The 137,816-nt window shown below is 51.8% G+C and overlaps 8 protein-coding genes, 1 non-coding gene and 1 pseudogene across 16 annotated transcripts; 6 read left to right on the top strand and 4 right to left on the bottom strand.

Annotated features, from left to right (window-relative positions):
• Positions 1–28,344: 28,344 nt before the first annotated feature.
• LOC129405433 (small nucleolar RNA SNORA26) lies at positions 28,345–28,459 on the top strand (annotated as a pseudogene).
• Positions 28,460–44,005: 15,546 nt separating this feature from the next.
• Positions 44,006–49,473, bottom strand: S100A16 (S100 calcium binding protein A16). 2 transcript variants are annotated; one of them, XM_055139832.1, is made up of 3 exons: positions 49,354–49,473; positions 44,862–45,035; positions 44,006–44,705 (listed from the first exon to the last, which is right to left on the bottom strand). In XM_055139832.1, exons 2-3 carry the CDS (start codon positions 45,012–45,014, stop codon positions 44,547–44,549), a joined length of 312 nt encoding a protein of 103 aa, XP_054995807.1. In that variant the 5' UTR covers positions 45,015–45,035; positions 49,354–49,473; the 3' UTR covers positions 44,006–44,546. The 2 variants fall into 2 exon arrangements, with proteins under 2 accessions (XP_054995807.1, XP_054995808.1); XM_055139833.1 differs by lacking the exon at positions 49,354–49,473 and adding an exon at positions 46,079–46,187.
• Positions 49,474–50,901: 1,428 nt separating this feature from the next.
• Positions 50,902–52,109, bottom strand: S100A14 (S100 calcium binding protein A14). Of its 2 annotated transcripts, XM_055139831.1 has the most exons (4): positions 52,055–52,109; positions 51,710–51,800; positions 51,224–51,370; positions 50,902–51,103 (listed from the first exon to the last, which is right to left on the bottom strand). In XM_055139831.1, exons 2-4 carry the CDS (start codon positions 51,737–51,739, stop codon positions 50,966–50,968), a joined length of 315 nt encoding a protein of 104 aa, XP_054995806.1. In that variant the 5' UTR covers positions 51,740–51,800; positions 52,055–52,109; the 3' UTR covers positions 50,902–50,965. The 2 variants fall into 2 exon arrangements, with proteins under 2 accessions (XP_054995806.1, XP_054995805.1); XM_055139830.1 differs by lacking the exon at positions 52,055–52,109 and having other exon boundaries at positions 51,710–51,813.
• A 1,935-nt stretch (positions 52,110–54,044) lies between these two features.
• On the bottom strand, positions 54,045–64,417 carry S100A13 (S100 calcium binding protein A13). The gene is made up of 3 exons (XM_055139834.1): positions 64,244–64,417; positions 63,467–63,652; positions 54,045–54,243 (listed from the first exon to the last, which is right to left on the bottom strand). Exons 2-3 carry the CDS (start codon positions 63,614–63,616, stop codon positions 54,112–54,114), a joined length of 282 nt encoding a protein of 93 aa, XP_054995809.1. The 5' UTR covers positions 63,617–63,652; positions 64,244–64,417; the 3' UTR covers positions 54,045–54,111.
• Positions 64,418–65,614: 1,197 nt separating this feature from the next.
• S100A1 (S100 calcium binding protein A1) lies at positions 65,615–70,489 on the top strand. The gene is made up of 3 exons (XM_004619236.2): positions 65,615–65,721; positions 67,235–67,386; positions 70,200–70,489. Exons 2-3 carry the CDS (start codon positions 67,246–67,248, stop codon positions 70,341–70,343), a joined length of 285 nt encoding a protein of 94 aa, XP_004619293.1. The 5' UTR covers positions 65,615–65,721; positions 67,235–67,245; the 3' UTR covers positions 70,344–70,489.
• A 1,476-nt stretch (positions 70,490–71,965) lies between these two features.
• Positions 71,966–80,396, top strand: CHTOP (chromatin target of PRMT1). 6 transcript variants are annotated; one of them, XM_012935156.2, is made up of 7 exons: positions 71,968–72,252; positions 72,375–72,456; positions 73,712–73,865; positions 74,438–74,521; positions 76,273–76,459; positions 77,233–77,370; positions 79,241–80,396. In XM_012935156.2, the coding sequence occupies exons 2-7, from the start codon at positions 72,392–72,394 to the stop codon at positions 79,444–79,446; spliced, it is 834 nt and encodes a 277-aa protein (XP_012790610.1). In that variant the 5' UTR covers positions 71,968–72,252; positions 72,375–72,391; the 3' UTR covers positions 79,447–80,396. The 6 variants fall into 6 exon arrangements, with proteins under 6 accessions (XP_054995803.1, XP_012790610.1, XP_054995802.1 ...); XM_004619238.2 differs by lacking the exon at positions 74,438–74,521 and having other exon boundaries at positions 71,971–72,252; positions 76,276–76,459; XM_004619237.2 differs by lacking the exon at positions 74,438–74,521 and having other exon boundaries at positions 71,971–72,252.
• A 10,219-nt stretch (positions 80,397–90,615) lies between these two features.
• SNAPIN (SNAP associated protein) lies at positions 90,616–92,685 on the top strand. Its single transcript, XM_055139829.1, has 4 exons — positions 90,616–90,789; positions 91,181–91,227; positions 91,354–91,472; positions 91,857–92,685. Exons 1-4 carry the CDS (start codon positions 90,647–90,649, stop codon positions 91,956–91,958), a joined length of 411 nt encoding a protein of 136 aa, XP_054995804.1. The 5' UTR covers positions 90,616–90,646; the 3' UTR covers positions 91,959–92,685.
• Positions 92,686–92,691: 6 nt separating this feature from the next.
• On the bottom strand, positions 92,692–102,964 carry ILF2 (interleukin enhancer binding factor 2). The gene is made up of 14 exons (XM_055139825.1): positions 102,876–102,964; positions 102,234–102,293; positions 101,305–101,347; positions 100,632–100,736; positions 100,148–100,225; positions 99,420–99,522; positions 98,403–98,468; positions 96,079–96,195; positions 95,526–95,604; positions 95,216–95,303; positions 94,811–94,872; positions 93,823–93,937; positions 93,395–93,485; positions 92,692–93,297 (listed from the first exon to the last, which is right to left on the bottom strand). Exons 1-14 carry the CDS (start codon positions 102,878–102,880, stop codon positions 93,137–93,139), a joined length of 1,173 nt encoding a protein of 390 aa, XP_054995800.1. The 5' UTR covers positions 102,881–102,964; the 3' UTR covers positions 92,692–93,136.
• Positions 102,965–103,208: 244 nt separating this feature from the next.
• Positions 103,209–103,280, top strand: TRNAM-CAU (transfer RNA methionine (anticodon CAU)). The gene has a single exon. It is a non-coding gene; the product is annotated as a tRNA-Met (tRNA).
• A 9,542-nt stretch (positions 103,281–112,822) lies between these two features.
• NPR1 (natriuretic peptide receptor 1) lies at positions 112,823–126,035 on the top strand. Its single transcript, XM_004619240.2, has 22 exons — positions 112,823–114,032; positions 114,470–114,669; positions 115,114–115,227; positions 115,497–115,632; positions 115,978–116,069; positions 116,884–117,019; positions 117,375–117,459; positions 119,247–119,367; positions 119,932–120,006; positions 120,124–120,201; positions 120,934–121,038; positions 121,258–121,329; positions 121,422–121,578; positions 121,946–122,101; positions 122,259–122,427; positions 122,594–122,740; positions 122,881–123,004; positions 123,144–123,212; positions 123,377–123,551; positions 123,627–123,725; positions 125,267–125,358; positions 125,502–126,035. Exons 1-22 carry the CDS (start codon positions 113,321–113,323, stop codon positions 125,562–125,564), a joined length of 3,177 nt encoding a protein of 1,058 aa, XP_004619297.1. The 5' UTR covers positions 112,823–113,320; the 3' UTR covers positions 125,565–126,035.
• The last annotated feature ends 11,781 nt before the right edge of the window (positions 126,036–137,816 follow it).

The raw sequence follows: 137,816 nt of genomic DNA, 5'->3' as shown, positions 1-137,816 counted from the left end.
AAAAGGTCTTGTGTGTGGCCAACATGGGCTCAATCCCCAGTACCCTACTGGTCCCCCAACCCTTCCAGGATTGATCCCTGAGTCAGGAGTAAGCCCTGAGCACTGCTGGGTGCGGCCCAAAACAACAAAAGATGACAAGCAAGGCTGCCGCCATAGTACCAGGTGGTAAGACACTTGCTTTGCAGGCAGCTGACCCAGGTACAATCTCACACCCCATATGGTCCCCAGCATAGAGCCAGGAGTAAGCCCTGGGCACCACCGGGTATGGCCCCAAAAAACAAAACCCAAACAGCAAGACCTCTTTGCCCAAGGTGGGAGCGATAGCTCAGTCCCTCGGGGCAGAGCACATGCTTTGCATGCCAAAGCCAGGGTTCAAGGCCAGGCAGCTCATGGCCCCCTGACTACTGTGGCTCACAGTTCTCAGTCACAGAGCCCCACCTGGCACAGCCGGGTGGGGCCCCCCTCAAAAGAAATATTTGCTCAGATCAAGGTCCTCCCAAGGTGGGACCATCAACGGCTTTCTGAAGGTTCCTTGGAACTAATAAATGCCCGTTCCTAAGAGACCAGGGGAGCCGGCAGGTGGGACGGGGGAAGCTGGCCCTGCACAGACCTTGTTCTGAATAGACCACGGATCTGGCTTAATCCAGCTACACTGCACTCTGGGTGTCGTCTGCACTGATAGATCCGGGGTCAAGCTCCAGGGGTTAAGCGCAGAGCCAGGATCAGAATTCAGTCACAAATCAAAAACAAATTAAGAATCCTCGATTATATCACTCTCCCAATATTAAGCTGAAAGTTTGAAAACATTTGGAAGCGCCAGAGCAATAGTGCAGCCGTGGGGCTTTTGGCCTTGCACACAGCCAACCCCGAATGGTTCCCTGGCACCTCATATGTCCCCTGAGCCTTGCCAATAGTGATTCCTGAGCCCAGAGCCAGGTGAGTAAGCTCTGAGCTCCACCAGGTGTAGCCCAAAACCAAAATAATAATATTTATTATCATTATTATAATTGTAATAAAAAACATTTGAAGTGGGGGCCTCCCGAGCACTGCTCAAGGGTCTCAGACCCATTCTTGTTGATTTGGTGGTTTAGTGATGTTGGGTCCCACCAAAACTACTTTAGGGGTACTGGGGATAGGATTCAAGACCCTGAGCCTGCCAAGCAAGGCATTGCAGCCCTTTGATCACTCTCCTTGGTCTGAAATCATGGTGCCTAAGTCTAAATAAATAAGTGATGCGATGGCCTCCATAGAAAAGACAGGTTCTCGCTGTTGGAGAGGATGTGGGGAGAAAGGGACCCTTCTACACTGCTGGTGGGAATGCCGACTAGTTCAGCCCTTTTCGAAAACAATATGGACGATTCTCAAAAAATTAGAGGTTGAGCTCCCATTTGAACAAGCAATACCACTGCTGGGAATATATCCCAGAAAAGCCAAAAAGGATAGTCGAAATGACATCTGCACTTATATGTTCATCGCAGCACTGTTTACAATAGCCAGAATCTGGAAAAAACCCGAGTGCCCTAGAACAGATGACTGGTTGAGGAAACTCTGGTACGTCTATACAATGGAATACTACGCAGCTGTTAGAGAAAATGAGGTCATGACGATTGCATATAAGTGGATCAGCATGGATAGTATCATGCTAAGTGAAATGAGTCAGAAAGAGAGAGACAGACATAGAAAGATTGCACTCATCTGTGGAATATAGAATAATAGACTATAAGACTAACACCCAAGATTAGTAGAAATAAGTACCAGGAGGTTGTCTCCGTGGCTTGGAGGCTGGTCTCTCATTCTGGGCAACTCAGAGAAGGGAACACCAAGTAAAATGTGGTCGGAGGTCATGCTGGGGAAGGGTGATGCGTGCCGAATATAGACTAGAGACTGAACACAATGGCCACTCAACACCTTTATTGCAAACCACAACACCTAATCAGAGAGAGAGATCAAAAGGGAATACCCTGCCATAGTGGCAGGGCAGTGTGGGGTGGGGGGAGACGGGACTGGGAGGGTGGGAGAGATGCTAGGTTTACTGGTGGTAGAGAATGGGCACTGGTGAAGGGATGGGTTCTCGAACTTTGTATGGGGGAAACATGAGCACAAAAATGTATAAATCTGTCACTGTACCCTCACGTTGATTCACTAATTAAAAATAAATAAATAATTTTTTTAAAAAAAGAAAAGAAAAGACAGGTTCTGGGGCTGGAGCAATAGTGCAGAGGGTAGTTTGTCGTGCAGCCGACCCGGGTTCGATTCCCAGCATCCTATATGGTCCCTCGAGCACTGCCAGGAGTAATTCCTGAGAGTAGAGTCAGGAGTAACCCCTGAGCATCGCCGGTGTGAGACCCGAAAGGGAAAAAATAAAAGAAAAGATAAAGACAAGCTCCCTAGCAGAGAGGGAGGAGGAGTAGCCTGACTACAAAGAGGGCAGCAGTGACTTTCTTTGGGATGAGAAACTGGTGAACACTCTTGTGGGCAGCCCGGAGACTGGCATGTCACTTCCTCCTCCAAATCCACAGCCCGGAGATGCCTCTTTCCAGGGCAGCATTTTCAGTGAAAAAGACTAAAGGCAAGTCCCAGGGGACAGAGCACTGTGGACTGTGACCCTTGTTTCCTGGTGCCTTTGTCCACACTGAGAGCCACTATATCACGGCCGACACAGCGACTGGAACAACCCCGCCCCAGCCCAGGAAACAGCGGCTGCCAGCCAAAATAATCAAAGTTTGAGATGGGCTCCTCGACGGAACAGCCAGGAGGGCAGGAGAGAGAGCTCAGGGGACTGGAATGCGCCGGAAAGTGGCAAAATCTCGAGGTGAGGGACATTTGCCAGCCACAGCACTCCAGACAAAATATAAAGAAAGTCCCCAGTCGGGCCCTCATCACCAGATCCCCTTTCGGCACACCCACCCAAGCCATTTATTTTCTTTATCAGCATTTTCTCACCAAATCCCTATCGTGCCTTACACGCGGCAGATCCGGGTTCAATCAGCCCATACGGTTGCCTGAGCCCTGCCAGGAGTGATCCCTAAGTTTACTAAGCAGTAGTGAACCCTGAGCATGGCTGGGAAAACAAGTGATAGGTATGGCTGAGAACAAATGAACCAATGCATGAGCTGGGAGGTGGGTTTGAGGAAATATTCCACAGGGCAGGAGGAAAAACTAAAGAGCTTCCTTTCTTCTGCACACGGAGGCACGCTCTGCCGTCAGCTACACCCATGGCCCAGTTTTTCTTTTGTGGGATGGTTTGTTTGTCTGTTTTGAGGGGTTTTCGTGGGGGGCACGCCTGATGGTGCTCATCACTTACTCCTGACTGCACTCAGGCATCACTCCTGGTTATGCTCGGGGGACCTTACGCAGTGCAGGGGACCAATCCAGGATCAGCTGCATTCAAGGCAAGCACCCTACCAGCTGTGCGATTTCTCCAACCCCCGTTTTTTCAGAAACACCTTGTGGTGCTCTGATCACTTATGTTTGTTTTGCAGTGCTGAAGAACAAACCCACATCTCACACAAGTGAGGCAGGTTTACCAGAGAGCTACATTTGAGTGATAAAGTATTTTAAAATGAGACAGAATAGAATATTTTGAAAAGAGCTGATGACATGCCATATCAGACTAACAGGACTCCCTCAAAGAAGGGGTGAGGAGGTGGCCATGGGTAGAAGAGAAAAATCAAAGGCTGGAGCTATAGCGCAGCAGGAAGGGTGTTTGCCTTGCACGAGGCCGACCTGAGTTCTATTCCCAGCATCCCATATGGTCCCCTGAGGACTGCCAGGAGTTATTTCTCAGTGCAAGCCAGGAGTAACCCCTGTGCATGCATTGCCAGGTATGACCCAAAAAAAGCAAAAAAAAAAAAAAAGAACATAAAAGTTAGAGAACATCTTGAGACAAATGAAAACAAAAACACAGGATACCAAAACTATGTAATGCTACAAAAGCAAAAGCAGAAGAGGGAAGTTGATCAGTAAACATCCACACCATAAAAGAAGAACAGATTCTTTAAGCATTGAGATACTCTGCATGAAATGATCGCAATGGATATGTGACAATATGTCTTTACCTAAACCCATAGGCTGAACGGCACAATGTACTGGAATGTAAACATTGGGCTGGGCTCTGCTGTGGCAATTCTTGCACAGTCGGCATAGGTTTGTTTACTCCAATAGTAAATAGCTCTAGTGCAGGATGTTTCTAGGGGGGAAGCTCTGTGTTGTGCAGGACGGGGGCAGGGGCATGTGGGAAACCCGCGTATCTTCCCTCCAACTTTGCTGTGAACGTAAAACTGTGGTTAAGGGCCAGAGAGGATAGCACAGAACAAGCACAGTGCTCACACATGACTGGCCTGAGTTAGATCCCCAGCACCACAAAGGTCCCACCAGGAGTGATTCCTGAGCACAAAGCTGGGAGAAAGCCCTGAGCACAGCCAGTGACCCAAAAACCAGAAAAAAAGAGGAAAGAAAAAAAGGAAGAAAGGAGGAAGAAGGGAGAGAGGGAAGGAGGGAGGGAAGGAGGAATGGAAGGACGAGGTGAGGGAGGGAGGGAAGAGGGAAGGAGGAAGGGAGGGCAGGAGGGAGAAAGAAGGTAGGAAGAAAACTTTCAAAATTTAAAATCTCAACCTAACTTTACTTAAGAATCTAATAAAGGGGCTGGAGTGATAGCACAGCGGGTAGGGCGTTTGCCTTGCACGCGGCCGACCCGGGTTCGAATCCCAGCATCCCATATGGTCCCCCGAGCACCGCCAGGAGTAATTCCTGAGTGCATGAGCCAGGAGTGACCCCTGTGCATCGCTGGGTGTGACCCAAAAAAGCAAAAAAAAAAAAAAAAAAAAAAAAAAAGAATCTAATAAAGGAACAAAGTAAAGGTCAAGTTTTCAGAAGGTAGGAAATAATAAATATTGAAGTACATGCATAGAAAAAATCCTGGGGGTAATCTATAACATCATATAAATTTTTTACATATAGCCCAAGGGTGGGGCAGGGCAATAGTATAGCAGAGAGGACATTTGCCTGCCACGCAGTCAACCCAGGTTCAATCCCCGGCATCTCATATGTTCCCCCAAGCACCACTAGGAATGATCCCTGAGCACAGAGCCAGGAGGAACCCCTGAGTATCACTGTGTATGACCCAAAACAATAATAAAAGTGTCTGCAATCATCACACTCATGGAAACCGTGTAGAATAGTGTGTGCTGAGGGCTGAGGGAAGGTAAGGAGTTTTAGTCTTATAAAATGAACGTCCTGGTAACTCCTGTACAACAGATGTGGTTTGCATTTGGTTTATAATACTGTAGCAGACGCTTAGAATGGTTGAAGGTAAATTTGTTAAGTATCTTGAATCAGGAGAGGGACAGACATAGAATGGCTGCACTTATTTATGGGACATAAAACATAGTATTAGACTAATAGTCAAGGGCAGTAGAAACAACGGCCGGGAGGATTGGTCGATGGTTCGAAGCCTGCCTCAGGCGCTGGGGGAGAGAGAAGGGATCACTGTGACGAAGATAGTTGGAAATGATCACTCTGGATAAAAACTGCATGCTGGAAGTAAGTAAAGGACCAAACATCAGTATATGTAGAGCAAACAATAATACCCAAAAGGAGAGAGAAAGATTGTGTGTGTGGGGAGAGAGAGAGAGAGAGAGAGAGAGAAAGAGAGAGAGAGAGAGAGAGAGAGAGAGAGACTGGCTGCCATAGAGACAGACTGAGGAGGAGGGAATTGGGGTCACTGAAGGCTGAGAAATGGACACTGGTGGAGGGATGGGTGTCAAAACATTGTATGACTGAAATCTGAGCATGAACACCTTTGTAACTCTGTGTGTCACTGTCACTGTCATCCCGTTGCTCATCGATTTGTTCGAGCAGGCACCAGTAACGTCTCTCATTGAGAGACTTATTGTTACTGCTTTTGGCAAATCCAATATGCACAGGTAGCTTGCCAGGCTCTGCCGTGCGGGCTCCATACTCTCAGTAGCTTCCCGGACTCTCCGAGAGGGGCAAAGGAATTGAACTCGGGTCCGCCGCGAGAAAGGTGAAAGCCCAACCACTGTGCTATTGCTCCAGCCCAGTAACTAATAATAATAATAAAAGACAAAAAAAGTTACTGATTTTGGGGCTGGAGTGATAGTACAGAGGGTAGGGCATTTGCCTTACACGCGACCGACCCGGGTTCAAATTCCAGCATCCCATATGGTCCCCTGAGCACCGCCAGGGGTGATTCCTGAGTGCATGAGACAGGAGTGAACCCTGTGCATTGCTGGGTGTGACCCAAAAAGCAAAAAAAAAAAAGTTACTGATTTTTTAAACATCTACTTCATGTGTACAAAAGGCACTTCCTCTGTAGGTGGTCCATCCCAGCTTGATCCCTGGCACCACTTAGTATCCCTGAGCCCTGAGCCCAATCCAGAGTGAGCTCTGAGCACCACCAGGTGTGACCTAAACCCCCATAATACCCCACCAAAAAAAAAAAATAGAGAGAGAGATAGATATGTGTGGGTGTGAGTATGCTTGTGTGTGTGTGTGTGTGTGTGTGTGTGTGTGTGTGTGTGTGTGTGTGTGTGTGTGTGTGTGTGTGTGTGTGTGTAGGGACCATTTTGCAGATCCACGGAGAAAGGGATGGAGACTGAACTTGGCCTTCCCCTCTCAGCCAGGGTGGGATGGGGGCCGGGCAGGGGTGGGGCTACTGAGAGAGAGGGGGCAAGGACACCAGCTCTGCCTCTACTGCAGGCTCATTCTGTGGAGGCCGACTTCAGGTGAAGCCTTGAAGTGGATGGCAACACCGGCCCTGGGTAAAAGCTGCCAGCCCAGGGGCTGGAGCAATAGCACAGCGGATAGGGCACTAGTCTTGTGTACACTGCCCGGGGTTCCCTCCCCAACACCCCCTGAGCACTGCCAGGGGTAATTCCTGAGTGCAGACCAGGAGTAAGTCCTGAGCACTGCCAGGTGTGATCCAAAAACCAAAAAAATAAAATAAAAGCTGCCAGCTCAGTGCGCTGCAGACCCGCCTCTTGCTCTGTTCTGTTCCTCTGCCACCCCTGGGGACGCTGCTGGGGAAGGGGTCTTCAGTACAAGAGCAGGACTGGCCCGGGAAAGCAGACTCCGCCCTGACCAGCCGCTGCTGGTGCCACTTCCTTTTCTGATCCATGAATTTGTCAGACCCTGATCTTCACACATTGGGGTCCTTGTACCCATCCCGCCTTTCCATCCCACTGCTTCTGCATGTTAGTGAGATCTATGGTGAAACTGATTTGAAATTAATCTGAAATTGATATGAAATTGACCTGGAGTTGACACAGTTCCGGTCAGGTCTATAGCCAGGGATGCCCCCGTGGTAAGCGGTAAGCGTAAGTGCCTCCCTAGGAAGGAGCGAGGGGTTCAGGTGCAGAGCTAGCAGCACCCGCTGGCCCCCTGCAGCTCCAGTGTCTTCTGCACACTGCCTTGGGGGCTCTTTCAGATGTCCCAGGCAGCCCAGGGCAAAGACCACCACGGCAGGAGGGAGTTTCAAGGCACAAGAAGGTTTAATGAACATCACAAGAAGACAGGACGAGGGAAATACAAATTTCAAATCAAGCCTTTATGGGCGACCCTGGGCTGAGCAGGTGGGAGGGGGCCCAACCCCCCTTAGCTCACTCCCACCCAGAGTGAGGCATCTGGAGGGGAGTCCCTGAATTTCCTCCTCCTGGCAGAAGAGCTGCATGGGAGAGGGACGAGGTCTCCGCTGCTGCGCCCAGCAGAGGGACCCGAGGTCAGGAGACAGCAATCACATGGCATCAGGGTCCAGGCTCACCGAGGGGGGCGATTCTTGGGAACCTCAAACAGCATTTTGATCTCTCGGTTGTGGGAGAGGGGTCTAGGGCCTGCTGGCTCCGGGGTCTGAGATCGTCAGAGACACCCCCAGTCGGGGACGCTCACAAAGAGGCTATGCCATGCCCAGGCCCTGGTCAGCAAGGGGAAGGTGTGGAGGCAGGGGCAGGGGCAGGGGTGAGGCTGAGAAGGGGGCCAGTGTGGGGCGTGGTGCCTCCTAGCTGCTCCCTTGCTGCTCCTAGTAGAGTTTGTCGTTAACGAGGGGGATGACGATGCTGCCTATCAAGGTCCAGTACTCGTCGAAGCTGATGCGCCCATTGTGGTCAGTGTCCAGATCCTGGATGAGCTTGTCGGCCGCCTTCCTGTTCACAGTGTACTGCAGTGGAACTGGGCATCAGCCATGCAGAGGGCACCTGCCCCTCAGAGCCCATCACACCCGACCCAGGACCCCCAAAGGACAGGGCTGTGGGAAGAGCGACCCCAGGAGGAAGCAGTGAAGGGAAGACACGCCCCGGCCAGGCAGAGGACTGACCGTCAGCATGTGGTTGAGCTCCTTCTGCAGCATCTCCCGGAAGCCGCTCTTTCTGATCTCCTCCTTGCCCTTGGGCACATACTTGTAGAAGTTCTCCACCAGCAGCAACATCATCTGCTCCAGCTCCTTGCAGCTGTTGGCCATCTCACCTCACCTCTTGGCGCCGGGAGAGGGACAGAGAGACATGACCAGAGCCCAGACCTCCTCCTGCACCCCTGTTTCTGCCTTCCACACACGGTCTCACACACACAATCTCAAACACTCACACGTGGCCACACACATAGTAACAGAACCCACCTAGGTCTGTCTCCCCTTCTCCTGCCCCGACACAGGCCCTGGCTCCACTCCACAACCTGCATTTACCCTTCTTTGGGGGCTCTGAACAGTTGTGGGGAGCAGGCCGCGCTCCCAAACATTCCACTCCGTGGCCCAGCCCTGGAGCAGAGCCTGCACAGCTGTGGGGCCGGGAGGTGGGTCTGGACCCCCTCTCCACGGTTCTGCGAGTCTCCCTGTCACAGAACTCTCCACTCCAGAGCAGCCCACAGGGAAAGTTGTGGAGAAGCAGCCCCTTCCCGCCGGGCCCCGTGGCAACCACTGCCCCCCCAGCCCCTCTCGGCCCCAGCTAGTGTGGCCTCCTGGCCAGCGAGGGCCCCCGGACAGCAGAGACCAGGGGCGGCGGGGGCTGGGGGCTCACCTGGCCTGGCCTGCGCCGTCCTCTCCACTAGGCTGTGTGTCCTGGCTCCCCTCTGGCTGCTCTGGCTCAGCCCTGCCAGGACTCCTCCCTGCTGCACTCCCAGAATCTGTCCCACTCCCTCCCGCAGAGCTACTGGGGGCCTAGCTGGGGGGTGTTCCTGGCCAAGGGTTGTGCCCTGGTTAAAGGCACACACACCTTTCCTACCCCCACCGGAGGGTGTGGTGGAGGCAGACTCTGCCCCAACCCCACCCTCACAGCCAAACCCATGGGCTGGAATCTGGAAGGAGAGACGGTCACCTGCCCTCCCACCACCCCGTCAGGCCCAAGTGCACTGGGGCCCCAGACACTTCGTGGCAATAAGGGGTCTCCGAAGTCAGTCGCCCCTCAGGCCCTGGGGAGCAGTGGCCCACCGACGAGGTAGCCCCTCTCCCATGGAGCCCTGTGCCCACCTGGAACTTCTTTGATTTTTTATTATTTTTGTTTAGTCCCATCCTACGACCACTTACTACAGTGGAAATTCCTCCAGAAGTGCCCTTCCACCTCTTCCCCAAGACCCCCATGGAGGTAGCAGGGGGAACAGGGGACCCTCACCCCCCTTCCAGGTCGCCTGGCTAAGCTCTTCACCAGCTCCCTAAGCCCATCCTCTGTCCTCTGAGAAAGTCCTATTACTCTCCCATTTTATGGATGCAGACACCAACGCTGAAGCTTGGAACCCGCCGATCCCCCTGTTCCGTCACCACCTTTCCAGACATCAGTGGGCCAGGCTCCAGCCCTGGTATCCTGTGGTATCCTGCCCCCCACCACACACACCCGCTTCCTCCCCCAGCTCAGCCTGACCCCTTCCCAGCCCATCTTGTCCTGGTACCACCTCTACGCAAACCCATGGGGCAAAAGTGACAACTACTGAGCCCCGAAAGTTCTTGACCACTGACTCTTCAAATTCCCCCAACTCCTCACCCAGAGACCCAAGGTTGGGAGCACTGTCCAATGGAGACACCTTCCAAGCAGTGAAGGATAGGGGCAGGTGTGAAGCCCTGCAGGGCCATCGAGGCACAGCATGGACCCCAGGAAGACAGCAGGAATGACAACCCCCCTAATGCACCAGGAGCACCACCCACCCCTGCTGTGGCCCCCAAACCAAACAAGAGATCCGCTTTCATTTTTCCGTTGTTTTATTAAGCAAATGATACAAAACAACCATCATTCTGTAGATTCCCAGCACCCAGCCTTCCCCGAAGCCTTGTCCCAGCCCCACCTGCCCAGACCAGCCCAGGGTGGAGATGACAGGAGGCTGCAGTGGAGGCAGGAAGACAGAGACCCCACGCTGGCCAGGGGAAGAGATGCAGAGGCAGGTCTCAATCACCCCTTTTTAGCACCAAATATCCAGCCCTGCGCCCCAGCCCCTTCTCCAATCATTCCCCACAGCTCCTCTCTGCCTGCAGTCCCGCCCCCCCGCCCCCAACCCCTCAGAACCACCAACCTTATCCCTCTGCTTCCCTCCAGGCACACCACCCTGCCCTGGGAGTGAGGCGGTGTGGGAGAGCCGGGCAGTGAGCGTGGAGAGGTGCCCAGCCTCTAAGGCCCTGCCCCCTGGACCCCCAAAATCTCAGCTGCCCCTGACTGGGCTCTCCATCTTCACGCTCTTGGCTGCTTCTCCGATCAGCTCCCAGAAGCTTCCAAACTCCAGCTGAGTGTCATTACAGCTGCCCAGGCTGGCGATTTTCTCCTCCAGGCCACAGTTGCTCTGAGGAAGGAAGGCCCCAGCTCAGCCAGCAACCTGGCCCCCTGCTTCCCAGCCTTCCTGCCACCAGGGTAGGGGGGGGGGCGCCCAGAGCTGGCCACGTGGGCATGCCCCCCCACCCCGTGCACTATGGGGAAGTCAGGGGACTTGGCCCCTCAGTACCGGCATGAGGTGGGTCCAGGCGAGCTCCAGGCCTGGCGGCTCGCTATCAGGGAGCCCCCGTGGGAAAGTGCCTGTGAAAAGACCCCGGGGTCCCTCTGAGTCCCCATCAGGGAGCAGTGCCCAATGGGTGCTGAGGCGCAGCGGGGATCCACCCAGCCCAGGTCTGGAGCACCCTGGAGCTGCCCCGCCCCAGCACCCTCTGCTGGCCACCTGTCCTCAACACTGCCACCTACTCCTGCTTCCTGCAGCACCCTCCTCACCCCAGAAGTGGGCACGCCTCCTGCTTGCCCCCTGCTTGAGAGGAGAGACACAGGAGAGGGCCCAGGGCTCATTCAAGAGCAGCCCATCCACGGAGACTCTCGAACTTCAACTCTGTTCTCCTCTCTATGATTTCACCTCTCCTCTTTCTCAGCTCTGATACAGGAATTGGGGGCTGTGGAGGGGCGCACACCAGGCAACCAGCAGTGCTCAGGGCTTACTCCTGGCTCTGAGCTCAAGGACCACTCCTGGCAGGGCTCAGGGAACCATAGGGGGGGCCAGAGGCCGATCCCAGTTCAGCCATGTGCAAGGCAAGCATCCTACCCATGGTACTACCTCTCCAGCCCCTAACACAGCATTTAGCAACATCATTTACCAGGTCCAAGAGATGGTACAGTGGAAAGGACACTTGCCTTGCACATAGCTGACTTGAGCTTGATCCCAGCACCACAGAGGTTCCCCCAAGTACTGCCAGGAGTGATCCCTGAGCACAAAGTCAGGAATAAGCTCTGAGCATCTCGAGGTGTGTCCCATATATGTGTTTGGGCATGCCAAGGACATGGAGCTAAAACTTTGCATGCAGGAGCTCTTGGTTCAATCCCAGCACCTCATGGTCCTCCAAACACAGCACCCATCTCTTCCAGGTATGGTCCTCCTCATTCCCAAAATCTATCCCCTACTGAATAGTTCAGTGGGTAGGCCACTTGCTCTGCACACGGTTTGACCCGTGGCATCCCGTATGATGGTCCCCCGAGCCCTGTCATGAGTGATTCCTGAGCATCATGTGTGGCCCAAAAACAAACACAAAATAAGAAACATCTGTATATCAGAGAGAACACTTTATTGAGGGGCTGTGGGGTTCCACCTGTCCCCACCCATCCCTGTCTTCGGCTTTACTTCTTCCGGATCTCCTTCCGGTACTCCTTGGCCAACTCCCCAATCAGCTTCCAGTACTCATGGAACTTGAGCTCCGAGTCCTGGTTCACATCCAAGCTCTTCATCTTCTCCTCCAAGGAGCCCACATCCTGAGGAAACACAGAAAACAAGGGCACCTGAGCCAGGAGGGGTTAGAGAAGACTTGCCAGCCCCCTTCCCACAGGGATCACCGGGACCACACAATCCCACAGACCGTGTGATCAAAGGATGCTATACACTCAACCTCCATCTCCAGAGGAGTTGACAGATAAGCAGTCACAACCCAAAATGTGACTTGGAGGGGTGGGGTTGGGGTCATATCCAGTGATCCTCAGGGCTTACACTTGGCTCTGTACTCACAGTCACTCCCAGTGGTGCTCAGGGATCAGAGATGACGACCATATACCATCATGAGACCAACTGGGGATGGTCACATGCAAATCTCTGAACTACCCCAAAATTTAATTTGGTTTTAACCTTCTTAGGTATCATCAGCCAGGAGCAATTCCACATCCTTGGTCATTGAATTGAACTGCAGACCTGGTTGGCCCAAGAATCTCCAGGGTAGGGACTGGAGCAATAGTACAGCAGGTACAGCATTTGCTTTGCACGCAGCCCAACCTGGGTTCGATTCCCAGCATCCCATATGGTCCCCTGAGCAACGCCAGGAGTGATTCCTGAGTGCATGAGCCAGGATCAACGCCTGTGCATCTCCAGGTGTGACCCAAAAAGCAAAAAAAAAAAGATAGAAAGATGAGGGGCCAGAATGAAAACACAGCAGGGAGGGCATTTGCCTTGCACACAAAACCCAGGTTCAATCCCCAGCATCCCATATGGTCCCCTGAAAACAGTCGGGAGTAATTCCTGGTTCAGAGCCAGAGTATGTCCTGAGCATCGCCAGGTGTGACCCACAAAAGAAAAAAAAATAGGGAGGATGAACACCCTCCGGGGGAGGTGTGCCCTGGCCTCTTCCAGAGGGCCCCGGGATCTTCTCCTGGCTCCATCAAGGAGACTTTAGAAAAAGAAGAGACTCAAGGGAGTGAGCGATGATTCCAGAAATTACAGGGTGTTGCTCACCATGAAGTGCTCTCAGAGAACTCAGCCAAGATGAACATGTGACACCAGGGAAGAGTCAGAGGCGTCAAGACACCGTTGGCTTCTGGGTTGAGTCCTGTCTCTGCCGTGTTCTAACCATCAAGATTTTCTCACTCTAAGAGGCAGAAGTTCAACTCGAGCTCACTGAAGCGTAGAGAGGAACATGCCAGGCCACGCCATTGGCAGAGGCTGGGGATGCTTCTGCAGGGCGGTGAGCCCAGTGCTCTCATCAGGACTGTGCCCGCGGGCCTCGCTCAGGGCAACAGGGCCTGCCCCTGAACGGAGGAACCGGGCCCTGATGACCCTGGGCTCAAGGAAGGATCTTGATGAGCCCAGTTCCCGGACACAGCCCTATACCGAGCCTGTTCACAGGGGCGGGGTGCTGAGTGAAACTATACAGTCAGATGCCAGGGGCATGCACAGTCCCTGCCTTCCCCAAAGAAGTGAGTTCCGCAGTCATTCCACAGGCCATGTGCCCTGGTGAACGTTTCACCCTCCAAATCCCATTTCCCCTTGTGGAACACGAGGATACTCATGTTCTCCTCGCAGGTCCAATGTGAGGATGTGTGTGAAGTCCACAGTGAACGCCATTAGATGCTGTTAGGACCGAGACCACCCCTCAGCATTCAGAGAGACAGAGTCCAAAGGGACTGCAAAACACACACCAAGACTTTATTACTCCAGCTAGGTGGGGCTGAGCTGTCCTGCCGAAGCAGGAGGTCAGAGCTCGACCTTACAGCAGAGGGTTTATATAGCCACTCTGGGCACACAGGCCTCAGGAGTTGGCACAACAATAAGCAATTCCAAAAGCAGAAATGACTTCAAACATTTCATAATGAACGAAAGCATATAGAAAAAAAAAGAAGTAACCTAAAATATATCATAATGAACAAAAGTATACAGGAACAATATATCAATATGACATTTCCAATTCCATACATCAAGAAAGCAAGGCATTTGCATACATTCAAGAAAGCATCTTATCAGTTAGACACTTATCAGTTAGACACAGGATACAAGATACAGGTGGTATCGACGACTCCTGGCCTTCCAGCTCTGTGTCTGTGTAAACACCAGTTAGTTCCTTTAATCTATCAATTCAGTCATAAATCCCTCATCCAAGGCTGCTTCGCACCTAGTGGTACTGTTAAACAATTAGCTCAGTTAAATCATATATCCTTCCTGGCCTGAGCTGTCTCCTACAAACCTTATGGCCAGAGTGAGAAGAGACGAGTTCAGCCACTTCTCAAGTCCCCCCCTTTTCCATCATCATACTGAGGAATCTGCCTCTCACAGTGCGGCGGTGGAAAGAAACTCCACGGATCAGCTGGCACATCCGTCACAGAAAACCACAGCCAGACCTGCAGCCACGGAAACCCAGGGACAGAAGCCTCCTCCCGTCTCCCGGGCTGACTCGCTGTTCCTCTGAGCCGGCTCACCTTTAGTCATCGGCTGGTACCGAGTCCCATGGCTGAAGAAAAAGCCATAGAGTAAACCTGGATGTGAGAAAAACGATTTGCTTCCTTCTTTCTCCTAGACAGGAAAGAACCATATTTCCTTCCCATTATATATGACAAAATACCAGAGCCCAATTTCAAATCTAGCTGCTTGGGGAGGAGCTGGCCAGCTGGAGTCCAGGAGGTGGCCTTACTGGGGTCACAGGTCAAGGAAATGCTTCCCTACTCCGGGGAGCACACTGTCCCCTCCCCTCACCTGGGAATATCTATCTGTCACCTCGTGCACCCAGATGCCTCAGTTTGTTTGGGTTTCAAATGGGCTTTCCTTCCTGGAAGACATCAAGTCTAACTTCTAGGATATTTGGGGTTACTGTGTAGACATGGAAAAAAAGAGTAGAACTGAGACAGGGAACTATGTCTACATTGCAGAAAGGAGAAGAAGGAGGAGGATGAGAAGACGGAAGGGAGAGGTGGGGAGGGAGAGAGAGTAGGAAGGGGAGGGAGGAGAGAAGGAAGAAGAGGGGAGGGGAAGGAGGACAAGGAGGAAAGAGAGGGGAGGGGGAGGGGGAGGAGGAGGAGGAGAAAGAGTGGGGAGGAGAAAGAGGGCAAGGGGAGAAGAGGTCTTGTATGTGGCCAACATGGGCTCAATCCCCAGTACCCTACCTGGTCCCCCAACCCTTCCAGGAGTGATCCTTGAGTCAGGAGTAAGCCCTGAGCACTGCTGGGTGCGGCCCAAAACAACAAAATATGACAAGCAAGGCTGCCGCCATAGTACCAGGTGGTAAGACACTTGCTTTGCAGGCAGCTGACCCAGGTACAATCTCACACCCCATTTGGTCCCCAGCATAGAGCCAGGAGTAAGCCCTGGGCACCACCGGGTATGGCCCCCAAAAACAAAACCCAAACAGCAAGACCTCTTTGCCCAAGGTGGGAGCGATAGCTCAGTCCCTCGGGGCAGAGCACATGCTTTGCATGCCAAAGCCAGGGTTCAAGGCCAGGCAGCTCATGGCCCCCTGACTACTGTGGCTCACAGTTCTCAGTCACAGAGCCCCACCTGGCACAGCCGGGTGGGGCCCCCCTCAAAAGAAATATTTGCTCAGATCAAGGTCCTCCCAAGGTGGGACCATCAACGGCTTTCTGAAGGTTCCTTGGAACTAATAAATGCCCGTTCCTAAGAGACCAGGGGAGCCGGCAGGTGGGACGGGGGAAGCTGGCCCTGCACAGACCTTGTTCTGAATAGACCACGGATCTGGCTTAATCCAGCTACACTGCACTCTGGGTGTCGTCTGCACTGATAGATCCGGGGTCAAGCTCCAGGGGTTAAGCGCAGAGCCAGGATCAGAATTCAGTCACCGTGATTCTTTCCCAGCCCACACCTGCTCTCTCTTCCTCTCCTTTCCGACCCCGTGACCCGGCCATGGCCATGTGCAGTTGGTTCTCTGTCCCCTCCCTCTGTTCTCTATCTGGGAGCACCAGATAATTCCTGGAACCTGCATTGTCCATCATCCAGCTCCTCCCTCCCAGCACCCCACTTAGCCCTGGGCACCCCCAGATCCACCAGGTAGCATTGCCAGTCACAAGTCCTCACCGAGTGCCCATGGAACTCCGCAGGCCTTTCTCTTTTATTTATTTATTTATTTATTTATTTATTTATTGGTTTTTGGGTCACACCTGGCAATGCACAGGGGTTATTCCTGGCTCTGCACTCACTAATCACCCCTGGCATTGCTCAGGGGACCATGTGGGATGCTGGGAATCGAACCAGGGTCAGCCACATGCAAGGCAAATGCCCTACCCACTGTGCTATCTCTCCAGCCCCTCCGCAGGCCTTTCTGGAACACCCTCCAGCCAGCTTCCTCCGAGTTGGAGCCACTGCCGGGGACAGCCAACCCGCTCCCCTTCCCTGCATTTGTCCTGATCAGTGCAGCCTGCCATTTAAAACCGGCTCGGTCTCCCCATATCCCTGAAACTCTCTGGTCTCCCCACACAGCTAAAACCCTCCAGGCCACACTCCTCACCCACCTGGTCACACACTGTGATTAGTCAGAAGCTCAGAAGCAGTGCCCTAGCCTCGGGGGCGCTGGTGAGGGAAACAGATCTATGGGCACAGGACACGGGTAGAGTTATAACCTTGGGAAGGGCTCAGCTGTAGAAAATGGGTGGGGTGCTGGAGAATCACCCCAGGACTGCCTTCCGGAGGGTCTTCTCTCTTGAGCTGAACCCACAGGGAGGAGAGTGCAAACGCTGAGGACCCCAGATCAGAAGGTGCCAAAGACAGAGGTTGTAGGGTGGAGGGTGGCAAAGGAGAGAATGTCACCAACTTGAATTAGGGAAACTGGATCGCTTGCAGCCTGTGTAAGGAATTCAGAACTTATCCTAACAACAGCAGAAGGTCACTGGAGGATTCGCCTTGGAATTATCTCATTTAGGCCTTCAAGATGACTGGGTGGGGGGGTCGGAGCAATAGTACAGAGGGTAGAGCGTTTGCCTTCTGTTTGAAAAAAGAGAAAATAGGGGCCTGGAGCAATAGCACAGTGGGTGGGGTGTTTGCCTTGCACTCGGCCAACCCGGGTTTGATTCCCAGAATCCCATATGGTTCCCTGAGCACTGCCAGGGGTAATTCCTGAGTGCAGAGCCAGGAGCAGTCCCTGTAAATCTCTGGGTGTGACCCAGAAAGAAAAAAAAAAATACTGGGTAATGCTCCAAGAAGGAAGGCAGAGTAGAAGTTGTTTGTGCATGTGTGTTTGTTCTGTTTTGTTTGGGGGCTTGTTTTTCAGGTTGGTTTTGTTTTTTGTTCTTTTTTTTTTTCAGAGGGGGGAGAGATTAGTTCACACCCAGCAGTGCTCAGGGCTTACTCCTGGCTCTGTGCTCAGAGCTTACTCTTGGCAATGCAGGGATTGAAGCTGGCTGCTCTTCTTACATGGGCTTTCAGCCCTATCTTACCTCCTCCAGTCCTGTAGTTATTTTACATGGTATCTTTCCTTCTGAGGAGGCTTTGGGGCCACAACTAGCTATGCTCAGGGCTTACTCCTGGCTCTGTGCTCAGGGATCACTCCTAGAGGTGCTGTGGGGACCATATGGGGTGGTAGGGATCAACTGGGGTTGGAGATGGAATTGGGGTCAGCAGTGTGCAAGGCAAGCAGCCATCTTTCTAGCCTTATATTTGTGTTTTATCTGTTTGGTTGCTGGATTTTGGTCTGTCTCTATCTGGGACCCTAGAGTAGACAAATAAAATAGAGAGGTGAAAGGCCATGTTTAATAAAACTAGTATAACTCAATAACAAACCCTAAGAAGGACCCTTTAAGCACAGCGCTGCTGGATCGAGGGGTTGGGGGGTGCGTATAGACTGAGGAGAGAGACAGTTGTGCCTCTGCTGGGCCACCTCATGGGCTCCCAAGGAAGTGCTGGGGTCAGAACTGGGGCCTCAAACACCTGCACTGCGCAGACTCCACTCCCCACAGCCCCATGAATGACAGTCCTCAACCTACACCTCAGGGAGCTTGGTCTCCGTGGCCGGGTCCCCAGCTCCTGAGTTTGGGGGAGCTGTGGCCTCCGGCAGTGCGGGCTTGTCCTTTACAGAAAAACAAAAGTCAGTCCTGACCGATGCCCATGTTTTTTCCTAGCTCATGGTCCTCCTGTCGAAAAGAATCTCAGGAAGTGAACTAGGACAGGGGTAAGGCACTTTCCTTGCACACAGCCAACCTGGTTTGATCCTGAGCCTTGGGCACAGAGTCAGGAGTAAGCCCTAAGTTTGCCTGGTTGGTTTGGCTGGTTGTAGTTGAGTGCAGAAAAAAATATATATATAGTAAAAAATATAATAACAATAATTTTCATAGAAAGCAAATAGCAAAGCAAAAAATTTAATACACTGTGATTTACAAAAGTGTTGATAACAGTTTCTGACATTCAATGATCTGACTCGAAACCTACCATCAGTATCAGCGTCCCTCTGCCCGGGAACCAAGGCTCCCCTCACCTGCCTCCTTAACAAACTCATTTTATTTTGAAATGTTGAAGCAAAGGTATTTATTAGGGGCCACGGAGAGAGCCCAAAGGGCAAGTGTGCGGCCGTTGTATCGAGAGGATGGGCCTAGTCCAGACCCTGCAGTAGGATTAGCCCCTGAGCACCAACGGGAATGCCCCCCCCAGTTAAAAAAATGAGAAGAATTTTTATTAGGAAGAGAGAAGAAATGCAAATGAGAACTCACTCCAAATAGAGGGGAGAGCCCCATCAGGTAGAGGGGGACTCACACAGAAAGAAATCACACAAAATCACACCTGCCACCTTGGGGATGTGGTGATTCCGCAATGGAATCCTCCCCCCACTCCACTTGCTTCCCTGAGGTTGATCTTAAAGAGTTTTCACAAACTGCAGCTTGGGCGGCTAGCAGCTGAGCGGCGGTCGCTGGGATGTTGTCTGTCCTCTTTGCCTTCCATTAGCACCTCCCCTGCCTGCTGGACTTTCTCCTCTTCCCAGGAGCTCGAGACAGCTCTGGGCTAGCGCTCAGAGTCTCCGCAGGCCTTGGCTCTGGCTCTCCAAAGGGGTCTGGCCTTGGAGCCTCTGGGCTGGTAAGGGGTTGACAATAAGTGACTTCTTTGCTCTGGATGGGGTCTTGCTTAGATTCCTTCCTGAAACCCTCACCAGTGGCACCTGCCTCTGAAGGAAAGGGTGGAATGAAAGCAGAGGCTGCTGCCCAAAGGCAGGGTTAGTTCTTGAGAAGGAAGCAGTAACGTATGAGGAGGGGGCAGGCTGAGGAAGGGTCTCCGGTGAGAGGCACCTCAGCCACAGGGAGGGCATTTGGGAAGGGACCAAGTCCTTCCTGTTGCTTTGTGCTGTGATGTCTTAGTCACAGGGGCCAGCAGGGGTGAACAGGCAGGACAGGATGTGAGAACATCACGCCCTCTTCATCTGGTGTCAGGTGATTCAGCTCTGACTCCCAAAAGCCAGAAAGTCAAAGAAGGAGCGGGGAATAGTACCAGGTTGCCATGCACTCAGCCAATCTTCAGCACCAACTCTGGTCCCCGAGGCACCAGCCAGGAGTGATACCCCAATAAAGAGCTAGGAGTATTGAGCCCTTGAGCACGACTGGGTGTGGCCCTAGAAACCAAAATTAGTTAATTGATGGATTAAATACTTGACTCTTCAGATCTAAAGGGCATGCCATATTTCAAGGAAGAAAATTATTCAGAATGATCAAAACCCAAACATGTTCTCATTGCGTTCCTGTGGTAAGGAAGAATTAAAATTAATCAGATTTTGGGCCGGAGCAATAGCACAGCGGTTAGGGCGTTTGCCTTGCACGCGGCCGACCTGGGTTCAATCCCCGGCATCCCATATGGTCCACCAAGCACTGCCAGAGGTAATTCCTGAGTGCAAAGCCAGGAGTAACCCCTGAGCATCGCTGGGTGTGACCCAAAAAGCAAAAAAAAAAAAAAAAAAAAAAAAAATTAATCAGACTTCGATTTTCAGACTTCAAGATAGTCGCAGCTTTTCCAATGCAAAGCTAAGCTCCCAAGAAAGCGAAAGAGCCGCTCAGAGTCAAGGGGAGACTGAAAATCAAGGAAGTTCGAGTTCATGCCACAGCTGCCCTGAGGAAGGGGGTTTCCTGGTTCCCGGGAACAAGGACCTCCGGCGGTCAAGACTGATAAAGACCGGAGACTTTGCAACAGCAAGTAGCTGCCAACTGGGAAGTCCCTGGCATGAGGCAAAGCTCCTCAAAAACCTGGTCCTTTAGTGAACGAAAGAAAAGGAAAACCTCCCACCAGCAAGATAAGATTCCTAGGAAGCACGGGCCTGATCTGAGCCTGGCTGGATGGAGGAGAATTTCCCTAGAGAGATTTTACCCCCAGCCTACCTTCCCACAGATCAGGGAGCTTACTTGGCTGGCAGAATTCACAAAATCTGAAGGCAAGAAGTCTACTATTAAAAACATGATATTAAAAAAATAAAAATTAAAAATAAACAATACTAGGAGTACAATGGAAATAGTCTTAGGGGCTTCAAAGAGCAAAGGGCTGGGCAGAAGGCACAGCCGCCGCGCATGCAGCTGGGGTTCTATCCCCAACACCACTTATGGTCCTCTGAGCACCACCAGGTTCAAGCAGAGCTGGGGGTGGCTCTCCACCCACCCCCCTCCCCCCACACACCCCCACCACACGCCAAAAAAAAAAAAAAGAAAAATGGCTTTGAAGGTCCTGAAACCATGGGATTCTCCCAGGGGACGCATAGATTGAAATTTGCTTTGATTTTGTTTGGTCACATCTGGCAGTGCTCAGGGCTCACCCCAGGCTCTGCACTCAGGGATCACTCTTAGCAGGGCTTGGAGGAACCACATGGGGTGCTGGGGATCAAACCCAGCCACGTGCAAGACAAACACTGTACTATACCATCAGTCAGGCCCAAGACTGGTAGTTTAAGTCTATACAACAAAGAAACAAATCTAAAATTAAACAGTTCCGCATAGTTCTGGTAGATAATTTCACCAAATAATGCAAAAGGGGGAAAAGTCTTAATAAGTGGCATCTCCAGAAAACAGGAAAATCGTGTTCCTTGTAATTTGTGTGACAGGGGAAAATAGTAATAACTTTGTAATATCACGGCGACTAAATAAAAAATAAAAATTTATGTGGCAGGTATAAGATAATATTGTCCCATAACCTGTCTTCTTTTGTCTCTCAAAGCAAAAGAACCCAGAAGTTCAAGTTCCATTGAAGGCCGCACTCCCAATCGTCCTTCTCTCCTAGCTAGGTGTAGCCACATGACTAAGCTCAGGCCAGGAGAAGCCAACAGAAGGGATGGATATAGCTTCTGATTCATCCTCTTAATGGCAAAGAGCACAGGCCATCCCTCTCCTCGCTGCCTGGAAACAGGGGCCACCGAAACCACAGGAACCAGGGACAGCTGAGGAGCATCAAAGTTGCCCAGACTGTCAACCTCCAGAATCCTTACCAAGAAATGGACTCCCTCATGCAGGTCCAGGCCACTCATAGGCATATATCTGGAAGATATGAAAATCTAAGTCAAAGGATATTTGGGGACCAGAGCATCATAGCCTGAGAGGCAGGAGCACCTGCGATGCTCAAGGATCTGCATAATGCCAAGCATCACTGCATCTTTGGACCTTCACGCTGAGCCCCCAGCGTGGTTGGTCAAGGATCTGTGAGAGGAGCCACCCCAAGCCTCCTGAGCACTGCTAACAAGGCCCCCAAGTAATAACAGTACAAATACAACAGTAAATGAATGCCCTCTTCCAGCTACTATTAATTTTGGTATCTGTTGCATACAGTCAAACCTGTGTTTAGACTAGATTAGATCAGATCATCCTAGGTGGAAACACCAGAGATGAAAAAGAGGGGGAAGGTACATTGGAAGTCAATGTCAATTACTATTATAGATGTAGAATCTAAAATAACCTGATAACAAATAACATCAGGTATCGTGGCCCAGAGAGATAGGACAAGGGTTAAGGCAACTGCAGCCATGAATCTGGTTTGAGTTCTCTGCCCCATGTGTGATCCCAAGTACAGTCAGGAGTGATCCTGAGCAGAGCCAGGAGTGGTCCCTGAGCATCACCAGGTGTGCCCCCTCCCTAAAAACAGTCTACTATTATATTTTTTAAAATATGTTATGACTAAGTTGTGTTTAAATGCCTTGAATGCAGGAGCTTTTTTAACACTAGAAGTATACTGGGGGCTAGAGAGATAGTACAGAGAGTACAGCACTCACCTTGAACACAGCAGACCCTAGTTCATTCCCCAGCACCTCAAGCAGTCCTGTGAATCCCATCAGGGACGCCCGGGCAGAGAGCCAGGAGCAATCCCTGAATGCCAACAGGGACCCCTGGGCACAGAGCCAGGAGCAATCCCTGAGCACTGCCAGGTGTGGCCCAAAACATCAATAAACATGTATAAATAATAAAGTAGGTGCTGGAGTGATAGCACAGCGGGTAGGGCATTTGCCTTGCATGCAGCCAACCCAGGTTCGATTCCCGGCATCCCATATGGTCCCCTGAGCATCGCCAGGAATAATTCCTGAGTGCATGAACCAGGAATAACCCCTGTGCATCACTGGGTGTGACCCAAATAAGCAAAAATGAAATAAAATAAAACAAAGTCTAATAATGTAGGTCAACACATTTTAAATATATGTATTTTAATTAAAGGTCAAACCTTGGTTAGAAAGAGTTAGAAATAGTAGAAGAAATAGTACAGTGGGTAAGGAGCTTGCTTATGGTCCCTTATGGTCCCTGGAGCCCACCAGGACTGATCCCTGAGTTCAGAGCCAGAAGTAAGTATATCTGGGTGTGGCCCAACCTCCTGCCACCCCACCTCCACCCCCACAAAAACCCTTGCCTTCCTATATATAGCACTGGGAATAAGGTGCTTGCTTTGCGTCCTGCCCCCCTCACTCCAAACCCCAGCACCGTATGGACCCCGGAGCTCTGCCAGGAGTGATCGCTGAGCCAGAGACAACCCCTGAGCACCACTGGGTGTGTCTCCTCCCAAAATCAAAGCTTTGTGCTGAACTTAACAGATTCCAGAATAAAATTTATTTAGAATCAAAAGCCCTTGTAATTAAGGAATGTAAGTAAGTTTTTTATGATTTTTATTTAATTTTTCTTAATATTGAAGTACCATTGGTTTATAATACTTATATAACAGAAGTACAATTTCACACCTCTCCAGGATGTATGTGGCCATACCATACCTACCAACAAGCACCAGTCTGCTGCCCTCAACATCCTGGGCACCTCCCCTTCAATTCCCTTTGCCCACCCTCACTTCCCCGAACTACCCCCTTCCCGCCCTCTCTTGCAATCTCAGCTCTGCAGAGTCCAAGGGTTATGTTTTTCTTTGGCTTTTGTCTTTTCCCTTATTTTGCTTCTCTATATCCCACATATGTGTAAGATCATCTGATATTTGTCAGAATAAATATTTTGACCCACAAACAGTATCCATCAAAAACCAACTTCAGTTTCATTTTTAAGAACAAATGTATGCCAAAACTTTGGCCTTTGATTGCAAAATTGAGCTGACCCAACAGTGGGGGGTGGGGCGAGGACGAGGTGGACTAGGGATGTCATGAGGACAGAGATGCAGGGTCTTGGGCACCACCCACTGGTGGTGGGGTGGGGTGCAGTAACTTTGTCAATGTCATGAAAGTTAACCCCTATAACTGTTTACCTAAACTTTTGAAAAAACATTTTTTTTTCTTTTTGGGTCACACCCAGCGATGCACAGGGGTTACTCCTGGCTCTGCACTCAGGAATTACCCCTGGCGGTGCTCAGGGGACCATATGGGTTGTTGGCAATCGAACCCGGGTCAGCCGCGAACAAGGCATACGCCCTACCCGCTGTGCTATCACTCCAGCTCCCTGAAAAAAACATTTAAAGGAAGGAAAAGTGTAATCTATGAAAGATAACTGCTTTAAGTAACCTTAGTAAAATCAAAACCAAAGAAAGAATCCCTGCTCTTATCACTTTCCCAATACTAAGCTGAAAGTTTGAAAACATTTGGAAGGGCCAGAGCCGGTGGGGCGCTTGGCCTTGCACACAGCCAACCCAGAATGGATCCCTGGCATCTCATATGGTCCCCTGAGCCCCGCCAATAGTGATTCCTGAGCCCAGAGCCAGAAGGAGTAAGTTCTAAGCACCACCAGGTGAGGCCCAAAACCAAAATAATAATATTTATTTATTATCATTATTATAATCGCAATAAAAACATTTGAAGTGGGGGCCTCCCGAGCACTGCTCGGGGGTCTCAGACCCATTCTAGTTGATTTGGTGGTTTAGTGATGTTGGGTCCCATCAAAGCCGCTTCAGGGGTACTGGGGATGGAATTCAAGACCTTGAGTCTGCCAAGCAAGGCACTGCAGCCCTTTGATCACTCTCCTTGGTCTGAAATCATGGTTCCTAAGTCTAAATAAATAAGTGATGCGATGGCCTCCATAGGAAAGACAGGCTCCGGGGCTGGAGAAATAGTACAGAGGGTAGTTTGTCTTGCAGCCGACCCGGGTTCGATTTCCAGCATCTCATATGGTCCCTCGAGCACTGCCAGGAGTAATTCCTGAGTGTAGAGTCAGGAGTAACCCCTGAGCATCGCCGGTGTGAGACCCGAAAGGAAAAAAATAAAAGAAATGATAAAAACAAGCTCCCTAGCAGAGAGGGAGGAGGAGTAGCCTGACTACAAAGAGGGCAGCAGTGACTTTCTTTGGGATGAGAAACTGGTGAACACTTTGTGGGCAGCCCAGAGACTGGCATGTCACTTCCTCCTCCAAATCCACAGTCCGGAGATGCCTCTTTCCAGGGCAGCATTTTCAGTGAAAAAGACTAAAGGCAAGTCCCAGGGGACAGAGCACTGTGGACTGTGACCCTTGTTTCCTGGTGCCTTTGTCCACACTGAGAGCCACTATATCACGGCCGACACAGTGACTGGAACAACCCCGCCCCAGCCCAGGAAACAGCGGCTGCCAGCCAAAATAATCAAAGTTTGGGGCCGGAGCGATAGCACAGCGGGTAGGGCGTTTGCCTTGCACTCGGCCGACCCGGGTTCGATCCCCGGCATCCCATATGGTCTCCCAAGCACAGCCAGGAGCAATTCCTGAGTGCAAAGCCAGGAGTAACCCCTGAGCATCGCTGGGTGTGACCCAAAAAGAAAAAAAAAAAAATCAAAGTTTGAGATGGGCTCCTCGACGGAACAGCCAGGAGGGCAGGAGAGAGAGCTCAGGGGACTGGAATGCGCCGGAAAGTGGCAAAATCTCGAGGTGAGGGACATTTGCCAGCCACAGCACTCCAGACAAAATATAAAGAAAGTCCCCAGTCGGGCCCTCATCACCAGATCCCCTTTCGGCACACCCACCCAAGCCATTTATTTTCTTTATCAGCATTTTCTCACCAAATCCCTATCGTGCCTTACACACGGCAGATCCGGGTTCAATCAGCCCATACAGTTGCCTGAGCCCTGCCAGGAGTGATCCCTAAGTTTACTAAGCAGTAGTGAACCCTGAGCATGGCTGGGAAACCAAGTGATAGGTATGGCTGAGAACAAATGAACCAATGCATGAGCTGGGAGGTGGGTTTGAGGAAATATTCCACAGGGCAGGAGGAAAAACTAAAGAGCTTCCTTTCTTCTGCACATGGAGGCACGCTCTGCCGTCAGCTACACCCATGGCCCAGTTTTTCTTTTGTGGGATGGTTTGTCTGTTTTGAGAGGTTTTCGTGGGGGGCACGCCTGATGGTGCTCATCACTTACTCCTGACTGCACTCAGGCATCATTCCTGGCTATGCTCGGGGGACCTTACGCAGTGCTGGGGACCAATCCAGGATTAGCTGCATTCAAGGCAAGCACCCTACCAGCTGTGCGATTTCTCCAACCCCCGTTTTTTCAGAAACACCTTGTGGTGCTCTGATCACTTATGTTTGTTTTGCAGTGCTGAAGAACAAACCCACATCTCACACAAGTGAGGCAGGTTTACCAGAGAGCTACATTTGAGTGATAAAGTATTTTAAAATGAGACAGAATAGAATATTTTGAAAAGAGCTGATGACATGCCATATCAGACTAACAGGACTCCCTCAAAGAAGGGGTGAGGAGGTGGCCATGGGGAGAAGAGAAAAATATTAAGGAAATAGTGACTTATTTCCTTATTTTGTTTTGTTTTTGCTTTGGGGCCATGCCAGGTAGTACTCAGGCCTTACTTCTGACTTTGTGCTCAGGGATCACTCCTGGTGGGCTTCAAGGGACCATATGTGATAGAATTTGTGTCAGTTGCATGTAAAGCAAGCACCTTCCCTGCTGTTCTATCTCTCGGCCCACCAATTCTAAGAAGAATAAGGTGAATATTTGAGATTAAATGGGTTCACAGAGTCCTAAATTGGTAACTAGCAGGGGAAATACATCCAGATTCTTTATGCTGACATTTAAGAACTTCATAGTCAAGGATGGGGACAATGAAACTGGGGACATTGGTGGTGGGAAATGTACACTGGTGGAGGGACAGGTGTTGGAACATTGTATGACTGAAATCCAATCATGAACAGCTTTGTAACTGTGTATCTCATGGTGATTCGATTTTTCAAAAAGAAAAAGAAGAAGAATTAAGAAAAAAAAAAAAACCTTGGTAATCAGATAAAATTCTAACTCTGAGACAAAGGGCTCAAAACCCAAATTAACTTCTGACTTCTCAACAGAAACACAGCGTGCAAGAAGGCAAAGATGCAATGGTTTTTTAAGCATTGAAAGAAGTCTTGCATAAAGTTAGTCATTCAAATGTGAAAGTATAATAAAAATATTCCCAGACCTGGAAGGCCTCAGAAGATGGACCACACAAAGACACAACATAAAAATGCTCTTGGAGAAAGTTCTCCAGTAAGAAGAGAAATAAATTCAAGGGGAAAAAATCCAGATGGTGGCTGAGATGTGCAGAGGAAATTGGCTAACTACTATAATAAAGCTAATTATGAGCAAGGCCGGAGGGAGGCAGGGAGAGGTAATGGGATAAGGGCGGAAACAGCCAAGGTCCTGCACAGAGAACTCGCAGCTGGACTCTGTCAACAGATGAGCTGACAGCAGGGCCCTGGCACGGAGCTTTGATATCAACCATGCAGAAGCACGTAGAGATGAGACAGCGAGTCTTTGGAGGAGATTTAGCAAAACGAGAACCCACCTGGATTTGAGAAACTGTCCAGACGGTGGGAGATGAGGGGGGAGGAAAGCACAAGACCAAAGTGACATGAGGGCATAAAAACATACTTTTCCTTGGAAGTTACATTTAGTGAAGTCATCAGAAGGAAGACAAACACAGGATGATCTCACTTGTCTGTGGTATACAAAGTAACTGGATTAGGTAACACAATGGAGTAAATGGTGGGAGGAGGCCTAGACTACACTCGACCCCAGAATATAGAAAGGAGAGGGAGAGAGAGAAGGAAATAAATCAAAGGAAGAAGAAGACTAGGAAGGAAAATAACGGGGGGGGGGGGGGGGGGGGGGGGGCCGGGGGGGAGAGCAGGGATCAGGGGATGTAGGATAACATAGCCTCAAGGGCCTCAGTTACATCAGTCCTGTGGGGGAGTGGTAGAGTTATATATCCAGACTGTAGAGTCAGCAACACTGAAGACACAAGATCTAAACTAAAACCACTTAAAAATTTCAAGAAGGGTTGGAGCAGGGAGGGGACTTGGGGATACTGGTGGAGGGAAGTTGACACCGGTGGTGGGATTGGTGCTAGAACATTATATGTCTATAACTATCTATAACTAAAACTCAACTATCAATAACTTTGTACATCACAGTTCTTTAATTTAAAAGATTTTTTTTTAATTTTTTTCTTTTTTTTTTTTTTGCTTTTTGGGTCACACCCGTCAGCCTCATGCAAGGCAAACGCCCTCCCCACTGTGCTATCACTCCAGCCCCAAGTTTTTTTTGTTTTTTTAATAAAACTTTTTTTGTTTTATAACAGAACATGGATGTCAGGAGCCAGAAAGTCAGGACAGCTGGGAATGTGCTTATCTTACACAGAGCTGGCCTGGATTTGATCCCCAGCGTCACACAGGGTCCCCGCAGCACCGCCAGGAGTGAACCCTGTGTACAGAGCAAGAAGTGAGTCCTCAACACTGCCGAGTGTGCCCCAAATCAAAATTAATAAATAAATTGCACTGAACTCAAAAAACTAATCCACTCTTGCCCTTTCTGCATCCTCTTCAGGTTGACTCGGTGGTTTCAGAGTCTAACACAAAAGGGTAAAGTAAGTCAGCATAAAATCTCAGAGAGAAGGAAAAACTCCTTGGATCCCGTCTGGATGCAAGAAAAAAAAAATCCAAGGTTGCTGGGGAGAGTACAAAGGTTACTAAGCATGCCCTGAATGTCCCTGACCCCAATTCAGTCCCTGGCACTGCATCTTTCCCCGACACCACCCCCTGGCACTGCCATGTGTGCTCCAATTGTTTTTTAATCTTTTAATTCCAAGCAATGGGGCTAGAGAGATAGTATGGGCTTAAGGCTCATGCCTTTCTCTCAGCCAAGCCCAGTTCAATTCCCAAAACCACCTGTCATCTTCTAAGCAGCGCTGAGGGTGATCCCTGAGCACGGAGCCAGAAGGAAGTCCTGAGCACTGCTGGGTGTGGTCTGAAAACAAAAATAAAACAAAAAATAAATTCCAAAGAGTCACTGGCCAGAGGAGTGGCTCAGTGTAAAATGTGGATGCTTCAAGTGTGTGGATTCGACCCCAGACACCGACAATTGAACAGAACATCATTATCGTATAGATAAAAATTATCATATAGAACATCATTATCATATAGATAAGCAGGGATCACTCTTGATTCAGCTCAGGGATCACTCCTGGCTATGCTCAGAGGACCCTATGGGATGCCAGGGAACTTGAATAGGCCACACTCAAGACATGGAAGCGCTCTACCTGCTATCCTATCTCTCTAGTGGTAGAAAATATTTCTATTGCTAAAATTCAACAAAATTGATACTTTTCCATTGTGCTAAGCCCATGATTTCTCATACAACTTCAGTATTTCATTACTAACACAGTAGGGAGAAGAGACTGTGCAGGAAGATGGTGAACAGGCCCACAGAGGTCCCACGGGCAGGCAGCGATGTCTGCAGGGCTCAGAGAGAAAGAATATCTGACCCAGGCTGCAGACCCTGCCAGCAGCAAGAGTCTGCATCTGAAAGAACTCAGGAAGACATGAACCAAGGGACCTTTGAAATCCAAGTAGGCAAATAATGAATCCAATAAAGGCTACAGGGAATGTAGGAGCCAGGCTGAAAGGTCTCTTTGTAAACACTGAATTCAGGGCACTGAGACTAAACCTGCATAGAAAATCAGGGTTATAAAACAAAATACAAACACAGTGTACACTCAAGAATGTGGGATGTGTGTGTGTGTGTGTTGCTGAGAACTGTACCTCAGAGTCACTACTTGGGGTATATAACAGTTATTATATTATTTATTATTATAATAACCACACTATATGTATTGTTATTATATGTGTTATTATTATAACAGTTATTATTATTATGGAGACCACACCTGGCAGTACTGCACACCCAGTGATACTCAAGTGTGATGCGGTTCTGAGGATCAAACCTGGGACCTCTCACATCCCAGGCATGTGCTCCACTACTTGAGCCACATTCCCAGTCTGATGATGCCAACAATTCTTTGTTTTGTTTTGGGGCCGCACTCAAGGATACTCACAGCTTTACTCTTGGTTCTGTGCTCAGGTTTCACTCTGGTGGGATTCAAAGAATCACGTGTGGTGCTGAGGATTGAACCCCGGGTCAGCACTGTGCAAGGCAAGCGTCCTAGACACTACTATTCTCTGACCAATGTCACCATTTTAAGTTAATGTAAAAGAAATTGGCACGTTGGAGCATAAGAAATGGGAATAAGTACAGATGTATTTTTTACCACTTTCCTGGCAGAATTCAAAGATCATTTTAAGTTAACACACAGATTCTTGGGTCAGATTCCTGCGGATTAAGGCATTTGTGTTGCATGCAGCCAATGCCAGTTCTATTCCTGGCACCTCACCTCCAGCACCACTAAGAGTGATCCCTGAGCACAGAGCCAGAAGCAGTCCCTGAGCACTATTAAGTGTGGGCCCCGCAAAACAAAGATTATTCATAAAACTTCGGAATTTTGTTTAGCTGGGCCCCTGGTGGGTGTGGAAGAGAAGGAAAGAGGGACCTGGTGTGCCAGAAATTCTGAAGAAAAAGCAAAGGAATTAAACTGAGCTGAAGAGCAAGTGCCTGAGTATGAAGTTTACCTACAAGGTGCTTGGTAAAGCAAGGAGGAAACATCAATGAAAAGGCTAAGTTGTTGCAGGAAATGTAGCAGATGTATAGGACTCCCACTGGAGCAGTGGAGCAGTGAGAAAGTCTGGCTGCTTCTATGTACCTGTAAAAGCCAAAGTGGCTTTTTTGGGGCTGGAGCAATAGTACAGCAGGTAAGGCGGATGCCCTGCACTCAGCTGACCTGGCTTCCATCTGTGGCACCCTGAGCCTCTCTAGGAGTGATCCCTGTGTCCAGAGTCAGGACACTCCTGGTCACAGTCTCAAAAAAAAAAAATAATGGCTTTATCTCCAGGGTCGGGGTGTCCGTGGCATGAAGTCATAGGCCCAAAAAGGATTGCATTCTGTTTACCTTTGCCACATCTTCAGGGTACCTTTGTGAAGTTCAGCAAAGCTTCAAGGCTTCCCAAAACATGCTGGGGTTCGTGGAACCAGGTATTGCCTCGGGGTTCCAAAGCCAGAAGACAGTAATTGAACTGTTGTGTAGGCCTGGTTATGGCAAAATCCACAGAAAGCTAATTGCCTTAAGAGATGATGCATGATTGCTCCACCTCTTGCTACATAAAGGATCTCCAAAGAGGATCTGAATCCTGAGATCTACACCTGGTGAAAAGGACTCTAACTTCCCCTGGCCCTTTCTATTTCCTTCTCCTCAAGGTGGAATGAAGAAAAATTGAAAAACAAGCAAGACCAGATGATCAGGCTTATAGGAGGGTGAGCTATAGGATCCCAAATGATTTTTTTCTTTATTTCACATTTATATTTTTTCAATTTTTTAAAATTGAATCACCATGAGTTACAGTTACAAGGGTTTCATGTTTGAGTTTCAGTCATACAATCATCAAACATTCATCCCTCCACCAGTGTACATTTTCCACCACCAATGTTCCCAGTATCCCTCCCCCCATCACACCCTTCTCCTTGCCTCTATGGCAGATAATTTCCCTCTTACTCGCTCTACTTATGGGCATTATGGTTTGCAATACAGATACTGAGAGGCCATCATGTTTGGTCCTTTATCTACTTTCAGCACACATCTCTGATCCCGAGCAATCCCCCCCAACCATCATTGACTTAGTGATCCCTTCTCTCTCCCAGCTGCCTTCTCCCCCAGCTCATAAGGCAGGCTTCCCAATGATTATTTTTTTAATACAATAATGTGGGTCCCCGGACAGCTGCGCAGAGATAGCTCTCACCCACCTGCATTGAGAGCTCAGAAGCTGGTTGGGATCCCCCTGCCCACTGCAACCAAGGGTGGAGCACTTCAAGCAGTGAGCACAGAACCAAGAGTGTGAGCCCACGGCCAGGTGCCTGAACAGCATCACCAAGGGTGCTCACCCCTGGTGCTTGTAACAACAAGAGAAGTGGGGAGAATAAAATGATAGAAAAACAGAGTCGGAGGATAGCACAGCAGGTAAGGTGTTTGCCTTGCATGCAGCTGACCCCATTTCAATCCCTGCCATGACATATGGTCCCAGGAGTGACTCCTGAGCACAGCTGGAAGTAGCCAAAACCAAAAAAGATAGAAGAATTAATTCAGTCAAATAAAAAAAATGTGATAAGGAATTGTCTTTGATCTTGCAGTCTCTTCAAATTACTATTTCTCGGGGCTGGAGCGATAGCACAGTGGGTAGGGCATTTGCCTTGCATGTGGCTGACCTGGGTTCGATTCCCAGCATCCCATATGATCCCCTCAAATTACTATTTTTTTGGCTTTTTGGGTCACACCCGGCAATGCTCAGGGCTAACTCCTGGCTCTGCACTCAGGAATCACTCCTGGCGGTACTCGGGGGACCATATGGGATGCTGGGACTCGAACCCGGGTCGGCCACATGCAAGGCAAATGCCCCACCCACTGTACTATCACTCCAGCCCCCTCAAATTACTATTTCTCACGATGAAAAAATTGACAGAAGTTTCAACAATTTGTTCACTTTCCTTCCAACAATTTCACATGTGTCCATAAGTAAAGAATGGTGCACTTTATTGAGAGTAATGGGGTTCCGTTTCTGGGACTTTCTCTTCTATAAGTCTCTCAATCTCTCTAGATGTATATCCTGAGAGACCTTTCATCCAAATGGTTTCCATCAAATATTAATATTGATTTTTGTATAGTCAGATAGTAATTATTTTTTCTTGCCTCTCTGCCATCTCCTGCATCAGTTATGTTGTTGGAGCTTCTGCTGTGTCTGCTGCCAAGGAGACCAAGTGGCACGAGTCTTAGGCATTTGTGTTTCAAAACATAAAGCCCAAAAGAGGGCATTAGCAGTTATGTAATTTTTAAATTTTGGGGTGGAAGGGTTGGATGACATGTGGTGGTACTCCTAGCTTTGCGTCAGAGATCACTCCTTGGGGGCTCGGGATACCCTATGGGGTGCTAGGGATGGAACCTGGGTTGACCAAGGGCAGAGCAAGAGCCTAACCCCTGTGCTATCTCTGGGCCCAGGAGTCATTTTTAAGTGGAGCAGAGCAACTGCACAGAAAACTTAGTTATTTGAACTAAGTCAAAGACCTTTGGACTGGGCCAAAAGCAATTGTTTTTAAGAACCCATCAGATAAGCAATTGTTTGATAAATCATCTGAATCTGATTATGGACTTTTGGCCGGAGGATAGAGGCATTAACCAATTATGGATAGCCAAGAATAAGTTAAGCTTATTAACACCAGCTAATTCTTCTCTACCACTTATCTTTCTTCCCCATTAAAAACTAACTTAGGGGCCAGAGAAATAGTACAATACATAGGGCTCTCCCCTTGCATACAGCTGTCCTAGGTTTGCTATCTGGCACCACATAAGGTTTCCTGAACACCAGGGGTCAGAGCAATTGTACAGTGGACAGGGAGCTTGCCTTGCATGTGGCCAACCCAGGTTCTATCCCGTACAGTCTCCGAGCCCCTCAGAAGTGATCCCTAAATGCAGAGCCACTAGTAAGCTCCCCACAAAAAAATAGATGTCCCGAACACCACCAGGAGTGACCCCTGAGTATAGAGCCAGGAATAGCCCCCAACCAAAATGAACTGTCTTTCCCACCTATGACTCTTTATTTGGATTTTCTACCTGAATCTATGCTCCCAAATTGCAATTCTTTGTTGTTACCCCCTCAAACAACAACTACAACAAAAAAGTGTTTTGTCTTTTTTGTTTCTTGTTTATTTATTTGCAGGGGGTTGAGGGGTCACACCTGGCAGAGCTTGGGGCTTTCCAGGTTCTGTGCTCAGCCATCACTCCTGGCAGTGTTCAGGGAACTATATGACTATACTCGGTCCCAGCGGCCAGGTGCATGCAAAGGGCGTGTCTTAACCTCTGTACCATCTCTCAGGCCTCTGTTTCATTCTCCAGAAGTTTTAAGTTGGCAGGGATAAGGCAGAACCCAGAAAGCTTCTGGACCTGACTCAGACTGGGTAGCTAGAAGAAGGTGGCACCATTAATGAGACAGAAAAGAATGTGGGGCATGGGTGTGGGGGGAAACTGAGAAGGCATCTGGAGAGTCAGTAACTTTCAGACCCAACATGGGGTCCAAGGGGAAGCTCATTTGTTCCGCAAAGGGAGCATTTCCTCTGAGCTCTGCTCTGCAAACAAGACAGTAAAATTTCTCTCTGGGCCTGCACCTAGTGGGGATGACCAATAAAAAAAATAGAGCCGAGTATTTGAGTATTTTAGAGATAATAAAGTCCATGCAGAAGAATAAGCCGGAGGAGGGCTAAAGTCCAACAGCCTGGTGGAAGGGTCCCATTTGGGACTAGCAGTGCATTTCTGGTGGGGAGTGAAGACTAGCAGGGCCACGCCCAACAGTGCTGATGGCGAGGGTAATTCCGTGCCAGGGATTGATCCACAATGGCCAGCGATTTCATCCATCATGTCTGTGTAATGAAACTCTTCAAACCCCAAAGGGATAGGTTTGGAGAGTGTTCAGGGGGTGAGCTGTGGAGGCACGAGGCGGGTAGCAGGCACAGAGAAAACACGGGTTGCTCCCTTCCCCACAGACACCCCTAAACTCTTTCATCCCACCCCCCTCCTGAGCTGTATCCTTTTGTTCATCAGCCCATGATTTCATCAGCCAAACTAATTAAACCTAAGGAGGCCCCTACTGGGACATTCAGTCTGTTGGTCAGAAGCACCACCTGGGCTTTTATTGGGGGTCAGAAGTTGGTTTGGGGGTGGGGGGAGGGTGACTCGTCTTGATGGACTGAGCCTGTAGCGTGTGGAAGCCAGAATTCTGTCCATCCAGAGAGCGTCAGGCCTGTGAGCATGGACAAGACGCACAGCTGGTGTCAGAGAATTTCTCAACCTGGGGGAAGGGAAGCCGCACATGGGCCGCTGAACGGGTGTCAGGACTGCAGGTGCTCCCTAAACAGGCCTCCTTACTTCTCTCTCTGTGCTCTCTCCCTGGGCAAGCCCATCTGTGGGCGACAGAAGACCTGTCCTTGAGGGCTGGAGAGGTAGTACAGTGGGGAGGGCCTTGCTTTGCACAGGGCTGACCCAGGTTCAAGCCCTGACACCAATGTGTTCCTTGAAGACTGCCAGGTGAAGACTACCTGAGTGAGAGCCCGGAGTAAGTTCTGAGCACCACCAGGTGTGCCACCACCCCCACCCCAACTCAAAAAGAAAGAGATGCACATGTCCTTGGAGATACCTGTTTGCTGCTCATCCCAAACTTCCAATTGGCTCTCTGGCTGAACTCTAGATAAGCACAACCAACACGCACTTATCTCAAAAGGACAATGAAAACTAAACCTATAGTTTAGTTTGGGGCTGAACGTACCCTGATGCACCCTATGTTAGTATACTGCACCCCCATCCTTCTGTTTCACAACAGAAATGGGGTTGCCTGGACGCCGCCCCATCCCTCATCCCCTAAATCTAGTCCATCTGGGTCTGACAATCTCATTGTTAAGCCTCTAACAAATTAATTCCCTCTTCTGAGGGATGAGTCCATATCCAGTGGTACTCAGGGACTACCTGGTCTCAGGGTTTCTCCTTTTAGTGCTCAGAGAACCACACGGTGCCAGGGATACCTCCCGCATACAAAGCTGCACCCCAACCCTTTGATCCAGCCCTCCATTTCCTTCTTTTTGGGGGGATTGAGGACTCACCTGGCAGTGCTCAAGGCTTACTTCTGGCTCTGCACTCAGGGATCACTCCCAGCAGTGTTTGAAGGACCTTATGTCATGTAGACAATCAAAGCCTAGTCAGCCGCATGCAAGGCGAGCGCCTTCCATGCTCTCTGACCTTTCCATTTCTTTGCTGTCTCTCCCCTGACCCTCACCGCCGAGAGCTCACAGCTCCTCTTCTCTGCTTTGTCCTTTACACATCATACATCATCCTGCTTCATTTTCTGCTCCACGTCCCTCCACCTGTCATAGCACCTGAGGGTGGAGAGACAGTGCACGGCACATAGTGAGCCATATCCTGGCTATCGCGGCGAGTGTCCACTGCCACCAGCCCAGGGCGGAGACAGCTGTACCCACAAATAGCCACGCCAACACTCCCGGATTCTACACGAGCTACATCGTTCTCTGTGCCTTTGTTTCCTCATCCATAAAAATGCTGATGAATAATAGACGTATTTCTTAGAGCTGTAGGGATTAGGGAATTCATACGCACAAAATTCTCATAACAGCATCTTCTAGAGAGGAAGAACTCAATAAATAGTCACCCTTCATTTGTGAAAAATTACTTCTGTGTTGGTTTTCTGGCCACCATTCTGCCCTGTTGCAATGTTTCCACATTGCAAACTATGAGGTTTTTTTAAGATACTTCTCTTATCACTTCAGACACATGCATGCAGATACACACATGCTCACATTGCTAAAAAATAATTTGCACGGCTGCTCCCTTTAACACATGCAGCAGTGGCCAGAGAGATAGTAGAATGAGTAAGGCACTAGTCTTGCACACAGCCAACCCAGGCTCAATCCCCATACGGTCCCCCGCCAGGAGTGATCCCTGAGTGCTAAGCCAGGAGTAACCCCTGAGCATAACGAGTGTGCTCTAAAAACAAAACAAATCAAAAAGAAAAACTATATGCCTTAGGGCTGGAGCAATACTGCGTTTGCCTTGCACGAGGCCAACCAAGATTCAATTCCCAGCATCCCATATGGTCCCCCGAGCACTTCCAGGAGTAATTCCTGAGTGCATGAGCCAGGAGTAACCCCTGTGCATGTGTGTGTGACCCTAAAAAGCAAAAAAAACTAGGGGCCAGAGCAATAGCACAGCGAGTAGGGTGTTTGCCTTGCACGTGGCCGACCCGGGTTCGATCCCCGGCATCCCATATGGTCCCCCAAGCACTGCCAGGAGTAATTCCTGAGTGCAAAGCCAGGAGTAACTCCTGAGCATCGCTGGGTGTGGCCCCCCAAAAAAAGCAAAAAAAAAAAAAAAACCTACATTCTGTAGAGGCCATGTGCCTCCCCAGTTCAACTCATGTCTCTCACCTCATTCTAGAGCTCCAGCACCTCATATTCTCTCAGAAATCCAAACTCATCTTGCTGCCCCTGTCACAGGGCTTTTGCCCAGGACATGCTCTCTCTGGAAAGCCCTTCTCCACTCTCCCCTCACCCCTTGGCCTAGAGGCCACCTGTTTATCCTGCACATCTCAGCTCAGGTCCCTTCCACAAGGACTTGCCCCATTCTCAGGCTAAATCGGATTCCTGTCACAAGTTAACTACCTATGAGATTTTTCTCAAGTGACCTCAGTTTGAGGTTACCATCTGTTTGTGTGTGATCATGTGGTTAGTTACTCTCTTCCCCTCTAGATGGAGAGCACCATAACATCAGGAATTTCTTCTTACTGTTTTGTTGCTACACCTGCTCTGTATATAGAAGGAACTGTATATCATATATAACATGATATACATATCATATACATACATATGTATGATATGTATATGATACATATATACCATATGTATATGTATATATAGCAGTGCTCAGGGCTTATTTCCGGTTCTGTGCAAGGGGCCACTCCTTGTGGGGCTCAGGGCACCAGGGGTGGTGTCCAGGATTAAACCCAGTTACATGCTGTACTATCTCACTTCCCCAAGGTATTATATTCTAATCAAATTAATAGATAAATGAATGAATGAACGAATGAATGAATGAGTGAATCTGCAGCCACAGCAATCCCAAAGGACTTGTAAGAGGGGCCCTAGGTCTATCCCGAGTAACTGAGGTCAAGGCATGGACTAACAGCCGTGCCCTTACACAGAGTTACTGGCCCCTGTGGTCTGAGTCATGGGCCTGCTGGTCACCAGCAGTGTGTCCTGCTCTGTCCTGTCACCTCTCTGAGTCCTGATTATTTCCACCTATACAATGAGACTTGGTGCTCATCCCACAGAGCTGTCAGGAAAACCAAGTGACTCTTAGATGCCAAGATGTTTTATTTTTAAAACTTTTAACATTGGTTCAAAAGTGTGCTTTTTCTTTTTCTCAATTTTTATTGGGGAAGATAGTGGAGTTTAGGCTGTGCCCAGCTGTGTTCAGGGAGGTCACTCTTGGCGGTGCTCCAGGGGCCATATGCAATGCTCTGGGGACCCAGTCAGGGTCTGCCACATGCCCTGCACAAGCCTTAATCCCTGGACTATCTCTGCAACCAATTGCATCGCTTTGCTGTCGGAACTTCACTGGGAATCTGAATGCGAAGCAAAACTGAACAGAGGGAAATACAAAAGCTGGTGCAGATGGTAGATGGGTCAGGAGGAGCCAGATCTTCACCCTCTGCCCCAAACTCCAACCTCAGACAGAGTTGCTGGTGCCTGATTGACTGGGCATGTGCCAGATTGGCCCCCGGGGAGTCAGACCCTGGGCCAGGCCGTGGGGAGACCCCGCAGAAGGAGCCGTCTCAGATGTAATTGGGACCCCTCAGTTACTCGTCTCTCCTCTGCTCTGCTCTGGCTGCCTGCTCTGACCCCCACACTGACCCACGTACTCTCCAGGGAGTTCCGGGGCTCTGCTGTCTGACCCCGAGGCAGTGCTTGTCCCTCTGGGGCCTTGGCTGCAGACCAGGAGGCTCACATCTGCCTAAAGGAGCAAATCTCACACTTAAGCTCAAACCCAGGGGAGATGCCTCTAGCACAGTCTAAACTCCCGGTGCCCTGGAAGTGCGGGGCTCCAGTACCAGGGACGGGGAGCAGGGCACAGGCACAGGGGCCTGGGCACAGGGCAGAGTGGACCCAGCCCCCCTCCTCCCACCCCCTACGCACCCCCTAAGTAAGGATCTCACTGGTCTCGGGCGAAAGGACATTTCCCTCCCTCCGCAGCACTCCACCTGCCCAGGCTGACTCAGGCCTGGCCATGAGCAGGGCTGGACAGGAGGGACCTCTGCTCTCAGTTGCCTCTGGACCTGGATGGCTCATGGATCCCCACACACAACCCAGGCCCGGGAACCAGCTCCTCCACCCCCTGAGGCCATGCCCTGGAGCCCCTTTTCTCCATGTCCTCCACCAGGAGGGTCCCCCTCCTCCAAAGCTTTCCCATCCTGTGACCCCACCCTGTTCTCTGAAGCAGCAGTGCATCTTCATCAGGCTTGGTTCTGCCCCCAAAGACATATGGGGTGTGGGAGGTATACACATGTTGGACAGAAAGAGCTCAAAGGCTTAAGTGCAGGTCTCATGCTCAGGGAGACCCAGGTTTTGTCCGCAACATCTGAGCACTGAGTGGAGAGCAATCCCTGAGCAAACAATATATATATATATATATATATATATATATATATATATATATATATATATATAGCTGGAGCGATAGCACAGTGGTAGGGCTGTGTTCGATTCCTCCGCCCCTCTCAGAGAGCCTGGCAAGCTACCAAGAGTATCACGCCCACACAGCAGAGCCTGGCAAGCTACCCATAGTGTATTGGATATGCCAAAAACAGTAACTATAAGTCTCAGGATGAGAGACGTTACTGGTGCCCACTCGAACAAATCGATGAGCAATGGGATGACAGTGACAGTGACATACGTAAATGTGGAAATTGACAGCTAAAGTTTTTCATCCTAAGTTTAAATCATTTCAAAGGGAATGATTTCTGAAATGCCTCCGATATTACCATTTTTAATAAAACCACCAAGTCTTGTTGCTGGGGATTAATCAAGACTGTTTTGAGGGGCTGGAGAGATACCACAGGCGGGAGAGCACTTGCCTTGCACATGACTGACCCAAGTTCAATTTCTGGTTCCCTGAGCACCACCAGGAGCGATTCCTAAGCACAGGAGTAACCCTGAACATCGCTGAGTGTGACCTCATGCCCCAAAAAAGGATTCTGTTTTAAATGTGTCCAGTGAGGGGCCAGGAATATGGCCCAAGGAAGGGGTAGAGCACATGTTTTGCTCCTCCTCCAGCACCACCAGGTATGGCCTCCACAAAAAATAATGTGTTCAAAGAAGGCTAAACATGACAATGGATTGATGGTCTGCATCATCATTTATACACGTCATTCATGATAAAACAGCCAGGCAGAAGCTCAAAGAAAGAGAACTTGCATGACACAATGAATCAAACAGACCTGTACAAACATTCCACCCAACAGTAGCAGAACACACATTCCTCTCAAGAGCGCATGGCAGGGGCTGGAGGAATAGCACAGCGGGTAGGGCATTTGCCTTGCACGCGGCCAACCTGGGTTCAATCCCCAGCATCCCATATGGCCTCCTGAGCACCTCCAGGAATAATTCCTGAGTGAAAGCCAGGAGTAATCCCTGTGCATCACTGGGTGTGACCCAAAAAAAACAAGGAAAAAAAAAAAAAGAGCGCATGGCAGAGGCCAGTGTGTAGCTCAGCCATGGAGCATTTGCCAATTGCATCTGTGAGACCCTGAGTTCGATCCCTGGCATGACCAAAAAAAAAAAAAAAGCACAAAACTATTCTTAACAGACCTAAGAGGCTAGAATCATACCAAGTATCTTTTCCGGGGCTGGAGTGATAGCATAGCGGGTAGGGCATTTGCCTTGCACGCGGCCGACCCGAGTTCAAATCCCAGCATCCCATATGGTCCCCTGAGCACCGCCAGGAGTAATTCCTGAGTGCAGAGCCAGGAGTAACCCCTGTGCATCGCCAGGTGTGACCCAAAAACCAAACAAAAAAAAAAAACCCAAGTATCTTTTCCAATCACAGTGGGATAAAATTAGAACTCAATTAGCTGTAAGAAAACTGGAAAGCTCACAAATATGTAGAAATTAAGCAATGCACTTGAGTGATCAGTAGGTCAAGAAAAGTTAGAGAACATCTTGAGACAAATGAAAACAAAAACACAGGATACCAAAACTATGCAATGCTGCAAAAGCAAAAGCAGAAGAGGGAAGTTGATCTGTAAACATCCACATCATAAAGAAGAACAGATTCTTTAAGCATTGAGATACTCTGCATGAAATGATCGCAATGGATATGTGACAATATGTCTTTACCTAAACCCATAGGCTGAACGGCACAATGTACTGGAATGTAAACATTGGGCTGGGCTCTGCTGTAGCAATTCTTGCACAGTCGGCATAGGTTTGTTTACTCCAATAAGTAAATAGCTCTAGTGCAGGATGTTTCTAGGGGGGAAGCTCTGTGTTGTGCAGGACGGGGGCAGGGACATGTGGGAAACCTGCGTATCTTCCCTCCAACTTTGCTGTGAACGTAAAACTGTGGTTAAGGGCCAGAGAGGATAGCACAGAACAAGCACAGTGCTCACACATGACTGGCCTGAGTTAGATCCCCAACACCACAAAGGGTCCCTCTTGTCCCACCAGGAGTGATCCCCGAGCACAAAGCTGGGAGAAAGCCCTGAGCACAGCCAGTGACCCAAAAACCAGAAAAAAAGAGGAAAGGAATAAAAGGAAGGAAAGAGGAAGAAGGAAGGGAGGGAAGGAGGGAGGAAAGAAGGAAAGAAAGGAGGGAGGGAAGGAAGAATGGAAGGAGGAGGGGAGGGAGGGAAGGAGGAGGGAAGGAGGGAAGCAGGAAGGGAGGGAGGGAGGAAGAAGGAAGAAAACTTTAAAAAACTAAAATCTCAACCTAACTTTACTTAAGAAGCTAATAAAAGAACAAAGTAAACCTCAAGTTTTCAAAAGGTAGGAAATAATAAATACTGAAGTAGACGCATAGAAAAATCCTGGAAGTAATAAATACCATCATATAAATTTTTTACATATAGCAAAAGTGTCGGGCAGAGCGATAGTACAGCAGAGAGGACATTTGCCTGCCACGCAGTCAACCCGGGTTCAATCCCCGGCATCTCATATGTTCCCCCAAGCACCAACCACTAGGAATGATCCCTGAGCGCAGACCAGAGGAACCCCTGAGTATCACTGTGTGTGACCCAAAACAATAATAAAAGTGTCTGCAATCATCACACTCATGGAAACCGTGTAGAATAGTGTGTGCTGAGGGCTGAGGGAAGGTAAGGAGTTTTAGTCTTATAAAATGAACGTCCTGGTAACTCCTGTACAACAGATGTGGTTTGCATTTGGTTTATGATACTGTAGCAGACGCTTAGAATGGTTGAAGGTAAATTTGTTATGTATCTTGAATCAGGAGAGGGACAGACATAGAATGGCTGCACTTATTTGTGGGACATAAAACATAGTATTAGACTAATAGTCAAGGGCAGTAGAAACAAGGGCCAGGAGGATGGTCAATGGCTCGAAGCCTGCCTCAGGCGCTGGGGGAGAGAGAAGGGATCACTGTGACGAACATAGTTGGAAATGATCACTCTGGATAAAAACTGCATGCTGGAAGTAAGTAAAGGACCAAACATCAGTATATGTAGAGCAAACAATAATACCCAAAAGGAGAGAGAAAGATTGTGGGGGGGGGGGGGAGAGAGAGAGAGAGAGAGAGAGAGAGAAAGAGAGAAAGTGGCTGCCATAGAGACAGACTGAGGAGGGAAATGGGGTCACTGCGGACTGAGAAATGGACACTGGTGGAGGGATGGGTGTCAAAACACTGTATGACTGAAATCTGAGCATGAACAGCTTTGTAACTCTGTATCTCAATCAAAAATAATAATAGGGGCTGGAGCAGTAGCACAGTGGGTAAGGCGTTTGCCTTGCAAGCGGCTGACCCAGGTTCGATTCCCAGCATCTCATATGGTCCCCTGAGCACCACCAGGGGTGATTCCTGAGTGCAGAGCCAGGAGTAACCCCTGCGCATTGCCAGGTGTGACCCAGAAAGCAAAAAAATAAATAAATAATAATAATAATAATAAATTTTAAAAATTGTTACTTATCTTTAAAACATTTACTTCATGTGTACAGAAGGCACTTGCTCTGCAGGTGGTCCATCCCAGTTTGATCCCTGGCACCACTTAGCATCCCTGAGCCCAATCCAGAGTGAGCTCTGAGCACCACCAGGTGTGACCTAAACCCCCATAATCCCCCACCAAAAAAAAAAGAGAGAGAGAGAGAGAGAGATGTGTGTGTGTGTGTGCTTGTGTGTGTGTGTGTGTGTATAGGGACCATTATGCAGATCCACGGAGAAAGGGAGGGGGATTGAACAAGGCTTTCCCCTCTCAGCCAGGGTGGGATGGGGGCCAGGCAGGGGTGGGGCTACTGAGAGAGAGGGGGCAAAGACACCAGCGCTACCTCTACTGCAGGCTCATTCTCTTTTTTTTTTTCTTTTTTTTTTTTCTTTTTGGGTCACACCCAGCGATGCTCAGGGGTTACTCCTGGCTTTACACTCAGGAATTACTCCTGGCGATGCTTGGGGGACCATATGGGTGCCAGGGATTGAACCCGGGTCGGCCACGTGCAAGGCAAATGCCCTACCCGCTGTGCTATCGCATACTGCAGGCTCATTCTGTGGAGGCCGACTTCAGGTGAAGCCTTGAAGTGGATGGCAACACCGGCCCTGGGTAAAAGCTGCCAGCCCAGGTACTGGAGCAATAGCACAGCGGATAGGGCACTAGTCTTGCGTACACTGCCCGGGGTTCCCTCCCCAGCACCCCCTGAGCACTGCCAGGGGTTATTCCTGAGTGCAGACCAGGAGTAAGTCCTGAGCACTGCCAGGTGTGATCCAAAAACCAAAAAAATAAAATAAAATAAAAGCTGCCAGTTCAGTGCGCTGCAGACCCGCCTCTTGCTCTGTTCTGTTCCTCTGCCACCCCTGGGGACGCTGCTGGGGAAGGGGTCTTCAGTACAAGAGCAGGACTGGCCCGGGAAAGCAGACTCCACCCTGACCAGCCGCTGCTGGTGCCACTTCCTTTTCCGCTCCATGAATTTGTCAGACCCTGATCTTCACACATTGGGGTCCTTGTACCCATCCCGCTTTTCCATCCCACTGCTTCTGCGTGTTAGTGAGATCTATGGCGAAACTGATTTGAAATTAATCTGAAATTGATATGAAATTGACCTGGAGTTGACACGGTTCCAGTCAGGTCTATAGCCAGGGATGCCCCCGTGGTAAGCGGTAAGCGTAAGTGCCTCCCTAGGAAGGACCGAGGGGTGCAGGTGCAGAGCTAGCAGCACCCGCTGGCCCCCTGCAGCGCCAGTGTCTTCTGCACACTGCCTTGGGGGGCTCTTTCAGATGTCCCAGGCAGCCCAGGGCAAAGACCACCACGGCAGGAGGGAGTTTCAAGGCGCAAGAAGGTTTAATGAACATCACAAGAAGACAGGAGGAGGGAAATACAAATTTCAAATCAAGCCTTTATGGGCGTCCCTGGGCTGAGCAGGTGGGAGGGGGCCCAACCCCCCTTAGCTCACTCCCACCCAGAGTGAGGCATCTGGAGGGGAGTCCCTGAATTTCCTCCTCCTGGCAGAGGAGCTGCATGGGAAAGGGACGAGGTCTCCGCTGCTATACCTGGGCAGAGGGACCTAAGCAGCGCGCTGACCCCCAAGGTCAGGAGACAGCAATCACACCGTATCACGGTCCAGGGGCTGAGGGGGGAGATTCTCGGGAACCTCAAACAGCATTTTGATCTCTCGGCTGGGGGAAAGGGGTCTCAGGGCCTGCTGGCTTCGGGGTCTGAGACCGTCAGAGAGACACCCCCAGTCAGGGACACTCACAAAGGAGCCCTGCCATCCCCCGGCCCTGGTCAGCAAGGGGCAGGTGTGGAGGCAGGGGCAGGGGCAGGGGTGAGGCTGAGAAGGGGGCCGGTTCGGGGCATGGGGCCTCCTAGCTGCTGCCCTGCTGCTCCTGCTGGCGGATGAGGTTGGCGATGGGGCTGGTGATTCCGCCTATCAAGGTCCAGTACTCGTCGAAGCTGATGCGCCCATCGTGATTGGTGTCCAGGTTCTGGATGAGCTTGTCGGCCGCCTTCCTGTTTCCAGTGTCCTGCAGTGGAACTAGGCATCAGCCATGCGGAGGGCACCCGCCCCTCAGAGCCCATCACATGCGATCCAGGACCCCCAAAGGACAGGGCTATGGGAAGAGCGACCCCAGGAGGAAACAGTGAAGGGAAGACACGCCCCGGCCAGGCAGAGGACTGACCGTCAGCATGTGGTTGAGCTCCTTCTGCAGCATCTTCCGGAAGCTGCTCTTGCTGATCTTGTTCTTGACCAGGCTATACTTGGACACATACTTGTAGAAGTTCTCCACCAGCACCACCACCGCCTGCTCCAGCTCCGTGTAGCTGTCGGCCATCTCACCTCCACTCCTCACCGCCTGGCGCCGGGAGAGGGACAGTGAGACACAACCAGAGCCCAGACCTCCTCCTGCACCCCTGTTTCTGCCTTCCTACACAAAGCTACACATGGTCTCACACACACACACAATAGCAAACACTCACACGTGGCCACACACATAGTAACAGTCTCATGTGTGAACGTACTCACACACTCATAAACACATTTGGCACACACATGTTCACACACTTAGTCACATGCATGTGCATATAATCACAAAGTCATAAACATGCATTCAGTCATGTATGGGTACAAATATGCACACACGTAGTGACATACGTGCCACATCACACACACATGCATACACAGTCATGTGTGGGACAAATAGTAACACAGTCATATGCATGTGCACATACCTCCACACAATCGTAAACACACTCAGTCATGTGGGCACACACATGCACATACGGTCACACATGCAGTCACATGCATGTGCACATAATAGTCACAAATATACACTCACACTTGGTCATATGTGGGCACACACATGTATGTGTGTACACACACGCACACACATACACACACACCACAGGCCTCAGGCCCCTCAGGCAGGCTGGCCGTCCGGAGGGGACACAGGGTGGGCTCGGGGTTCTCCTGGAATGAGAACTATGAGGCTCCTCTAGCTCAGGTGCTCCCCAGCTCAACCGCCTGGACAGGTTCTCCAGGCCCTCCCCAGCCCCGGGCGCTGGCCGGGCAGGAGCAGGAGTTCCCACCTTCTGTGGGAAGTGAGCAGAACTTCCCCTGCCAGCCCACACCTGGCCCAGCCGGACTCCGCAGGATGAGCCGGGATCGGCCCGGGGAGCCGTCTTCCTCCTCCCGGGGATGGTGGGGACCCAGGCCACCGAGCTGGGTTCCGGGCCTGCCTCAGTCCCCTCAGCCGGCCCCTCTCAGGCCAAGTGCTCCCAAATCTGGGAAAGGAGCGTCAAAACCAGCTTGTGCAGGCCAACAGACGCACCCCACTCTCCTCCCCCACACCCACCCCGAAACATGCAGCAGGTCCCGAGGACCCTGCCACCCCGTTACCTTCCGAGGAGCAGGGCGGCTTCTGTACCAGCTGGAGCTGGAGCGGCCGGCAGCCACACAGCACCCCCTCACTCGGGACAAAAGCCACTCACATTCCCTGCGACACAGCAGCCCGCTGAATAACAGGATATGAGGGGGACAGGCGGATCTGCCTGTGAGCCCGCCCATGCCCAGAGCCCCCCCAAATGAGCCAGGCAAATGAGACGCCCCTCCCGCCCCCGAGTCCAGGAATGAGAGGCCGGCGCCTGCCCGCAGGGCACTGGCAGGGAGAGGTGGGCGCAGCAGACACACTCAGCAGACCCTGAGTAGCCCCTGCCCCACAGGGAAGGGAAGTTGGGGACCCGGCCCAGCCACTTACTTCCTACTCCCTGTCCTGCTGGTCCCATCCCCTCCCCGCTCCAGCAGCTGCAGCTTACCCGCACCCCCCGCCCCCCCACCCCGTGTCCTGCCCTGAGCATCCCCCAGGCCCCTGTCTGCCACCCAGACAGCCCAGAGAGGGTGGCGACACCAGGTCTGGCCTTGTCTCCTCCCAGGCAGGGCACAGTGTTCCTTCTACAGGGCCAGGGGTTTTCCAAAGCCAGATTTGGGGGCCGTTTCTAAGCCTGACTCCACCTGCTCCCCTGGCCTCAAGGCCTGGCTCCAGGGAGAGGCTGATCAGTGCCAGCCAGACACCGGCCCTCCCAGGCCCCCGAGCCCCCTGTTGGATGTACAGCAGCTTTTCTGAAGGCGGATGAGAGCTGGATAGGCTCGCCTGGATGCAGGAAGGAAGCGGGGAGGGAGGAGAGCCGGATCTCCCTGGCTCAGCACTCGGTTCCAGTCCCCCTCAGGAGGGCTCGCTTGCTCACAGGCACCCAGGAGGAGACAATCTCCCTGCGTGAGAGATGCCTGCTGTCCCCAGGGCAGTCAGCGTGGTCAGGAATCCTGAAAGCTGGACCCCCTGCAGGTAGGAAGGTGCCAGACTACATCAGAGCTGGGACTGCATGGAGCCCTGCTACACCAGGACTTTCCCTAAGAGGTTCGTGTTTGGCCAGGGCCCGGCAGGTCCTGCCCCTCTCAGGCCTCCCACTGACCGCCTGTGGTCTTCCGTGATTTCTTTCCTTCTTTTTTTTCCCCTCTGTTGTTCTGTGTGTGTGTGTGTGTGTGTGTGTGTGTGTGTGTGTGTGTGTGTTTGGGGGAGTTGTTCTTTTTTTCATTTTTTGTTTTGTAGCTGGCGGTGCCCAGGGCTGTGCACTGGCTCTGCACTCAGGGATCCCTAGGTGGTGCTGGGGATTGAACCCAGGTCAGCCACGTGCACGGCAAGCACCTTCCTGCTGGGCTATGACTCCCACCCCTTTAGGGAATATTGGGGGGGGCTCCTCCTGTTCTCCTGTGGAGCCCTAGCCTGGGCTCAGGTGAGCTGCCTGCTGTCAGGCTCCCTGAGGGACCTCCCAGCCTCCGCCTCCTCAGAGTGGGGCGGATGAGGCTGGAGATGACTGTCTACCTGGTGAATGGGCTTTCCTGGGGCTTTTTCCAAAGAGCCATCTGCTCATCTACCCCCACATCCCACCTCCCTCCCAGGAGGCCTCCCTCCCCCACCCCTCAGACCCAGCACCCAGGTATGCAAGAAGGTGGCCCTGAGAGTAGGGGAGGCCGTACAGGTATTTCACCTGGAACCGGCCCTCCCCCCACATCCTCACTGTCTCCAGGGGCTGACTCATCATTGAGCAACCAAGACACCCCCACTCCCACCCCGCCCACCCCAGCCCAGCCTGCTGACATCCCCAAAAGCCCAAATTGCCCTGACACCATGCCCTTGGGTCCCAGCCACGCGGCCCCGCCCTCCCGCCCCCGGTTCAGCCGCACCTCTCCCAAGTCTCCCAGCCACCCCCATCTCCTCCACTCCCCGCCACCGCACCCTCAAAGCTCCACCCCTCCCTCCGTTCCCACATCCGACTCAAGTCGACACGTTTCCCGAGTTGGGAGAATCCTGTATGGCCTTCCCTTGACGCCCCTCAGCCCTGCAGTGCCCCCATCACCCCTTCGAAGAGACCTTCACTTATTCCTTCCTCATTCACTCACTCTCGTCCTCCTCACAGGGCAGGGCTGGTGGAGGGGACACCGAAATGAGCCTCTCCAGCCACCAGGGCCCATTCTCTGCTCTTCCCACTTTCACCCGGGTACAGCCCCCTCACTCCCACACGCAGCTCAAGGGCAGGACTTCTGCCCTGCCTCCCCCTCCCTCCCCCCTCCACCCCTCACCCGGCACCCTGGCCTTGGGTGACCCTCATATTCCCCTTTGCTTCATCTTCACTAAATAGAACTGGGACACTGCTCCTCATTTGGGCAAGAGAAATGGAGTTGGATGTGGGTGGACAGAGAACACACACACAGTTCACTCACACATACACACACGGTTCACACAGGGATACACATACACTCACATACACATGGACACACACCAGTGGACACACACAGGGTTCACACATGGACACACATACACTCACATAGATACACACCAATGAACAATCTCTCTCTCTCTCTCTCTCTCTCTCTCTCTCTCTCTCTCTCTCTCTCTCTCTCTCTCTCTCTCTCTCTCTCTCTTCCTCTCTCTCCAGCCCCTGGCCTCCCCAGCCCCCCTGGAACTCTCTCTCTAGGTTGGGGAGGGCAGAGGCCAACTCTGCAGAGCTGCAGTGCCCTCCCAGCCCCTGCCCTCACCCCTGGGGCCTGCAGGTGGCCAAGCAAAGTGAGTCAAGTCAGAACCTGCCTGCGCCCCGAGGTGGGGGAGCAGCTGGGGTTCCCGGGGCCTCTCCCAGGTCCCTCCTCAGAAGCAGCTCCCAGAGCACAGGGACCTCCCCAACTCTGTTTGCCTGGGCACTCGTGGGCGCCGTGAGGTGCAAGAACCCACCTAGGTCTGTCTCCCCTTCCCCTGCCCCGAGACAGGCCCTGGCTCCACTCCACAACCTGCATTTGCCCTTCTGTCAGGGCTCTGAACAGCTGCGGGGAGCAGGCCGCGCTCCCAAACATTCCACCCCATGGCCCAGCCCTGGAGCAGAGCCTGCACAGCTGTGGGTGCCGGGAGGTGGGTCTGGACCCCCTCTCCAGGGTTCTGCGAGTCTCCCCGTCACAGAACTCTCCACTCCAGAGCAGCCCACAGGGAAAGTTGCCGAGAGGCAGCCCCTTCCCGCCGGGCCCCCTGGCAACCACTCCACCCTCCCAGCCCCAGCTCCTGTGGCCTCCTGGCCAGCAAGGGCCCTGGGGCAGCAGAGAACAGGGGCGGGCGGGGGCTGGGGGCTCACCTGGCCTGGCCTGCGCCGTCCTCTCCGCGAGGCTGTGTGTCCTGGCTCCGCTCCGGCTGCTCCCGCTCAGCCCTGCCAGGACTCCTCCCCGCTGCACTCCCAGAATCTGTCCCACTCCCTCCCGCAGAGCTGCTGGGGGGCGGGCTGGGGGGAGTGACCGGCCCGGGGTTGTGCCCTGGTTAAAGGCACACACACCTTTCCTACCCCCACCGGAGGGTGTGGTGGAGGCAGACTCTGCCGCAACCCCACCCTCACAGCCAAACCCATGGGCTGGAATCTGGAAGGAGAGACGGTCACCTGCCCTCCCACCACCCGGTCAGGCCCAAGTGCACTGGGGCCCCAGACACTTCGTGGCAATAAGGGGTCTCCGAAGTCAGTCGCCCCTCAGGCCCTGGGGAGCAGTGGCCCACCGACGAGGTAGCCCCTCTCCCATGGAGCCCTGTGCCCACCTGGAACTTCTTTGATTTTTTATTATTTTTGTTTAGTCCCATCCTAGGACCACTTACTACAGTGGAAATTCCTCCAGAACTGCCCTTCCACCTCTTCCCCAAGACCCCCATGGAGGTAGCAGGGGGAACAGGGGACCCTCACCCCCCTTCCAGGTCGCCTGGCTAAGCTCTTCACCAGCTCCCTAAGCCCATCCTCTGTCCTCTGAGAAAGTCCTATTACTCTCCCATTTTATGGATGCAGACACCAACGCTGAAGCTTGGAACCCGCCGATCCCCCTGTTCCTCCACCACCTTTCCAGACATCAGTGGGCCAGGCTCCAGCCCTGGTATCCTGTGGTATCCTGCCCCCCACCACACACACCCGCTCCCTCCCCCAGCTCAGACTGACCCCTTCCCACCCCATCTTGTCCTGGCACCACCTCTACGCAAACCCATGGGGCAAAAGTGACAACTACTGAGCCCCGAAAGTTCTTGACCACTGACTCTTCAAATTCCCCCAACTCCTCACCCAGAGACCCAAGGTTGGGAGCACTGTCCAATGGAGACAACTTCCAAGCAGTGAAGGATAGGGGCAGGTGTGAAGCCCTGCAGGGCCATCGAGGCACAGCATGGACCCCAGGAAGACAGCAAGAATCACAACCCCCCTAATGCACCAGGAGCACCACCCACCCCTGCTGTGGCCCCCAAACCAAACAAGAGATCCGCTTTCATTTTTCCGTTGTTTTATTAAGCAAATGATACAAAACAACCATCATTCTGTAGATTCCCAGCACCCAGCTTTCCCCGAAGCCTTGTCCCAGCCCCACCTGCCCAGACCAGCCCAGGGTGGAGATGACCCGAGGCTGCAGTGGAGGCAGGAAGACAGAGACCCCACGCTGGCCAGGGGAAGAGATGCAGAGGCAGGTCTCAATCACCCCTTTTTAGCACCAAATATCCAGCCCTGCGGCCCAGCCCCTTCTCCAATCACTCCCCACAGCTCCTCTCTGCCTGCAGTCCCGCCCCCCCGCCCCCAACCCCTCAGAACCACCAACCTTATCCCTCTGCTTCCCTCCAGGCCCCACCAGCCCACCCTGCCCTGGGAGTGAGGAGGTGTGGGGGAGCCGGGCAGTGAGCTTGGAGAGGTGCCCAGCCTCTAAGGCCCTGCCCGCTGGACCCCCAAAATCTCAGCTGCCCCTGACTGGGCTCTCCATCTTCACGCTCTTGGCTGCTTCTCCGATCAGCTCCCAGAAGCTTCCGAACTCCAGCTTGGTGTCATTACAGCTGCCCAGGCTGGCGATTTTCTCCTCCAGGCCACAGTTGCTCTGAGGAAGGAAGGCCCCAGCTCAGCCAGCAGCCTGGCCCCCTGCTTCCCAGCCGTCCTGCCCCCAGGGTAGGGGGGGCACCCAGAGCTGGCCAGGGTTCGGGGGCGGGGCCCCCAGTACCGGCATGAGGTGGGGTAGCTGCTGCGTGACCAGGTCCCGGAGCTCAGTGGAGGTCAGCGTCTGCTTCCCGCCCTCCACCGAGTACTGGTGGAAGTTCTTGATGAGAGTCTCGATGGCCCTCTCCACGTCGCTGAATTCCTGGGCGTCCTGAGGCCGGAGACAGCACCCATGTCAGGGAGGCAGCCCCAATCCCAGCAGCTCCAATCCCTGCCCCAGCCTCGAGTCAGCTGCACAAGGGCCCGCCCACTCCAGGCCTGCACCCAGCACCCCTCACCCGCCTGGCCTCTGCCCAGAGCGGCAGGTTGAGCAAACCCTCCCCCCACCCCCAGTCCCCAGGCTGGGCAGGTCCCAGCATGAGGCCCAGCACCTCTTCCCACTGAGGGCACTACTGGTGTGGGCAGGGGTGGGGGTGGGGCGCAGTCCCACCGCAGGGCAGAGGGAAGGGGAGCACCCAGTGGGGGGGATGAGGACAACGCAGGTGCCCACCTCTGCGTTGGCTGAGCCACACTGTCCCATGGCGGGTGGTCGTGGTGGGTGATGAGCGCTGGCGATCCCGTCTCTACTGACGGCTCATGATCTGTGTGGAGCAGGCGAGCTGGGCACCGGGCACTTCTCCACCCAGGGCCCCTCAGCTCACCCAGGCTCACCTCCCCTCCGGTGACCTCAACTCTGTTACACACACACACACACACACACACACACACTCACACTCACACACACACTCACACACCCCAGGACCCGGTCCCTGGCACACGGGGTGGACAGGCCCCGTGGGTCCTCTGCACAGGGCCAGGGCGGCCGGTGTGGGCCACAAGCCCCCACTCTCCTTACCTGCTGGCAGCAGCAGACTGGCCGGGATGGGAGGAGCCGGCGTACCTGAGCTCAGCTCTTATACCTGGGGGAAGGGCGGGGAGAGGGGCTGGGCCTCACCCCAAACCATCTGGCTACTGAAGCCCTGGGCAAAGCCAGCCGGGAAGCCCCACCCTCCACTGGCCAGAACCCCAAACCCCAAGCCCGCCCCTGGGGGACTGAGGCTGGGGACTGAAGCTGGGGTGCCACTAGAGTGTGGGGGTGGGCAAGGGCTCGGAATCAGTGGGCCGAGCCCAGAGGTGGGAGGGCCTGGAGGAATTTTAGGGCCCGGAAGTAGAAGGCCCAGAATTAGTCACCACAAAGGGGTGGGGAGAGTCTGCTCACAGCAGGATTCCTGGTTCTGAGGGAGTGAGGGAAGCCCAGGTGCCTCAGAACTAAGATCACACACACTCACACTCACACACACACATACCACGGCACTAGAATCACTCATTCACAAACATACATACCCTCCCGCAAACAGTCACACACATACATACTCTCTCATAAGCACATTCACACACATTTACACACATATTCACACACATACGTGCTCTCATTCACACGCATTCACACATTCACACACACACATTCACACACACACACTCTCACGCACACTCTCCCCTCCCCGTGGTGAGGACAAAGCCAAGTGGGGCCTCAGCTCAGTATGAAACTGGTCAGAGGCAGCCCCCAACCCGGGCAAGTCCTGCCCCATGGAGGAGGGAAGTTCCAGGGGTCCGGACAGGGCCCTTACCCAGAGGGGTGGGCGGGGGTCAGTGCGAGTCAGGGAGGGGGTGGGGGACTGAAGGTCAGGGCACCCGTTCCTTGGGGGCGCCTTTATCAGCAACCATAGGTGGGGCCCCAACACAGAGCCAGCCAGAGAGCAGCTCACAGGGGTCCCAGCGAGCTTCCGGCCTGGGGGGGGATCGCTATCAGGGAGCCCCCATGGGAAAGTGCCTGTGAAAAGACCCCCGGGATCCTTCTGAGTCCCCATCATGGAGCACTGCCTAGTGGGTGCTGGGGCGCGGCGGGGAGCCACCCAGCCCCGGTCTGGAGCACCCTGGAACTGCCCCCACCCCAGCGCCCTCTGCTGGCCACGTGTCCTCAACACCACCACCTACTCCTGCTTCCTGCAGCACCCTCCTCACCCCAGAAGTGGGCACGCCTCCTGCTTCACCCCTGCTTGAGAGGAGAGACATAGGAGAGGGCCCAGAGCTCATTCAAGAGCAGCCCATCCAGGGAGACTCTTGAACTTCAACTCTGTTCTCCTCTCTATGATTTCACCTCTCCTCTTTCTCAGCTCTGATACAGGAATTGGGGGCTGTGGAGGGGCGCACACCAGGCAACCAGCAGTGCTCAGGGCTTACTCCTGGCTCTGAGCTCAAGGACCACTCCTGCCAGGGCTCAGGGAACCATAGGGGGTGCCAGAGGCCGATCCCAGTTCAGCCATGTGCAAGGCAAGCATCCTACCCATGGTACTACCTCTCCAGCCCCTAACACAGCATTTAGCAACATCATTTACCAGGTCCAAGAGATGGTACAGTGGAAAGGACACTTGCCTTGCACACAGCTGACTTAAGTTTGATCCCAGCACCACAGAGGGTCCCCCAAGTACTGCCAGGAGTGATCCCTGAGCACAAAGTCAGGAATAAGCTCTGAGCACCTCGAGGTGTGTCCCATATATGTGTGTGGGCATGCCAAGGACATGGAGCTAAAACTTTGCATGCAGGAGCTCTTGGTTCAATCCCAGCACCTCATGGTCCTCCAAACACAGCACCCATCTCTTCCCGGTATGGTCCTCCTCATTCCCAAAATCTATCCCCTACTGAGTAGTTCAGTGGGTAGGCCACTTGCTCTGCACACGGTTTGACCCGTGGCATCCCGTATGATGGTCCCCCGAGCCCTGTCATGAGTGATTCCTAAGCATCATGTGTGGCCCAAAAACAAACACAAAATAAGAAACATCTATATTTCAGAGAGAACACTTTATTGAGGGGCTGTGGGGTTCCACCTGTCCCCACCCATCCCTGTCTTCGGCTTTACTTCTTCCGGATCTCCTTCCGGTACTCCTTGGCCAACTCCCCAATCAGCTTCCAGTACTCATGGAACTTGAGCTCCGAGTCCTGGTTCACATCCAAGCTCTTCATCTTCTCCTCCAAGGAGCCCACATCCTGAGGAAACACAGAAAACAAGGGCACCTGAGCCAGGAGGGGTTAGAGAAGACTTGCCAGCCCCCTTCCCACAGGGATCACCGGGACCACACAATCCCGCAAACCGTGTGATCAAAGGATGCTATACACTCAACCTCCATCTCCAGAGGAGTTGACAGATAAGCAGTCACAACCCAAAATGTGTTTTGGAGGAGTGTGTGGGGTGGGGTCATATCCAGTGATGCTCAGGGCTTACGCCTGGCTCTGTGCTCACAGACACTCCCAGTGGTGCTCAGGGATCAGAGATGGTCATGAGATATGATGACCATATACCATCATGGAGCCAACTGGGGCTGGTCACATGCAAATCTCTGAACTACCCCAAAACTTGATTTGGTTTTAATTTTCTTAGGTATCATCAGCCAGGAGCAACTCCACATCCTTGGCCCTTGAATTGAACTGCAGACCTGGTTGGCCAATGAATCTCCAGGGTCATCTATTCAACTCCCCTCCGCCTACTACTTCCTCTCCAACACCGTTCCCCCACTTCCTAAGCACTGCTTAGGAGACCCCTAGCACCACCAAAATAATAGAATATTTCTGTCACCTTAGGTTAAAAATCAATTTTTCAAAGCCTATGATACAAATATAAGAGACTATGCCTGGCTGCGCCTGACTGTCTTCACCGGGGCCCCTCGTAGCAGGGGGTGGGTTGAGTTTCCCTCCCTGCCCCGAGCAGAGCCCTGGCAGCCCAAGACCTCTAGAACCCAGCCACAGCCATGCTCAAGGCCCCTCTCCACACGTTCAGACGAGCCTCACGCATGAAGAAACCGGCAGAGGAACCCAGGTGTACAGAACCCGGGGCTAAGATCTCCAAGCCTGCTTGGATCAGGACTGGGCCTCCTCCACCCAGATCCCCCATTTTCCAGTACCTTGGCAGCCACACCCACAAACTGCCCCTGGTGCTGTGTAATCCCATCGATGACCAAAATCCAGAGACTATAAAACAATGCTCCCGGAAGCCTCTTATAGCTTCCTAGACTAGAACTAGACTTCTTATAGCCTAGTTCTCCCTCTCAAAGAACCCGGCAAGGTAGAGAGCATCCTGCCCACACGGCAGAGCCTGGCAAGCTCTTCTTGGCATATTCGATACGTCAAATACAGTAACAATGATGGGTCTCATTCCCCTTACCCTGAAAGAGCCTCCAATGCAGCACCAATGGGAAGAAGAGGCTGCTAAAATCTCAGGGCTAGGACGAATGGAGATGTTACTGGTGCCCGCTTGAGAAAATCGATGACTGACAGGATTACAGTGATTACAGTGATTTAATTTTCGGACCACATCCGGCAGTGCTCAGAGCTCACTCCTTGTTCTGTACTCAAGGATCACTCCTGATGGGGCTCCGGGGAAACTATGGGATGCCAGGAATCGAACCCAGGTGAGTCGCATGCAAGGCAAGCACCCTACCCATTGTACTCTCTCCAACCCCAGAATTTGATTTTTGAACCACTTCAGTGATGAATGTCAAACCAGGTACCCCCGGCAGAATGCTATACACAACATTTAACTCAGAGTCTCACATATGCAAGGCATGAGCACTGCCTCTGAGCTCCATCCTGGGCCCTGAGCGAATATTTGGAAGAGGGAAGGGAAGACTTGCCAAATCTATAGGTGGTCCAAAGATTCATTAATAGAAGAGCTAAACATGACTTTAAAAAAATACCTTGCTGCCAAAACAAGATGCCCGAGTGTGACATTATATTGGAACAGGGAAAACACACAATTAGACCAACGAAAGAATAAAAGATATTAAGCAATAGGAGAAAAGGGGCAACTATACCTCTTATTATATTAGCAATTATGTAATTGTACACCAAGGGGAAAAAAACCGAGAGTGATAATGGCTGACACTTCAACAAGTGTAGGCACTTAATAGTGCTGACTGTTCAAGCATTATGCTAAAAGCGGCGCATGCCTTCCTTAATTTAATCTTTGGGATTAGCCAGAATTAAAAGCTCCACGAGCATAGGGACTTTGTCCATCTGGTTTCCCCCCTAGAACTTAAAACCTCAAACACGGGGCCAGAGCTATAGTACAACGGGTAGGGCGTTTGACTTGCACATGGCCGATCCGGGCTCAATACCCAGCATCTCATATGGTCCCCCAAACACCACCAGGAGTAATTCCTGAGTGCAGAGCCAGAAGTAACCCCTGACCATCACTGGGTGTGACAAAAAAAAAAAAAGAAAAACAACCTCAAACAGAGCAGGACACCACCTGGTTGGGGCCAGTGAATCCTAACAGCATAAATGCATGCAAAGTGTCTCCTGGTCCCTGAGGAAGGGGTTTGTCTGAATCCATCTCACAGCTAAGAAATGACAGTTCAGAAGGCAGTACAGCAGGCAGGGCACTGGCCTCGCAGACAGCCAACCCAGGTTCAATCCCCAGCACCTCATATGATCCCCCAAGCACCACCAAGAGCGATCCCTCAGCATAGAGCTGGGAGTAAGCCCTGAGCACTGCCAAGAGTGGCCAGAGCACAAACATAAATGAAACCAGGTTGTTGGGTTCAAACTCTCAGATCTTGGAGAAGAGATAATACAGCTGGGAGGGCACTTGCCTTGCATATAAGCAGCCTAGGTTTGATCCCTGGAACCCAGTTTGAATCACCCATTAGTGATCTCTGAGCATAGGGCCAGGAATAAACCCTGAGTACCACCAGGTATAGCCCAACACTACGCCCTACACACACACACACACACACACACACACACACACACACACACACACACACAAACACAAACACATACACACAAAGAATGCTATGTGAAAGGAGGGGATGTTGCAGCTTGATAGCATCTGTGCAGTCCAAAGGGGTGACACTTCTATCAATATCTCTTGTCCTTAGGAGAGTCATTTAAAAATAGGGTTTGGGAGATGGCTCAAAGGACCAGTGTGCATCATTTCCATGCATGTAGCCCACGTTTGAACCCAAGCACTGCACGGTCCTGAGGCCATACCAGGAGTGAGCCCTAAGCACAGAGTCAGAAAGGGGCCTCAAAGCACTTCTAGGTATGGCTTAATTTCCCCACCACACACACACACACACAGAAAAAAAAAAAACCTTTATAATCTGGATATTACGTATGTGTGCAGCTTTTTGTAAACATAAAACATGGAAATTTTTAAAGACCTATAAGATGTTGTTGAAACCCTTGCTGCGTCCCATGATGAACACACAGACCAAGAGATAAAGAATCCAAATGATTCTGGCAACGCCCACGGCTCATTGGCCTTGAGATGGAAAATGATATGAAGCTGAGTGCTGCTGCTGGCTCAGAAAATAAGGGTGGAATGCCTCAAGGAGATAGTCTCAGTTCTTTGGAAAAGCAGACAGGAGCTATGTCACTTCGTATGCCAAAAGCTGAAACTACGGCACCTCCAGCAAAACCTAAAGACAAGACTATTTCTATTCCAGTATCAAAGCCCCAGTGCTCACAGGTGAAGACAGAACAGAACCTGTGAAAAAAAGCTTTTCACATTCAAGACCTAGAGGGGCTGGAAGGATGGATGGTACAGGAGGGAAGGCACTTGCCTTGCACACAGATGCCATGGCCAAGACCCCAGTTCAAATCCCAGCACCACATGGAACAATGAGCACTGCCAGGGGTAACCCTGAGCAGAATAAGGAATAGCCCCTCATCAGAACCAGGGGTGCCTACCACCCTGAAAAAATAACCCTGAAGAAGACACCTCACTTTGGGTCTTTGGATGAGATTGACCTTCCTGAATTAATTAAGTTATGGGAACAGGCGAGAGAGATTGTACAGAAAGTTAAGGCTCTTATCTTGCATGTATCTGACCTGGGTTCAATCCCTTGAGCCCATATGGTCCCTGAAGCCCACATGATCCCTGAGGGCAGATCAGGAGTAACTTCTGAGCATCACTAGGTGTAGTACAAAAACAAAACAAATAAACAAAAATATATCTGTTGGGGACAGTGAGACAGAATGGCAGGAAAGACATTTGCTTTACATGTGGCCAACCCTGTTTTGATCCCTGGCACCCCATATGGTCCCCTGAGCACTGCCAGGAGTGATCCCTGAGTGCAGACCCCGGAATAAGTCCTGAGAATAGTGGGTGTGACCCAGAAGACAGAAAAAAAAAACACAAATAAAATATGTATGTTGAGCCTCGTGGTGTGAGCACATGTTCTTCACTACAGTTTGTATTATAAATTATCTGTATTGTGCAAGTCCAGTTCTATAGCAGAAGAGTCATTCATCACTATCCTGCTAGATTTCTTACTGAGAAAGAGAGTGAGAGCACAGCAGGCAGGACATTTGCTTGCATGTGGCCAATCCAAGTGAGATCCCCAGCACCCTGTATGGTCCCCTGAGCAATGCCAGGAGTGTTCCTGAGCACAGAGCCAGGAGTAAGTCCTGAGCACTTCTGCATGTGACCCTCCAAAAAAGAGTCCTGTTATTTGTGGAACTTACTCTCTTACTAACAGACACATTCAGAACGATGGCACTGTAATGAAGGTCGTCTTGATGGATGTATTCTGAGAAAATTATTCAAGCTGAGTGCAACGGGTGGAGCTCAAGAGCCAGCTATGAATTTACTCTTTGAGGGGCTGGAGCAATAGTACAGCAGGTAGGGCATTTGCCTTGCACATGGTCGACCCAGGTTTGATCCCAGGCATCCCATAAGGTCCCCCAAGCAACACCAGGAGTAACTCCCAAGTTCAGAGCCAGGAGTAATCCCTGAGCATCGCCAGGTGTGACCCAAAAAGACAAAAAAAAGGAATTTATTGTTTGAGCAGAAATCTCAGTGAAGTAGGGTCTGACCTAACCAGCAGCGGGAACATGGAGGCAGCCTAAACAGGCCTGTGTCGGGCCAGAGAGAGAATACAGTTGATCCCAGGCATCCCATTTGGTCCCCTGAGTTCTGCCAGGAATAATCCCTGAGTGCAGAGTCAGGAGTAACCCCTGAGCATTGCCAAGTGTGGCCCAAAAACAAACAAACAAACAAACAAAAAGTACCAAAGATGGGAGGTGATACAGAGAAACTGTAAACTTATGAGAAACCTTCAATAGAGAGAGGAAATCTGATGTCAGAGAGGGGAGTAACAGAGAAGCTTCTAAGAGGATCAGGACAGAGCCCAGAATACAAGGGGAAAGGAACAACTGGGAGCAGCCACCTGCAGGAAAGAAAGGTTGGGCACTGCTGACCAGAGGGCACATTGGGAAAGGCGGATGCTTAAAAAATTCCTGTTTTTTTGTTTGTTTTGGAGGCGGGCATACCTGGCTGTGCTTGGGGCTTACTCCTGGCTCTGCTCAGAGATGACTCCTGGCAAGGCCCAGGGCTCCGTATGGGGAGTCAGAGATCAGATGAGGGTTGGCCATGTGCAAGGCAAGCGCTCTACCTATTGTACTATCTCTAAAGCCCCAGTTTGTCTTTTCTTTTCTTATTCCCTCATTTGAGAATATTTGTTTTTGTTTCTGGGTCACACCCCACGGGACTCAGGGCCTTCTTCTGGTTCTGCACTCAGGGATTACTCCTGGCAGTGCCCAGGAGAGTCAAGTGGGATGCCAGAGATGAAACCCGGACCAGCGGCATGCAAGGCCCAGCCCCCTCCCCACTTGCCCTATCACTTGGTTATATTTCTCAGTCAGAAGGCAGGACTGGAGTTTACAGAGAAGCACAAAGTTATGAAATCATCAACTGAAAGAGCCAACTAGAGAATCCACAGGGAAAATGCCGGATTACAACTGCTGAGGCTCCGTGGACCTCCAATTACAGATTTAAAGTGAGACAAGTCAGAATGGACTTATTCCTTTTACACTGGCCAGATTTGGGTCCCCAAAACAGGCAGAGTATAGTTTGCAGAGAAGACATGTAGGATTTAACCTGGGTTGGAATTTTGCCAAACACTAAGGACAGAGAAGACAGAACCGAGGGAGCAGGATGAGAGAGAGAGAGAGAGACAGAGACAGAGACAGAGACAGAGACAGAGACAGATAGACAGAGAGAGACAGAGGGAGAGAGACAGAGAGAATAGTGGGTAGAGAGCTTGCCTTGCACACAGTTGACCCAGGTTTAATCCCCACATCCCATATTGTCCCATGAGTATCACCAGGAGGAATTTCTGAGTGCAGAGCCAGGAGTAACCCCTGAGCATCGATGGGTGTTGAGATGGGGATTGGGGGTGGAATCAAGGGAGCTAAACAGTGATGTGGTGATGACAATGATGAGACTCAAACCCCAAGGATGAAAAAAAAAGGACAAAGAGGAAATGCAAGAGGAGGACTGGAAGATGGGAGAGTGGCTGGGTGGAGCTAGTGGAGACAAGGACAAGTGGAGTGAGGGAGTAGGAGAAACGGATATTGGAAACGCAGACTTCAGAAGTACTACAGGTTCTGGTGACAGCAAGGTCCGGCTTAAGCAGGATGCAGAGAAGCAGGAGGGAACACCCTTTGGAACAGAAAGGCCCAGAGGGGATGAATTTTCTGTGTGGACTGAGGATCAGGATGGAAGCAACTAGGGAGTGATGGTACAGCTGGGAGGGCATTCGCCTTGCATGCAGCCAACCCCGGTCTTGATCCCGATATCCCTATGGTCTCCCGAGCACCGTTAGGAGTAACTCCTGAGTGCAAAGCCAGAAGTAAACCCTGAACATCACTGGATGTGACCCAAAAAAGCCAAAAAATAAAGAACGATGAAGAGAGCCAGGCAGGCAGGGACTGAAGAGCTCCCAGGAAAGCAGTAAGAAGGGGCAGATGGTGCGTGCACTTTAGGGGAACAGGGATTGGGGAGGAAGAGGAAGAATTACAGCACGAAGATACCAAGCAGGCATGCTCTGCACTGGCAGTCCCAGGGAAGTTGGATTTGGAAGGAAAGTAACTACAGGGAAAGGCTGAAGGTCCCTTGAGAAGAGATAGGAAAAACAGAGAAGTCTGAAGTTGTGGGGGAAAATCTGAGGCAATTTAGGATGTGGGGGATTTTCCAGAGAATAGACTAAACTCAGCTTGTGAGACAACATAGAGGGTAGGGCGTTTGCCTTGCATGACCTAGAGTTGGTTTTGGTTTTGGTTTTTGAGCCACACGCAGCTGTACTCAAGGCTGTACTATCTCTCTGGCCTAAGATCCGGGTTTGATTTTCGGCACTACATAGCCTCATGCACCGAGCCCTGCCAGGAGTGAGCTGATCACTGCCAAAGACAAGAGGAAGCCCTGAGCACAGCCTGGTGTAGCCAAAAATTTGGAAGAAGAAAAAAAAAAAGAGATCGACTAAGCTCAGGCTCAAGCAATAGTACAGTGGATGGGGGGTTGGCCTCGCATGTGGCCAACCTAGGTTCAATCCCTGGCATCCCATCTGCCCATATGGTCCCTTGAACATTCACAGGAATTGCGTCCTGAGTGCAGAGCCAGGAGCAGTCACTGAGCATTGCTGGGTGTGGCCCAAACACACACACACAGACACACACACACATGAAAATAAAAAGAAGTGACCCCTGGCAATGCTCAGGGGATCAAATGTGGTGCCAGGATTCCTCGGCCACATGAGGGCTTTAACCCCTAAATTATCTCTCCGGTCCAGTTCACATTTTGGTTTTTTATCTTTATTTATTTTTTAATTTTGGCTTGGGGGGCCACACCAAACCTCCCCAAAAAATGTAATCTGGAAAGAGAGGCTACCCCAGAAAGAATGAAATTGTGGGGCCGGAGTGATAGCACAGCGGGTAAGGCGTTTGCCTTGCACTCGCCGACCCGGGTTCGATCCCCGGCATCCCATATGGTCCCCCAAGCACCGCCAGGAGTAATTCCTGAGTGCAAAGCCAGGAGTAACCCCTGAGCATCGCTGGGTGTGACCCAAAAAGCAAAAAAAAAAAAAAAGAATGAAATTGAATTTGTGACCCCAGCCTGTGAGGGGGAGAAAAGGAATGACCTTGATGGTATTTTATGGAGGGGCTTCTTAGAGGGGTGGGAAGCAATCACAGGTCACAGCCCCCCGGACACTGAAGCCCCAGCGAATCATGTTTTTACTAGTTGTACATGACAAACTCCTTCACATGGTTGGGCCTCAGTTTCCATGGATATGAAGTGAGAAGTTTGGACAGCTTTTTCTTTTCTTTTCTTTTTCTTTTTTTTTGGGGGGTCACACCCAGCGATGCTCAGGGGTTACTCCTGGCTTTGCACTCAGGAATTACTCCTGGTGGTGCTCAGGGGACCATATGGGATGCCGGGGATCGAACCCTGGTCAGCCGCGTGCAAGGCAAACGCCCTACCCGCTGTGCTATCGCTCCGGCCCCAGCTTTTTCTTTTCTTTCTTTTTTCTTTTTTTTTTTGTTTGTTTTGTTTTTTGCCCTCTGAACCATTTTTCTAGTTCTGATGGTTTATGAATCTCCTGGATGTCACTCTGGGGTCAGCTCCAAACTGGAAAATTGCAGCTGGAGACATACAGCACAAATACAAGAACCCAATAGTGTGTGTGACAGAAGCACAAAGCCCACACATTGTGTGTCTCCCAGGTTACACACCCAACATAGACACAAGAACACCCAACACGCACAGGATACCCCAAGAACACCCAACACAGTCACCAAGAATACTCAATGCATTCACCAAGAGCTCTCAACACACAAACCAAGAACACCCAATACACACATCAAGAACACACAACGCGGGGCCGGAGCGATAGCACAGCGGGTAGGGCATTTGCCTTGCACGCGGCCGACCCGGGTTCGATCCCCGGCATCCCATATGGACCCCCAAGCACCGCCAGGAGTAATTCCTGAATGCAAAGCCAGGAGTAACCCCTGAGCACCGCTGGGTATGAACCCCCCCCCCAAAAAAAAAGAAAAAAAAAACACAACGCATACACCAAGAACACCCAACGCACATATCAAGAACACCCAACACACACATCAAGAACATCCAACACGTAGGCTGGAGCAATAGCACAGCGGGTAGGGCGTTTGCCTTGCATGCCGCCGACGCGAGTTCGATTCCCAGCATCCCATATGGCCTCCTGAGCACCGCCAGGAGTAATTCCTGAGTGCATGAGCCAGGAGTAACCCCTGTGCATCGCCGGGTGTGACCCGAAAAGAAAAAAAAAATCCAACACGCACCAAAAACACCCAATACCCCCAAGAACACCCCAAAACTCCCACCTGCACTGGCCCACGTACTTCTCCACAGCCCCACTTCCAGGGGCCCCGGCGCACAGACCCAGCCCACCTTGAGCATGTGTGGCAACTGCTGAGTGACCAGCTCCCTGAACTCGTTGATGCTGAGGCTGCCCTTGCGGCCCTCCTGCCGAGCGAAGGTGACGAAGGTGTTGACCACCGTCTCAATGGCGAGCTCCAGCTCCGTCAGCTCTGCTGCCATTGGGACCTGCTGGAGAGGCTTCCTCACAGGGTGGTCCTACGGAGGACAGGAGACGGAGACAAGCAGAGTTGGGACAGCTCGAGGCCCTACCCTGGCCGGGTGCCCTGGGCCTGGAGGATGGCGACCGGGATGGAGTGTAGGGCAACAGAAGGCAAAAGCCTATGTGGGTGGGGTTGCTGAGCCCCAGGAACCCCTTACTCTGTAGTGCTCAAAACCCAGGGTCCTTCCTACTGCCTGTGTCTCAGGGGTCCCCCTGTTTGCCAGGAGGCTCTTGTGGGCCTCTTGTGTGGTGTTCAGGCCCTCCCCGCTTGCAAGGAAGCTGCTAGTCGCTGGTCTCCAGCTCAGGACGGGGGGAATGGTCCCCCACAACGCTCCTGACTTACATCCCCGCGGGGACAGCAGGGCTGAGCGCTGACACTCCCTCCGCACTCCACATTTCCTCCCGCGCCCCAATCTCCAGTCCAGATTCCAGAATGGGGACCAGGGGTCATCGGTCCCTCCCGCCCCCAACCTTGCAGCTGGACCTCTACAGACACCCCGATCCCGGGGATAGGGGGTCCGCGGGGGCTCCCGGGCCGCACCCCAGCGCAGGAACCCGCCGTCGCGGGGTCCGGGGACGCGACTCACCGGGTCGAGGCGACGGGGTGCTGCGGCGGGCGCCGCGGGGCCGCAGTTTATAAGGCCGGGCCGGCCGGGAAGCCCCTCCCCGGCGCGGTGTCGCGTTTCCGCGGCCGCTCCGAGGGGCCCGCCCCGCCGGCCGCGCCCGACCCCGCGGCCCCGCCGCCTCGCCCCGGACCCGGCCCGGACCCCACATCCCACCCCTCGGCCCCACCCAGCCTGACACCCCCGGTCCGCGCGCGCCCCCTCTCGGCGGGAAGCGGGATAACCGCTCTGCTCGCCTGCGCCCCCAGCCCCGCACCCTTCGTGCCACCCGGGGAATTTCTGCTTAGCGACTCTGGGTTTTCGGTTCGATGCCCACAGCACCCCGCTGGGGCACACAGTCCGGAGAGGCCCCGGGTCCCTGCCGGGTGTGACCCCCCCGCCTCTCAAATCAACCCAAATTAAAGAAAATGAATCTGCTGAACCAAGAGCTACTTGGGAAACCCAGAGCTGAGATCCCCCACATGGAGCAGGGGGGAGTCCAGAATGCCCCCAGCCCTCAAGATAGTTCAAAGACTGGTGTGCAGGTCCGGCATGCGAGGTTCACTGAGTACAACCCTGGCGTCGCAGGGTCCCCCAGCACAGCCCCCCAAGAAACACCAGCAATAAAAGCAGACTTACCCCCACACGCAAAGGGGGGCTGGCCTTCGAGTTTCTTAAAGGAGACCCCTTACTGATGTCATCAGAACCACCACCCTCGAGCCCCTCAGGACTAAACCAATCCGTAGGGACAGGACAGCAGGTAGGGCACTTGCCTTCCACATAGTCAACTTGGGTTTGATCCCCTGAGTCCTGCCAGGAGTGACCCCCTGAGTGCAGAGACAGAAGTAAGCCCTGCACACCACCGATTTGGCCCCTTAAACAACCAAATAAAACATCCCTGGTTGGGGCTGGAGTACAGCTGGTTGGGTGTTTGTCTTGCATGCAGCCAACCTGGGTTTGATCCCCAGCATTCCATATAGTCCCCTGAGCACCTCCAGGAGTATCTCTGAGCACAGAGCCAGGAGAAAGCTCCGGGCACTGCAAGGTGTGAACCCAAAACCAAAATAAAATAGATGCTTCTCCCAGAAGTGCGATTATACTGAGCCCTAGGGTGACCGCCCCTCCTGGGACCCACCCCCCCCCCATTCTCCAAACAGAGCAGATGTGGTCCTGCAGAGGAGGTGAATTCTCAGGACTCTCCTTTGCTCCAGGAGCTGACTCAAAGTGGGGGTGGCTCCCCCTGCACAGAGGACACTGGCGGCTTGTTCCGGCCCAGGGGACAGAGGGCGCCTCTGTCCCCTGCTGGCTCTCTGCCCAGATGGGTGTCTGCATGTGAATGGGGTGGAGTCAGGGGAGGTGGGGTTGGCCGGGAAGGACACTAAAGGCAGGGCTCCCCACACAGCTGGCAGCCACATTTGCAGCCTGTCTGTCTGTCTGTCCAGAACCTGCTCGCGCCTCTGTCGGTGAGTGTCCCGCCTGCCCTGGCCAGCTCGGGAGAAAGGAAGCCCAGAGAGTGGACGGTGGTACTGTCCTTGGCACCACTGAGTGTCCAGGAGGGGCCTGGGGGTTGCCTTTTAGGATTTGGGGGGGAACAGGAAGGGAAGGGGGTGCAGCAGGTGCGTGAAGGTCAGAAGGAAGCAGTGAGGAATCCAGCCCCAAGATTCCAGGAGACCAGGCATCCCCCCAGAGACCCCCAGGGGCCTCCTGCATTGCCCTGGGCATGGAGCCTGGCCAGTGGGAAATGAGACAGAACAGCTGCCTCTGCCCCCTCTCCTAGCCATGTCTCCCTATCCTCCTGCTGGCCCCTGGGGGTGCAGAGCCCAGGCCAGGGAGGATGATATGAAGAATGGGCAGTTGAGTGTCGGGCCCTGCCACCCCCAACTCCCCTCCATGTGGCTGTCATCTCGACCTTCTCCTTTGCCCGGCCCCCTCCTCCCCTGGTTCAGTTCCTGACTTCAGTCCACAGCCCCCTGCCCAGATCCAGCCCCAGTGCCCTGTTGGTGGGGCTCCTGGTAACTAGCCAAGGTCTGAGCTCACCTCCCCCGGGGCCTCTTATCCCCCTCCATCAACCCAGCTCAAGTTCCAGCTCCCCCCGTCTCTGTGACAACCGCATCCCCTGTCCCAGTTCAGGTGACACTGACAAGGGCCCCATTGAGGAGTGGGATGATATCTGATCAGGGCCCATTGTCTGGTCCCTCAGACTGGGGAAAGATGGGGACACCTGAGCCGAGATACCTGACCGTCCCCCACCCCAACTTCTCACCTTCCTCTCCCAGTACCTGAAGGCAGAGGCGCCCATGCACTCGGCCTTGCCTCCCCCATCACCCACTCTGAACCCCCCCGGCCCACCTTCTCTGAGCTGTGCCAGGGACACGATGTTGGGGACTGTCCCCTCCCTGGGTGCCGGACATTCCTCCCTCTGTCCCTGCCACCCCCGATGCTGAGAAGGGCTGATTCTGCAGGGCTAGAAGAGCAGACAAACAAGAGCGAGGGAGGCCCCGGAGAAGCCCAGGGCAGAACAAAGCCGAGGGGCCCAAAGCACCCCCAACCAGCTGCCACTGCCACCCCAGGAAAGACCACCCGCTGGGCTGCTGGGGCAGAAACCGCCCCCTCGCTAAAGGTGGGCACAGGATCAGGGCAACCAAGAAGAGCCCGGCTCACACCAACAGCAGGCAAGGGCTGGGGTAAAAATAGAGTCCCAGAGAGCCTGGCTGGTCCTGTGACCTGCAGCATGCCCCACCCTCCTTGCTGTTCCCCACCAGCCGGTGGCAGCAGCTCCACCTCCAGGCCCAGGCCCTGCCACCCTCTGGCTGGGGCTGGATGGGGACACATTCCAGATGGGGTCTGGAATCAGGTCTGTTTGGGTAAAGGCTCAGGGAAGGACAGACGGCCCTCCGCTTCCAAGCCACAGCCTGGTGGGTGGCGGGGCTCGTGCTCGGGCTGGCGACTAGCTCACAGTCTGGTGATGGTGGACAGGTGACCGCACTATGAGCTCTGACCTGGAGACGGCCATGGAGACCCTCATCAGCGTATTCCACACACACTCCGGCAAGGAGGGGGACAAGTACAAGCTGAGCAAGAAGGAGCTGAAGGAGCTGCTGCAGAGCGAGTTCTCAGGCTTCCTGGAAGTGAGCGTGGTGGGCAGGGGCCGGGGGTGCGGGAGGGCCACCCAGCCTCCTGGCTTTTTCCCGGCTCCCTTCTCCTTTGCCCTGATGGCCTGCCCTGCCGAGAGCAAGGCCCAAGGGAAAATCTGCGACTGGCCAGTAAAACAAGCACAGCAGGCCCTAACCGAGGTGACCAGAGGACAGAGGGGTGTGGGCTTCTCCAGGGCGACAGTTAGTCCCGTCTCCCCTCTCATCAGGGTCCAAGGAGAGTCTTGTAAGAGAATTCACTTAATCACACTAAAGATATCTTTACGCGGGAAGCAAGATGTGATTATTAACATCAAGACAGACTGCAACTACGCAATCGCCTGAAACTGCGGCCCAGAGCAGGGGTACAGAGCAATTTTTTTATAAGAGTTTTTCTGGCAGGGGGCTGGAGCAATAGCACAGCGGGTAGGGCATTTGCCTTGCACGCGGCCGACCCAGGTTCGATTCCCAGCATCCCATATGGTCCCCTGAGCACCGCCAGGGGTGATTCCTGAGTGCAGAGCCAGGAATAACCCCTGTGCATTGCCAGGTATGACCCCCAAAAAAAAAAAGAGTTTTTCTGGCAATCATGCCAATGGTGAAACAAAGAGAAAGGCACAAGAATGAAGTTTTCCAATTGAGTTGCATAGTGACAATACACTGAGGGATGCTGAAGTAGGAGGGGCACAATAAGAGACCTCCAAGGGGTCTTTGTTGCTGGGAATCTTTGTGGTGGGTACATTGTTTCAGGTCCCTAGCACTGCACTGTAGCACTGTTGTCCCATTGTTCATTGATTTGTTCCAGCAGGAACCAGTAAGGTCTCCATTCTGAGACTTGTTGTTACTGTTTTTGGCATATCAAATACACCACGCACGGGTAGCTTGCCAGGCTCTGCCGTGCCAGTGGGATACTCTCAGTAGCTTGCAGGCTCTCCAAGAGGGATGGAGGAATCGAACCCCGGTTGGCCGCATGCAAGGCAAAACACCTTACCCACTGTGCTACAGCTCCAGTCCTTCAGGTCCCGTAAAGACAATTATTAATTTACTGTTTGTTTCATTGGTCCCACTTCCTTCTCCACCTCCATAACAGGTGGATTTGGGTCGTTCTGAATTGTTCTGTGCATTGTTCTGTTCTGCTTCATGATTTATGCCTATTCATCTCTGCCCAGTTCCCAGAACAGGTCACTGAGAGCTCCCACCTTTGACTGCCTCCCTGGTTTCCTGGTGGTTAGCTTCCTGCTCACGTTTCTACCTTTCCCATCACTATAATCATGATTTAAGACATCAAATGAAGGCATTTATTATTTATTTATTTATTTATTTATTTATTTTTGCTTTTTGGGTGACACCCAGCGATGCTCAGGAATTACTCCTGGGGGGACTACATGGGATGCCGGGGATCGAACCCAAGTTGGCTATGTGCAAGGCAATGCCCTACCTGCTGTACTATTGCTCCGGCCCCAAGAAGGCACTTCTTAATTCAAAGCACACAGGGAAAGCAGAGCAAATCTGCAATTTAGCCCTTAGCTATCAAAGACAACTTCAGGTTGGTACTTCCCGGAACAGAAGCATGGCAGCAAGAATGTGATGCATACATGTGAGGTTTTTGGGAATTCTTGTGCTGTTTTGTAGGCCACATCCAGCAGTGCTGGGTGGGGCAGGGGTGGGTGCAGCTCAGCTCATCCTGGGGATCAAACCTGATCCTCCTGCACACAAAGAGGCCCATGGAGCCAGTGCTCCGGTTGCCTATGCACCAGGTTTCATTTTTTTGTGGCAACACCCAGCACTGCTCAGGGTTCTCCTGATTCAGTGCTCACTCACTAAAGTGTTTGGAGGACTATGGGTACTGGGACTAGAATCCAGGGCTTCCCACGTCCAAGAGAAGTGCTGTACTCCTGAGAGTCACATCCCCAAAGGAGAGGCCAGCACAGAGTGTTTAAACTTTGAGGTTTCCTTGGGCTTGGGTTCAAATTTTGACCCTGTAACATTCTACTGTCTACGACTTTGCATACATATCTAACCACTAAATTTCTATTTCTTCTCCAAAATAAAAACAACGAAACCTTGGGTTGGAGAGATAGGATAATGGGTAGAGCACTGGCCTTGCACACAGCCAAACCAGGTTCAATCCCTGGCGTCCCATATGGTCCCTTGAGCCCACCAGCAGTCATTCCTGAGTACAGAGTCAGGAGTAACCTCTGAGTGCCGCCTCGTGTGGTCCTCCTCCCTCCCAAAAGAGAATACTGAAACCACCTCATACGATGTGCCTTAGAAATAACTCAGAAAGGATTGTCAAGCTCCTAGTGCAGATCAAAGGGCACTGCATGATCTGCTGAGCACCAACCCAACGGGAGCCCTGGTCTAGCACTGCCGGGTGTGGCCTCAAAAAACAAAAGAACCAAATTTCCTGGGGCTGGAGAGAGCTCAACAGGCTGGAGTGCACGTGCTTTGCCTGCAGGAGACTCGGACTCCATTCCAGCACCAAGGAGGTTTCCCAGAGCACCACAAGGACTGACCCCTGAGCACAGAGCCAGGCGTAGCCCCTGACAACCACCAGGTGTTTTGAAACAAAAACAAAACACAAGAATGTCTGGTATGGTGCTTGGTACATTGTGGTAACTTCATTGCTACCTGCACTCAGCTTACTCCTAGGGCGTCAGTGTTAGTTTTGAGGTGTCAGCGGCGAGTCCCCAAGTCAGAAATAATTCTCCCTCTTGTTCATAGTCGCCTGCTTCTCCCCAGCCAAGCACAATCCCCCACCCCGGACTCAGTGCTCACCCTCAACCCCCCTCCATCTCCTGACTCCACAGGCCCAGAAGGACACAGAAACTGTGGACAAGCTGATGAAGGAACTCGATGAGAACGGAGATGGGGAGGTGGACTTCCAAGAGTATGTCACCTTTGTGGCTGCCCTCACAGTGGCCTGCAATGAATTCTTCTGGGAGAACAGCTGAGCGAACAGCCCTGAGCACCACGCCCTGTTCCCTGTCCTCACCCCTGCCCCCTCCCTGGCTCCCCTGCCCTCGTCCACCCGCCCACTGACACAGTACAGCGCCAGGCCTGCTCTCAGCATTCATTAAAGCTCATCTCTGCCACTCTAGCCACCGTGTCCTTTGGGGTCTGGAGGGCTGCTGGCCCCAGCTTAGCCTCCCCAGAGAGGATGGATGGGGAACTGGCTGACACCTTCCTACTAGGGGATACTCGGGCCTGAGAGGTAGGGTCAAGTGCTGGTGAGAGCCAAGGTCTCGGCTTTCAGTGAGAAAGCCAGAATTTTCCTCAACCTCCAAAGAATATTTACTGAGAGGCCCGAGCTATAGTACAGCAGATACAGGGTGCTTGCCTTACACACTGACAATCCAGGTTTGACCTGAGCACCTCCTGTGGTCCCTTGAGCACTGCCAGGTGTGGCCCAAAGATGAGAGAGAAAGACAGACAGACAGACACAGACAGACAGAGACAGAGGGAGAATATTTAGCAAAGAGGGGAATGTAGCAGAAAACAGTGCCAGTACCACACCAGAAAGTTAGTCCATCAAGGATCTCACACACACACACACACACACACACACACACACACACACACACACACACACACACACAGAGAGAGAGAGAGAGAGAGAGAGAGAAAGGCTCGCAGTGCAAGGTGAACGATTGAAGTTGTGCCCAGTCACTTGGCCCTCAAACAGGTGAGCCCTTCACTATGGCATAAAAAAAAAAAATGAAAACAACCAAACCCCACACATCAAGGCCCATAGAGACAGTATAGCAGGGAAGGTACCAGCTTTGCACACCAGCGACCCAGGTGCAATTTCTGACACCCCATATGATCCCCAAGTCCAGCCAGGAGTAATCCCTGAGGTCCAAGGGTTTGACCCAAACACCCTCCTCATACCAAGGAAGGGGAGGCCTGGGAAGGGGAGCCACGATGTAAAGGGACACCCAAACAAGGAAGTGTTGATCTTCAGACCAAGCTGGGGTGATGGCATGTGCGTGGGGGGAGATGGGGATGGGAGGGCGTGATGGTGTCCACATAGGAGTCAGAGAAATAGTACAAGGGGTGGCATACAGCCAACCCTGGTTCAATTTGTCATTTTATGTGGTTCCCTGAGCACCGCCAGGAGTAACCTCTGAGCATTGCTTGGTGTAGCCCCAAAACAAAAACACTTTATTTTTTTTGGGGGGGGGGCGGTCAGGGTAGGGGGAAGCACGGAGGGCAAGCCAACAAAGCAACAGGGCAGGCCTAGCTCAGCAAGAGCGCCGGTGTTAACCAGCAGGCCCCGGGGAACCGGGCGGAATTCGAGGTTGCACGGCAGCACGAGGACTTCAAACTGGGGCCCCCCGCCCTTAAAGAGCGGCCCAGACCACCCAGCCGCCGCGCCTCCAACGAGAAGCGCCCGCACCACGAGGAGGCTGGTCACACCCACCAGGGGCGTGGCTAGTCGTGACGCCCAGCGCGGAGCCACGCCCCCTCTCGCACGCCTCCGGCCCGGCTCCCGCGCAGGCGCCACACGACTCTCCCCGCGAGAGCGGAGCTACGGCTGATGTCATGACGCCGACGCCATTTTAGCCGGTCCCAGTCCGCACCGGGGCGTGGCGGCCATTTTGTTTTGGACGGCGAGCGGGAGTTGGCGGCCGCGGCTGTCGTGGGCCTGACGAGAGGCAGAAGAAGGCAGCCAGGCGGAGCGGCCGAGCAGGCAGGCATCAGCCCGCGACCACGAACTCACTCAGCAGTCTAGCGCTCGCGCCTCTGACCAACCGCCCACCGGGGACCCCGCCAGCGCCACTTGGGGTTCGGCCGGCCCCGGCCCGCCTGCCGCAGCCGTGGTGGCCGCCGTGGGAGGAGCACTGGCGTCCGTGCCCTTCGGTGCGTTGTGCGGGGAGGAGGCGGGGGCCGGGCTCGGGGAGCGGACGGCGCCGGGGCGGGGACGCTGGGGCGGAACATGGCGGCAGCGGGCGCGCGGCTCTGACGGGCCCCCTCGTTGGCAGGTTTTCGGGACCTGAAGATGGCCGCGCAGTCGGCGCCGAAAGTCGTGCTAAAAAGCACCACCAAGATGTCGCTGAACGAGCGGTGAGGCAGCCAACAGCAACTCCAGCGCGTTCCCAAGAGAGCGGCCCCTAACGCGGCCCTGGGGGCCACTGCCCACACGCGCGTTAAGTAGATACGGCAGGAGGCCACAGACCTCTGTCCGGGGGTCTCGGACCCGGCGGGCGGTCGTGTGCAAGCCCCTTTCCGGTAGCTCTAATGTCACTGAGAGGCTTGCCTGGTGGGGAGTATTGTAAAGGACGCCTCTCACTCCCTCCCTCTCTCCACGCCCTTCACACCGAGCGGGGTGACGCAGCGCGGTAGCATGTGGCCCTGGCTGCAGGAGGCTTGCTGCCCAGTCCGAGGCCGGCGAGGGCGCCCGGCCTGTAAGAGGCAGGCAGCAAGCCGTGACCATGTCCGAAGGCCCCGGAATGGCCTTCTGGGGCCTTGTAAGAGGCACTTGCTTTGCTCCATTTCACTTTCTTCCCCGTCTGCTTTTAGTTTGTTTTGTTTCGGAGTCTCTCACAGTTTAAATGTGCTCTTCCGTCCCGGTAGGTTTAGCTCGACAGGAATAGAAAAGTGTCTTCCCACGCTCTTCAGCGATCAGACTTCTTCCGAAGCAGTCACTTGAACTCAGAGCATGGAATCACGAGACTAAGAAGGAGTTGTGGTTTTTAAAGGCAGTGTCTGACACTTGGTCATTGAGTGCCTTTGACCATTAATTTTATTTGTGTTAGACTAAAGAGATTTTATGTAATGTTCATTTTGCCTTTTCTGAACCATTTGTACTTAAATATCTTCAGATATACCCTCATCACCTCTGTTTGCATATTGAGTGAATGAGAAAATCTGTGATCTGAGAAAATGCGATACACCCCCATAATTTTTATGGGTGTATTGTTTTTATGGGCTAGTTGTGTATGCCCTTAAAAGGCACCTGCAGTTCCCCCAAGGTTTTGGCTTTCTCTGTCTGTCTCTAAAGCTACATCTTCTGTCTCTTGTCATCATATCTGCTTACTGCGTGTTTTTCATACTTTCCACTTTTCTAAAAGCCCTTACCTGAGCCCTCGTTATCACCTTTGATTGAATGTGCTACACTTAGCTGCATTTCTAAGTTTCTGATTCTTGCAAGCTTGTGGAAGCAGAGGAGTATTTAACCCACATCAGCCTTGGTCTAAGTGTACCACTTTACTTAAAGTTCGTGGGATCTGGAGCTCCTGGTCTAGCAAGCCATGAAAATGCCAATAAATGTTTTGTAATAAAGCTTTTATTTAAACATCCATTTTGTTCGACCTTGAAGCTTTACTAATATGCTGAAGAACAAACAGCCGATGCCAGTGAATATTCGGGCTTCGATGCAGCAACAACAGCAGCTAGCCAGTGCCAGAAACAGAAGACTGGCCCAGCAGATGGAGAATAGACCCTCTGTCCAGGCAGCTTTAAAACTGAAGCAGGTGAGAGAATGGGTCTTAATGCTCCAGGCGCAGCTGGTGAGCACTCTCAGGCAGTCCAGAGGCTGCCAGGACGTGATGGATGATTACAAGGTGACTCAGGGCAAAAGCTGAAACTTCTCTGGAGGAAAGAGTTCAGAGAATTCCATTTTAGCAGGTACCAATGTGTAATTTTGTTCTTTCTTTTGTAGACAATTTGCCATCAGTATGGTTGCTTCAATGACTATTGATCAGTCTTGTTTTTTGTCTTATGCCCTTAATGTAGATTCCTTGGCTTTTTGTCACACGAACAATCAATTTTTGTTTTAGATGATGGACAAGAGTCTCTCATTCCCCCATATTGAGAGGCAAGTTAGGGAAATGTATTCTTCCCCTAGTGTTAGGAACTGCTAAAGGTCAGTCAAAGGTGTGTGGTGCTAAGGTGGTAGTGCAGGGCGCCTTACCTCCACAGCACCTAGAGTGTTTACAGCAGATACAGTCGTGGAGTAATTAAGAATTAATGGGGTTTCTTTTGAATTTCCAGTAAGAGAATCCTATTCAGACCTGAAATAAAACCTGCTCTTTATTATTCATAGACATTATTTTCAAGTCCGGACAATGGCTGTGGAAGGATATGTCCAAGCTGTGGCTGGGCGTCTGGAGGGCAGTGCCATGCAACTGTAAGGACTGACTGGTAGCACTGCATGGCTATGCATAAATTTAGCAGTTAAATAGAGCACCCTCCCCTCCACCCTGAACCACTGGGCTCAATTACCAAAAATAAACATGGTCCTTCTGCTTCAGCTCTCTTAAGCCCTTGGGAAGACTGGAGTTGTCCCTGACTCAGGAAAGCAATAAAAGTTGCCACCATTTTCCAGAAGTAAATATTAAAAGTTGCTAATAAGTCTAAGTTTTCAGTATGTGCTGGTGGGCCAGGGCTATAGCTCAGGTAGAGTGTGTACTTTGCGTATAAGATCTGGATTCAGTTTTTGGCACTGCAAAAATTAAACTGCAGAAAGCACCCTGTAGAGCAGCGCTGTCCTATAAGAATTCTAGTGATGAAGATCTGCTCTCCAGTCTCTTCAATAGACCAATAGACTATTATGACTAGTGTGATTGAGCAACTTTTTAAAATTAGTTGTCAGTGGTTAGCAACTCCTTTTAGAACAGCACAGTTCTAGAGTAAAACAAATGAAGAGTTGACATCTTCATGCTTCCTGTCAGTGCTAACATTCATGAAATTAAGGATTGAGAAAGGAAAAGAACTTCAGAGCACTGCATTCTCCCCTCAGAGCTCAGATACTCTTGAGGGACGGTACGTGTATTGGACTTCTGGCATGAAGTCCTATACCTACCTTGTATGCTATCAGGGAAGTGATTTTAACAGACTCTGGTTAAACCCCAGGTCATAATGCTAAGGTAAGAAGCAGTTTCTGGTTTGATTCTAAAATAACTCTAGCCTTTATCAGCTTTAAGGGAAAAATTTTATGTAGTTGCTTTTGGTGAAGCCTGAAGACAATCTTTTTCTTGTTGACTATAGTAGAATAGGTTTGCTGGAGTTTTCAAGACCACATGATCTCCTTTTCTTTTGAAGGAGTTTAATTCACTGAGATGTGGTCTTCCTAATTTCTCTTGGAGATTCTTGAAAATCCTATCTCCTATCTACAATGTGGTCCTTTTTTTTTTTTTTTTTTTTTTAAATCATAGGTCACCTGTCTTTGTTCATTTGGCTCTCTGGAGATATTTGGAGATTCAATAATTTTGAATTAAAGGGCATACTGGCTTAATGAAGCTGTTTGCAAGTGTAGACATAGCTGTGTTAAGAAATGTAAGGGAAGGAGGTTTGACTTTTTTGTGTTTATTTACATCTTAAGGTAAAAAATGGACCGACTGGAGATAGATGCTCAAAGGAAAAATGGAGCACACTGGCCTCTTTGACTGAGAGATCAAATCTTGTTCTTAAGTCACAAGAAATCAAATGAACTTATAATTTAAATTTTTCCCAGAGTGTGATGAACTTCTATGGTGTTTGAGTAAGCTTTTGAAGACAGTGGTAGTCCTGGGGCAGGTATGAATCAAGTCACAACCTTGTCAACCTATTGTTGAAAAACAGAATCCTGTAAAGTGTTCTTACTAAAATTTAAACTCCAAGTAATGGTATACAGCTTCTGTAGATAAATTAGTGAGGTCGTTTGTGTGATGCCAATTTTATGATACCATACTCAATCTGCTTAGAAATTGTGGATCAGAAATCTGCTTTATACCATACACTAAGGCAGAGGCTTGCTTCTGGTTTGGGATCCTTGCTCGCCCATAGCAGGTATCTCCCTCCACACAAACCTCTCACTTGCTTCTTTTTCCCTGCACTTTGAGTTGCCAAATCCCATGGATTGCTTTTTTGATCTCAATCCCCCAACACCTTTTCTTCCAGAAGAGCTTAAAGCAGCGCCTGGGTAAGAGTAACATCCAGGCACGGTTAGGCCGACCCATAGGGTCCCTGGCCAGGGGAGCAATCGGAGGACGAGGCCTGCCCATAATCCAGAGAGGCTTGCCCAGAGGAGGACTGCGTGGGGGACGTGCCTCAAGAACCCTACTTAGGGGCGGGATATCGCTCCGAGGTCAGTGCTGTTACTGCTAATCATTGGGCCCTTACCCTTCCTTTTCTCTTGGGCTGCTTTTGGATACATTTTTTTAACATCTTAAAGGCTGAATTTGTATTAATATAATAACTTTTGAAATCACATATTTTTAGTAGTGCTGCATGTCTTTATCGATACCATTCCTTTTCTTACAATGTTCAATGGTGAGAGACTGACCTGCATAACCACAGGTAATTCATGTCGTCTCCATTCCATTTTAAAACATGCTGCTGCTTGAATTAAAGTACATTCAAGTTCTAGAATTGAAGACCTGTATGGGTCTTTTGACCTATATCTGAACTTACTATTCTAGTGCTATGAAATGCTTGCATTACTGAAAAAATGAGAGGGCAAGTTGATTCTTAACACTTGGCTATATGTTACATTTTGGGCCCTATTAGCCTGTTTCTTGTATGATTCTTAATCTTTTCAAGAATGTGTTGAGAGCAGGACTCATTTGTTGCATTTTAAATCTTCCATAATGCTAGGTACCTTTGTGATTGTTCATTAGGATTTATTAAGTATACTTACTAATTAACTTAACTCCCAGCTTCTTGTTAAAAAAATGGATTTGTGGTTAGACTTGTTGATTGAATTAAGAGCAGCTTAATCTACCCACTCTTGTGCAACTTGCCCCACCCAACCTAAAACTTAACTGAATTAACTCATTTAACCCTCACGCCTGCCTTTGGTTGGAATCTACTGTGTCTCTTGGATTTACCTGCATATACATTGTATGCCTCCTCTCCAAGGTCAAAACCTGCTCCGAGGTGGACGAGCCGTAGCTCCCCGAATGGGCTTAAGAAGAGGTGGTGTTCGAGGTCGTGGAGGTCCTGGGAGAGGGGGCCTAGGGCGTGGAGCTATGGGTCGTGGCGGACTCGGTGGTAGAGGTTAGTCAGCTCCCAACTTCAGAGAATAGCTCCCCTTTTATTTCTCTTCCTTCAAAACTCAGAGCCACTTTTCTGCACAGCTTCAAATCATATCATAGGCAAGCTTATTTGTTTGTCTTGTTTTGTTTTTTGAAACAGGCTTATTTTCAAAATTCACATGCTAGTTGTATGATGGGTTTTCCATGAACTAATGATGGGTATATGTTACAGAGCCAAATTATATGCCATCTCCCTTCAGGCTCTCTCAAATTTAAATTGTATTTTTAAAATGATAATATGCTTGTTTGGGGATTATGTCTTCCTGTCCCTGCCTGCCACCATGCAGCACACACCATAGCATAGAACCCTACTTTGAGACTAAGCATAAGGCGGGGGAGGGGGTGCAAAATGAAACAGAGGGTAATGAGATTTGGTGTGGGACATCTAGTAAATTAAGGATGAAGCTTGTTTCTCCTTATTTTTTTTCTTAATCCTTGGGGGGGGGGGGCAGTAGGGGTAGTGGCCATGCCTAGTGTTGCTCAGGCCTTACTCTTGACCAGGTGTCGTGAGGACCCTGTGGTGCTGGGGAATGGGACGGGGTCCAGCTGTGTGCAATGCTAGCGCCTTAACCCCCTGTACTGTCTCTCTCCCTCTCCAACCCTTAAACATTAATTCCTTTCATTTGATTTTGGGTTTTGGGCCACACCCTGCGGTGCTTGTTGTTTACTCCTAACTCTGCACTCAGGGATCACTCCTACTGGTTATCAGGAAGGCACGGAGTGCTGGGGATTGAACCCTGGGTCAGCCGCTTACAAGGCAAGCATCCTACCAGTTGTGCTACCTTTTGGCCCCCTCCCCATACTACTATTTTAATGAGGCTGGAAGATGGTTTTATGTCAGTTAACTGACCCCTTGCTGATCTCACCTTTGAAACTTAGTGATAGTTGTTTTGTGACCTCAAGACCCAGATTGGAAAAGAGATTGATGGTATTGCTGTTATTAAATGTCAAATCTCATGGGAATTTTCTGACTTAAGAGTTCAGTGGAAAATTCCTAACAACACTTTTCAGGGGCGAGAGGATTCTACCCTTAATAGCCCCAGTGCATATATTTGCTTTGATCCTTTTAAAATGTATGGTGGGTCTTCAATAACATATGGCCTTTGAAATTACAAGGGATGAAAACTAAAAAAAGGAAATTTGATGAGGGCTTGCTTTCCCTCCCATTCATTATATGTCACTTGGCCTAAGTGAAGCATAAGGTAGTTTGGATTTCAGGATGAAATAAGCCGTTTCCAAATTATCTTAGTTTCTAAGAGACATCACAGGGATGGGGGTAGTTTCACTTTAGAATGCTCGGGCTTATGTTATCAAGTGAATTGAAACCACCTCTCAGATAACCATAGTTGTTATAAAAGTGACTAGAATTGAAGATAGGAGTGGCTGGGACAACTTAAAATGTTTTTCCTCGTCTCTCTAAATTATTCTTGTGTTTAGCCACTCTACTCTTCTGGCAGGGACTAGACCTTATAAATTTGAGGAGATAACAGTTAATTTTCTACAACTGTATCTCCAAGAAAGCTTATTTTGAAAACTGTTGAGCATCACATTACTATAAATATTTTTATGTGAACTTAAATAATTTGTCCATTTCCCTTTAAGAGATTGAAATGTTCTTACGTGGCATTTAGATGAGCATGTAGTAAGGATTTCATTATGTGTGCTTTCCATGTGTTGCTTTCTACCTGGCGTGTTTCCTGTATTGCCAGATTCTCTGCCCTACCCTTCAGGCTTTCAGCTAGTCCCCCTTACGCTATGTTAAGGGGCTATTTGTCATGGGACCCACATTAAGCCTGCTAGTAACTATCTGCTTTTCTTTTTCCCTGTGCCAGGTCGGGGTATGATAGGTCGGGGAAGAGGGGGCTTTGGAGGCAGAGGTCGAGGCCGTGGCCGGGGAAGAAGCGCCCTGACTCGTCCTGTGCTAACCAAGGAGCAGCTGGACAACCAGTTGGATGCATACATGTCAAAAACGAAAGGACACCTGGATGCCGAGTTGGATGCCTACATGGCCCAGACAGATCCCGAAACCAATGATTGAAGCTTGCTGGCCTGTAGAGACTCTTGTTCAAGTCACCACATGTGTAAATAACAGCTGAGAAGAAACCCTGAATGATTCTGGAAGGACCGATTGATCACAACAGGCTGTGGACTTAAATTGCCACTAGTTTATATGCGTTTTGTGTGTTGTCTTTTTTTTTTTTTTAACTGTGCTGTTTGAACCCCCAACAACAACTTGGTTTTTTGCTTTATTTTATTTTTATTTTCCTTTCCCCAGATTTCTTTGGTTTTGACTGTTTAAGATATCCTCTTCCCACCTCTGCCACTTGAGGTGCGAGTGGGGGTTTCACTTGTCATATGCTCTGTCTGACATGTAACATACCCTCTGTCATCTCTGTGGTCCCAGAAAAAGCCCCAAAAAGAGCTTGGTGTTTCTAAAACCTAGGTTTCTAGGTTTCTCTTAGACATCATCTTGAAGAGTCTCTTATTTAGAAGCTGGAGCTCAATGTTGATAATTTTGGTGTAGGGAGTTTGGAAAACATTGATTCAGCTCCAGGAACTCATAATAACAGGCTATGAGTGGTTTTGGTTTGAGTTACTATCATGTCCACTGATAACTGCTGAGTCAAGTATGTGCACTTAGTACCATGGAGTAAGATTTTAGAAGCTTTCCTCTTGGTTTTGCCTTTTGTCCAAAGGGTTATGCAATCAAGTTAACTTATACCCGTAGTCAGGGGAAGCAGATAACTTCTGAAGGGAAAGGATGGTGAGGGGCTAGCCTGATGTTATTCTGCGGGGTTAGGAGCTACCATGCTGAAATGCTGTAATCCTATTTATCCCAAACCAATCTTGGACTTCTCTGTTTATTGACTGTTTGATATATTTCCCTTGAAGGTTTAAGTTCAACCATACTCTCTGTGAACTGTTAAGTTTCAGTGGAATCTTGTATTTCTGGTTCATTATAACAAGAACTTGTTCTCTCAAATCCTGCCAGGAGTTTATTTATTGTGGCGTCTTCTGAAATGCCTTGGTAGCCTTAATATGTACCTTTGTAGTTGTGCAATGATCCAATGGGTGGAAAGAGAAATTACTTTGGGACAGAGCATGCCCACTTCAGTGTAAGTCCTACAAGAAAGCACTTTTCCCCCTTATCATACTTTTGTTCTCATTCCTGGAATTTGTGCGTGCTTGGTTGTGCTATTTGTCTGGGTAGTTCTTGTCTAGCTATTTGTCTTGCTAGCTCTAGTGTGATGCTAGAACATATGTTGGGTATTGGTGTCAGACCTGCCCTTGGTGCTTGCTCACAACTTGCTCTGTACCAGAGATCACACTATTGTGGTACCACATACTAGAACCATAGGGCACAAGCACACTTCGTTTGTGGGTAGCACTAGGGATCAAGCTCACGACATCTTGCCAGGCAAGTGCCTTTTGCCACTGCACCATCACCCAAAACCACCAGAAACACCACAAAAGGCGAGTTGTGCATTTGTCCTCCAAGCAGCCAAGCCCAGCTTGATTGCTGCAGTGCATATTGTTTCCCAAGTGAGGGTAGCCAGGAATAGCCCAAGTACTCTGGTGTGGCCCAGCCCTTTACTATTCTTCCACACCAACCCTACCCTCTGAAAAGGGAGTGAGATGTGAGATGCAGAATACAGGATTTTTAAATTATTTGCATATGGACCCAGTACCAAACTCTGGTACTGCATGTTTCCCCAAGTAAAGTTGGGTGTGGTCCTGGGAATCTCCCCATGCATAAATGGAGTGCCTTGGTAATCTGACATTGCAAAACCTGAGCAGCAGTGCATTCTGAAGTCTGGCATTGAGCTGTCGGCTCAGTTACCATAAAGGGCCCTAGGTGCCGCGAATATAGGACTTGGGGATGTGCATGTACGAGGTCTCTGGTACAGCAGGTATGATCCCTAGGGTAACCCCCAAGTGATAGCCCCTGGAACTTTATTGAAATGAATTTCCCAGATAATTGTGAAAAATCAAAGTGGGTAAAGGTGATCACATTAATCCTGTTATACTTTATACCACTGACATGAACCTACATTGCAGGCCACATCGAGTCAGCATTTGTATTCCTGCAACCCTTGAAGCCATAACTGCTCACTGGCCGTCCCCATGGCTTCCTTGTGTGCTGTGATCCTGTGTGAAAGGTGGTCATAAGTAGTACGGAACAGCTGTTCTGCAGTCAGTGCAGCTTGATCAAGGTGCTTTATGGTGTGGCAGTGTCCATAGCAGACCCTCAGATACACTGCACTGTGCTTATATGAATTGAGTTATTAATGAATTGGGGGTCCCCCTCAGGAGGTGCTGGAGAGCACCAGACTGCAATCCATGAGGGCTTTGTTGTGGAAGTCTGGAGGTCTCTGGGTAAATAGATACCCTGTCTGAAGATACGGCCAGGAATGTAGCGGAGGTCAGTAGAGCACTTGCCTTGTATATGTTAAGTCCTGGATTCCCATCCCCAGCACCACCATAGCACTGTAGCACTGTCAATTTGCTCGAGCAGGCACCAGTAACTTCTCCATTATGAGACTTGTTACTGTTTTTTTGGCATATCAGAGACGCCACGGATAGCTTGCCAGGCTGTGCCGTGCGGGCAAGATACTCTCAGTAGCTTGCTGGGCTCTCTGAAAGGGACGGAAGACCTGAACCCGGGTCGGCCGCATGCAGGACAAATGCCCCACCCGCTGTGCTATTGCTCCAGTCCAGCACCACCATAATCAGAAGGAAAGATACCTGGGCAAGACCTTGTGGAAGGGGGTGAGAGTGATAGGGCATTTGCCTTGTATGTGGCCCGCCCACATTCTATCTGGAACACCCCATTTGGTCCTCTGAAACCCCCAGGAGTGACCCCTAGTGAATAAGGAGAGGATCTTTTTTTCTTTAAAGGGGACGATTTTTAAGGCACAAATGGCCATAAAAGTTATTCTGTGGCCTGCTATCTCCAACCCGACACTGCCCCTCCATCCACTGAGGGAACTTTGGGGTCAGGGGTCCATTTTCTTGATTTTTTTTTTTTCCTTTTGGACCATACCTCACAAGTGCTCAGGGATCTGTTCTCAGGGATCACCCTTTTGTGGGCTTGTGGAGCCACATGTGGTTCTAAGGATCAAATCCAGTTCAACGGATACAAGGCAAATGCCCAGACCTCTAGTATCTCCTCTTTAATTTTTGTGGGGTTTTTGTTTTTGTTTTTGTTCTTTTGGGTCACACATGGGGATGCTCAGGAGTTTCTCCTAGCAGTACTTGTCCCCTTAATTTTCCCCTTTAATTTTTGTACCACAGTGTTGGACAGTGCTTGGGAGACTATGATGCTGAGGATGGAACCTGGACTTCCCGTATACAAAGCCTGTACTCTTAACTCCATGGGGCAGGAGCCTTTTGTTTGCTTTTGCTGCATATAACTATGTGTAGGGCTTATTCCTGGCTCTGTGCTCAGGGTCACTCCTGGCAGGGCTCAGAGGACCCTATGGGGTGCTGGAGATGGACTTTGAGTCAGCTGTGTGCAAGGCAAGCATGGTAACCACTGTGTTCTCCACAACCCCCAAAGAGTTTCCATCTTCAAATGCTTCAACTCTGGACTAAGAGAAGTGGGGGGACAAGAAACCAGGATTCTTTAATAGAAGGGGTGCTTCCCATGGTGCCAGGTACACCCAGATGAGCTTTCAGGTTGCTTTCCCTGCCCAGTTGCTTCCAGTGCCGTGTGAATCTCCTGGGACTCAGAGCTTGTGCTTTGTGCCAGAGGGCCTGCCCCACAGCCTCCAGATTCATCTCATGCCAGGGTTGTGAGCTCATACATGTGACTTTCTCCTGAGAAAATGTCGTCAGGATTAGGAGGTTACCAGTGAAGATGGGCACCAACGTCTTACCCGCCACATTTACCCACCTTACCCAGGACACTGCATCCTGTGTCCACCCCACCCTAGTGAAAGCACCATCCCCAACAGTGGGCATAAGGCACCCCCTCGTAATGAACTCTGCAGCCCCAATTTAGAATGTGCTCGGTTCTGAGGGGCTGGAGAGACACAAGAATTAAGGCACTGATTTGCACTGGTCTTACGCTGGTCTGCCCAGAACCCCCAGGCCTTCACTCTGAGCCTCACCAGGAGGGAGCTCTGAGCACAGTTGGGTGTGGCCCAAGATAAAAAGAAAGCACCAGGGACTGGAGCAATAGCACAGCGGGGAGGGCGTTTGCCTTGCACATGACCAACTGGGGTTTAATTCCCAGCACCCCATATTGGTCCCCTGAGCATCACCAGGAGTTATTCCTGAGTGCAGAGCCAGAGGTAACCCCTGTGCATCGCCGGGTGTGACCCACAAAGAAAAAAAAAATCAGAAAGCACCATCTCCTGCTGCTCTGCTTTTGCCCTGTCTCCCTACATGTAGTGTCGCAGTGCCTGACCTGGAGCACGGGATTCTTCCCTTCCCCAGACCCAGAGTATGGAAAGAACAAGGTCCTTAAAAAGTAGAGGCTGACTGAGAACAGGACTCCACACCCCGTTATCCCAAATGGCAGTACCTTGGCCCCTGCTCTACGCTCCCGAGCCCCATAGTTCCAGCAGCTAGGCAAGCAGCACCCAGACCAGCGAAGTGGCCAGGACCAAGAGAGAGGCCCTGGAAAGGAAGACAAAAGGGTTCAGAAGCTGTGCCTGGGAAGGGACAAGGTCCTGGACCAGTGCAAGGGACAAGGCACAAAGGGACAAGGCCTGGCCATTGTGCCTTCTCTACCATGGTCTGTCCCACTGTAGGCCCAGCCCCCCACTATCTCTCTGAGGCAGCATGGAAAGGAAGTGCAATGGGTGCCCCAGCTCTGAGGCCTCTAAGGACCCAGCTGCTGTTTCTCACCCAAAAAATACTCCCATGCTTGCATGGTTGCCAGGGACAAGCTATCCAGGGACACTCTTGTCCCAGGGACACCTTCCCCAGACAGCAGCCTCCAGCTTCTTGTTGGGCATCTTTCCTCTCCAGACACCTCCTGTTCTATCTCTGACTTTCAGCTGCAAGTCCCAGTGGGAGACATGGCTGGGCCCGCTGGCTGCCCTGTGGGTCTCCAAATGAGCTCCTCTCTGCTGTCAGGCTAGAGCCCCGAGCAACCCAGGGCTCAGAAGCAAGCAAGGCAAATTGAACTCTGGAGGTGAAGACTAAGGCCCAGGGGAGTCCAGGGACTTGTGATGGGGTCTGCAGCCTCCATTTCTGGGCTTCTGACCAAGGGGGCGGAGGTGGTGGGGGTCGAGGGACAGGAAGATTCCCATAAGGCCTCTCTAAGGTTCACTTGGGAAAAAAATAATAGGGGCCAGAGCAATAGTACAGCAGGTAGCGCTTTCCTCACACATGGCCACCCTGGGGTTCCATTCCTGTTATCTCCTCTCTCTCTCCCTCTCTATCTCTTCTCTCTCTCTCTCCCTCTCTCTCTCTCTCTCTCTCTTTCCCTCTCTCTCTCTCTCTCTCTCTCTCTCTAACACACACACACACACATACACACACACACACACACACACACACACACACACACACACACACCACGCGCGCCGCGCCAGACTCAGAGCCCTGTGTAAGAGCAGGGTAGGGATTTGCCCCAGCTCTGAAGCTTTGCCTTTCCTTTGCCCTGGGAAACTGGAGAGCAGAGCTGCAGGGGGGCCTGGAGGACAGCTGGACTCTCAGGCTTCCTGATGCCCGCGCCTTCCCAGCACCAGCCACGGCTGTCCCCTCCAGCGCCCCCACTGAGCAGCAGAGGCTGCCCAGGTCCTGGCCCCCCCAGACAGCACGTGCAGAACTTGCTATCCCTTCTTGTACTTGACAAACGCACAAAGAGGGAGACTGTCCAGCTCCCACCCACCTTGATCAAAGCCATCACCAGACACCATGCCACGTCCTAAAAGGGGCCCTTCAGGGACCCCCACCCCTTCCTCCTCACACTGGGCACTGGGCACGCTGAGCCTATGCCCCTTCAGCACTTCCTATTGGACCTGCCATGGACATGCTTGCAGGAAGCCAGCCAGGGCACACACAGGCTGGATGGGAAACTGAGGGCAGAGAGGTCTGGGAACTGACCCCTCACCAGCCTCGAGGGCACTGAGCACTGGTGAGCCACTGCTTCGTGCTATGGGTGCAAACAGGGAGGAGGGGCTTTACACAGAATGCTTCGTGCCAGGGGGCTTGGTGTCTGCTACAGATCCCAAGAATAAAGAACTGAATCAGCACCACTCTTGGCCTGTTACCAAATTTCAGGGTTTCTCCTCCATTCTTGCCCAGCCTTCCTTTCAGAGGTGACCAAGGACCCCAGAAAATATGGGTTCTCCACTCCCTTTCAGCATTTCTTTCCTCCAGCTGGGATTTCGGAGCACAGCTGGCCACGGAGCGGGAGAGCCGGGAAGATGCCGGCCCGGAGAGATAAGAGCTGACTCCCACAGCCTGGCGACGGAGGCGGTAACCGGAGCCACAGCAGAGCAGAAACACAAAGCAGGAGCTCCTGAGCAAAGCAGCCTTTGAAGTAGAATTCCCAGATAAGATATTTACACTAGAAATGATTTGTTGTTCGTCTGAAATTCCATTTACCTCGCCAGCGCCCAGGCCTTTGATTTGGTTTCTTTTCTTTTTTTCTTTTTTGATTGGTTTCTTTTCTGTCTGGCAGTCCTACTTTCCAGAGGTACCTGAAGGAGCTGTCACTTGACTCAGGGGCTGTCACCCCAGGAATGTCATCCTGACCAGGCAGAGTCCCCACCAGCATCAGCAGTGGCCATGCTTTGCATGGTGGTCCCTGAGAGCCTTCAGCCTCAACCATGGGAACCGTGCTCCTAGTAATCCCCCAGCCCCACCTTCTAGAAAAACCTTCAAAACCTTCCATTTGAAAAAAGAGAAAATTGGGGGGCTGGAGTGATAGCACAGTGGGTAGGGCGTTTGCCTTGTACATGGCCAACCTGGGTTCGATTCCCAGCATCCCATATGGTCCCCTGAGCGCTGCCAGGAGTAAGTCCTGAGGGCAGAGCCAGGAGTAACCCCTGAGCATCGCCAGGTGTGACCCAAAAAGCAAAAAAAAGAGAGAGAGGGGAAAAAAGAGAGAGAAATAAATAAATAAATAATTAAAAAGATAAAAACTCTTTTTGGGGAGAGAAAGGGCAGCTACAGCCAACAGTACTAAGGGGAGGACACAACATGGGGTGTTCTGGGGCTACTCCCAGCTCTCTGCTCGGGCCCCTCCCAGCAGTGTTTGGGGGATCTTGCAGTGCATATGCCCTGCCCACAACACCTCTCTCCAGCCCTCTGCTCCTTCCTAGATGGTGTGTTTCTAGGAATCTCTTGATAGAACTGAAGTTGGTGGGTCCCCACAGGTACCTTATGTGAGGCAGAGAGGAGAGAGATGGTCACTCTCTCCCAATCCACCTTTGCCACCAGCAGGGGACCGGCTGGGAAGGCTCTTCACAGGAAAGGAACCAGGCCTCAGTCTTACCTAGGACTTCCAGATCTTTGTCCTATTTCACAGAAAGGAATTTCAGGAGTAGAGGAGCAGTGAAGTAAAAGCAGATTTTATTTGGAGGTTTTTGAGAAAGGGAAGGAGGGAGAGAAAATAGGAGAGAGAATGCAGGCTTCTCCAAAAACAGAGAAAGCCCCAGTACACATCTCAAGAGGTGAGATGCAGGCAACACATGTGCTCAGGCACCACATGTGCTCACCCACGTAAGCTCAGGCAGCACATGGGCTCGGGAATATGCACTTGCCTCCTTTGCTCAAGGTGGCTTTTATTGGGTTTTTCCCAAGATACCCCACATGGGGCTTCTACTTACGTAAGAGTCCGCTGCTGGGCTGGTTGCCAAGGGGGTAAAGTTGGGAGTGGTCGATGGTCTTTGAACTTCTTTTCCTGGGCCTTTGTTCCTGCTGGAGCTTCTCTGGGAGGGGCATCCAGCCTTCTGTGGGTCTGTTGGTGCCAGGTCTTATCAGGGTCCTGAACTCACAAGGTGTGTTCTTTGCAGCACTGGGGCCATTGGTTTTATTATTTTTCAGGAATTCCATCTCCATGAGGGGAAGGGACCCTTCCTATCTACCTACCTACATCAGAACCAATTCATCATCATCATCAATCATCATCATCATCATCATCATCATCATCATCATCATCATCATCATCATCCTGTTGATCATCAAATTTCTTGAGCAGTTTCAGTAACATCTCCATTCGTCCTAGCCCTGAGATTTTAGAAGCCTCTCTTTACTCCTTCCCAATGGTGCCATATTAGAGGCTCTTTCAGGGTCAGGAGAATGAGACCCATCATTGTAACTGGTTTTGGTATATGAATATGCCATGGGAAGATTGTGAGGCTCTCCCATGTGGGCAGGAAACTCTTGGTAGCTTGCCAGGTTCTCCCAGAGGGAGAAGTAGGTTATAAGATGTCTTCCGGTAGCTTGGTTTTAAGTCTCTGGATGTTGACCATTGGGGGGATTACACGGTGCCAGGGGCAGTCCCTGGGTGTGACCTCCTAGCTACTGGAAAATGGGGTATCTGGGCGGAAGAGACCCAGTCCTGATCTGAGCAGGCTTGGAGGTCTCAGTCCCGGGTCTCACACACCTGGGTTCCTCTGCCAGTTCCTTCATGCGTGAGGATCATCTGAACATATGGAGAGGGGCCTTGAGCATGGCTGTGGCTAGGCACTGGAGGTCTTCGGCCATGGGAGCCCTGCTCAGGGCAGGGAGGGAAACTAAAGCCCACCGGCTCTGAGGGGCCCTGGGGAAGACAGCTCAGGGACAAGAGACTCAGAACCAATTAGCTTCTCAAATATAATCAGACAAACTTTTGTTTTTTAATTCTTATTTGTTTGTTAGTGGGCCACACCCAGGGTGTGTAGGGCCTACACCAGACTTGGTGATCAATGGTTGCTCCTCTGAGAGACTATGGAGTGCCAGGGATCGAACCAGGGCCTCGCATCCATTCTAGCCCTTTGAGTCAACCTGGAATCCAAATAGATTCTGTTCTGTTTTGCTTTCCTTTCCTTTGCGTTGGTGTTTTTTTTTTTTGTTTGTTTGTTTGCTTGCTTTTTGTTTGTTTGTTTGGGGGCCAAACCCTGTAGTGTCAGAACTTTTGAACTAGGATTTGACCTAGAGTTGGCAGGATGCAAGATAAGTGCCTTATCCCATGTACTATCTCTCCAAACGGCCCTCCCGCCTTTTTTTAACAGTAATTATCAGCAATCCTCAGGACTTTTTTTAAACATCGTTCCATACTATACAGATCAAACAACTTCCTTTTCTCATGTCCCCCAGGTAAAAAAACAGCAAAAGGGAAAAAACGCTAATCTACTGGGGACTAGAGAGATAGCACAGCGGGGAGGATGTTTGCCTTGCATGCGGCCGACCCAGGTTCTATTCCCAGCATCCCATATGGTCCCCTGAGCACTGCCAGGGGTAATTCCTGAGTGCAGAGCCAGGAGTAACCCCTGTGCATCGACCCAAAAAGCCAAAGAAAACCAAATAAACAAACAAAAAAACCCACTAATCTACTTATTTTTTATTTTCCTGGCTCTGTGCTCAGGGGTTACACTGGGTGGTGCTCAGGGGACTGACTATATGTGGTGGCCGGGATCTAATCCAGGTCAGCTGCGTGCAAGGCAACTGTCTTACCCACTATATTATCTCTCCAGCAAAGGGATAAAAACCTCTATTTTAAGACCAGAGAGATCTATTTTAGGACTGGAGAGAGAGATTGCCTTGCACGTGACTGACCCCTGTTGGATCACCGACACACAGAGTCCCCAAAGCACCGGTAGGAATGATCCTTGAACACAGAGCCAGGAGTAAGCCTTGACACTGCTGGCTGTGGCCCCAAACCAAACAAAAAGACCCTATATTTTATTTATATCTATTTGCTCTAGGTATGCAATATAAAGTGAAAAATATAATTTGTTACTTTTTGGGGTGAGAGGAGGAGGTTGGGCCACAGGCAGAGGTGCTCAGGGGTCATTCCAGCAGTGCTCAGGAACCATATGCAGTGACGAAGGACTGAACCTACATTCGTCGTATGAAATTTTAACACCCTACACACACACACACACACACACACACACACACACACACACACACACACACACACACACTCTTTCTCTCTGGCCCAATAAATGATTCCTTTTGTTTTAATAGTGGTGCTTAGGGGACCATGTGGTGCCAAGGAAGGAACCCAACCCCCAGCATGCAAAGTTGGCACTCCACACCATTGTGCTGTCTTCAGAAGCTACCTCACATATATCCTTCTGCATGTTTGATTTTTACTTAGCAAAATGTCTGCATTGTTAATCCATATCTGAGAATTTGTTGTAATTTCATTCTTTTGTAATAGTCATATACAGTTTTGATATATCTTAGGGCCATTAAATAATACTTTTGGGGGGCCGGAGCAATACTACAGCGGGTAGGGAATTTGCCTTGCACGCTGTTCAAACACACACACACACACACACACACACACACACACACACAAAATGGAATAAAAAAAAAAAGGAAAGCATGAACTCTCCTGCTGTGGTCTAGACACGCTGACAGCAGCACACCCATTCTCAGAACATCTTGGTACTGAGGCACCAGGGAAGTTGATGGCTGCAGAGACAGCTGTGAAGGGGGGATGAGAGGGGATAACAATACCTCAGCAAGCAACATCCCTCTACATTCTGCATTAAGGCTATGCTGTGGTTTTGGTAAGCTCTCAGACCCAAAAGTAGGGGTTTTTTGGTTGTTGGTTTTTGGTTTTTTGGGTTTTTTTTCTTTTTCTTCTTGGGTCACACCCGACGATACTCAGGGGTTACTCCTGGCTCTGCACTCAGGAATTACTCCTGGCGGTGCTCGGGGTCCATATGGGATGCTGGGATCAAAACCCAGCCAACCACGTGCAAGGCAAGCGCCCTCCCAGCTGTGCTTATTTCGCTCCGGTCCCAGCTGATTTTTTTTTTTTAATAAAGCTAACAAGGGGAAGGCGGTGGACAAGTGGGGACACACGCATTTTCACCTTTGGAGAATGTAAAACGTGTCCACCATTCCCTCGAAGTCTTTCTTCCAAAGCTACCAAGTCACGACCTAGAAAGAACTGCAGCTCCCAGGAGGCTCTAGGGTAGTTGTCTCCGCCTCCAAATCCTCGAACTACATTTCCCAGAATTCTCAGGAACCGGGACGTCGCCGCGATTTCCCGAGCGCCCCCTCGCGGCGCACGCCGACGGCGTCTCCGTTCCCGACGGCCCTCGCGGCGGTGCGTGATGGCGGGGGCTGGTTCCGCCGCCGTGTCTGGAGCGGGGACCCCGGTGGCGGGGCCCGCAGGCCGCGACTTGTTCGCCGAGGGGCTCCTGGAGTTCTTGCGGCCGGCCGTACAGCAGCTCGACTCTCACGTGCACGCCGTCAGGTGCCCGAGGGGAGTCACCGGGGGGCCGCGGGGGGTGACCGAAAACGAACTGGGGGACTCAGTTTTTCCGTCTGTGTTTGGGGATGGGGGAGGGGGGCGGCTCCGACCTCCAGGAGCTCCTGGGAAGCCGTCGGTGTCGCGAGCGCCACTGCCAGTTGGACACTAGTATTTTGTGGGGTTTTGTTTTGTTTTCTTTTTTTTTTGCTTTTTGGGTCACACCTGGTGATGCACAGGGGTTACTCCTGGCTCTGCACTCAGGAATCACTCCTGACGGTGCTCAGGGGACCATATGGGATGCTGGGGATCGAACCCGGGTCGGCCGCGTGCGAGGCAAACCCGCTGTACTGGCGCTCCGGCCCCGAGACGCTGTAGTCCTTGTGTCTCTTTGCAGAGAGAGCCAGGTGGAGCTTCGGGAACAAATTGACAACCTGGCCACCGGTGAGTGAGCCGTGCCCGCGCGCCGGCTGCCGGGTGGGGCTCTCCCCTTGCTCCCCGCAGCTCGCCGGAGGGTCCTGGTGACTGAGCCCAGGTGGGATCGAGCCTCACCTTATTTCCACCTCCCAGAGCTCTGCCGCATCAATGAGGATCAGAAGGTGGCCCTGGATCTCGATCCCTACGTGAAGAAGCTTCTCAATGCCCGGCGTCGAGTCGTCTTGGTCAACAACATTTTGCAGAACGCCCAGGTAGGGGAACGTGCCACCCTCACCAATACACCCATGCCATGTTTAAAGGCTGTGACTTCAGAGACTTGGTATCAAGTCTCCCAAACATGCTTGAGATTACCGTGATTTGGGGAATCAAATAGTGTCAGTTCTAACAGAACATACTGTACTTATTAATACTAAGTGGCTGGCTTTTTGGTGGTGCCGGGAGGAACCCAGGGCCTCACACCTACAAGGCAGTTGCTTTGCTCAGCCATCTCCCCTGACACCCCCCCCACTCCCCTCTACTCCCCGTGGCTGTAGTGTTTCCTGTTCAGTTCTGAGAAGCTTGACTCTGTTACAGACCCGAGTTAAAATATTTCCCAGCACAAGGCAATTTAGGAGATTACAAATCTTGTTTTGTAGGAACGGCTGAGGAGGCTAAACCACAGTGTTGCCAAGGAAACCGCTCGTAGGAGGGCGATGCTGGACTCAGGAGTTTACCCCCCTGGCTCCCCAAGCAAGTAAGCAGTCAGAAGATGGCCCAGAGCCTCAGAATAGCACAAGTCCTAATCCTCCGCTGCCTGATGAACAGTTCCTGGACACGCTGCCTTGGGGCATTGTGGGAAGCCTGTAGTTGCACAAAGCACTGGAATCTTACGCCCAGACCTGTGCGCACAGGACTTTAGATCTGGACCCTCACAGCTCGTTTCCTCCCAGAATGAGTGCAAGCCTCTTTCGTTTTTTGCGATGGGAGCTCAATCCAAGCATTGCACAGGTCTGGAGCCAGTCTGGCCAGTTCAGTGCTCAAGTTTGAGGACCACCAGGGCCACACCCAGCAGTGTTCAGTAGGGACCACGTGGTGTAGATTTCCAAAAGTTCAGTCCAGTGGCTGCAGAGCAGGCACCCCGACCACTGTGCTGTTCTTGGCCCCACACTTGATCTTTCCTAGAGGTATCTACTGGTGGCCCCTGTAGGTCCCCCACCTTCTGGCCGCTAACCAGCAGGGGTTCCTTCCATTACTCGCCTAGTGATTCACACCATGGCTGCATGTTCTCTTCCTGTAACTTCACTTTTGTTTGCACTGAGGTTTTGGAAGAGCGAGCAGGCAGGTAAATATTTTGGATGTGCTCGGGATTGAACATCCACCCTCCCGCCCCCTCCACTTATGTGGTCGCACTGGCTCAAGTACAGCAGCAGTGTTGCTCAAACCATTTAATTCAATAAATGCTTTAAACTGTGTTAGTTTACTCCAGATATGGAAAGGTTCCAAGTCTTTGTACTTTTATTCAAATACAGCTTCAAACTGTTAGACACTATTATTTTCAATATATAAGACAAAAATGTTGTCAGGTGCCAAAGGAAAACGAGTAAGAACCCTAACAGGAAGTACCTGAATCATTTCTTGGTGGAGGGGGAATCCAGACAATAATAGTTCACAACATTTTAATGACTCAGCATTTCTGAGAGGTTTCCAGCTGGGGACTCTAGAAACTGCTGGTGCCCTGCTTCACTACAGTGCAGGATGGCACAGGGCATTGTTAGGGACGTGTGGCTACTAGGCCTGTATCAGAACCAAGTGGAACAACACCTCCAAAGAGTCTCTTCCTGTCTCCCGTATCCCTTGGAGGTGCCTCTAACAGAAAGCCACTGGCAGCTTAGGCTCCAGTCTTCCCCTTGGGATGGAGGGACTGCGGCGGGGATGGTCACTCCTGAGTCTCCATGCTTTCCTCCTCTTCTCCTTGAGGGGGTTCTTCTGTGTTCTCCTCCTCTTCTTCACCTTCCTTCTTCTCTGGTGGCTTCTCATATGCCTTTTCTGAAGGTGTCACTATCACCCCATCCCAGGTAGATATTTCAGAAGCAAGATCTGAAGTAAGATAGGGGACAAGATGACTTCAGTTAACCTTGCAGAGAAGGAAGAATTTACATAGAACTCAGTCATGTAGGCCGTAGTAATTACTTACAACTGGCATCACCCTCCTGGCCCAGAATCTTCCGGAAACCACCGTGGGAGAGGATTCGGACCAGAGTTTGAGCCGTATAGCACACCATATCCTATAGGGCAGCACAGTGAGGGTAGTGAGCAAAGAAAGGACTTCATCTAGCACCATCACAGGAAGACATTTTGGGGTATTTTCTTTTTGGGAAACTTGGCAGTGCTGGGGGCTTATTCCTAGCTCTGCTATATACATCACTCCAGTCCACTTTTTTATTTTTTAAAACAATGCTTGACATTGAACTCCAGCCTCACACATGCAAGGCAAGTGCTCTACTCCCATGTTCTATCCCCAGCCCCCAAAACAATTCTTAATCTCAAGAGCCACACCTGCAACCCACCCCCAACTCCCTGCCCCTTCCCTGCCAAGGCCAGCTACCCCAAGCCATCCCAGACCTGCTGTTCCAGGGTCATGACGGTGTGGACTCGGAAGTTTCCACTCTCACAGGGGTCCGTGATCCCCACTGAGCCTGGCAAGAACAGGCCTGCAGCCAGAATCTGTAAGCACCGCCTGAGACACGGCAAAACAGCAAAAGAACACATGCCTGCTTAGTACCATTTGCACATGATTCTCTAAACTCGGGCACACTTCATTTTACCAGATTTCACAGGTTTTAAATTTTTGCTTTTGAGCAGTCAGAGTACAGTGGGTAGGGTGCTTGCCTTGCACACAACCAAGTTGGGTTCGGTTCCCCACATCCCATATGGTCCCCCAAGCACTGCCAGGAGTAAGCCCTGAACACTACCAGGCACTACTGGGTGGATGACCCAAAAACTGAAAAATAAAAAATAAAACTTTTTTTTTTTTTCCTTCTTAGGCAATAGCTGGTGGGGCTTACTCCTAGCAGTGCTCTGGGGGAACCTGTGCTCAGGACTGAACTGAGCCTCCTGCAAGCAAACAGGTGCTATAGCCCTTGAGCCTTTTCCATGGCCCTAACTACACTTAAACCCAAGGTCTCACACATGCAAGGTCTGTCCTCCACACAGCCACATACACATATATTACATGCCGAAATGCACTTTGCTGTGGACATCACTGCAGTGATTTGAACTTAACTCAAAATGTCTGAGGCATACTATGAAAATTTTAAAGAGGGGCCGGAGAAGCAAGTGCCAGGAGCTTGTTTGCCTTGTATGCGGCTGACCCGGGTTTGATCCCTGACACACTACTGCCAGGAGTCACCCCTGAGCATTGCCAGTTATGGCCCCAAACCATAAAACAATAACAACAACAAAATCCTGATGATACGTGGTCCAGTGCTAAAGTGTACACATTGCATGCATGAGACCTGGATCCAATCCCCAAGACTACAAACTAAAGCACACAAAAAAAACCCTCTCAAAGCAGCTTATACCCAGAGCCAAACCTAAAGATGTATCATACCTATATGCCACATTCAGGGCCAAAGGCTGCCTGGTGGGGTTATTCATCACAGCATAGTGTCCCTGGAAAATAGCACAATAGGTAGGTCACCAAAATGGTGATTCTATCATTAAACATGAGGAAAAAAGTTAAGCTCTAGCCAAATAGTCATTCAGAAGTAAGTTTGAAATGACTATTCGTTCAGTAATAATACAATATAAATGGGTATGGATGAAGGTATCACAATTCAGATCAAGCTATTAAAGATTCTTAAAAAGAAAAGAAACTGATAGAGACTGAGCATTAGATTGTTTGTCCACTAGTGAGATTTCGCTCATACTTTACACAAGACTTGAGGTTCTTTCTGTTAATCTCAGAGTACCTAAATGAGAGGATGATAGCAGCTCCAGATGCCCTTTTACTTACTAGTAAGTCAAGGATCCAGGGTGTGAGGGGTTCAAAGCCAGGAAAACGAATTCTCAGGTCCTTCAGCAGCCTGATGAGGACTTTAACTCTGAAGGCAAAAAAGAAACCAAGGATTAATAGTAAAGTCATGTCCTTCAACAGCAGCTGGCTCTTCCTGAAACAACATGTTCTCTTGCGTGCAATTTACGTGTGATTACTTAAGGTAATAATGAAAACCCAGACAGATCACATCTCAGGGATCCTGCCAGAGGAAGTCTGAAGGTATCCTCCTGTTCACAGTAGTTGAGAAGTGATGTTAAAAGGTACTCACGTGGACTGCGAAGCATTTTCTTCAAACCACCGGGCATGTCGGATGGCAGCTAAGGCACTCTGTAACACTTTGATATCCACTAGGAGACAAGCATGACAGGTCATGAAACATTCCTGTTAATAAGCTTTGCCATTTATCTGCCATAGCCCAAGAACTTGGGAAGAGATGAAAGGATAATAGTAATTTCTTAAACCAGTGCATGTTCTGGTCTGGACATTGATTTCAGCAAGTCCCTGTGCAAAACTTTCTACCCAAACCAAATCTAGAAATAAGCAATATACATGATTTTCTCCAAAAGCCAACTTTTCCCTACCCCAAAAACATATTTCTTCAATCTTCTTTCTTTTTTCTTAAGTCTCCAAACTGCTTTCCTGGCTACCCTGTCTTGATAACTTCATTACGGAGGTGGTAAAACTTCAAGTTAGAGAGCAAAATTTGGGTAAACTTAAGTCCCACAGCTTCATATGGAATAGCAACAAGCTAAGATAAATGAACAGCAACATCAGACCTTATTTTGCATTAAAGTTCCCAGCAATGGAAAAAAAGGACTAACAATGGAGTTCTGGGTCCAGTTTTCGGAGATTAGGTGGCACTGTTGTAATAAGAATCTTCACTGTAGCATCAGAAGAACTGATTTCAAAGCCAGTTTCATTAGTCAGCATGGTTAAAACTGAAAGAAAAGAAAATTCAAAGTTGCCACATTTCTATTAGATGAAATGCAAGCTGCAGATGTATGTTGGTGAGGAGACTGGGAGGAAAAAAAAAATACATGAGGCCCTGGGGCTGGAGAGACAGAACAGTGGGTAGGAAGTTTGCCTTGCATGCAGCCGACCCGAGGTCGATTCCCAGCATCCCATATGGTCCCCCAAGCACTGCCAGAAGTAATTAACCCCTGTGCGTTGCCGGGTATGACCCAAAAGGCAAAAAAAAAAAAAAAAAAAAAAAAAAACATGAGGCCAGAGATAGAACAGCAGGTGGGCACTTGCATTGCATTGCACACAGCTATACCAAGTTTGATCCCCAGCACAACATATAGACCCCTGAACCCTGCCAGGAGTAATCTCTGAGTACAGAGCCAGGAGTAAGTCCTGACCACTGCCAAGTATCCCAAACCCCACCCCAAAATTGGGAAAAATGTGTGTCAGAGCAGGTAAGGTGCTCGCCTTGCACAAAACAAACTCCAGTTCCTGGCACCCCACACTGTTCTCCCCAGAGACAAGACAGGCGGGCAGGCAGGTGCACACGTGCATGTACACAACCACCTACCCATCTGTAACAAAACTAAACCCCACCAGGTGTCAAAGACTGCTTAGAGGGGCTGGAGCAATAGCACAGCGGGTTGGGCGTTTGCCTTGCACACAGCCGACCCAGGTTCGAATCCCATATGGTCCCCTGAGCACCACCAGCGGTAATTCCTGAGTACAAAGCCAGGAGTAACCCCTGTGCATCGCCAGGCATGACCCAAAAAGAAAAAAAAAAAAAGACTGCTTAGAAAAAAACCAATAAAATGCCAAATATGGAGTCAGAAACATGATACAGGGCAAGGCACTTGCCTTACATGCAGCCAACACCCACATTACGTATGAGCAGAAGCCCTGAGCATCAGGTGTGCAGCCCCAAAGCCCAATTTTGTAGACAAAGGAGAAAAAGAATCCCTCATACATTGCTGGTAAAGTGTAATAGGCATGTCCGTTCAAAAACTAGAGTATCCTATGAAAATAAAACAATATAATAAAGCAAGTCCCCTTGTGGGACTCAAACCTAGCATGTGCAAGGTCCTCAGATTGCTCGCCAGCACTGTAGAACCCTTCAAGCACTACCAGGTGTGGCCCCTATAAAAATGTGTCAAGGGGCTGGAGTGATAGCGCAGTGGCAAGGGCGTCTGCCTTGCACACAGCCAACCTTGGTTTGATCCCTGAGCACCACCAGGAGTCATCCCTGAACATGCTGAGTGTGACCCAAAACAAACCAACAAGCCAACAAAAACCCTGTCAATTCTAATTTGAAAAGATACTGCATCAGTAGGACTGGAGCGATAGCACAGCGGGTAGGGCGTTTGCCTCGCACGTGGCCAACCCGGGTTCGATTCCTCTATCCCTCTCGAGAGCCCGGCAAGCTACCAAGAGTATTCTGCCCGCACAGCAGAGCTTGGCAAGCTACACATGGCGTATTCGCTATGGCAAAAACAGTAATAAGTCTCACAGTGGAGCCGTTACTGGTGCCTGCTTGAGCAAATCGATGAACAGCGAGACGAAGACAGTGCTACTGCATCAGTACCTTCATTCCAGCACTACTCATGACAGCCAAGATATGGCTGGGGACACGGTGCAAGATTAGTGTGGATGCTTTGCATGCAGGAGCCCCAAGTTCCATCCTCAGCACCAGGTCCATCAGTGCTGCTGAAAGCAGCCACTGAACACTTCTTAGTATCACCCAAAATAAACAAAAAAATCCAAAATAGTCAAGACAGCTGGGGAAATAATATAGCAGCTAAGGCACTGCTGTGCAAGAGGCTGACTGGGTTCAATCCCAGGCACCACATATGGCCACTGGGCACTGCTGAGAATGGCCCCAAACCAGAAATAAACTTGGCCAACAAAAAAAAGGACCCACTGGAGCCAGAGAAATAGTACAGTGGGTAACACACTTGCCTGTGTCTGACCCAGGTTTGATCCCCAGCATCCCATAATGTCCCCAGGAACCACCAGGAGTGATTCCTAAGTGCAGAGCCAGTAATAAGCCCTGAGCACTCTGGGTGTGGCCCCAAAACCAAAAAAAAAAAAAAAAAAAAAAACACCTGCATTCATGTTTCTGTCTGCTTGAATTGTATGCTCATAATCACATTCTCTGGCCACCGACACGCATTCTGTGACAAACCTTCAGAGGGATCCTGTGCTCTTAGGCTTTCTACAACTTTGTTCCCTAGGGCAGCAACAGCTTCCACTGGTTGAGAGAAAAGGAGAATAAACATCCTAAGTATTTAATGAAACTTCACATACATCTCTAAGCTACTATGGTGATTCCTGCCCCACAGTCAAGGCTGGAACAAGGGCAGGCAGAGGAATAAGCATCGGAGGGACTGCAGACAGGGGACTTGCCTTGCTTACAGTGACTGGCACCCATATGGCCCCCTGAGCCCACTAGGAGGAAGCCCTGAACACCACCAGGTGTGGCCCCTCCAAACAAAAAGAGTAAGCATTTCACAGGGGATGCTAATATTCAGCCATTAAGGACAGTAACTGGAAAGCTGAGGGCACAGGACACCTCCTCCTAGAGCCACAATCCACTAACATGGCCAGAGAGTATAGAAGTCAGGGGCTTGTACTCAGCAAACTATCCCCAGCAACACAAATGGCTCCAAAAGTGACCCCTGAGCACTTCTAGGTTTGGCTCAAAAACAAAAGGCCAAACAAATTAAAAAAACATTAACAAAAACTACAGTAATCTGGGATTGGTGGCACAAATACCATTTGGGGGGCACAGGAACAGGGGCGCTGTGCTGTGTCTAACTGCGGGGTAATTAATAGCATCCCTGGTCTTGATACCAGTCATCCTCAGAACCTCTCCAGTGAGACTGCTGGTGTCCCATGGAAGGCAAGCTCACCCCAGCTGAAGAACTCCAGCAATCCATCAGTTTCTAACAGACATACCCCCCAGGGCTGGTAGCTTATGCCTAAATATTTTAAACTGATTTCCTTGGATGAAGGTACAGAAACTTTGTACATCAAATTCATAAACATCAACACTACTGTACCATGTTACCCAAGCTGTGACCCCCAGCACCCGAAGTAAATGCCAGCCAAACCCTCCTCCTGCCCCACCCACTTTTCTCTGCTGGTCTCTAAACAGGACATGTGCCCCACCCAGCCCTGCTCCGCTCTCAGGGGCGCTCACATGTAGGCAGGATCTTCAGGATCACCACGAGGTCAGCTACATTGTGTCCTGTGGTCATGGTTCCTTTCTTGTAGGATCCCACCTGTCGAACTTCTTCAATTTGCTATTGAGATTTCAAAGAGAAAAAACAATTTGGGCCATGAGGAGGGCTGTAAGGCGGGAGAACACGATCCATGTGCAGGAACCTCCAATTAGATCCCTTGCAGATCCCTGCAAGGTCTCTCCCCAAATCCGGCACCCCCACACCCGCCCCCAAAGAACTAGCTCCACACAGAACTCCATGAACACAGCTGCTTCTCACACAGATTTGGATGTAGTGAGATCAAATCATAGCCCCCAAAACACATGAAAAGCTGCTATCAGTGATACAAAGACTATCCAACACCCAACCGTATTTGCCCATTTCAGATCTGGCACTGGAGACGAGGCAACTGAAGAACTAAGAGGTAAAGGCCATGAAACTTCCGTAATACCAAGGCTGCCATTTCTAAACCTAAATTATATCATTAATTCACCACTTTTTTTTTTTGGCTTTTAGGGTCACACCTGGCAATGCTCAGGTGATACTCCTGGCTCTGCACTCAGGAATTACTTCTGGCGGTGCTCAGGAGACCATACTGGGATGCCGGGGATTGGACTCAGGTCTTTTTTTTTTTTTTTTGAACTCAGGTCATGTGCAAGGCAAATGCCTTAACCTGCTGTACTATCACTCCATGCCCCTTACTCACCACTTCAAATGTCCCTGGAGCCACAATCAAATTATCAATCACATTGTTTATTTTTGTCACCAGGGAGAGGATAGAGGCCTGGAAAACAGAAGGAAACAAAAATACCCAAGCTGAAAAAATTGCAAACAACTCCCAGAGTCTATTTTCTCCTAATTCCTTCCATCTAAGCTGCATCAGTACAGACATAGGACCACTGAAAAAGCTACCCTGTAGGCCTTGAACATGGCAAAACAAAACAACCTCTGAGCCAAAAGAGAAACTCCTTATTGAAAATATAAGCACCTACAACCTGCTTATACATTCACCTGGTTTTCTCCCCATCACAACTACAACTAAGGAATAAAAACACCTTCCCCAGAGTTTAGGCTCAGAAAACAATAACCTCACCAACAAACAAACAAAAAATAGTTACTTTTGTAGCTTACTAGAGAACTCTAGCAACAGGAAATCAAAAACTACACATATGTACATACACACAGAATACCTGTTCAGCAGAATTAGGGGCAAGGTCCTGATTCCTCTTCAGCAAGGCCTCACTGAAGGATGTTTCATCTGGTGCTGGTTTGACCCGGGGAAAAGCCATTTCACACTAAACCAGAAACAAATAACTACACAACACTTGCCAAAAATCATCTACAGGGAAGGGGTTTGCTTTGGTGTCTTTGGGTTTGTTCTGGTTTTAGGACTACACCATTGGGTGCTCAGAGCTTATGTGTTCAGGGACTGTCTGTGGCACTGGGAATCGAAGCTGTGTCAGCCATGTGCAAGGCAAGTGCCTTCCTTGCATACTCTCTCTTCAGGCCTGGTTTTGGGTTTGTTTTTGTGTGTTGCCTGGGACAGGAACAGGGCTGCATCCATGAAAAGCATGTGTTTGCAACTGAGCAGGCCCTAGGCCAAATGTGTTGTTTCTATAGCAACCATAGGAAAGATGAACATCTGAAAAGTTTAAGCTTGTTTTAACTCAAGATGTCTAAAAAGGACCCAAACTTGAAGCAACAGCCATGCTTGAGTTCTCCCTACCTTACAGACTGCTCTAACGGAGGGCTGTAATCCCGCCCTCACCTTCCACTCCCCAATTCAGCTCTAACCCCAACCCTTCCTCTCCGTCCCTGGTGACATGGACCCATCTGTCTCCCAGGTGACCTGCTGGTACTCACCAAGTAGAAATCAAAAGGGATGTGTGGCACGAAGGGCCTGAACCTAGAACAGAACACACCTAGTCACTTGCACAGAAGAACCAAGCTGATGCAGGAGGAGACCATCTCCCTCTCTACGTAGGTACAGAGATGACTGTGTAAGACACAGGACACAGAAGCAGCGACACTGGGCTGAGGCCCACCCGGGTTCCATCCCCAGCATCCCATATGGTCCCCTGAGTAACCAGGAGTAACCTGTGGACATCACCGGGTGTGGCCAAAACCAGCTACACATCTGTATGATATGGAAGTACCTATAAATAACAGAGCCAGAGAACAAAACAACCCTAATAACTTATACAGGAGAACCAGACTAATGCAGCTGACAAGAAGGGAGGAAAGAATCTGCCCATGAAACAGAAATATCTAAATGTTTATATGTGATACAGAATTTTGTGTATGCCTGTGATATGAAGTATCAATATACGTGATATAGAAAAGCCTACAATCTATATATGGCACAGTGATATAAATGTGATATAGAGTAATAGTTATCTATGTGGCATAAAAACATCTATATGACAGATACAGACAGAGATCAATGCCCATCATATGTAGTGGGACCAGACCGGTGAGAGTGCATCTCTACCTACAGACTATGTACGATACAGGACTATCTATGTCTCCAAACACGATGGAGCAACATTCATTTATCTATACATTACATAAGACACCTATTATCAAGGTAACACCTAAAAATACCTGCTAACTTATACATCATGGATGGGTGCGCTGTCTGGGTCTCACACAAGCACCAAGTGGGGAGGCCGCGGGGGAACCCAGGGGCGACCCCCCCATTACCGAGTGTGGGCCCGCCCCCACTCCGCGGGGTCCTGCAGGCGACCGAGCAGGACCGAGCAGACCGAGCAGTCCCCGCGGGTCTAACTCACCCTCCGCCAGGGCCACCTCTGGAACCGAATCGCCCGCCACGGCCACGGCCTCTATCGCCCCTGGAATGAGAAGGGCGCCGCTGGTGTCCTCGTCCTCAGGGGGAGCCCCTCTCTGCAAGCCCCTCCGCCTCTACACTGCCCCAAGTCACCCAAGGCTCGGGAGGGTCCCGGCTCCATTCCCCGCAGGACGCGGAGCCGTGGAGCACGAAGGGCTGCAGAGAGGGTGCTCCAGAGGTGATGGAGCACGGAGCACTGCAGAGGGGAATGCTCCTCCCGGGATGCTGGAGCACGGAGCACTGCAGAGGGGATGCTCCTCCCGGGATGCTGAAGCGGGGGAGAGGGTGCTCCTCAGGTGCTGGAGCACGGAGCGCTGCAGAGGGGTGCTCCTCCCGGGGTGCTGGGGCGGGGGTGATCCCGGGTGATGAAGCAAGGAGCGCTGCAGAGGGGGTGCTCTTCCCGAGACCGGGGACGCCCCCTGGGCTCCGGGCCCCACCCCCATCCCGGGCCTCCGACGCCCCGTAATCTCCCCGACCACGCGTCCCCTGCTTGGGGGCAGCCGCCGCCCCGGTCGTGTCCTTTCGGTCTGCCCTCCCAGAAACCGCGCTCGGACCCCCGAAAGCCTTCCGGAGCGCCCAGCCTCACCTCATGGCGCCCCGAATGCCGAACAATGGAGCTCGTACCAACCGCCCCTCCGCTCCGCTGAGCCACAACTGGAAAGGCGGCCTGCCGGCGTGTCCCAACAAAACCCCGCGGGATTGGCTCCTGCCCTGCTCCTCCGCCGATGCCTATTGGTCCATTCTAACAAGCAGGTCGGCGAACCAATTAAAACTGCCGCCTCCGGAGGGTGCCTCCCAATGAGAATAGATTTGCGAGTGCGAACATTTTCAAACTGGCCGTAAGATGGCGCTAAAGACGTCGAGACATCACTACGAAACAAACTTCCTAGGGTTATTTAGAAACGGTTCTTCCTTGGGTAGCAGAGTGGCGCAGCGGAAGCGTGCTGGGCCCATAACCCAGAGGTCGATGGATCGAAACCATCCTCTGCTATCGGGACTCCTTTTCTTTTTTTTTTTTCAAGTCTTCAGGTAGGAAACTACAGATTCTCCACTAAATGTAAAAGCAAGCCCACTCTTCTCAACCCTTAGAAGCTGTCATAGCCATGTGCAAGTGCAATCGAGCAGTGATTTAAGGCAGCAACGGACAAGACGTGCTCGGGTAAGCTCAGGGAAGGGTAGAGGCAGTGTGACAGATAGCCTGTTTGCGGGAGGAGTGTTTAAACCCGAGTGGAAGAACTCGGCATGGTGAGGGGCCAAAACGGAAACCGAGGCAGCCTCTGATGACGGACCTCTGGAGCAGATAGCCAGGCAAGGTGCACACAGAGCAAGGCAAGGTGCTCGGAGCGATGGACCCAGCAGGTCCCGACCGCCTGCTTCCCTTTTTCTTCCTTCACTCTACAAATTGATTCCATCTCTCTGAATTTCCACGTTATGTGTGTTTCCATTAAGTCAGTCCTGTTGCTGTTTTGTTCCCTCCTGAATTTCTTTATTCTTTGCATTCTTTTGCACTCATCAATACTTTTCCTTTCCTTTCTTTCCTTTTCCCCCACCCCTATTCCCCATCCTGGTCTGTTACTTGGAAGTTAAGACTTTTTCTACCAGAAAAATTACAACATACACCCTTGATATAGCAAAGTCTAATTTTATGTGATACTTTTTACCATTTTTGTGAAAAGTCAGGCAACAATTTACTTCTATTTACAGAATTAAATAGTACTGTTGTCTCTACTTCATTATTTTCTTCCAGTGCTGAGATCTAGCCTCACTTCGGCAATTCTTTTAAGTTTTTGTTTTGTTTTGTTTTTGTTTTTGGTGTGTATATTTTTCTACAAAATTGCAGCTCTTGGGGCTAAAGTAATAGTATAGTGGGTAGGGCGTTTGCCTTGCACGCGGCCCACCCCGGTTCGATTCCAACATCCTATATGGTCCCTCTAGCACTGCCAGGCTAACCCTGTGCATTGCCGGCTGTGACCCAAAAACAAACAAACAAACAAAATGACAGCTCTTAACTGAGCAGCTACATTCATTTTCAGTAATATATTTTGTTACATAACCACAAGACAGAAAAAACATTTTTATCACCCCAGAATATTCTTCCTTAGTGGGTGTAAGGAAAGAAGACTGAACAAGGGGATAGTGGTGGATTGTGGATACCATGGTCAGGGTGTAGTAAATCTGTACACCAAAACTGTATGTTTTAACACTGCTGTAGCCATCTTATCTACACTAAAATTATGTTAAATTACATTTTTTTAATTTTTTAAAATTGAAAAATAATTTTTTAATTACTTTTTTTTTTTTAAGTTTCCTCTCCCTCCTTTGCCATGCTAAGAGGTAATCATTATTCTGATTTCTAATTTATTTTTTTGGTTCTGTAACTTCACCTAAGTGAACTCACTACACTACATTCCTTTTTGTTTTGCTTTCGTGTGTGTGTTTTTGTTTTTTGGCTTTTTGGGTCACACCCGGTGATGCACAGGGGTCACTCCTGGCTCTGCACTCAGGAATTACCCCTGGTGGTGCTCAGGGAACCATATGGGATGCTGGGAATCGAACGCGTGCAAAGCAAACGCCCTACCCGCTGTGTGTGTGTGTCTGTGTGTCTGTGTGTCTGTGTACGTCTATGAGTCTGTGTATCTGTGTGTTGAATTGTTTGTTTGTTTGGGGCCACATCTGCAGGGCTCAAGGTGTGGTGTGACTCGTGTGACCTAGGCACCATATGTGGTACTGGGAGGTCATACCTTACTCAGCATCCATAGTCTGCATCGTTTAAGGCCTACCCGCTGTGCTATCACTCCAGTTCCTTGGTTTGCCTTTTCCTTGAAATGTTTCAAGATTCTTTCATGTGTTTCACATTTATCAGTGATTCTTTTTTTTTTCCTAACATTCCATTGTGTGCCACATTTGTCTCTTGATAAATTCAGGATTTCTCATTCTCCCTAACTCACGAGTGTGGGGCTAGTCTGGTTAAAGTTGCTCAAGAAGATTTTTGAATGTGCGTGTCATAGTCAACGGCATCCATGTATCTAAGGGAGGTGTAGGTTGATATGTGGACAGAATTAAAATTCCATATATATGTCAACTCCACGGGGCATTATTACTAATTATATTAACGATTCTTGAACCATTTAGACTTTTAGTGCTTTTTTTTTTTTTTTTTTTTGCTTTTTTGGGTCAACACCCGGCGATGCTCAGGGGTTCCTCCTGAGCATCTGCACTCAGGAATTACCCCTGGCGGTGCTGGGGGGACCATATGGGATGCTGGGAATCGAGCCCGGGTCGGCTGCGTGCAAGGCAAAACGCCCTACCCACTGTGCTATTGCTCCAGCCCCTAATGCTCTTTATTTTTAATGCTCTTTATTCTCTGCTAATTCTTTGGTCGTTTATCTGTAGTAACATTCCTCTTCTTAAGAGTTAGTATTTTGGGGCCGGAGCGATAGCACAGCGGGTAGGGCATTTGCCTTGCACGCGGCCGACCCGGGTTCGATCCCCGGCATCCCATATGGTCCCCCAAGCACCGCCAGGAGTAGTTCCTGAGTGCAAAGCCAGGAGTAACCCCTGAGCATCGCTGGGTGTGACCCAAAAGGCAAAAAAAAAAAAAAAAAAAAAAAGAGTTAGTATCTTAACAGGGTGGGTAGAGGTTGGGGTAAGGGTGGAGGGGATACTCTGGGAGAGGGTGTGGGGCCGGAACATTGTTTGCATGAAACCCTTTCACTAATAGTATTGTATATCACGGTGCCTAAAATAAAATTTAAAAAAAAAATCTTCCCACGGGCGATTTTTTTTTAACCGTTCCTTTGAGAGGGGCGGGGCATGCTCGGGGGCGGGGCTAGGGGATGGGGCGGGACCTCCCCAGCTGCTTAGCAGAGTGGGGTTCTGTTCTTGCTGCTCTGCCTGGTGATGCTGAACTGCACTAGCAGGAGGATCCCGCGGTCCACCAGCCTGAGGGGGAGGAGACACACCTGGTGGTGCTGGGAATAGGGGTTCCTGCAATTCCGGTGATCAACTTTCTCCCAGTAAGTCACTTATTTTATTCTTTAGGTTTTTGACTCACATACAGTAGTGCTCAGATTTTACTCCTAGCTCTGTGCTCAGGAATCGCACCTGGTAGTGTTAGGGGGCAGGAGTACCATATGAAGTGCCTGGAATTGAACCGGGCTGGCCTCATGCCTTTACCCCTGCGCTCTTTAGTCATGTTTTGGGGGCCACACTTGGCGGTGCTCAGGGGTTACTCTGGTCTCTGCACTCAGGAATCACTCCTGGTGGGCTCAGGGGACCATATGGGATGCTGGGGATCGAACCACTAAAAAAAAGGTCTATCAGGTTTGTGGTTCAAGAGATAGTATGGGTAAGCACTTGCCCTGCATACAGCCAACATGGGTTAGGATTCCCTGGCAGCACATGCAATCTTTCAGTCCTCTGGTGCTCATGAGTAATCCCTGAGCACTGCCCCAGGTTCAGTTCTGGCATCACGTTCTGCAGGAATAACTGGATGCATCCTGAGCACTACCCCAGCAACACAACACACACACACACACACACACACACACACACACACACACATACACACACTCAGTCTAAATAACTTAATACTGGGTAGTTTTGCCTTTTCAATTAATTCCTCAATCAAGCCTTAACTTGTTATTTATTAGTCTTGATCCTTTTTTTTTTTTCAATGTTTCAGTGTTTTTGTTTTGTTTGTTTGGGGGCCACATCTGGTAGTGCTCAGGACCCAAACCTGGCTCTATACTCAGGGATTAGTCCTGAGTGGGCTTGGGAGAGACCATATGGAATACTGGGGAATCAAACCCTGGAAGACCATGAGCAAGGCATGTACCCTACCCACAGTACTACAATTCTGACCCCTCAGTTTTCTATTTATTGTTTCCCCTAAGAGTGCAGCCTTTCAGATTTCTAACTCCAAACAGGAGGCTGGTTTAACGTTTTTGGGGAATATTGGGATTCCAACTGTCTTTGTTTTGTTATGTTTTTGATCCATACAGGGTGGTGCTCAGGAATCACTCCTTGGGGTTCAGGGGACCTATAAAGTACCAGAGATTGAACCTGGGTCAGCTATGTGCAAGGAAGAACCTTCCCCACTGTAGTATCTCTCAGACCTGTTTTTTCCCATTTTGTTGTATTTTTGTTTGGGGGCCACCCCTGACTATGTTCAGAACTTCTGACTCTGTACTAAGGGACCACTCCTGGCAGAGTTCAGGAGACCATATGAGGTGCCAGGACTAAATCCATGTCAGCCTTGTGCAAGGCAACCTCCTTCCCCATTATACTCCCTCCCTCCCTCCCTCCTTCTCTCCCTCTCTCTCTCTCTCTCTCTCTCTCTCTCTCTCTCTCTCTCTCTCTCTCTCTCTCTCTCTCTCTCTCTCTCTCTCTGTGGGGTTCCAATTTTTATATTACTGGCAATAGCAGCATCTTCTCTGCCACCAATTCTGGATCCACAGGCACCTCTGAGGTGGAAGTAATTTTATTAATCTCCTCCCTCCTTCCCTATCCTTCCAAGCTCTCACACCACTGATACCTGTGTCCTTCATTACTTGGTTTTGGTTTTGAGGAGAGGGGTTGGGTTACCCCTTGGTCACATGCAAGGCAAGCACTTAACACCTAGACTCCACTAGCTCTCCAGTGCTGACTTCTTTGATTTTCTTTTGTTTTTTTTTTTCCCAGGTGGGTGAGAAATGGGGGTGGAGAGGGAGATGATTCTCACTCAGCTGTGCTCAGGGCTTACCCCTGTCAGGGCTTTGACTGAACTGGGATTGGTCAAGTGCAAGGCAGGCCCTATACACTGTATTACAGCTCCAGCTCTTAATTTTTAAAAATTAATCTATGAGGCCAGAGAGATAGTACAGCAACTGGTAAAGTGTTTGCCTGGTACGTGGCCAGCCTGGGTTCTATGATAGACATCCCAAATAGTCCCCTGAGCACTGGCAGGAGTAATTCCTAAGTGCAAGAACCAGGAATACCCCTCAGCACTGCCAGGTGTAGCACCCTCACCCCCCCCAAAACAAAACACATAAAAATATTTAATTTAGGAGCTAAAGCAAAAGTACAGTGGGCAGGTGCTTGCCGTGTACTCAGCTGGGTTCAATCCCCAGTACCATATACGGTCCCCCAAGCCCCACCGGAGCGATCCCTGAGCACAGCATGAGGAGTAAGTCCTGAGCACTGCTGACGTGAGCCCCCAAACAAACAAACACTCTAACAGTGTTGGCTGTCCTCAGCCTAGCTTTCTAGGTCAGTCACTTCCCATGTTGCAGCTCTGCTAAGTCACTGGCCTATTGGCTCCTCCACTAGGGCATCAGCAGGCACTTCATGCCCTGTTAACTAGAATTGATAGGATGCCCCGCCCCTCTACCGACCTGCCACTTCTTACCTAAGGGATCAGTGTCAGGGCTGGAGCCATAGTCTAGTGGTTAAGGCACTTGCCTGATGTGTAACCTTTTGAGCACCTGGGATGGACCCTCAAGAGCTGGAATACTGCCAGATGTGGCCCCGAAACACCCTCCCCCACAAAAAAAATACATAGGGATCAAAGTCTCCTTGAATCTCGTTATATACTCTCTTCTCATCCTGAAGTCTAATGAATTCCACTTGCAAAACATGTACCAGTAGTCATCTAGGAGTTAGAGTACTTAAAGACATTTTTAAGGGGGCTGGAGTGATAGCACAGCGGGTAGTGCATTTGCCTTGCACGCGGCCGACCCAGGTTCGAATCCCAGCATCCCATATGGTCCCCTGAGCACCGCCAGGAGTAATTCCTGAGTGTAGAACCAGGAATAACCCCTGTGCATCGCTGGGTGTGACGCAAAAAAAAAAAAAGACATTTTTAAGATATGTGCTAGTAGTTAAACACATTTAACTACTAGTGTGTAAGTCTTACACACTGAAAAATTTGATACAAGGTAAATCTCACAGTGTCCTGACCAAACACTCCCACACAGACATATGAAAATTTATAAAGGTGAGGAGTGTGTCCATTATCTTGCTATTGTAGGATGGTTTCATACGTATATGCATATGTCCAAACTTAAAAAATTGTGTACAATAAATAAATACTCAGAGTTGGGCTGGAGGGATAGTACAGGAATACAACTTGTCTTACATGTAGCTGACCAGGTACAATCCCAGCACTCCATAGGGCCCCCTGAGCACCTCCAGAAGTGACCCCTGAGCACCTCCAGAATTAATGCCTGAGCACAGAGCCAGGAGTAAGTTCTGAGCACTGCCAGGTATGGCCCCCAAACAAAAGAAAAACCAAAAAGAGTGCAGTTTGTGATCCATTAATGTACCTCAATAAAACTGTGCTTAGGGCCTGAGAAAGGGCTCAGAGAACTGGAGCCTGTGCTTAGCATGCAAGGGCCCCAGGCTTGATCCCCAGCAGCATATGGGCTGGACATGTGTGTGATTCCAAACCAAACAGTTTACGAAACTTTCCCTGGCGCCGAGGTTGTAGGACACACGTCGGCCTTGAATTCAATACCCAATACCACAAAAACATAGAATAGGACCTGAAGGACAGTGCAGTAGTTAGGGCACATACCAGGCATGACCTTGACCCAAGGGTTCAATGTCTGCCATCACCTTGTCCCCAATGTATTGCTGGGGCAGCCCTGGAGGCCCCTGGCACCACCTGGGAGGCCCAGATATGAGCAGCACTGCAGGCCTGAGCATCCTCCGGCCCTGGAGCTGATCTAACAGCCAGGTTGCCTGGGAAATGCCAGTGGGGTCCCTGCACCTCCTTGGCTCCCTAGCGCCTCTTGAGAGGTCCTCCCCCAAACAAAATAAATAGCCAGGTCGGCATGATAGTACGAGGGTGCTTGCCTTGTACATGTCTCAGATTGGATCCCGGACACCCCAGGTGCTCTTTCTGGCCCTGCCAGGAGTGATCCCTGAGTGCAGAGCCAGGAGCAAGTCCTGAGAACCACTGGGTATGGCCCAAAACCCAAAAAGAAGGGGTCAGAGCAATAGTATAATTTTCAGGGTTCTTGTGGAATACCCAGGTTCAATCCTTGGCACACCATAAGGTCCCCGATCCTCCAAGAGTGATCCCTGAATACCGAGCTAGGAGTAAGCCCTGAGCACTGCCAGTGTGGCCCAGAACCAAAAATAAAGATAAATAAACAGCAGAAAGAACTAAATAAAAAAAAAAAACTGGGGCTGAAGTGATAGCATAGCGGGTAGGGTGTTTGCCTTGCACGCGGTCGACCCGGGTTCAAATCCCAGCATCCCATATGGTCCCCTGAGCACCGCCAGGAGTAATTCCTGAGTGCAGAGCCAGGAGTAACCCCTGTGCATCGCCAGGTGTGACCCAAAAACCAAAAAAAAAAAAACAAAAACAAAAACTAAATGAAAAAAAATTAACAAAGGTAAGCACCTGCTGCCACAGTGTTGAACCCCAGCACTGCATATGGTCCCCTACGCACTGCCAGGCATGGCCCCTGAGCATAATAAGTGTGTCCATAGCCAAGTGTGCCCACCCCCCAATCTCCCTTAAATGAAAATAAATCTCATCTACTGTCTCTCTCTGGAGCCAAGTGATGAGGCAAAAGACTATTTGCCTGTTCAGCAAAAGTTTGTCAGGTCTCCCTAAGCTGCCCTTTCTTGCTCTCAAATCATTTTATAAGGTTTGTGCCAGATGAGTGCTGGAAACACACAGTTCTTCTGGCTAAGGAAGCACTGCTGGTGAGTGAGCAGGGGTGTGGAACCATGATGAACCAGCTTCACCTCAGGATGATGAAGGATACTAGGTTCCAGCACATTCTTTATCCAGACCCTGTGGATATTGCCAGGTATCCAGTCTTTCAAGACAAGTTAGAAATCCAAATAGTTGTGGGCCTGGGGTGTAGCTCAGTGGTGCAGAACATACTTTGCTCCTGTGAGGCGCTGGGCTCAAGTCCTGGCACTGCAAAATAAAATAAAATATGATCAAAGTTTGAGAAATCCAAATATTATTGTGTCAGCTGCTCATTTCTAAGTGTGGACAATTAAATAAAAAATAAATATGGGGGGCTGGAGCATTAGCACAGCGGGTAGGGCATTTTTGACTTGCACGTGGTCAACCCAGGTTGGATCCCCAGCGTCCCATTTGGTCCCCGAGTACTGTTAGGAGTGATCCTTGAGTGCAGAGCCAGGGGGAACCCCTCAGCATCAACGGGTATGGCCTTTTGGCCATAAACATAAACCAAAAACAACAACAATCACAAAAACATATGGGGGCCAGAGCAATAGTACAGTCTGTAAGGCCTTGCACTTGACCCACCCTGGTTAGATCCCCAACATCCCATATGACCCCCCAAACCTACCAGGAGTAATTCCTGAGTGCAGAGCCAGGAGTAACCCCTGAGCACCACTGGGGTTACTTGGCTATGGACACACTTATGCTCAGGTGGCCCAAAATGAAAACAAAACAAAAAACTAAATGAAATGTATTTAGAAATATAGGTGTATAGGGAAGCCAGGCAAGACAGGGTTCCGTCTGAAATTCGTCTATGATTGCAGTCTGCTTTAGGTCACAGTACTGGAAATGTTCCTAAAGTCCCATACACAGGGAACGTTCTTCAGTACTCTCTCTGCAGAGAATTCCTGGCGGAGTTAGGGGAACCACACGGGGCTGGGGAATGGGGACTGGAATCCCGGTGGACTAGCCTTAGCCCCTGCCTTAGCCCCTCTGCTGTCTCTCCAGCACTGGGAACACCTTTCTTATCCTTCTGCTCTTGTAGAATTATTTCTCTTTGGAGAACAGTTCTCAGGAGGAGAAATTTCCTGGTCCCACTGAGGGCAGAATCTGGGCCCCTTAAGCCACGTGCTGACCCAAGTTCCCGGGACGCCGTTCCCCCAGATGGAGCTCCTCGGATACGTTCTGCCCGCAGCGTCTAGCGGGGCTCCACCTGCGCGCGGGAGTTTGTGTCCCGCGGCAGAAGGCTGGCGGCGCCGCAGAGCAATGCTTCCCATCAACCACTAGAGGGCAGACCGAGCCCACGGCGGCCCGGACAGGCGCTGCGTCCCCGGGCCCCTGGGTGCGCGCGGGCCATCCCCAGCACCGTCCCCCGGCCTGCCCCACGGTTCCCAACGCTCCCGCGCCAAGGTCGCCCTGAGCACGGCCTCCTGCTCGCCATCGGCCCTAGATGAACTCAGAGTCAGCCGCGCCTTCCCGCGTGGTCCCTTCCTCTGGGCGAACCGACTGCATCTGGAAGCCAAGGCGGGGCAGGGAGGACTCAGGAGGGACTAAGGACTGAGTCCTTAACACCCTGGCCTCAGTGACGTCAACAGTTTTTCCAAAAGTCCGCCACCCTCCCGCCCCCAGCCTGACACCTTCTCCTGCCATGATCCCAAATCAGCTCAAGTCCTCCACCTCCCTCCTCGCCCCAGTCGGAGGGGAGGGACAAGACAGGGGGCAAGAGACCCTTCCCGGACCTCCCACACACGTCCATTCCCGACGCCGCCCTGTCCTGCGCCCACGCGGGGGCGCCCCTCGGGCGGGTTTGCACGCGCGCCCGCGGGGAGGCGGGGACGGACGCAGGAGAGCCGGAGACCTGGGGCGGACAGGAAAGAGTTAAAGATCCAGGCTTGGCTCCTCTGTCACCGGGTCTGGGAGGGGAAGCGGCCGGAGGGAGGGCTGGGAGCCCGCGGCGATCCTCCCCAGTGCCCCCGGACGGCGGAGCCCTGGGCCGGTCCGCTCCGGCACACGCGCGCATCCGACCTCCGCTCGCGCTTCGCTCCCGCATCCTCTCCGCCCCGGGCTCGCGGGCGCGCTTCCTCCCCTGCTTGCTCTCCCGCACAAATTCACACCCTCGCCCCCAAACACAGCTCGCTAGCTCGCTCGCCGACTGCTCCGACCCCTCTCGGCGCCCACCTGCTCCGCCGCGCCCTCCGCGCCCCCTCGGCTGTGCGCCCCAGGCCCCGACCGCCGCGGCGAGGCGCCCCTAGTCCCGCTCCTCTCGCTGCTGCCCCGAGCCCCTGGGGGCGCCGCCGAGGCCATGGTGCGAGCGGCCGCCCGCCTCGGAGCCCGCTGAGGCCATGCCGCTCCCGGGGCGCCCCGCCGGCGCCCGCCGCCTGCTGCTCCTGCTGCTGCCGCCGCTGCTGTGCGCCCGCGGCTGCCGGGCGGACGATCTGACGGTGGCCGTGGTGCTGCCGCTGACCAACACGTCGTACCCGTGGTCGTGGGTGCGCGTGGGCCCGGCCGTGGAGCTGGCGCTGGCGGCGCTGCGCGCGGGGCCGGGGCCGCTGGCCAGCTGGACGGTGCGCACGGTGCTGGGCAGCAGCGAGGACGCTCGGGGGGTCTGCTCGGACACCGCCGCGCCGCTGGCCGCCGTGGACCTCAAGTGGGAGCACCGGCCCGCCGCCTTCCTGGGCCCCGGCTGCGTGTACGCCGCCGCCCCCGTGGGGCGCTTCACGGCGCACTGGCGGGTGCCGCTGCTCACGGCCGGCGCCCCCGCGCAGGGCTTCGGCGCCAAGGACGAGTACGCGCTGACCACGCGCACCGGGCCCAGCCACGCCAAGCTGGGCGACCTGGTGATCGCGCTGCACCGGCAGCTGGGGTGGCGGCGCCAGGCGCTGGTGCTCTATGCCTACCAGCCGGCCAACGACCAGCCCTGCTTCTTCGTCGTGGAGGGCCTGTACCTGCGCGTCGCCCAGCGCCTCAACGTAACGGTGGAACACCTGGAGTTCACCGAGGGCGACCGCGACCACTACGTCAAGCTGCTGCGCAGGGTGCAGCGCAAGGGTCGGGGTGAGCGGCCCGCCCCCGCCCCCGCCCCCACCCGCGCCTTCTAGAACCTTCCCTGCCTACCGGCTTGGCCGGGACGTCTTCTCCCGGCACGGCCTTTTCCGCCACGGCTTTCCCCCCACGCTCCCCCGCTCGCCCGCCCAGCCCCCAGCTGGACGCCGGCAGCGGCACGGTGCGCCCGGGCTTAGCTCCGGCCCCCTTTTACGTCCCCTTTTTCTCCCCTGGCACCCACGCGCGCCCTCCCCCACCTGCACCTCCCCCCTGCCATCCCCCACACCCCCGCCCGCCCGAGCGGCTCAACCCGCGCTCCTTCCCTCCCTCCCCTCCAGCCGTCGGCTCTGACCTCACCGGGTCAGAGCCTCCCTCACCAACTCGCCGCTCTCTTTCCCTCCCCCTCACCAACTCGCGGGTGTCTCGTCCCTCTCTCCCTTCCTCCCCAGTCATCTACATCTGCAGCCCCCCAGACACCTTCCGCACGCTCTTGCTCGTGGCGCGGGAGGAGGGCATGAGCGGCGCCGACTATGTCTTCTTCCACCTGGATCTGTTTGGGTACAGCCTGCAAGGGGCTCACGGCCCAGCCCCCCGCAGGCCCTGGGAGCGAGGGGACAGGCTGGACGGCTGCGCCCGCCAGGCCTTCCAGGTGGGTGTCCGCGCTGCACCGCCAGGCCAAGGACGCAGGGTCTCTGGTGTGGGAAAGGATCCTGAGACCCATACAGGCTCTGTCCCCTCACGCCACCCCCATGCCTTGCTATGCATAGGGTCCCTGAGCCTTGAGCCCTGAGTCCTGCCCCGTGTGTCCCAGAAACCAAAACCAAACCCCCCCAAAAAGGCTTCCAGGAAAGTCTCGGCGTTCTCAGGGCTGAGGTGACCTGGGGGGCAGGATGGAGAATGGGCTGGAGTGTCTGTGCGGGCCCACAGCTCACAGGGTGGGGAGAAATCTCCCCCTTGCGCTGTCCTGGAGGGGCAGCACACAGGCAGGATAGATGGGTCCCTGAGTCCGTGTCCCGGTGGTGCGAGGGGGCAGCAGGACCCAGAAGGACTGAGTCCCTTTCCGCTCTCCGACACCCCTTCCCCGCGATCGCAGGCTGCCAAGATCATCACTTACAGGGAGCCTGAGAATCCTGAGTACTTGGAGTTCCTGTCGCAGCTCAAACACTTAGCCCTGGAGCAGTTCAACTTCACCGTGCAGGACGGTCTGGTAGGAGGGGCTTCTGGGACCCCCTCTCCCAGGGACTCCCCTTTTCTTCTGCCACTGTGGCACGGGGCTCCTGAGGACAAAGGGACTCTGACAAGTGGGGCCGCCTTGGAAAATCAGCCCCCACAGCCAAACCCAGAGGGGCCCTCTGCAGCAGCCCGTCCCGCCTCTCAGGAGCAGTGACATCTCTCCTTCACAGTCACGGTGACTCCTTCCATCCTCTCTGAGCTCCCAGTGCAGCCCACCCCTCACTCCTCTCATCCCTCCTGCAGGTGAATACCATCCCCGCGGCCTTCCATGATGGACTCCTGCTCTTTGGCCAGGCTGTGGCTGAGACTCTGGCCGAGGGGGGCACTGTCACTGACGGGGAAGGCATCACCCAGAGGATGTGGAACCGCAGCTTCCAAGGTCAAGGCCTGGATGGGCAGGAAGAGGCTGCCTTGGGGTACCCCGGGCTAGAGATCCCAAGATGCCCGTAGCAGGCCAGCACCGGGGCAGGAGGTGGGGGGGAGGGCACTTGTCCACTCCAGGAGGCTTCTCTCCTTATAAGGCACCCCCACAGCTCCCTTTCCTGCTCCCTAGTTCCATGGAAAAACTGCCAGGATGCCTGCCCCAGTCATTCCTGGCACTGAATCATCTGTCACGTCAGCTAAGCTGGGAGGACAAGGCAGAAGAGACCAGGGCATGGATGCAGGGGTGCTCCCCTGAACTTCTCTGTCGCAAACCAAAGCTCTCTTCTTCCTCCGGGTCCAGGTGTGACGGGGCATCTGAGGATTGACAGCAATGGTGACCGGGAGACAGACTTCTCCCTGTGGGACATGGAGCCTGAGAGCGGCGCCTTCTGGGTGAGCCGGGCCCCAGGAGCCTGGGAAACAGACCTGCTTGGGGGCGCGGGGGCTTCCAGAGCCACAGGGGCTCACAGGCCGCCCTGGGAAGGGGCATACCCTATCCCCCAGGTGATAGGCAGAAGGAGCCCCAGGTGGGGTTCCTGGGGGTACTAGGGATAGGCCCTGGGATATGGGTTGAAAGCACTGCCTTCCTCTTTCTCTCTGAGTTTGCTTCCTGAGTGCCAGAATGGGGTTCAATACGAACCTTTGTTCATTGCTTTTAGAGGGGACAGAGTTAAGCCATACCTGGTCTTGCTCAGGGACTACTCCTGGCTTTGTGCTCAGGGAATGTATACTGGTGGAGCTTGGGAAATTATATGTAGTACCAGGGTCAGGGTCAGCCACATGCATGGCAAGCTCCTTATCCCCCGTACTATCTATGTGAACTTTTCCTTATAAAGCTCTTAAGTGGTTTCTTATTTTAATTTTCTGGGGTTTTTTTGTTTGTTTGTTTCTTTGAGGGTCACACCCAGGTGTGCTTGCTCAGGGCTTATTGTCTCTGCACTCAGGGATCACTCCTGGCGGGGGTTGGAGACCCTATCTGGTGTCAGGGATCAGTCATGTAGAAGGCAAGCGCCTTCCCTGCCATGCTCTCTCCAGCCCCCCAGGTTTCAAATTTTTCTGCCTCCATCCCAAGAGGTGTGGGTGTGTGGGCTTTCTGCACTGGGCCATAGCAGGGTCCATAAGCAGCTGACAGCCAACTGGGCGGTGGCCGTGGCAGGACAGCAGGTGTCCACCCCAACTCCTTGCCTACCCTTCTTTGCTCCCATAGGTTGTTCTGAACTACAACGGGACTTCCAAAGAGCTGGTGGCGGAGTCAGGGCGCAAACTGAACTGGCCTCTGGGGCACCCACCGCCTGATGTCCCTAAGTGTGGCTTTGACAATGAGGACCCAGCCTGCAACCGAGGTGACCTCCATGTTCCAGGCCTTCAGGCCGCTGATCCATTGGGGGATGCACTCTCCTTTGGGGTGGGGTAGAGCTCTTGCCTTTTCCTCTCTCTCTGCCTCTGCCAACTCATCTCACTCTCAGAAAGTCCTCCTGGGGCCAGAGATAGGCAGGACAGCAGGGAGGACATTTGCCTTGCACGTGGCTGACCCAGGTGTCATCCCTCATGCTCTGTATGGTCCATTGAGCCCCTCTGGGAGTGAGCCCTGAGCACTGCCAAATGTGGCTCAGAAACAACAACAGCAACAACAAAAGAACCCGAGGGCCCTTCTGCTGTCTAACGTGGGTCCCCGCGGGGACGCGGGCCCTCCCACAGACCACTTTTCCACGCTGGAGGTGCTGGCTCTGGTGGGAAGCCTCTCCCTGTTCTGCATCCTGATCATCTCCTTCTTCATCTACAGGTGAGTGGGTTTGGGGGGAGGGCCAGGACAAAGATGAGGGGAAAGGAGGCATGGCATGACCGAAGGGGACCTGGGGGACCTCAGAGGAGCAGAATCGTTTGGGGAATGGCATCAGGAGTGTGCATCCCTCTACCTACGCGTGCGGACCAGCTGGAAGCCATGGTTCAGAGCCTTTGAGATCGGACCCGTGTCTAACCGAGCTGTGTGCACTGGGTGGAACCTGGTGGAGGAGGTGCAGGGGCCCCCTCCTTCCTTCCAGGGCACAAGAGCAGGGCAGGAATGCAGGGCTGAGGGGGCACGGCGAGAGGGTGAGAGGGAGGGAAGGGTCCTTGCCAGGAGCTTGGATTCTGTGCGCACTGCCCAGGGCTGTTCTGGAGGGTTCATGGTAGTATGATAGTGCTCTGCAGTAAACACTGAGGGCTCCAGTTTTCAAGTGAGGACATGTGACAGGAGGATGTGACTCAGAGAAGTGAAATTGGTATCTCTGCTGTCTCCAGGGAGGAGAAATATCACATCCTGTCTTACCATCAGCTATGGTGCTTCCCAGAGCAGGCAATTCTGCACCTGGGTGCAGAGATAAGACTGGGAGTAGCCTTGGGACACTTTCTGTTTGTTTCCTTACAAAGGTAGATTACGGGGCCTGAATGATAGTATAATGGGTAGTGCACTTGCCCAGTGTGTGACCCATCTGAGTTTGATCCCAGCATTCCAAGTGATATTCCAGTGCCATCAGGAGTGATTCTTGACACAGTCAGGAATAAGTCCTGAGCACCACTGGGTATTACCCCAAAACAAAAGGACCCACCGTCTCCACAATCAAAAGGTGGAGATTAGGGACTGGAGCAAGCAGGGAACCTGCCTAGCACATGGCTGATCCTGGTTTGATCTCTGGCATCCCATATGGTCCCCAAAACATCTGAGCGGAGAGCCAAGAGTAAACCCTGAACACTGCTGAGTGTGTGGCCCTAAAAACAAACCAAAAAAGGCAGATTATAGGGGCTGGAGTGATAGCACAGTGGGTAGGGCGGTTGCCTTGCACAGGGCTGACCTGGGTTCGATTCCCAGCATCCCATATGGTCCCCTGAGCACTGCCAGGGGTAATTCCTGAGTGCAAGAGCCAGGAGTGACCCCTGTGCATTGCCAGGTGTGACCCCGAAAAAGCAAAAAAAAGGCAGATTATGGGGCTGGAATGGTAGTATAATGTTTGGGGTGCTTACCTTGCTCATGTTATGGTTACGGTCAGGTTATGGTCCCCCTAGTCCTGTCAGGAGTGATCCCTGAGCGCAGAGCTAGGAGTCAGTCCTGAGCACCTCCAGCGGCGACCCCAATATGAACAACAAAAGGTAGATTACAGGGCAGCAGGGAAGGCCTCTTCCTTGCATTGGCCAACCTGGGTTTGATCCCTGACTTTTGCATATGGTCCCCTGGGCCCCACCAGGAGTGACCCTGAGCATAGCTAGATGTGACCGCAAACCCAAGTAAATAAGTAGATTAAAACGTGGATTTCCAGGGCCCATCTTAGCCTGCTGGTATGTAGGGTTTGTATGCTGGAATCTACTAGCACTGCTAGTGTGGCAAAAAATCAAAATTAAAGTAAGGTCGATTCCCAGGGGCCACTGAGCAGCTCGCTCCTGGGAATAGAGCGATAGGCCAAGCAGGTCCCGAGGATAGACCTTGTCTCTGTGTCTCTGCGGGGTGGGGTGGGCCTTGAGCCAGGCAGAGGGCTGTAGAATACCTGTCCTGGCTTGGGCTTCTGCATGAGCTCAGACACAGGTTTCATGCTCCAGGAAGATGCAGCTGGAGAAGGAGCTGGCCTCAGAGCTGTGGCGGGTGCGTTGGGAGGACGTGCAGCCCAGCAGCCTGGAGAGACACCTCCGGAGTGCGGGCAGCAGGCTGACCCTGAGCGGGGTAAGGAGCGGGGCCCAGGGTGTGGGCAGTGCCCAACTGGTAGGGTTCTTTGGTTTGGTTCACCTCTGTGCTGTTGACTGGGCTTGGTCACTCTATGAGTCCATCCTGGGGAATGTGTACAGCCTCAGGGCCTCTCACCAGAACTTTCTGAGGTCAGTGATGATTTTTGTGAAAGTGCTTAAAAAAAGATGGGGAAGAAGGGGCCAGAGAGATAGTACAGTGGGCAGGACGCTGCCGTGTACAGGCTGACCTCAGTTCATCTCCAGCATTCCACTGGGTCCCTCCAGCACCACCAGGAGTGATCCCTAAGTGCAGAGCCAGGAGTAAGACCTGAGTACTGCCAGGTGTGACCCCCAACACACACACACACACACACACACACACACACACATACACACAGAGGAGCTGGCTGAAAGGAGTGAAGAGTATCTTTGCTTATATGAAGCCCCCATTCTGGAGGGAGGATTTCACTGTGGGGTGCGAAAGGAAGTAAAAGCATGAAGCCAGAGCCATTCAGTGGAGAGCTGGGCCCATGGGCTGACCATGTCCCTCCCCCTTCTCCAGAGAGGCTCCAACTATGGCTCCCTGCTGACCACGGAGGGCCAGTTCCAAGTGTTTGCCAAGACGGCATATTACAAGGTGGGCCTGGGCAGGGCTGGGCTCTGAGGGAGCACCAGGAGGGCCCACGCTTGGTGCTGGGCTGCCAGGAACACCACCCCCTCCTCATAGTGCCTGTCCCTATTGTCCCTTGTCCAGGGTAACCTTGTGGCTGTGAAACGCGTGAACCGGAAGCGCATTGAGCTGACACGGAAAGTCCTGTTTGAACTGAAGCATGTAATGTGGGAGTGGGGTCCAAGGAGGGACGTCAGAGCCCTGAAGCAGGCCCTTGCTGATGGGGGTGGCATGAGGGCAACAAGGATGGGGAAAGGAGGGCCCAGGAGAGACTTGACAAGCTTTGCATGCAGGAGGCTGGGTTCACTCCCCAGCACTAAAGGGGCCCCACCCAGAGTGAACCCCAAACAGAGCTGGGAGTAAGCCCTGAGCACTGCCTACTATGGCCCCCAAACCAAAACCAAAGTGTGGAGAAGGGCCCCTGGACACATCCTGGAGGAAGGGCCCCCATTCCCTGCCTGCTGTTTTCGGGGTGAGGGCTTAGGGACAGAGGAAGCTGGGAGATGTGGGGCAGAGGGCTAAAGAGCAGGAGGGGACCAGGGACATGGCACGGGCAGCACATGCCTGGCTGGTGTGAGGCTCTGGGTTCCATCTCTGGCCATGCCGACAATGAGGGTCCAGGGATCCTCGCAGAGGGTCCTGAGCAGAGTGGAGGGACAGCTGAATAAACGTGTGGGACTCCCCAGGGCAGGAACTAGAACATCTGGCAAGCAGGAAGAGGGAGGGAAGCAGAGGGTCAGAGGGGGGCCCAGGAGGGGTTTCTGCAAGGGGGCACAGGAGGGATCCCTGTGGGGGGACACAGGAGGGACCCCTGAGGGGCACTGGGGGGGCTTGAGGGGATACACAGTGGGAATGAGGTCTCCGTGGACCCCTGGTGCTGGTCCCTACTTGCAGATGCGGGATGTGCAGAACGAACACCTGACCAGGTTTGTGGGCGCCTGTACCGACCCCCCCAACATCTGCATCCTCACGGAGTACTGTCCCCGGGGGAGTCTGCAGGTGAGCGCTGGCGGACCGCCTCTTTGCTCCGCCCATTAGCATCTGCCACAGCGCTAGCAGAGGACGGGATCCCCTCTCCGACTGGGTTCCTACCCTATTCCCACCCCCGCGCCTGTATCAGGCGCGCGCGGAGGGAGTGGATCCAGGCATTTGTCCGCGTGATCATGCACACACGTACACACGTGTCTGCGGCGCGGGTGTGACTGTCGCTGCTCATAGGACATCCTGGAGAATGAAAGCATTACCCTGGACTGGATGTTCCGGTATTCTCTCACCAACGACATAGTCAAGGTGGGTCTACAGAGCCTCCGGGGGCGGGGGTAGGGGGGCAGGCGAGCTGCTCCCCTTCTCGAGCATGCCAAGACCCCGCCCCCGATCCCCAGGGCATGCTGTTCCTTCACAACGGGGCCATTTGCTCCCACGGGAACCTCAAGTCCTCCAACTGTGTGGTGGACGGACGCTTTGTGCTCAAGATCACGGACTACGGGCTGGAGAGCTTCAGGGACCCGGAGCCCGAGCAGGGACACATCCTTTATGCCAGTGAGCCCGCCTCTAACCCCCGACCCCGCTCTGCCCGGGTTCTGATTGGCCGGAGCGCATTTCTTTTTCCCACGGATTCATTCATAAATATAGAGGAGTCCCACGAAGGGGCCTCCCGCCTCTCCTAGCTCGGAGGTCCGCAGTCTGGTGAAACTTCCTGCTGGTCTGTGCAAGTCACGGAGGGCTAAGCGCAAGCCCTGCTGGCGCCTCGCTGCAGGGGACACGGTTGAAATCAGCTTTAGAGCTTCAGCCCTAAAGGGGCTCGAGAGGACGCCTCCGAGTCAGCCCCGAGTCACCCAGGCCTTCCTTTACCTCCTTCCTTATCTTTGGGACCTTTCACTCCGTGACCCCCAATCTCTAACCACAGAAAAGTTATGGACGGCGCCTGAGCTCTTGCGCATGACCTCGCCCCCTGCCCGCGGCTCCCAGGCCGGGGACATATACAGTTTCGGCATCATCCTCCAGGAGATAGCCCTGAGGAGCGGGGTCTTCCACGTGGAAGGTCTAGACCTCAGTCCTAAAGGTGAGTGCGTCCAGTGGGCCGCAGCGGGCCGTGCGGTGCCAGCAAGGTGGTCTCTGCGAGGCCGGGGTCCCCGCGGGGCTCCACTACCCCCGGGACGCGAGGCTTGCACAGCAGCCGCCCTCCCACAGCCTCACCCTCTGCCTCTCCCCCTTGCCAGAGATCGTCGAGCGGGTGACACGGGGTGAGCAGCCCCCCTTCCGGCCCTCCCTGGCCCTCCAGAGTCACTTGGAGGAGCTGGGGCAGCTGATGCAGCGCTGCTGGGCCGAGGACCCCCAGGAACGGCCGCCCTTCCAGCAGATCCGCCTGGCGCTGCGCAAATTCAACAGGTCCCCACCCCGCAGTCCCATCCCGCAATTGGCGGAGGGAGGGAGCCGAGTCCGATACGAAGGGGGGCAAAGAGTACCAGGGCCGGGCCGGGATCGGGGTGGGTGCTCTAGGGTGAGGTCCCGCTGCCCTCACACCCCGACGTCTGCCGCCCCGCGCCGCACTCAGGGAGCAGAGCAGCAACATCCTGGACAACCTGCTGTCGCGCATGGAGCAGTACGCCAACAACCTGGAGGAGCTGGTGGAGGAGCGCACGCAGGCCTACCTGGAGGAGAAGCGCAAGGCGGAGGCGCTGCTCTACCAGATCCTCCCGCAGTGAGCCCCGCCCCCCACGCCCCTGCTGCGCCCCTCGCGCCCCTGCTGCGTCCTTCGCCCGCTCCGCCCACCCCTGCTGCGCCCCCCGCCCGCCCCGCTGCGCGCCCTCGAACGACCCCAGCCAGCCCCGTTCCCTGCAGCTCCGTGGCCGAGCAGCTGAAGCGCGGCGAGACGGTCCAGGCGGAGGCCTTCGACAGCGTCACCATCTACTTCAGTGACATCGTGGGTTTCACGGCTCTGTCAGCAGAGAGCACGCCCATGCAGGTGGGCGAAGGTGCCGCGCGGGCAGGTGGGAGGGCAGCATACCCCTCCCATCTGCTGATTCTGGGAGAGGGTTTCTTGACCGCCCCCCACCCCGGATCCGGTTCCTGACACCCTGCCGACCTGGTTGCTGTCCCTGCAGGTGGTGACTCTGCTCAATGACCTGTACACCTGCTTCGACGCAGTTATAGACAACTTTGATGTGTACAAGGTGAGTGGCGGGGGGAAGGGACCCATGGGGTCAGAGGAAGAGGAAGGACAGGAGTGGCAAGAGAGAAGACCAGGGAGGGCAGAAGGCGAGTGTGTCAGGGGTGTGCCCGGGGAAGCCAAGTCCCAGCCCTGGCGTGCTGCACCCCTCCTCCCTGCACCACGCAGGTGGAGACCATCGGCGACGCCTACATGGTGGTATCCGGGCTCCCCGTGCGGAACGGGCGGCTGCATGCCCGCGAGGTGGCCCGCATGGCCCTGGCGCTGCTGGACGCCGTGCGTTCCTTCCGCATCCGCCACCGGCCAGATGAGCAGCTGCGCCTGCGCGTCGGCATCCACACAGGTGCGGGCGCGGGCGGGGGCGGGGCCTGAGGGACGCTCCGCCCACCCGACTCACAGCCCCGCCTCCTGCCCCCAGGCCCCGTGTGTGCCGGAGTGGTAGGGCTCAAGATGCCCCGTTACTGCCTTTTTGGGGACACGGTCAACACGGCGTCCAGAATGGAGTCTAACGGGGAAGGTAGGGTGTGTCTCCGGGATGGAATGAGTGGGGGCTCCCCTCTCGGCGCTCGGGCCTTTTCAGCCTGTGACAGCCGCCCAGGGCTGATCACCTCGGGTGGAATCTGGCCTACATCCCGCTCTGCTTCTTACTGCTTGTCTTTCTGCCCGGTGCTCCGTAATTTCCCCTTCTTTGATGTAGCACATAGGGGGGCAGAGCAGCACACTGGCTATTGAGTCAGTGGCAAAGCCTCTTAGCATTGTGTCACTTTGCTAGACCAGTTTCCCTCACCTGTAAAATGTCAATAAGAGATCTACCCTACAACTCTCAGTTAGGTGTGAAAGTCTGTAACTGTTTCTGAGTTAACACTCATCCCTGGGAGAGGCATGCCTGTATCCGGTGTTAAAAAACAAAAAAATAGCCCCACTTTGGGTGTGAGGGGTGCCCAGGGACCACCTGCTCCTGCCTTCTCCTTTGTCTAGCTTCTGCCCTCCTGCTGTATCCAGTCATTATGATGACTGCACACTGTGCTCCAGGGGCATGAGACCACCCACACCCTCAGCTTCGCAGTCTTTGCACACTCCTTGTGTGTCTAATGGTAGCTGGGAGAAGGGTTCTGGGTCGCCCAGAGTGGGGCTGGTTCAACACCTGTGCCCTGGGCTGGAGAGATAGTGCAGTGGGATGGCACTTGCCTTGCACACAGCTGACCTTGGTTCAATCCCTGGCAGTACCTAGCATTCCCCAAGCACTATGAGGTGTGATCCTTGAGCGCGAAGCCAGGAGTAAGTCTGAGCACTGCCAGGTGGGGCCTAAAAACCTACAACCAGTGACACAGAGATATGCCCTGGTCACTGTGCGTGGCTGTTGGGGCAGGAACAAGCCTGGCACTGGAGCCTGTCTGGTGATACAAGGCTTCATGAATGGTTCCAGAATCCAGGAGGAGTTCAGCGGCCCATCTGAGGGAGACCCAAGAGGTGTGGGGAGACCTGGGGACCATCTCCCATGGTCTCTGTCCCTTTTGAAAAGAGTGTTGATGACTGTCAGCAAGGCCTTGAGTGCTCTGCATGGTTGGGTTCATTACAGCCACAAAGGTTACATCCACCTTGGTTACATCAAGATTACATCCACCTTGAGTGGATCCTGTCACCTTCCTGACATTTTGTAGACCTGGGTTTGGAGGGTGCAGTTGAGTTGAGTTTCCAGAGCAGGATCTTGGCTGGAATTGCAGGACGCAAGTGGTATCCTCAGTCAGACCCACTGACAGTGCCCCGTCTGTCCAGACCCTGGGGGCAGCCCAGCCAGAGAACTTTTGTGTGGTTGAGCATGTCCCGGAACCGTGAACTCCAGGATCTGGTCCCCCTGCCCTGGGAGCTGCTGTTTCCGGGACTGCAACTGGCCAGGGCATCAGATTTCAGCTGTTTCCGCTGATTTAGACTGAAGTAGCCCCAGGTGACCAGTGCGGGATGTCATGACCGGACGCCACGGGGAGGAGTGGGACTGTGAATGGGGACAGTGTCAGGCGCCCCTCACTGTCTCTTCTCCTGTTTTTTTTTTCTGCCCAGCACTGCGGATCCACTTGTCTTCAGAGACCAAGGCTGTGCTGGAGGAGTTTGGGGGCTTCGACCTGGAGCTCCGAGGGGACGTGGAGATGAAGGTAACGGAGGAAGGTCCTGCCTGCCTGTCCTGGAGCTGCCAAGGAGATGCCTGGCTCTCGCCCACCCTGAGGCCTCTCGGCTGCTTTGGGGGGCTTGTGCCCTGCCTGGCCAGACCCAGACCCCTCTTTAATTTTTCCTCTAGGGCAAAGGCAGGGTCCGGACCTACTGGCTCCTGGGGGAGCGGGGGAGTGGCCCCCGAGGCTGACTGCCCACCGCCCTTCCCTGCAAGGCACAGGCCAAGCCTGCAAGGATGGATTGAGGCATTCGGGTGCTGGGCCAGGACCCACTGCAGTCAGCATCCACTGGGCCTGAGGGTCAGGGAGCCTCACTCTCCAGCTGGACTCAGGCCCTGTGGGTGTGGGGTGTTGGCCCTCCTCCCGCCCCTTCCCATGCTCCCCCCCTCCACATGCCTCCAACCTCGAACCTTGCTGCACTGTGACTTCCCAGGGGTGGCAGGAGCTCCCTTGGGGAACTGAGAAAAGGGATAACAGGTGACTCTAGAGGCTGGGGGAGCCACTTTGGTCCTAGCCCACGTGTGTGTCCCTCCCCCTCCCCCCACCCTCTGTCTGTTAGTCACACCCCCACCCCCACCCCCGTTGGATGCATTGGGTGAGGAGGGCCGACTACACCATTGCTTGTCTGAGCAGAGACCATTAAAGTCTTTATTCCAGCGAAAGTGTCTCCTTTTTGGTTTGGTGCTTTGGGGGCCTCACTTGACAGTGCTCATGGCTTTTGGCTCTACGCTCAGGCGTCACTCCGAGCAATTCTGGGGGGGCCCTGTGTGAGATGCTGGGGTTGACTGTGTGCAAGGTAAATGGTCTTCTCTTCTGTCCCTGCAGCCAGGAAGTCTCTTTTGGAGGGGACATTGTAGGGAGAGAGCAGTTTGATTCCCTACAGGGTCCCATAAGCACCACCAGGAGGGACCCCCCGAGAACAGAGCTTGGAGATTGGAGTAGCCCTTGAGAACTGTCAGAGAGAGAGAGAGAGGGGGCGGGGGGGGGGGGAGAGGATTGCTGGAACACATAGCCGTGACCCTTACCCTCCAGTGTCTGCAAGGGGCTGCAGTTTCTTCCCCTCGGAGAATCCCAGGTGGCAGCCCCTGAGGGCCTCCAGCAGGACCATCTTATAGTTCACACCATATGAATTTCAGGGCCAGGGGCAGGAGAGATAGTTCAGCAGGTCGGGCAATTACCTTTCATTTGGCTGACCCAGGTTCCATCCCTGGCACCTCACATGGTCCCCTGAACCTGCCAGGAGTGATCCCTGAGCAACTCTGGGTGTAGGCCCCCCCAAAAAAATCATGTGAGTGGGCTAGAGAGACAGTATAGAGGTGAAGGCACTTGCCTAGCATGTACCTTACCTGGGTTCAACCCTGGGACCCCATAGGGTCCTCAGGAGTGAGCCCCGAGCACCGTTTGTTGTGCCCTTTCCCCAGTAATAATACGGACAAATCCCTTGGCTTCCCTGATCCTCTGAAAGGGTCTTGGGGGCTCGTTTTTGGGACTGGGGGCTGCACTCAGAAAACAGCCCTCTGGCAGGAATGCACTGAGTATGGCTGCAGGGGTCCGAGTTCTGGCTGCAGAGGCCCTGAGCCAGGAAGGGGGCCAGGGAGATGTGTCCGTGCCTGTTCAACCTCCCTTGAGCCGGCACGACTGTCCACCTGCTCCTTCATTCTCTCGCCAGTGTGGCTGACAGAAGCGCTCGCCTTGGTGCCAGGCCTCTCCTCTTCCTCTCCGGGCTGGCTGTCCCCCACCCGCTGTGTGTGGGCGGCTGTGGAACGCGGGGGCTCAGCCTCACCTCCCCGCAGGCCAGGAGTGCCAGCCATTTCTTCAGTGCCATCCATCAAGTGCAGACAGGCCCCTCCTCGCCACCCAGCCTCTTCCTGGCGCCCACAGCCAGTGAGACTGGAGTGGGGGTGGGGGTGGGGGCAGGAAGCTTGGAGTGGCACCAAGGGTGTCTGGGGCTAGGTAGGGGCCAGCTCTTCTCTTGTCCAGGGACCCACTGAAGCCTGTCTCCTGACCCACCCTCTGGAGATCCAGATCTGAGAATTGCTCGGGCTGCACCCTCCTCAGCCTCACCCCGTCAGAGAGGGCGCCCTGGAGAGTGCTCAAATGCAACGTCCCCCGGGCCACCACTGTGGCCACACTCCAGAGCCGATTCTTCCTCCCCAGGGGAGCCACAGCCCGGAAGAGAGTGGACATGCTCCTGAAGCTCAGGGCCCGAGGCTCGAGGTCAGGGTGGGGTCTGGCAGGATCTCTGGGGAGGCGACGTTGGGGGAGATGAGGGGTAGAAGGCAGGGGGGCAGGGAACTGAGAGACTGAGGAGCTCCTGCGAGACAATTGGAGGAAACGGTGCTCAGATCCTTCCGGGGCAGCCTGGCTCCAGAGCCGGTGCTGGGGGTGGGGGGCAAGGAGGGCCCTGGGGGGGTGTGGGGGTGGGGGCAAGGAGCTCCAGAACTTTCACTGGAACTGAGATTTCCTTCCGGAGGAGGAAGGCCCCCAAGCCAGGAAGACCTGGGAAAGTCATTACCGAAGGGGGGCGGTCTGAGGGGGGCCCTGACGGCCTCTCCTCCAAGCTGGGGAGACTGGATTTGCCTGGGGACCTCGGCCAGCTTGGGAGGAGCAGCCGGCCAGCTTGGGAGGAGCAGCCGAGCCTGGCAGAGTTCCCCGTGGGGTGTCCTGCGGAGCAGGTCTGGGGGGGAGGCGGTAGGGGGGGGCAGCTCTGTTTCCCTGGAGCATGATAAGAGCAACAACAACAGTCATCATTGGCATTCAATTGTGCCTTGCCCTGGACAAAGGGTTTCCATACATTATCTCACCAGACCATGTGACCCTCTAGGGAAAGGGGGGGCAGGCTTCAAAGGAAAGCAGTGGCCGGCTGAGGTAGGAGGGCCAGTTAAAGGTCATCTGTGGTGAGCTAGAGCTAGCAGGTCCCTATAGACTATGGGGAGGGAGCCCAGTCTGATGAGTTCTAGAAAAAATTTGTCTGAAGACATATCATCCTATACCCTCCCCAAATCCCCCCCACACACACCCATACACACACGTCACAGCACTTGGGTAATTTATCATAGCAGCACATGTAGTACCATTTTGTTTTTGTAAGGATTTATACCTTGCAGGACAGATTCATGGACTCTAGCAGCATTGGCCAGTTTTTGCAGCCTGAAAATCTTTTTTTTTTTTTAATGAAATGGCTGGAGCTATAAAGTATAAAAAGAAATTGATCTAACAACAGCAACAAAAAAAGCAACAACTGAAACACCCCTAATGCTGTCCAGGGAGATGAAATCTCATTGAGTTGGAACGCAAGTAAGGTTCCAGGGAAGCAGGGGAGCTGTTCGCCAGCATGAAGATTAGGGTGCTGATGGGCTGGTGCTGCACCCAGTAGAGGCAGGGGTGTCAGGAAGAGGAGGCCGGGAGTCAGGGAAATGTCCAAGAGGCTGGACATGTGCTCTGCATGTGGGGGGACTGGCTTCCATTTTTGGCATGGCATGTCCCCCAGCACTGCGAGGAGCAAACCCCGCAAACACCAAGTATGGGCCAAAACAGAAGAAAAGAAAGAAAGAAAGAAAGAAAGAAAGAAAGAAAGAAAGAAAGAAAGAAAGAAAGAAAGAGAGAGAGAGAGAGAGAGAGAGAGAGAGAGAGAGAGAGAGAGAGAGAGGAAGGAAGGAAGGAAGGAAGGAAGGAAGGAAGGAAGGAAGGAAGGAAGGAAGGAAGGAAGGAAGGCAGGCAGGCAGGCACGGACATAAGCAGAAGGAGGTGTAGGGGGACAGGTCCTTCTTCATTGTAGTGACACTCTGTGGTTCAGTGACAGGCAAGAGAGGAAAAAACCCTCCCACTCTCCCAGAGAAAGTGAGCGCGTGGCGCTGGATGCCCTCCTGAAGCTTCTGTGGCAGATTCCACCATGGAGGTCGCCCTGGGCAGCTCTCCTGCAGAGATGGGCTGAATTGCCTTCTTACTGCTTTCCACTTCTGACTGTTGAGCCTGGACTGCACTGGACAGGCCTTGGCTGGGAGTTGGATGTGCTGCGGGTCTTGCTCAGCCAGTCCCCCTGCCCCACCCCAACCCCAAACGCCCTGCAGTCCAGAACTGGGCCAAAACACCACATGATTTCAGAGTTCCCTTTCAAACCTCTACCAAGGGAGAAGCTGGCTTTGGACAGAGCAGACCTGGATTCAAGCCCTTGCTCTGCCACTCCCAATTCATGTAACCATGGGAAAACTCTTCTACCCCAAAGAGCTGTTCTAAGGATTCCATGATTGACTTCTTCCTGTTATATGCTTAGAATGATGACTGACAGTCCAACAGAATTAGGTACCTTTTTGCTAGTATTCTTTTTTTTTTTTTTTGCTTTTTGGGTCACACACGGCGATGCACAGGGGTCACTCCTGGCTCATGCACTCAGGAATCACCCCTGGCAGTGCTCAGGGGACCATATGGGATGCTGGGATTTGGACCCGGGTCGGCCGAGTGCAAGACAAACGCCCTACCCTCTGTGCTATCACTCCAGCCCAACCTTTTTGCTAGTATTCTGAAGAAACTATAAGCCAGAATGCTAGATGCCAGGACCCTGATGTCCAGAAAAGAGTTGGAAGTGAAATGTAGCACTTGATGCAACCCCTCTCAACAAGAGAGACAAGATTAAAATTCTTAATTATTAGAAGGAACTGGAGTGATGCTACTAGTGGGGAGAGTGTTTGCCCTGTAAGTGGGATGATCCATGTTTAATCCCTAGTACCCTATATGGTCTGCTGGAAAGATCCTGAGCACAGAGCTAGGAGTAAACCCTGAGTACCAAGAGGTGTGACCCCAAAACAAAACAAAAAGACTTTTTTTTTCGCTTTTTGGGTCATACCCAGTGATCCACAGGGGTTACTCCTGGCTCTACACTCAGGAATTACTCTTGGCAGTGCTCGAGGACCCTATGGGATGCTGGGAATCGAACCCGGGTCTGTCACATGCAAGACAAATGCCCTACACGTTGTGCCATCGCTCCACCCCTCAAAAAGACTTAAATTTTTTTTTTTAATCAAGTCACCGTAAGATAGTTACAAAGCTTTTATGATTGAGTTTCAGTCATACAATGTTCGAACAGTGATCCCTCCACTAGTGTACATTTCCCATCACCGATGTCCCCAGTATCCCTCCTTCCACCAAGAAAAAAAAAGGACTTAAGAGAAGTAAAAGTGGGGCCGGAGCGATAGCACAGCGGGTAGGGCGTTTGCCTTACACACGGCCGACCCAGGTTCGATCCCCGGCATCCCATATGGTCCCCCAAGCACTGCCAGGAGCAATTCCTGAGTACAAAGCCAGGAGTAACCCCTGAGCATGGTTGGGTGTGACCCAAAAAGAAAAAAAAAAGAGAGAAGTAAAAGTTATGAAGTCAAACCGCCTATCGTGTGGCTGGAGAGATAGTACGGCAGGTAGGGTGCTTGCCTTGATGAGGCTGATCTATTTAATCCCCAGCACCCCATCTGGTCTCCTGAGCCAGCCAGGAGTAATTCTTGAACACAGAGCCAGGAATAAGCCCTGTGCATTTAGGGACAGAGAAGTAGTTTGCAGGGACAGAACATAGGCTTTGCATGGGGGAGCCCTGGGCTTGACCCCCAGCGTGCAAGGTCCCCCAAGAACCCCCAAGAACCAGGCTGGGGGGTTCTCTGTCCCTGAATCCACAACTTTTGTTTTGTATTGGGTGTCCCAATATCAAGAAGAAAAAAAAAGATATATGTATGTTCTTTCTTACTGCTCTATTGGGAAACTTTTGGGACTTGGGACTAAGACCATTCTATTTTGGAGTGGCTATTATTAGAATATCTTTCTGATATAAGTAGATAAAGATATTTCAATCATCAGAGTTCCTTTACAGTTTGGGGTTATAGCTGCTTCTCCCCCCCCCCCCCGCCCTTCATTTTGGGAGCCATACTTGGCTATATTCAGCGCTTACTCTTGGCTCAGTGCTCAGGGGTCACTCCTCACAGGGCTCAGGAGACTATATGTGCTGCCAGGAATTTAGCCTGAGTTAGCTGCATGTAAGGCAAGTGTACTGTCCCTCCAGCCCCTGGGGTTGTAGTTCCTTATGCATGAGTCCCTAGACTCAACTACCAGCACTAAAGACAAAACAAAATCAGAAAATAATAGCGCCAAGAGACAGTGCAGGGGTTAAAGCTTTTATCTTGCATGTAGCCAACCCTGCTTCGATTTCCAGCACCGAATATAGTTCCCTGGGCCTCTCCAGGAGTGACCCCTGAGCACAGCCTGAGATAGTCCTCGAACACAGCTGGGTGTGCCCCAGTCAACCCCCAAACAAAACACTGGGGGCATTTGGGCCACCCTGGAGATGCTGGGGGCATCCTGGGACTGCATCACGCGGTGCTGGGAGTCAAACCCTCACTGCTATACTGTCTCCCAGTCCAGAGCTGTATTTTGTTACTGTGGTACTTGCACACATGCTCATCAGAAGTCATGCACTTCCGTTGTGTTCCAGCATACTCTGGTTGTGGTGCTCAGGCAGGGGTCACATTTCCACATCAGTCCGGTGGAGCTCATTTTGGGACCCTCCCTTTGGCCGTGGTGCCTGAGAGACCCTGTGGCTCCAGAGCTGCCAGGGCTGCACCGAGCCCAGGTGGTGGCACTAGGGACCAACTCTCTACCTTGGACTTGGGAGGCCCCCAAACTCTTCCCCAGAGCCCCACTGGGAGTGACCCCTGAGCGCAGCCAGGTGTGACCCAACAACTCTCTCCCTCCTCTAACACACACATACAAAATCCCTTTTCATTTATAGACTCACAGAAAAATCTACCTTCTCATCTACTCCCAGCTCTTCCCAGCAGGTGGGAATTTCCTTTCTGAAGAGAGTACCCTTTGTCAGAGTCTCAGCAATGTGGCAGGATTCATTTGAGATGCATGGAGTGTGGGTATGTGTGTGCATGCATTTATATATGTGCATGTGTGCATGTATACTTGAGTATGCATGTGTGTTGTCACGTGTGCTTGCATTTATGTGTTCATGTGTATGCATGCAAGTGCATGTGCACACATGCATGCATGGATGTGTATGATTGTGTGCAGGTGTATGTATATATGTGCACATATGTGAGTGCTATGCATGTGTGTACATGTGTATATATGTCTGTGTGCATGCATGCGTGTTTGTGTGTGTGTATGTGTCTGCAGATCTCTGTGGTGCTGGACTTTACACATGCAAGGCCAGGTATCTATTCCACCATGGAGCCACATTCTGACCCTCTGTAAGGATTCATCCAGGCTCTGTCTCCAAGCTACAATTCTGAGGGCATTTCCAGGGGTTTGTCCCAATTTGTCAACATTCCTCTGACAACCCCCCTCCTGTCTGGGGCAGTCTTCCAGATGGCCCCTTGGATTTCGAGAGCAGACAGATGTCACCTCGATGCAGCTGTGGCACTGTGGCCAATTATGGAATTCAAGGCTGCACAAACACCTCTGTCACCCCCAGTGTTTTTCTCACCTTTCTGCAGTTATTCCCAGGATCTCTCCCACAGTGCCCTGCTAAGTTTTAAAGTGAAAGATACCTGATCCCTGTGACTGAAGAGTTCATGTGTGGTGGGGAGAGGAGAGCTGCGTCTGCTCAGGGCACGCAGGAGCTTGTTGGCACGCTGTGCCAACGCTCCTGTGTGGCCCAGTGTCCCCACAGAGTCCCTCTCCCTGGCTTCCATGCTGGTCTCCAGCTCCAGTGGGGCTGAAGCTTAGTTTTGTGGATCCTCTTTTTTTTTTTTAATTGATTTTAGGTCACACCCAACAGTGCTCAGGGGTCACTCCTGGCTCTGCACTCAGGAATCACTCCTGGCTGTGCTTGGGGGACGATATGGGATGTCGGGGATCGAACCCTGGTCGGCTATGAGCAAGGCAAGCACTCTACCCACTGTACTATTGCTCCAGTCCCTGGTGGATTCTCTTTAAGGGATTGAACACAGGTCAGATAGACAGTACAAGGTATGGTGTGGCCTTGCGTGCCGCCAACCTGGGTTCAACAGACAGCACTACATAGGGTCCACCAGGATTCCTGAGCACAGAACCAGGAATAAACTCTGAGCAATGCCTGGTGTGGTCTCAAAAGAAAAACTTATTTGAACACAAAATTAACCACAAAACAAATATCTAATTAGAAAGTGAAAATTAGGGGCTGGAGCAATAGCACAGCGGGTAGGGCATTTGCCTTGCACTCGGCCAACCCGGGTTTGATTCCCAGCATCCCATATGGTCCCCTGAGCACCACCAGGGGTAATTCCTGAGTGCAGAGCCAGGAATAATCCCTGTGCATTGCCAGGTGTGACCCAAAAAGCAAAAAAAAAAAAAAAAAAAAGTGAAAATTATAATATTGCTTCCTACTTTTCTTCTTGTACTTATATTGTGGAGTCGAGGGTTAGGATCACACCCAGCGTTGCTCAGGACTTATCTGTGGTTCTGTGCTCAGGGCTCACTCCTGGAGGTGCACAGGGGCCCCTATGTGGTGCTGGGGATTGCACTGGGGCCAGTTTTGTACAAGGCAAGATCCTTAACCCCTATACTATCTCTCTGACCCCTGAAATTTATTTTTTGTTCTCATTAAGTAGGATGCAGAAAAACATACAAATTCATCACTGTATCACTGTCATCCCGTTTTTTTTTTTTCTTTTTGGGTCACACCCAGCGATGTTCAGGGGTTACTCCTGGCTTTGCACTCAGAGTTACTCCTGGCGGTGCTTGGGGGACCATATGGCATGCCGGGGATCGAACCCGGGTCGGCCGCGTGCAAGGCAAACGCCCTACCCGCTGTGCTATCGCTCCGGCCCCTGTCATCCCGTTTTTCATCGATTTGCTCGAGTGGGCGCCAGTAACGTCTTCATCTGTCCCTGTCACGTGCTAATGTAGCCCGATGGCGTCTGCTCACTCCAGGAACACGAAGAGCACGTTGTTGTTACTGTTTTTTGGCATATCAAATACGTCACAGGTAGCTTGCCAGGCTCTGCTATGTGGGAAATAAGATAAAATAAAAATAAAAATAAAGGGGCTGGAGCAATAGCACAGCGGGTAGGGTATTTGCCTTGCACGCGGCCAACCCGGGTTCTATTCCCAGCATCCCATACGGTCCCCTGAGCACTGCCAGGAGTAATTCCTGAGTGCAAAGCCAGGAGGTAACCCCTGTGCAATGCTGGGTGTGACCCAAAAAGCAAAAATAAATAAATTAATTAATAAGTAAATAAAAATAAAGAGGCCATGTGCCCCAGAGCTTTTGGATGTATACACATCCAAAAGCTCTTCCGGGAACTTTTTTTTTTTTTTTTTGCTTTTTGGGTCACACCCGGCAATGCACAGGGGTTACTCCTGGCTCTGCACTCAGGAATTACTCCTGGCAGTGCTCAGGGGACTGTGTGGGATGCTGGGAATCGAACTGGGTCGGTCGCGTGCAAGGCAAAAGCCCTACCCTCTGTGCTATTGCTCCAGCCCCCCAAAGGTCTTAAACTCCAGCCTTATCCTTCTACTGTCTCTCTGGCCCTGAACTTTCCCTCTAAATGTTATACTAGATGATTGAAAGGATTTTTCCATAGACCCATGATCTTTAAATTTCAAAGCTTGTTTCTCATCTGCTCATCCTGTGTGTCCAGGGCTCAGCTCAGAATAGAGGTCATGGTCACATGCTCTGCTACTACAGCCTCTGACCCTGGCCCTTTCTCCAAGCTGGAAAAGACCCTTAATTTAGGGACAGGGAGTTCTAGAAAGTGGCTCCTGCATAGGGGCAGTGAAGCATATGGAAGTGACTGGACCACAAAAATAACCACCTCTGAAAGTGTTTTTCCAATTTAACCTCAACTTCATGACATCCCCAAATGCCTGTGGCCACTCTTGTGGTACACAGAAGATGATAGAGAGGAGAGATAGAGAGGCAGAGACAGAAACAGAGAGAGACACAGAGAGACACAGAGACAGAGACAGAGAGGCAGAGAGGCAGAGAGACAGAGACAGACAGAGACAGAGACAGACAGACAGAGAGAAAGAGAGACAGTGAGACAGACAGAGAGACAGAGAGAGACAGACAAACAGAACTGCAGTTCTGATGCCTTTGTTCTCCCCTGCAGGCTTGGCCTGTGAGCACACCCTCAGCTCCTCCTTGGAAGCAGAGCAGGCTGGCCGGAGGTGAGGTGCTTTCCTTGCATGTGGCCAACCCAAGTACGATTCCTGGCACTCCTAAGCAGGAGTGATCCCTGAGCACAGAGCCAGGAGAGAACCCCAAGTGAAAAAAAAGCCCTTAGCCCTTAGCTCTAAGCTGGGTGTGACCAAAATACTCATATTCATACTAATTGATTTGTCACACTGTTGTCCCGTTGTTCATTGATTTGCTCGAGCGGGCACCAGTAATGTCTCCATTGTGAGATCTGTTGTTACTGCTATTGGCATATCAAATACGCCACAGGTAGCTTGCCAGGCTCTGCCATGTGGACTCATACTAATAGTAAAGGAAAAAAAGAAAGAAAAAAGGAAGCAGAGCAAGAGCGTCAAAGAAGCTTCCACCATTTCTTTCTCACCCATCTCTAAAATACCTCATAGAGTTCCCCCCAAGTGAGAGAGAGAGAAAGAGAGAGAGAGAGCGAAGAGTGAACACAGGCTTCTATATTCTATAGAGTGTCAGGGCTGGATCCTGGCTCTGTGCTTGGCCATGGATTGTTGTTTCTTTGGTGGAGGGCCTCCTTCCTTCCTTCCTTCCTTCCTTCCTTCCTTCCTTCCTTCCTTCCTTCCTTCCTTCCTTCCTTCCTTCCTTCCTTCCTTCCTTCCTTCCTTCCTTCCTTCCTTCCTTCCTTCCTTCCTTCCTTCCTTCCTTCCTTCCTTCCTTTCTCTCTCTTTCTCTCTCTTTCTTTCTCTCTCTCTTTCTCTTTTCCCTTCTTTCCTTCCTTCCTTCCTTGTGTTTTGGGGGAGGAACTTACTGCAATATTGTAGGTCTTTCCATTGCTTTCATTATAAGGCCTTGATTTCCCCCACCATAACTTCTTTATTTTTCATTTTGGATACTCCCTGCTATAATCAGGGCATAGTCCTGGCTGTGCACTCAGGGACCACTCCTGATGCTTGGGGACTACATGGGGTGCCAGGGATCAAACCTGGGTCGGCCACATGCAAAGCAAGTTTCCTACCCACTGTACTATCTCCCACGCTCCCTACTTAATGCTTATTAACGGTAGCTGTGGGCTCCCTCTCCCCAACTCCTACACGCTCCCCACCTTCCCCTACCCCCAATCCCAGCAAAAACAAACCTTAAGTATTTGTAATCTCTGTTGCTTTTTAAGCAGAGTGGAATTTGTGGAATGGGACATCCTTTCTTCTGGAAATCAAATAGGCAGCAACAGGATCTAGGACGAAAAGTTCTACAGAGAAGAGGAAGAGAGTATTATTAGGCTATTGAATAATGATAATGTCAGTGTCAGAGAGATGGTACAGCGGTAAGGAGCTTGTCTTATATGATTCTGACCTGGCACCCCAGAGGGTCCCCCAAACCCCACCAGGAGTGATCCCTGATCAGAGAATCAGGAGGAATCCCTGCGCACTCCCATATGTGGCCCCCCAAATCAAATTTAAATAAATATAATGAAATATATCTGTTTTAATTTGGAAAATGGATAGGACATACTTTTTTTTTTTTTGCTTTTTGGGTCACAACCGGCGATGCACAGGGGTTACTCCTGGCTCTGCACTCAGGAATTACCCCTGGCGGTGCTCAGGGGACCATATGGGATGCTGGGAATCGAACCCGGGTCGGCCGCGTTCAAGGCAAACGCCCTACCCATTGTGCTATCACTCCAGCCCCGATAGGACATAAATATTAATTTTATTTATATATTATTTATTTTTGTTTGGTTTGGAGGTGACATCTCACAGTGCTCTGGGCTGTTCCTGGCCTCTGCTCAGAGGTGACCCCTAGCCATGCTCAGGAGGCCATATGCAATGTTAGAAATTTGAACCAACACAGCCACCACAAGTCACATGCAAAGCAACCGCCTGAACTCCTGTACTATTGAGAGGATAGGCTTTTTTTTTTTTTTTTGGCTTTTTTGGGTCACACTCGGCGATGCACAGGGGTTACTCCTGGCTCATGCACTCAGGAATTAACTCCTGGCGATGCTCAGGGGACCATATGGTATGCTAGGAATCGAACCCAGTTAGACTGCGTGCAAGGCAAACACCCTACCTGCTGTGCTATAGGTCCAGCCCCGAGGATAGGCTTAAGGTTAGAGTAAGCACAAGATGTTGAACGGATTTTTGTTTTTAATTTTGGGTGTACCTGGTGAAGCTAGAGGCTACTTCCAGATCAGTACTTGGGACTGCTCCCAGTGGTGATGGGAACCATATGATTCTGGGGACTGCAAAGTGTGTACTGTAGTCCTTTGAGCTCTCTTCCCAGCACACTGAGTTAGAAAACATACCTACACACACACACACACACACAGACA

This window comes from Sorex araneus, chromosome 5, assembly GCF_027595985.1.
Source record: "Sorex araneus isolate mSorAra2 chromosome 5, mSorAra2.pri, whole genome shotgun sequence".
NCBI lineage: Eukaryota > Metazoa > Chordata > Mammalia > Eulipotyphla > Soricidae > Sorex > Sorex araneus.
This window is presented reverse-complemented; position numbering and strand designations above follow the sequence as displayed.

What these genes read in the sequence shown, in the direction of transcription:
- S100A1 (XM_004619236.2), top strand. Translation starts at nt 67,246, where the DNA reads ATGAGCTCTGACCTGGAGACGGCCATGGAGACCCTCATCAGCGTATTC. An exon ending in AGTTCTCAGGCTTCCTGGAA is followed by an intron (nt 67,387 to 70,199) that starts GTGAGCGTGGTG and finishes CTGACTCCACAG; the next exon opens with GCCCAGAAGGACACAGAAAC.
- S100A16 (XM_055139832.1), bottom strand. Translation starts at nt 45,014, where the DNA reads ATGGCCGACAGCTACACGGAGCTGGAGCAGGCGGTGGTGGTGCTGGTG. An exon ending in AGCTCAACCACATGCTGACG is followed by an intron (nt 44,706 to 44,861) that starts GTCAGTCCTCTG and finishes GTTCCACTGCAG; the next exon opens with GACACTGGAAACAGGAAGGC.
- CHTOP (XM_012935156.2), top strand. Translation starts at nt 72,392, where the DNA reads ATGGCCGCGCAGTCGGCGCCGAAAGTCGTGCTAAAAAGCACCACCAAG. An exon ending in CAGCTTTAAAACTGAAGCAG is followed by an intron (nt 73,866 to 74,437) that starts GTGAGAGAATGG and finishes TATTATTCATAG; the next exon opens with ACATTATTTTCAAGTCCGGA. An exon ending in GAGGGCAGTGCCATGCAACT is followed by an intron (nt 74,522 to 76,272) that starts GTAAGGACTGAC and finishes CTTTTCTTCCAG; the next exon opens with AAGAGCTTAAAGCAGCGCCT.
- S100A13 (XM_055139834.1), bottom strand. Translation starts at nt 63,616, where the DNA reads ATGGCAGCAGAGCTGACGGAGCTGGAGCTCGCCATTGAGACGGTGGTC. An exon ending in AGTTGCCACACATGCTCAAG is followed by an intron (nt 54,244 to 63,466) that starts GTGGGCTGGGTC and finishes GTGTTTCCTCAG; the next exon opens with GATGTGGGCTCCTTGGAGGA.
- NPR1 (XM_004619240.2), top strand. Translation starts at nt 113,321, where the DNA reads ATGCCGCTCCCGGGGCGCCCCGCCGGCGCCCGCCGCCTGCTGCTCCTG. An exon ending in GCGCCCGCCAGGCCTTCCAG is followed by an intron (nt 114,670 to 115,113) that starts GTGGGTGTCCGC and finishes CCGCGATCGCAG; the next exon opens with GCTGCCAAGATCATCACTTA. An exon ending in CTCTACCAGATCCTCCCGCA is followed by an intron (nt 122,741 to 122,880) that starts GTGAGCCCCGCC and finishes CGTTCCCTGCAG; the next exon opens with CTCCGTGGCCGAGCAGCTGA.
- ILF2 (XM_055139825.1), bottom strand. An exon ending in CTCCAGGGACATTTGAAGTG is followed by an intron (nt 99,523 to 100,147) that starts GTGAGTAAGGGG and finishes AAATCTCAATAG; the next exon opens with CAAATTGAAGAAGTTCGACA. An exon ending in AGCACAGGATCCCTCTGAAG is followed by an intron (nt 96,196 to 98,402) that starts GTTTGTCACAGA and finishes CTTTTCTTTCAG; the next exon opens with TTTTAACCATGCTGACTAAT.
- S100A14 (XM_055139831.1), bottom strand. Translation starts at nt 51,739, where the DNA reads ATGGGACAGTGTGGCTCAGCCAACGCAGAG. An exon ending in GTGGCTCAGCCAACGCAGAG is followed by an intron (nt 51,371 to 51,709) that starts GTGGGCACCTGC and finishes CTCCGGCCTCAG; the next exon opens with GACGCCCAGGAATTCAGCGA. An exon ending in AGCTACCCCACCTCATGCCG is followed by an intron (nt 51,104 to 51,223) that starts GTACTGGGGGCC and finishes TTCCTTCCTCAG; the next exon opens with AGCAACTGTGGCCTGGAGGA.
- SNAPIN (XM_055139829.1), top strand. Translation starts at nt 90,647, where the DNA reads ATGGCGGGGGCTGGTTCCGCCGCCGTGTCTGGAGCGGGGACCCCGGTG. An exon ending in AATTGACAACCTGGCCACCG is followed by an intron (nt 91,228 to 91,353) that starts GTGAGTGAGCCG and finishes TCCACCTCCCAG; the next exon opens with AGCTCTGCCGCATCAATGAG. An exon ending in ACATTTTGCAGAACGCCCAG is followed by an intron (nt 91,473 to 91,856) that starts GTAGGGGAACGT and finishes CTTGTTTTGTAG; the next exon opens with GAACGGCTGAGGAGGCTAAA.